Source organism: Lagenorhynchus albirostris, chromosome 2 (assembly GCF_949774975.1).
Source record: "Lagenorhynchus albirostris chromosome 2, mLagAlb1.1, whole genome shotgun sequence".
Lineage (NCBI taxonomy): Eukaryota > Metazoa > Chordata > Mammalia > Artiodactyla > Delphinidae > Lagenorhynchus > Lagenorhynchus albirostris.
In genome coordinates, this window is record NC_083096.1 from 102,730,986 (window position 1) to 102,875,164 (window position 144,179).

At 40.8% G+C, this 144,179-nt stretch overlaps 1 protein-coding gene and 1 non-coding gene across 3 annotated transcripts; one reads left to right on the forward strand and one right to left on the reverse strand.

Annotated features, from left to right (window-relative positions):
• Positions 1-10,946: 10,946 nt before the first annotated feature.
• On the forward strand, positions 10,947-115,373 carry ALG14 (ALG14 UDP-N-acetylglucosaminyltransferase subunit). Of its 2 annotated transcripts, XM_060139536.1 has the most exons (5): positions 10,947-11,172; positions 14,878-15,029; positions 53,118-53,249; positions 114,601-114,747; positions 114,941-115,373. In XM_060139536.1, exons 1-5 carry the CDS (start codon positions 11,037-11,039, stop codon positions 115,169-115,171), a joined length of 798 nt encoding a protein of 265 aa, XP_059995519.1. In that variant the 5' UTR covers positions 10,947-11,036; the 3' UTR covers positions 115,172-115,373. The 2 variants fall into 2 exon arrangements, with proteins under 2 accessions (XP_059995519.1, XP_059995520.1); XM_060139537.1 differs by lacking the exon at positions 114,601-114,747 and having other exon boundaries at positions 10,957-11,172.
• TRNAW-CCA (transfer RNA tryptophan (anticodon CCA)) lies at positions 73,162-73,234 on the reverse strand. Its single transcript has one exon. It is a non-coding gene; the product is annotated as a tRNA-Trp (tRNA).
• Positions 115,374-144,179: the final 28,806 nt, after the last annotated feature.

A 144,179-nucleotide genomic window follows, 5' to 3' on the forward strand; every position in this document is an offset into this window, starting at 1 on the left:
ACAAAATAAGTGAGGGTAACATCCTTAATCTGATCTTTGCTGGAAGGCTATATTTCTTTCTTTGTCTGAGGAATCTTAATGGGAGGGCTTTAAGAAAGTCTCTGAAAAACAGTCTTTTACCTCCTGTTTGGGCTACAGAAATAGTTGGATTTTCCAAGCCTGTGAGGCCCCAATTTTCTATGCACGTTATTTCCTTCCATTTCTGCTTGCAAACCCCTCATTTCTTATGTGAGCTCATTTCTTTCTCAAAAAATCTTGCTAAATTCAGCGAGGAGCAACCATCACACTTTTATATTCTGGTTCTCCCCAAACGCTTCCCCTAAAATTCAGCCATAGACGGAACATGGTCAGGCTTCCAAGTTGAGTAGGAGAAATTTCTACAATATTTTGCAATGGTATTACAAGGATCATCAGTTTTCCAGCCTGCAAGATCTGTTTCCTCACTGCCAATTGTCTGACTGTTAAGGTAATGCTATATGTTTTAAGATTCTATTAGAAGTTCCCTATTTCCAGGTATTAATTTTTGTATGAGTAAATGCTATATTGCTGTAATAAAGAGACCCCAGAAATCAGTGACATAAAGAAAATGGAAGTTTCTTTCCTGCTCATATCATAGTTGGGCCTAGACTGACAGGGCACTCTGTTCTATGAGGTCATTCAGGACCCAGATTCCTTCTATCTGTTGTTACATCCTCTCCTACCACGTATTCCTCATCTTCATGGCTGCAGCTGGTCACAGACATGTCTATGAAGGAGACAGAAAGCAGTCCAAGACAAGCCATCTTCTTTTAAAAGGGTAAGGCAAAAGTTGCACCCATCACTTCTAGTTACATTCCACTGGCAAGAACCTAACCACAAAATCATACCTAGCTGCAAAAGAGGATAAGAAATGTAATCTCCAGTTGAGTGAACATGTGACCAGAAAGAAGAGAATGGATTTTATTATGACAACGATTGACCTGGGAGAAAAGATAGCCAAGGTTAAGAAACCTCAGAAATATAAAGCCAAAGTGGGGGGGAGGGGCAGTGGATAAATAAGCATTTTGTTTCTTAGAAAGAAAATGATAGTCTGAAAAAGGAAGGAAGGAAAGGAAGGAAGGAAGGAAGGAAGGAAGGAAGGCAAAATCTAGTTGGTGGGTACCCAAGTTTCCATTTTATTATTTCCAGTTCTTTTCTGAATATATTTTTTAAATAAAAAGGTTTTTAAAATTTATTTTAAGGGAATTAGACAGAGAAAAAGGGACCCCGGAAGAATATGAAGGTAGAACAATAGTGATATGAGGAGAACAGGAAGAAAATGGAGTAATGAAAGTCAACAGGAGAAAAATTTCAATTGCCTGAGAGAAGACAAGGAAAAACTAGAAAAGGAAATGTTCTTTGGATTTGAAAATCTAGCAGTTACTAGTGAATAATTATGGCAGAAGCTAAATTTCAGTGAATTAAGGAGTGAAAATGGACAAAGCAAAACATGACAGCAAGCATGGACGAGTCTTTAAGAACACTGACTTTTTAGGAAAGAAGAGATAAGATGGCAACTAGTTATAACTAGTTCCACTGGCACGTGGACTAGGATGAGAACCAGCCTCCGGGAGCAGAGCTGGGGCATTGGGTCTTAGGGACTAGGGTGGTCCACAGTTCTAGCTGCCCAGCATATACCTAACATGCATCGTGAACAAGTACTAATTCAATCAAGCTCTCAGACACTCAGAAACTCTTTGGGTCAAGTATATTATAGAGGTAACCAGTATGCATAGGACAGTGTTATTCTAGGGCAAGGCCTGTGTCAATCCATACCTGACTTCTGTAGCGCTGGGAGGGCCATGCTTCTTCCATATGCTGAGAGGAGCCTACATATGCTTGGAGTTCACCAAAAACAGGCTGCCTGGCTACACGTTCAGGATGACTGCCCCTCAACATCAGAAAAATAACTTTGCTCTGTGCACATCAGAAGGCTTCAGTTCCACGAAATAGCCCAGTTGCTTAAAAATAGACTGGGAGTGGAAAAACACTCTGGCAAAGGGATAAATGGTGTGGTTAAAGGCTGGAGTGCCATTTTAATGTGGTTGGGCTGTGTCTGAATGGTAGTTTAAAGGAGTTATGCTGAGCCAGGCTGATTGAGGGAGGGTTTTATTGATTGTGCTTTTATTTTTTAATGGGAGAGACTTGAACTTTATAGGCTAAGGGCAAGGATACAATGAGAGTCGATAGTTAAAGATTCAGGAGAGAAGGCATTATTGATGGAGGAAACTGACCATAAAGTTTTTGTTTAGTTCATAGCATCTTTTCAGAAAGGGAAATTTAGAGATTCTTTTAAATTTCTAAGTTAAGACACAGTTATTCCACAGTTCCCTAGGTAAACATTAATAAAGTATTACAAAGTGTTAAGACTTTCTCAGGTTCATTTAAGTTATCTTTTAACTTATTCCAAAACAAATATAACCAGCAAAGACCCCACTGGAGCACTGGTGTGGAGAAGGGAATCTTAAGTTTGGGAAATAGCTAAGTAATTTGAAATTTCTATCCAAAAAAGGTTTTTCAGTAAATTGTCAAGCCTGTTTGTAACAAATTCAGAAGGAATTCACAATGAATAGGGCACCTAATATAGATGAAAGATGAACAGTATATTAAATAAATCATGGAGACACAGAGAAGAAACCAGGTTAAAGGGCACAGCAAGAGCTACATATCCGCTGTTGTAAAGTATATTCATATAATATTTATACAAAATTTCCAAGAGAAAATAACACTAAGCTTTAGGTGGCACATCTGTAAATTTCATTCTTCTTATCCCCTTCTTCTTAACGTAACATATTTTCTGCATTAATTACCTTCCCTAAGTAACATCACTATATTCCCTGAAGCCACTAGCTGGCCACAGTACATCCACAGGAAGTCAAATCAGAGCACCAGCAGTGTAGACTTAGCATGGTTAAGGCCTTAATTTCCTCACCTACAAAATGGGGATAATAATAGTACTTAAGTTCATAGGACGGTTCTGAGAGGTAGTTGAGAAACTATATAAATGCCTACTAAACGGTAGACTGCACGTTTGATTGTGTATATAAATTTATTTTTTTTTCATATACAGTTAAGGAATAATGTATAGTCAGATAAGAGTGAAGACATAATTTGTGTGTTTCTATCAAGGACAAAAAGCTCTACAGAAGCAGAAAAGAACTTGAGAAAAACAGAGAAAAAAGGGCAGATGTACAATGAAGAAGAAAAGATGGACTTGATGGAGGTGTTGGGCAGAGGCTTTGGTGGGGAGAGAGGGTTGGGATGAAGAGAACATTAATTCAACAGATTTCAAAGACAAGCGGTGTTACGTGCAGAAATAGAATTGTTTCTTTATAAGTCTAAAACTGAAAATATGGTAACTTTGAAAATTAAAGAAGCTACTTTTATTGTGTTTGTCATTAGTAAATGGTATAAGTTGGTATGGTATTTACTGTGATAGTTTGGGAATGTAGATTTAAGTAAGATTTTAATGTCTTGTTAAATTTGGAACTGATGAGGCATTTTGGGTGTACAAGGCTAGGGCAAGGGATTTATAAACATATCTGGAAAGGTTTATCTGAGATAAATGGACATAAAGTGAAAGAACAAAATTAGCATGTCTAGTAATTTCACTGTAAATTCATCTTAAACAAGGCTTGAATCAAGATATATATATATGTATATGTATATATTTATATAAACTATATGGAGGGAGAGAGAGAGAGGCATACATATGTCTATCTATCTATCTATCTGTCTAATCTAGTATCCTTTTTTAATGTACTTGGAGAAAAAGCTAGAAAACAGAAGAGCAATTCTTGACTGGCTTGTGAAAAAGCCACTTTTCAAAATCCTCTCCCTCCTATTTAGTTTTAATTTTATAAATGAAAAGTTGGGCATAGTAAATGATACTATATTTCTATCTTTCTCTCTTTAATATATAGCACAAAAGCTGGTGTAAATATACAATAAATACATTTAATGATACTGTAGGGAGCTTTTCTGAATCCTGACTACCGAGTCCTAGCTTTGTGACTTGGAGCAAATGATGGGATCTCTCTGTTATTGGCAAAATGGGGATCGTCATAATGCCTACCACATGGGGGTGTTGTGAGCATTAGATAAGTTAAATCATGTTCTCAGTGCTTAGCATATAGTAAGCACACAGTAAAATGCTGGTTAAGGATTATATAATGGCCTTCAAGGGTTAGTATTCAAGGAGTCCTAGGAAGTGGCTTCATCCAGGAAAAGGTCTTGACTTAAATACATATAAAGTACACTTGACAAGGAGAAAAAAAGTCTTGGCTATAATTCAGATATTTGGGTTCTACTGGCACAATTTCTGTCACCCATCCTACCCAACCTTCCAGAAGATCTTTAATGTTACAGCATACAACCATCAGTCCTGGTGGCCACAGCTCTGTCTCTGGCCCAGACCAAGAACTCCCTTCCAACTTTATCCTACCTTATCATGGGCAAACATGATGCTGATCAAAGTGGGTCTCCCTGGCTCTTGCAGAAAAGCTTCATTTTTCTTTCCACGCTCATTAGGACTGAAGATTGTTGAACTCTGGTGGGAACAGCCTAGCTGCCAGGCTTCCTAGCAGCCCACCCTCCCAGGCAGCCCATGAGAGCGTGAGAAGGTGACTTTGCTTTAGGAGGCTCTGGTAAGAGGTACACAGTTCATATAGCCAGGATCACTGTTAAATCACTGCTTGGGTGTTAACGGTCAACTGCCTTACCACTGTCCCTGCCCCGACCCTGGGTGCAGCACATAACAGGTACTAGTAGAACTGAACTGAGAGCCTGCCCTCACCCCTGTTTACTTCAATCCCCAGAAGGCTCCCAGATGAGCCAGTATCATCCTGATTCTTATCTCTGTAGTTACTTGTAAATGCCCAAATCTGCCCCAACTCGCATTCCTCACCACCTTTCAAACACTTTCACTGCACCTCTGGACCTCCTGATCTGTATCTGCAAACTTCCTCTATATCTTCAACTTCTTTCTGAATGTCTTCTCCACTTTGCTGCATAAGCTGAACCCTTGCTCTCCCACATTTCCTCAATATGTTTCTCAAATAGTGGCCATTTGATTCTCACACCCCCACGGGAGGTGGGGAAAGTACCTCTCTTGACCCCTATCACTGCTTCCAAACCACTTGTAGCTTTCTCCTTCTTCTTTCCAAAACTCCAGCTCCTTTGAAGTTCTGGTCATGCAGTTGTACCACCCTGTATCAGCATCCCTAACAGGATACAGATGGCACACGTGCATTAGGTTAATTTGAGGATGATTTACTAAAGGGACTGCAGCTGACCCCTTGAACAACTCAGGGGTTGGAGGTGCCAACCTTCTGTGCAGTGGAGAATCCTAGCATCATTTATAGTCGGCCCTCCATATCCATGGTTCCTCCGTATCTGTGGTTCCATCCACGGTTCCTGCATCCACAAATTCAACCAACCACAGATCATGTAGTCCTGAAGTATTTACTATTGAAAAAACTTCATGTATAAGTGGATGCCCAGAGTTCAACCTCGTGCGATTCAAGGGTCAACTGTATTTACAAAGGTGTGAATGAGGTAGGGAAGGCACAAGGGATCATACAGTGACTCAAGGTTGGTAACAACGAAACTGTTACCACCCCTAGCCTGAGGGAACAAGGAAAGGGAGCTCTGGGACCCAGAAGGAGAGAGATGTGTAGAGAAGGCCACACTGAAGAGCAGAAATCTTCAGTTCAGGGGCACAGCCTTTCTCCATCCAATTTGCTAAGGATCCCCCTTGGCCAAACCCAGCCAGAACCAGAGAGCAAGGAAACCCGTTGATTTAATCCAGGTTTGGGCTCCCATGGCACTGAGTGGGGTGGAGAAGCGTGGATCTGGAAGGACAAATGGAACATATCTAGCTTATAATCAATGCTCTTTTTGGTTGCTGTCATCTTTCAACCTCTCTTTGAAGACCTGAGTTCCTAGCTCATTTTCTTCCTCTCTACCCCTTAGTGACTCCTAATGATCTTTTTCATCCATTCCTATTGTCATACCCTAAATACTACCACCACCAATAACACAATATTTACGTCAAGCATCCCACTCTCTGATCACCACCTCTTATATCTATAGTTCACTGACTCTAGTTTTTCATTGCAAGTTTTCAACTTTCTTTAGGCCTCCAGTCCACTGGCCTTATACTCTTCCACGATTCATCCACTGTCCCACCTCCACTTCCCTGTCTTCACTTTCCACTATGTCAAGAGGAAATTCCATGGACCTCACTCCCTTGAAAAGAACCTTCTCTCTTATGTAGTCACCTGTCAAAAATCTAACTGTGGTTAAAGCCAACTGTCTGCCTTTTCCAGTGGGGGGAAAAGACATAAAATCACGCCGACTGGTTTCTCTCTCTATTTGTTATCACAAGCTACAAATGGGCATCCCAATCTGCCCCGAAATCCTAGGCTGATCCTGGTGCGTATGCCAATTACTCTTCAAGGTGATTATTTCATACCTTCTTTCTTCTTGAGCTTCTCATACTCTTCTGTACCCCCAGTCTCCACACCCTTATCTATTCACCGCCAATTCTACAAACCTCCCAGGACCTGCATCCATGTCCCTGCCCTCCATTCTGTTACCGTGGAATAAGGGTCCCTCCTATCAAAGCCCAACTGCTCCCCTTGTGCTCAAGATTCCAACCCTTTTCATGTTTAAGATAAATGTTTTTTTCTCACCTAAATCAATTTCCCTTTATTGGATCATTTTTAACATCAAATAAATATGTCAGTTAACTCCTATCCTAAAAAAAAAATCGTTTCCTTGATTACAAATTCTCCCATATTTTCCATCCAATTTTTCCATTCCCCTCCAAAGAAAAACTTGAAATGACTGTCTACAGACACTGCTTCTCTTCATCTCCCATTCTCTCCTCTGCCCATTTCTATCTGCCTTCCACAACCACCCTTCCATGGTAATGCTGCTCCTGTTTAGATCCCCAGTGACTAATTTGTTCCCAAGTCACCTAATGCCACGTATCAGCAGCATATGACATAGCTAACTGCACTCCCATTCTTGAATCATTTTCCTCCTGTGGTTTTTGTGGACACCATTATCTCCTGATTCTCCTATCTTCCTGGCTTTTTCTTCTCCATCTTCTTCGCTGGCCCAGTCTTCTTGACTAGACCTCTAAATATTAATGACCCCAGACTCTTCTCTATCCTAAGCTATCCAATACATTAGCCATTGGCTAATGCCAGTGTATTTAAATTTAAAATAATTTAAATGAAATAAAATTAAAATTCAGTTCCTCCATAGCACTAGCCACATTTCAAGTGCTCAGCAGGGCATGTGTCTAGTGGACAACATGGACACAAAACATTTCCATCATTGCAGAAACTTCTGTTGGACAGGACTGACCTAAATTCCCTCCCCAGGTGATCTCACCCAGTCCCATGGCTTTAAATACCATCTATATGCTGAATTCTAAATTTATACCTCTAGCTCTAACCCACACTTCAGATTTATACATAAACTGCCTATTTGACACAACTACTTGGATGTTTAACAGGTTATTCAAACTAATATCCAAAACAGAACACTTCATTTTCATCATCTCCTCCCCTTTCTCTGCTCACAAAACCTTGCTTCTCTTCCTGTCTGTCTAGTCTGAGCAAATGACACCATCCAGCCAGTTTTGAAGCCAAAAATCTAAGAGCCACTTTGATTCCCAATATCTAATCCGTCAACGAGTCTTACTGACTCTATCCATAAAATATATCTCAAATCTACCCTCTTCTACCTTCCACTGTCATCTTCCTCGTCTAAGGTTTTAGTCTGGACTACTACTGTCATACAAGATCCCCTGCACCTAAATCTAGCACATAGCAGGTGCTCATTAAATATGTTGACTAAATTAACAAGTACAACTCCATTCAATAGTGCAAAATAATCTTAATTTAAAAAATATTCATGAATAATACTTGTCACAGAAACTTTAGAAAATTGATTTAAGAAGATAATAAAAATCACTTCTCAGGCAGACTTTACTTATGATTGGTATGGCTCAATACTATTATTCAGTTTATCCATTATTAATACATTTTCATGCTTTTCACACAGTATAATTTACCTCTGTGCATTTGTTAGCTGCACTGTCTGTGCAACTTACCTCCCCAAGAGAAATTTTAGTTGCTTCGTCCTGTTCAGTCCTGCCTTTTCTGATTAATCCAGTACATATTATTCACCTCTTAATTATATTCCGTGCCTGTCACAGCCCAGGATTCAGCTCACCCAGCAATTTGTGGGTGAATAAAACACTCCTGATTTATTGTGTTCAGGAGTTCCCAACTGTGTTCCTGTCTCCACCTGCCACCCAGCTCCTCCCTGCAGTCCTCAACTTCCTTGTCAGGAACACTGAACAGTTTGACCCTAGACTTAATTCAAAATAACTCAACCAATAACTCCAAACAATGTCTGCTATTCCACCCTCTTTGACTCTGCATTTACTGGCAGCCACTAAAATGCTTGATCACTCCCCATTCATTCCATCTACAACGAAGTGTGGTCAAACTGATATTTCGTACAGACAACAGGTAATGACAGTAGTGAGGGGATGGGTACTAGGGAATGCAGGGGTATCTTTTGGGGCCTAGAGACTAACATTATTAATATGCCAAACATCTGCATTGCCTGTGTCAGTTTCCAACACCAGCTCAGATCATTACCTTTGCAGCAATCCAAACACTATTATTTGCCTACCCAGCAATGATCTTTCCTCCACCCTCCCCCAACATCCTCCTCTCCAGGAGAATGCCTGTTTTGTTCAGTACCCACCCTCCACCAAACAGCCAGGTACCACAGGTGAGTTGTATGTCATCCTCCACCCTATCTCAGCCAGATTTGCGGTCTCATTCCTTTTATGAAGGGGCAAGTGATACAAATTTGGCCAAAAGGAGTGAAAGTCAGCTGTGGGAGGTTCTGGAAAAGGTTTCCTCACTCTTAAAAAAAAGACCCAAGGACAAGATAACCTCTTGAAATCTGGAGACTGCCCTGCCTGGATGTAAATTTCTGAGACAACTAATGTCTTCTTCTAAAAGTATGATGGGAGAGAGTCTTAGGCTGAAGCCATTGCTGGGAATGGCAGAGTGGGCAGATGAAATAAAACTACATCTTTTGTAATATTCTTAAACTGTTTTTCATACTGCGCCAGAGGCCCTACCTCTGGACTTGCAACTACGTATTTGTAAGCCCAGGGGATTCTGATTCCATCAAAATTTGAGAAGCATTGACTTCTAAGCCCACAATTATAAAATTTCTCCACCACTTACTAACACCATGCAGGATCTTAGTTCCCTGACCAGGGATGGAACCTGTGCCCCCTGCAGTGGAAGCGCCCAGTCCTAACCATTAGACTGCCAGGGAATTCCCCACTAGCTAACCTTAGGCAAATCATTTAACTTTTATAGAATCCTTTTCTTTACCTGTAAAGAGGGGAATACTATTCACCTTATAACGTTATTGTGAGGATATAGGGTTAAGAGGATTTGATAGAATACAGGAAGTATGTGAGGTCCATTAGCCAGAAAATGATGCTACAAAGTACCTAAATGTCTCCCAAACTTGCCTGCTGATAGAAATAGACACATTGGTTAGAGGAGCTGATCTCAGTCCTCTCTCTCCCCTGGAGATTCTGATTCAGGAGCTCCCTATTGTACCCTGAGAGGCTGCATTCTTTTTTTATATATAAATTTAGTTATTTTATTTTTGGCTGCGTTGGGTCTTCGTTGCTGTGTGCGGGCTTTCTTTAGTTGTGGCTAGCAGGGGCTACTCTTCATTGCAGTGCGCGGGCTTCTCATTGTGGTGGCTTCTCTTGTTGCGGAGCATGGGCTCTAGGCGCCTGGGCTTCAGTAGTTGTGGCTCGCGGGCTTAGTTGCTCCGCGGCATGCGGGATTTTCCCGAACCAGGGCTCAAACCCATGTCCCCTGCATGGGCAGGTGGCTTCTTAACAACTGCACCACCAGGGAAGCCCAAGGCTGCATTTTTAAAAGCACATTCTAGGATCTAAGCAAGTTTGAAAATCAAGGAAGTTTGAATTTGGCAAAGGAATACATGGCGTAAATTGCTATGCAGCAGCAGTTAGGGTTTCCAGTTTCTAAATCTACATCTGCCACTATTTCACTTGAGCAAGCTGTTTCACCTTTCTGGACTTGTTTACTCATCTGTATACTTGTCCTATCTAACCTACAGGTCCATTGGGGACTGAAGGCAAATTACACTTGGGGTGAAGGGGCTTCTCTAATCTCAGCCTTTTTATATTGCTACAATGTGGATTAAGTAAACATAAAAATAAGCAAAATTGGGATTGGGGGAGGTGTTGCCTTTGCCGTAAAATTAACTGAATAGGACGATTATTTCTCTATCTCACTACCTTGAGCCACTGAACTTCCACTGCTCTCAGGAACATGGTGTAACTTGAGGTGATCACCCTCAGCTGGCTACTCTGGTCACACTGAGATCTGTGAAAAAGACTAGAAAACTTAAAAATATGAGTGCCTGGGAAAGAGGAGAATTGGATGAGAACCCGAAATTCAATTTTTTGTACTAACGTACATTTCACTGGCAAGCACTTTCAGTAGCTGTGCAACAGAAACATTTCCCTTGGCAACAACAACAAAAAAAAGGCGACGTATGCCACTGGCCTCAGGTGGAATTCACAAAGTTGGTTAATTTGGAACACCTGCTAACTTGGTAGGTCCTTTTTAGGGCGCCCAGCTGGCCTCACCTCCTCACGAATCGAAACCAAAACTCCTCCAGCGCTTTAATCCGCGAATTTCAGTTTACGCATGGGCTGTACGTGCGCAGACTCCCGCGGGGCACCCAGCGGGGTGGTCAGAGTCCAGGCTTCCGCCTCTGGCCCTGAACTCCTCCCACCGCCAACAAGCCCCGCCCACCAAGAGGCTCACACTTCGAGTTTGGGTCTCCGCAGCGCCCGTAGTTTTGAACTTTCACCGCTCCTGCGGCCGGCGTCGGGGGATAGCACGCATGCGTCTTGTCTTCGAATGGGTGGCACCCTTATCCTCGCGGCGGCGGCAGGAGCCGTGGCCGTGCTGCTGGCAGTGCGGCTATGGGTAGTGCTGCGTCCCCGCGCCGCTGTGCCCCGGCGGTCTCTCAGCCTCTTGGTGGTGGCTGGGTCCGGTGAGTATCCGGGCGGTGACTGGCGGGCTCGGGTCGGGTACTACAAACCCCAGAGTCCACCGCGGCGCTGTTCGCAGGACCCCTAGCGCTTTGTGCAGCGTTGCATGCTGAGATTTGTAGTTTCTCTGCGGGACTGGAGCGGGTCAGCCCAGGCTGGGCAAAATGCTGGTCTGTTGTTGATGTGGCCCAGGCCGCGTCTTTAATAACAAATGAGTTACTTACACTTGTCTGTAATTAAGCGTCTCTGTAGCGTATATCTTTCTAACAAATTATTAGTGAACAGAGAGGACACAGAAGCCCGTGATGCTAACATGCAATTTGCCTGAATAAAAACTGCTGTTTTGCATTATTAATCTAGGCATTTGGGATAATTTAGGAATCACGAATACTACATGATAAGCGAGACAAAGCGAATTGTCACATTTATAAATATACATATACAAAACCCACAAGTATAGAAACAATTACCTTCTAACGGGAGAACAATACACACTTCAGGATATTGTGCCGGGGGGTGAACAACAACCTGTACAATCAGGTAATACAATCCAAACGGAGTGGGCCAGCTCTGTAGGCGTACCGCTTTAAATGGACAGCTCTGACAGAGCGATACATATACATGCTGTGTACATTCAGAAATGCCAGGAGATTGCATCCGGATAGCATAATATTTATAAGTATTAGCAAATGGTCTAAACTTATGTTCGCGTGTAATTCATTACTTTATTCACTTAATGTATTTTGAGCCATAGGGGAAGTCAGGCACTAAGCTAAGCCCTGCAAATAACAAAACTGACGAATACGACTTGCCGTGGCGTACTGACTATGTCCCAAGCAGTGTGAAAGCTGTGAGGACACAGCAGTGAATGAAATGGAGAATAGAAAACGAAAAGCAGAATGGGTACTTGCCACAATAAATGCTATAACCTGGGAAGTTAACACTGCTATGGAAGTTCACGCTGGGCGCCACTTTTTCTGAACTTGAGACAGGAAGCTTCCTGGAAGTCGTGATGTCTAAACTGAGACTTGAAAGATGACTAAGAAGTAGCCAGACAAGGGGGAGCTGGGGCTTTGAGGGCTGGAGGGTGTGAAAAGAAGGCCATAGCACTTGGGATGACCAGAGGTGCGAGGGCACTATTGTACTGAGTTGGATGTGGGGAGGCAAGCCCCATGCAGATCGCGGAAGGGTATTTTAAACCCTGCTCTACAGAGCTGTTGGCACTACTCCACTGCTTCCTACCATGCAGAGGTTAGGACCATGCGCCTCTAAATGAACATAACACCAGAGTTGAATCACATCTCTGCCACTTACTAATTTGATGATCTTGTGCAAATTAGTTAACCTCACTGAGTCTTCTGTTTCCAGTTTGAAAAATGTGGGTTAGGAAGAGGCGAGGAGAAAGAAAGTTGCATTTTCATCAGAATTGTCAGGTAAAGCCTCCCTGGGGAGATGACAGATACCCAACAGCAAGGAGGCCAGAGTGGCTGGAGTAGACTGAGTAAGGGGAGAAGAAGCAGATGAGGTCTAAGAGGTAACAATAAGGGTCATCTTACAAAAAGGCTTTTATTCCATATGAGAAGGGGAGCCCTTGGAGGGTTTTGAGCAGAGGTAAATAATTTGATCAACTCTTTTTAAGAAGATCAGTCTAGAGGCTGTGTTGAGAGTAGACTCAAGTGGACACTTGAATGGACAAGTGCAGAGAGGGGAACAGGCCAGGAAGCTTTGGTCATAATCCACATGAGAGTGATGTGGTTTGGAGCAGGGTGCTAGCAAAAGAGGTGGTGAGAAGTGATTGGATTCTGGATATACTTTAAGATAGAACTGAGAAGATTTCATTCCCAAAGGATAAGTCTTAATAAAAACGTAAAATCCAAGATGAAGCTCTTATTATTTATTTATTCAGTAACACAGTTAATTTTTCAAAGAATGTATTCAGTTTCCTTTTAAGGGAAAAGGGTTTCCTTTTAAGGAAAAAAGAAAAGACTGTTAAAGCAGGTAAAATGAAGTTTTAATAGCAGTGGAAGATGTATTTGTTCGGATTTATCCGTAATTGTTCCAGCTCTGAAAACAAGTACCTACTTTGCAAACCACCACACTTTTTCAAAGTTAAAAACAAAAATGATAAAATGAGTATAAGATGTGTAAATTGCTTGCCCTACATAAGAAGATGGCTGACAAGTTACAAAGTTAAAGCATGATTCTAATTCCTGTTATACTTACTCTCTGATGACTTTATTTCTATATCTAATTCCTTCTGGGATCTAGAGAGTAATCATTCCCTTTCTACTATAAGAAAATATATGCGTTTGGAGAAAACACATAATTTGTTTGATTATCCTATATGTTCACTGTATCACTATTGAAAGCTTTCTTGCAACAGTAAGGGAGGTGAGTCGGGGGAGCTTTGTAGTGTGACCAGAGACAAGGAAGAGGTAACAAATGAGATGAACACAGAGAATGTTAAAGACATCAACCTGGCTGAGGCCAGGGGATCATGCAGTTAAATTAAATAGGTATAATAGGGCCCATTCTTAAGGAGTTTGATTGCTTTGCTTAATTGGTATATAGTTAATGTAATAGGTAAATGTTCTTTCGGGTTTTTTCCCCCGAAGGAAAACTCAGTGAACACAGTTGGTTTTAAAATTCATGGTTTTAAAATTAAAGTATGAAAATTTTGGAGATTGTACAATTTCAGAAATTGAACACACAGTTGTTGGGTGAAGCTGGTAAATATTTGAGACCTCTGTTAGGTCTGAGACCTCTGTTAGGAGCAGTTGAACAAAAGTCTTCCTTAGGAAGATCTGAGCCCTGGGAGTCAGTGCTCATGCCTCCCTGATGTTACTTCGCAACACCTTCAGCAAGTGTCTTCCCATTTTCCAGCCTACTTTCCTGACCTTACTTCACTCTCCTCTTTCTTCCCAGTGTTCCCACCATGCCTTGATCACCCATCCCTTGATCACCCATCCCAGATCTTACCTTCTCCTGTCCTAATAATCCCACCCCCACCCAGTGGCCTCCCTACTCATATCTGTCCATTAGCTGCACCTTTCAAGTCATTTCAGCCTTTACCAGGGATCTCCCTTATGCTTAGGACATTGTTTTTTCATAACCTTTTGCTTGTTCCCTACCCCAAACCCCATTTTAATTTTGCTTGCTGTCTTGCGTCGCTCTTTGTATATCTGTGTGTCTTGTCCCTTCCCCACCAGACTTCCTTTTTTTTTTTTTTTGCTGTACGTGGGCCTCTCATTGTTGTGGCCTCTCCCGCTGCGGAGCACAGGCTCCGCACACGCAGGCTCAGCGGCCATGGCTCACGGGCCCAGCTGCTCCGCGGCACGTGGGATCCTCCCGGACCGGGGCACAAACTCGTGTCTCCTGCACCGGCAGGCAGACTCCCAACCACTGCGCCACCAGGGAAGCCCCCCACCAGACTTCTTGATAACAGGATCTGTGTCTTATACTTCTTTGTACCTTCCTCAGGTAGTACAGTAGCACAACCTACTGCTGGTGCTGATTTTGTTTTTATACATTTATTATCCTCTTCCCCCATATAAAGGTAGTATTTATACAAGGGCATAGATTATCATTTCCAAATATTCCTTCTGTGTTTTGAGAAATACACAAAGCATAGTATTCGTATAATGTAGTCAGATGGATGTGTCCATTACTGGTTTCTGAATCTCAAGCCTTCCAATATTTTTTTCCAGGTGGGCATACCACTGAGATCCTGAGGCTGCTTGAGAACTTGTCCGATGCTTACTCTCCTAGACATTATATCATTGCTGACACTGATGAAATGAGTGCCCATAAAATAAATTCTTTTGAAGGAAATCGAGCTGATAGAAACCCCAGTGCTATGGTAAGTGGTAATTTCTATGTCTAAGAAAAGTTACAAGTTATGTATTGAATTTAATTTTCTCTAGAAACAATCTCATGACCCTTCAGTGCCCTGCTCACACAATGCAGTCAACTGTTTATTGCTGATGAAATATAGTTCTTTTACTACCCAAATATAAAAACTGCTTTAAAATAAATCTTCAAATCAAAATGGTTGTTTGATTTCTTATATTCTCTTCTATTATTTAAATAGAGAAAATTGTTTCTCAGTAATTCCAACTGTGAAAATTGTTTTATTTATACTTACAGAAAACATCCAGTTCACGTGCTTATTGGTTCTTCGTTAAAGTTCTTTATCAGTGTATTACGTGTATTGATAATTTGATTTATCTGTTACTACTTCTTATTCTTCCAATCGTATCTGTACCTGCCTTTAAAATTACTTCTCTGCTCCTGGTTGCTCACTTCGTTTTAGCATTATAGCAGAATTTGGGGTAAATTGAAAAAAGTGGAACTACTTAATCAGGAAGGAAACTAGAGCTGTTCCTTGTTAGATCGTCTCCATCCATCCCTCTCTCTGGTACCTGCCCGGCCACAGGGCTCCAACAGGTAGTTCAGGAGTGGACAGGCGACCCAGCTCAGGCCACTCAAAGTGTTCCTCCAGGCTTTTTGGACTTGGGGACCCAGAAAATGAAAGTAGTCTTTCTTCAGGGGTTCAACTCTGTAAAAGAAAACTTGGAAGCTGCCAGCAGTCATGTTTTCACCTGCTGGCTAAAGACAGACTGCAGCTAGAGAAAAGAATGAAGTTCATCCACAGGAAGAACAAGATGGGAAACCAGATGGTGACTCCTGCCTTCATTGACTCCAGAGCTGCTTCCTTATGGGCCCTGTCTTGGTGGTTCTTACGTTTCTTGGAAGTCAGGATCCACTAATATAACTCATCCTCCACTGACCTTTTTAGTTAGTTAAAGCCTGCTTTAGTTACGTTTTGTTCACTTGTAAACATGATCCCTCAATAACGCACCACTAAATTGTGTTCTTGGAAAATCCACATCAAACAATCTTGGAATGTGCTGATGACCATTCAGCCGTAGCGAAATAAGTGGTATGTTTTTTCTTTGTGGGAGGTGAGCCAAAATCCTTCATTTCTGTTTCAGGACTCAATACTGTATTAGTTTCCTAGGGCTACTGTAACAAAGTACTACACACAGGGTAGCTTGAAATAAGAGAAATTTATTCTTTAATGGTTCCGGAGGCTAGAAGTCCAAAATTAAGGTGTCAGCAGGGCCGTGTTCTCCTTGGAGGCTCTGGGGTGAATCCTTCCTCACCTCTCCCTAGCTTCTGATGGTGGCCAGCAGTCCTTGGCATTTTCTGGCTTGTGTCAGCATTACTCTCGTCTCTCCCTGCATTGTCACAGGGCCATTCCTGTGTCTGTCTTCACAGGCCCTTCTTATAAGGACACCAGTCATTGGATTGAGGGCCCACCCTATTCCAGTACGACCTCATCTTAACTTGATTACATCTACAAGACCCTATTTCCAAATAGTCACTTTCATAGGTTCCAGGTGGACATGGATTTTTTTTTTTTTTTTTTTTTTGCGGTACGCGGGCCTCTCACTGTTGTGGCCTCTCCCATTGCAGAGCACAGGCTCCGGACATGCAGGCTCCACGGCCATGTCTCACGGGCCCAGCCGCTCCACGACATGTGCGATCTTCCCAGACCGGGGCACGAACCCGTGTTCCCTGCATCGGCAGGCGGACTCTCAACCACTGCGCCACCAGGGAAGCCCGGACATGACTTTTTGGAGGACAGTATTCATCCCTATACAAATATGTACACTGGACTATTTCAGGAAAAGCCTCCTGTTTGACATAAAGCAAAACAAACTTTTTCCTTTAAGCAAGTGTGAAAGGAGAAAATAGTAGACTATTGAGTATGCCAATAATTGATCCTTTCAGTAATGGGTGAAACATAATAGTAGCTTCATTTTACAAATGAGATAAATGAGGCTCAGAGACAAAAAAAACTCAGCCAAGGCCCTGCCAGATATGTGGGACTTACCTACATGTGTCTTCTCTGAAGCCTGCGCTTTTGCTGCACAGCCCACTCTGCCCCTTTTGTGTATTCTTTTACAATTCAAAACACTCAATGTGAACAGAATGCCCTGAGAATTCTTATCCAAGGCATCAGAGACTTAAAATGTCATTTAATCTCTTATCTTAGAGTATATATTAGAATTGGAGAGTTTATAGAAAATGATGGTAATTTTCTCACAAGAATAATGTTAAAAGTCTTATAATTTAGCAGTGGCATACACTACTAGAAAAAAATATAAAGATCAAAGGATTACAAATTTCTTACTGTTTTTCAACATACAGAGTGGGTATCTTTGTTTTTACCTAATTATTAGTGTGTGTGTTCTTTTCTTCTTTCTGAAATTGTACCCAATTTGGAGGCTCCAGGTTTAATTTAACATACATATTGAATATTTCCCTCCAGGTCCATCACTGTATGTACCGTTCATTTGCTGAATTATGTCAGGATTTAGTGAAACACTTAGAAGATTGTTATGTACTGTGTATCATGATGCTTTAGAACCCAGTAAGTTGGATTTGATGCACTTTATAAGAAAGCCAAAGATTTCAATTTTATAAGTGCCATTATTTTTTTCTCGTTATCAAAGTAACACCACAGTATTGGACTAAGCATCTCTGTTCGACCTCCTTCCTTTATCGGTTACTTTCCTGCTGGGGCAGTGCAACCCCTGTTAGAGAAAAAACTCTATCTCGTTCCTGAAATGGTCTGCTCATGTGTGAATCTAAAGCTGGGGAGAGTTTCTGCAGAGAAGCAGAAGAGAGCCATTGAGGGCAGTAGAAGGAACATGACTGTTGTCCTTTGTGTCGACCAGCCCTATGAGCCACACTAGGCGGACAGGAGGCAGGGTGGAGAGACACCTTCTGACCAAGCCTTATAAAGGGAGGAATACACTTCTTGTCTCTCTCTACACTTCAGCTAAGGGGACTTGTACCCGCAGCGTCCCTGACAGCTATCTTTTGTACCTACCGTGGAGCTCACCAGATTGGGGAGAGGAAGGGTCTAACTGAAGAAATCAATAGCGATCAATACATTTGCTGCAGAGCCCACGTCAGCCAAGAATACTGAACGCTCTAGACCTGCAGTGTCTAGTAGAGGAGCCACCAGTACTGACCCAGTACCATTTATTGAATAGTCCTTTGCCCACCGATCCGTGGTGCTTCCACCGTTAGATCAAGTTTCCATGTATGTATAGGTCTGTATCTGAGCTTTCTACTTTAACTGGTACACTTGTCTATCCTTGAGCTAATGTCAAGCTCTTTTATTCTTCAGAAGTATCTTTTTTTTTCCCCACATAGGTTTTTTTTTTTTTTTTGCGGTACGCAGGCCTCTCACTGTTGTGGCCTCTCCCGTTGCGGAGCACAGGCTCCTGACGCGCAGGCTCAGCGGCCATGGCTCACAGGCCCAGCCGCTCTGCGGCATGTGGGATCTTCCCAGACCAGGGCATGAACCCGTGTCCCCTGCATCAGCAGGCGGACTCTCAACCACTGCGCCACCAGGGAAGCCCCCCACATAGGTTTTTAAATTAGCTTTGAAAAATTCACAAAGAACTCTGTTGGGATTTTGGGTTGAATTGAATTGAATCTGTCCATCAGTTTGAGGAGAACTTACATCTCTTTGATGATATCTTCCTATCTGGAAACATCACCTTTCTCTCCATTACAGTATTTAGATCTCCTTTAATGCTTTTCAGTAACATTTCTAATTTTCTTCATAAGAGTCTGGCATATCTTTTGTTGTGTTTATTTCTAGGTACCTTGTATTCTTTTATTATTGTTGTAAGTGGTATAACTTTTAATAATATTTCCTGTGTTGCAATATATAGAAATACAATTGATCTTTATAAAGTGATCTTATAAGAACCACCTGGCTACACTCTAATCCTAATTTGTACACTTTTGTGTTATTAATGAAGATAATGTTATCATCTACAAGTAGTAATAATTGTGATTCTTTCTTTGTAATCCTTACATCTTTTAGTTCTTTTTTCTCATTTTGTTATTAGAACTTCTGGAACGGTAATGAATAGGAGCCGTGTAGTGGTCATCTTTGCATTCTTTCTGCTTTAAAAAATGTGTTGAGTTTTACTTTAAATAATAGTTGTTGATTTTTATCAAATGTCTCCTCTGCATCTGAGATGATCTTATACTTTTTCCAACTTTTTCTGTTTATATGGACAATTACATGGTTATGAACTAGTCTTGAATTCCTGGAATAAACCCAGTTTGTTCATGGTGCATTGTATTTTAATGCATTGCTGGATTTGATTTGCAAACATATCATTTAGGATTTTTTTGTTTATGTACGTGACGGAGATTGCCCTGTATTTTTCCTTTCTCATGCTGTTCTTTAGTTTTGGTATCAAGGTTACACTAGTCTCATTATGTGAGTTGTAGGGTATACACAACTTTTTGCTCTTTGGGGGAATTTGTGTAAGAATTTGTTTTAAGTTTCTTTTTCTTACAATATTATTAACTGCAGTCACCGTGCTGTATTGCATCCCTATGACTTCTTTATTTTATAGCTGCAAGCTTGCAGCTTTTGACCCCTTCACCTATTTCCCTCACCCCCAATGCCCCAGCTCTGGTAACCACCAAATCTGTTCTCTATATCTGTGAGCTTGGGTTTTTTGTTTTCTGGTTTTTTTAGATTCCACATATAAGTAAGATCATATTGTATTTGTCTTTCTCTGTCTGACTTATTTCACTTAGCATAATGCCCTCAAGGTCCATCAAGGTAGTCACAAAGGACAAGATTTCCTTCTTTTTTAAGGCTGAATAATATTCTGGTGTGTGTGTGTGTGTGTATGTGTGTGTGTGTGTTTATGTGTGTGTGTGTGTGTATGTATCAATCACATTATATTCAGTATTTATCCATTCATCCATTGGTAGACACTTAGGTTGTTTTCATGGTTTGCCTATTGTAAATAATGCTTCAGTGAACTTGGGGTAGTGTATATCTTTTTGAGTTAGTGTTTTCATTTTCTTTGGATAAGCATCCAGAAGTGGAATTGCTGGATTATATAGTAGTTCTATTTTTAATTTTTTGAGGAACTTCCATACTGTTTTCCATAGTGACCACACCAACAGTGTACAAGTGTTCCCTTTTCTCCACATCCTTGCCAACACTTACTATCTCTTGTTCATTGTGTGCGTGTGTGTGTGTGTGTGTGTGTGTGTGTGTGTGTGTACCACATCTTCTTTATCCATTCATCTGTTGATGGACACTTAGGTTGCCTCCGTATCTTGGCAATTGTAAATAATGCTGCTATGAACATTGGGGTGCATGTATCTTTTTGACTTAGTGTTTTTGTTTTTTTCAGATATATACCCAGGAGTGGAATTGCTGGGTTTATAGTAGTTCTATTTTTAGTTTTTTGGGAAACCTCATACTGTTTTCCACAGTAGCTGCACCAAGTACTTCCCACCAACAGTGTAGGAGGGTTCTTTTTTCTCCACATCCTCACCAACAAATGTTATTTGTGTTCTTTTTGATGATAGCCAGTCTGACAGGTGTGAGGGGATATCTCATTGTAGTTTTGATTTGCATTTCCCTCACGATTAATGATGTTGAGCATCTTTTGATGTGCCTGTTGGCCATCTGATGTCTTCTTTGGAAAAATGTCTATTCAGACCTTCTGCCCATTTTTTAATCAGGTTGTTGGACTTTTTTTTTTTTTGATGTTGTTATATGAGCTGTTTATATATTTTAGATATTAACCCCTTATTAATCATATCATTTGCAAATATTTTCTCCCATTCAGTAGGTTGTCTTTTCATTTTGTTGATGATTTCTTTTGATGTGCAAAAGCTTTTAAGTTTAATTAGGTTCCATTAGTTTATTTTTGCTTTTGTTTCCATTGCTTTAGGAGACAGATCCAAAAAAATAGTGCTAAAATTTATGTTGGAGTCTTCTGCCTATGTTTTCTTCCAGGAGTTTTATGGTTTCTGGTCTTACATTTAGGTCTTTAATCCGTTTTGAGTTTATTTTTTCTACATGGTGTTAGAGAATGTTCTGATTTCATTCTTTTACATGTATCTGTCCAGTTTTCCTAGTGCCACTTATTTAAGATACTGTCTTTTCTTCATTGTGTGTTCTTGCCTCCTTTGTCCTAGATTAATTGACCATAAGTGCATGGGTTTATTTCTGGGATCTCTGTTCTGTTCCATGGATCTGTATGTCTGTTTTTGTGCCAGTACCATACTCTTGATTACTATAGCTTCATGGTGTTGTCTGAAGTCAGGAAGCATGATTCCCCCAGCTGTGTTCTTTTTCTCAAGATTGTTTTGGCTATTTGGAGTCTTTTGTGTTTCCATACAAATTTTTAAATTATTTGTTCTAGTTCTGTGAAAAATGCCTTTGGTATTTTGATAGATATTACATTGAACCTGTAGATTGCCTTGGGTAGCATGGTCATTTTAAGATTATTAGTTCTTCCAGTCAATGAACATGGTATATCTTTCCATCTGTTTGTGTCATCTTCAGTTTCTTTCATCAGTGTCTTACAATTTTCCAAGTACAGCTCTTTTACCTCCTTAGGTAGATTTATTCCTAGGTATTTTGTTCTTTTTGATGCTATTGTAAATGAGATTGTTTCCTTAATTGCTCTTTCTGATAGTTCATTGTTAGTGTATAGAAATGCAGCAGATTTTTGTATATTAATTTTGTATCCTGCAATTTTACCAGGTTCATTGATGAGCTCTAGTAGATTTTTGGTGGTGTCTTTAGGATTTTTTAATGTATCATGTCATCTACAAACAGTGCCAGTTTTATGTCTTCCTTTCCAATTTGGATTCCTTTTACTTCTTTTTCTTCTCTGGCTGTGGATAGGATTTCCAATACTATGTTGAATAAAAGTGGTGAGAGTGGGCATTCTTGTCTTGTTCCTAATCTTAAAAGAAATGCTTTCAGCTTTTCACCATTGAGTATGATCTTAGCTGTGAACTTGTCATATACGGCCTTTATTATATTAAAGTACGTTCTCTCTGTGCCCACTTTCTGGAGAGTTTTTATTGTAAATGGATGTTGAAGTTTATGAAAAGGTTTTTTCTGCATCTGTTGAGATGATTGTATGGTTTTTATGCTTCAGTTTGTTAATGTGGTGTATCACATTTATTTATTTGCGGATATTGAAAAATCCTTTCATCCCTGGGATAAATTCCACTTGATTGTGGGGTATGATCCTTTTAATGTACTGTTGAAGTTGGTTTGCTAGTGTTTTGTTGAGAATTTTTGCATCTATGTTCATCAGTAATGTTGACCTGTAATTTTATTTTTTGTAATATCTCTGTCTGGTTTTGGTGTCAGGGTGATGCTGACTTCATAGAATGAGTTTGGATGTGTTCCTTTCTCTGCAGTTTTTTGGAATAGTTTGAGAAGGATAGGTGTTGACTCTTCTCTAAATGTTCAGTGGATTTCACCCGTGAAGCCTTCTGGTCCTGGACTTTTGTTTGTTGGGAGGTATTTTTGTTATTGATTCAATTTAATTACTGGTAATTGGTCTGTTCATATTTGTATTTCTTCCTGATTCAGTCTTGAAAGATTATGTATTTTAAGGAATTTGTCCATTTCTTCTAGATTGTCCATTTTACTGGTATATAGTTGTTTATAGTCTCTTATGATCCTTTGTATTTCTGTGGAGTCAGCTGTAACTTCTTTTTTATTTCTGATTTTATTGATTTGGGCCCACTTTCTTTTTTTCTTAATGAGTCTGGCTAAAGGTGTATCAATTTTATTTATCTTTTCAAAGAACCCCCTCTTAGTTTCCTTGATCTTTTCTATTGTCTTTTAGTCTCTATTTCATTTACTTCTGCTCTGATGTTTATGATTTCCTTTTTCTACTATCTTTGGGTTTTGTTTTTCTTTTTCTAGCTCCCTTAGGTATAAGGTTAGATTTTTTATTTGAGATTTTTTTTGTTTGCTGAGGTAAGCTTGTATTACTGTAAATGTCCCTCTTAGAACTGTTTTTGCTGCATCCCATAGATTTTGGATCATTATGTTTTCATTTTCATTTGTCTTCAGGTATTTTTTTTATTTCCTCTTTGATTTCTTCAGTGATCCATTGGTTGTTTCATAGCATAATATTTAGCCTCCATGTGTCTGTGTGTTTTGCAATTTTTTTCTTGTAGTTGATTTTTAGTCTCATAGCATTGTGGTCAGAAAAGATGCTTGATATGGTTCCAGTTTTCTTAAATTTACCAAGGCTTGTTTTGTAGCAAACCATGTAATACATCCTGGAAAATGTTTCATGCACACTTGAAAAGAATGTGTATTCTGCTGCTCTTGGATGGAATGTTCTATATATAACTATTAAGTCCATTAGTTCTGTTGTGTCATTTAAAGCTAGTGTTTCCTTATTGATCTTCTGTCTGGATGATCTGTTCATTGATGTGAGTGAGGGGTTAAAGTCCCTTACTGTTATTTTTACTGTTGATTTCTCCCTTTGTGTCTGTTAATATTTGCTTTATGTATTTAGGTGTGCCTATGTTGGGTGCATATGTACTTACAATTATTATATCTTCTTCTTGGGTCGCTCCCTTGATCATTATGTCATGCCCTTCTTTGTCTCTTGTAACAGTCTGTATTTTAAAATCTATTTTGTCTGCTATAAGTATTGCTACCCCAGCTTTCTTTTGATTTCCATTTGCATGGAATACCTTTTTCCATCCCCTCAGTTTCAGTCTGTGTGTGTCTTTAGATCTGAAGTGAGTCTCTTGTAGGCAGCATATATATGGATCTTGTTTTTGTATTCATTTAGGCACTCTGTGTCTTTGATTGGTGCATTTAGTCCATTTACATTTAAAGTAATTATTGATATGTATGCTCTTATTGCCATTTTGTTCATTGTTTTGGGGTTCTTTTTGTAGGTCTTTCTTGTTCCTTTCTTCTTTTGTCCTCTTGTGATTTGATGATTATCTTTAGTATTGGATTCTTTTTTCTTTTGTATGTGATATATATGATTATGATTGTGATATGATTGTTTTAAGTTTCTGATCTCTTCAAATGCATCTTAATTTCAAATGCATCTTAATGCATTTGTACTCTCCTCCCCTCATGATTACTGTTTTTGATATCATATTTTACAAATAATTGTTTTGTGTATCCCTTAACTGCTTATTGTGGATATAGATGGTTTTTACTCCTTTTGTCTTTTAACCTTCCTGCTAGCTTTGTGCATAGATAATTTCCTACCTTTACTGTATGTTTGCTTTTACCGATGAGCTTTTTCCATTCATATTTTCATGTTTCTAGTTGTGACCTTTTCTTTTTTGCCTAGAGAATTTCCTTTAACATTTCTTATATAGCTGGTTTGGTGGTGCTTTTTTTTTTTTTTTTTTTTGCGGTACGCGGGCCTATCACTGTTGTGGCCTCTCCTGTTGTGGAGCACAGGCTCCGGATGCGCAAGCTCAGCGGCCATGGCTCACGGGCCTAGCCGCTCTGCGGCATGTGGGATCTTCCCGGACCGGGGCACGAACCCATGTCCCCTGCATCGGCAGGCGGACTCTCAACCACTGCGCCACCAGGGAAGCCCCCTGGTGGTGCATTTTAACAATATTAATTTTTCTAATCCATGAGCACAGAATATCTTTCCATTTATTAGTGTCTTCTATAATTTCTTTCATCAGTGTCTTACAGTTTTCAGTGTGCAAGTCTTTCACCTCCTTGGCTAAACTTATTCCTAGGTATTTTATTCTTTTTGATGCAGTTGTAAATGGTATTGTTTTCTTAATTTCTCTTTCTGATAATTTGTTAAAAGTGTGTAGAAATGCAACAGGTTTTGCCTGTTGAATACAACAGATTTTTGCCTGTTGATTTTGTATCCTCCAACTTTACTGAATGTGTCTGTTAGTTCTAACAGTTTTTTGGTGTAGTGTTTAGGGTTTTCTATGTATAGTATCATGTCATTTACAAATAGTGACAATTTACTTCTTCCTTTACAATATTAAGTTTTGTATAACTTGTCTAAAACACCACCTGGCCCTGATGTGTTCTTTTTGTTATGGTTATAGGACTTTGCAGGATTTCTGCTTCTTTTTAAATCAGTATGACTTAAGATATTTTTCTAGGAACATATTTAATTTTGGTAACCTTGCAAACGTATTGGCATTAATATTTTCAAAATATTCTCTTGCTATTTTTTGTAATCTGTGCTGTAGTGTTTGTGCGGTATGTCTTTTTCCATCTCTTTTGACTTTTGTTTGTCATTATGTTTTAACTGTGTCTTTTATAAATGACATAAAGCACAATTTTAAAATTCAAAACTGAGAATCATTGTCTTTTAACAAGCATGTTTGGTATCTGTACATTTATTTTGATTACTAATATATTAGATTTATTTCTACTATTTTATTTGATTCTTTCTATTTACCATACTTTTCTTCGATTTTTTTTTCCTTTTCTGTCTTCTTTTTGGATTAATTGAGCTTTCACTGTCCTCCCTTTTCCCCTTCTCCTAGAATGGAAATTATTCTCTTATCTTAGCCATTTTCCTTAAACTGTTAACATGGATATCCACCTTAAAGTCAAAAACTTAATATCTCCAGCCTCCTTCTGAAAAAAAAAAAGCTTTTAGAATGTTTTAACTGTGAGGACCTCCTCCCATCGTATTATTTTATTGTTTAGTGTTTTGGTTCTACCTTGTTTTTATTCCACTTAAATTACTTACTATTATTGTTTTATGCAGTTAGTAATTATTTAGATTTATGTAGTATTTTCTTTCCTTACCCTTACTGCTTCTTTCTTTTGGATCCAATGGTTTTTTTTTTTTTTTTTTTTTTTTTTTTTTTTGCGGTACGCGGGCCTCTCACTGTTGTGGCCTCTCCCGTTGCGGAGCACAGGCTCTGGACGCGCAGGCTCAGTGGCCATGGCTCATGGGCGCAGCCGCTCTGTGGCATGTGGGATCTCCCCGGACCGGGGCATGAACCCGTGTCCCCTGCATCAGCAGGCGGACTCTCAACCACTGCACCACCAGGGAAGCCCTCCAATGTCTTTTTCCCAGAAATATATATTTTATTAGTTCTTTCATGGAAGGTCTGTAAGTGATTTATTCTATCCATGTTTTTTGTTTGCCTGAAAATATGTTTTCGTTTTGCCCTCCTTTGACTGCATTCTGCGTTTAGAATTCTAGTTTGAATTTTTTCCTTCGTAATTGTGAATTTAACATTTATTCATTTCTTTAAGACAAGTATTTATTGAATTCCCACTGGTGCTAGTGATACAGTAGTGAATAGAATACAATTATCTCTGCCCTTGTGGTGACTATATTCCAGTGGGGGGATAGTAAACAAGATAATTAAGTAAAATGTATAATATGTTAATGATAAATGTTGAGGAGAGGCATAGAGTAGGGAAAGGGAATGGAGAGTATTGGGGAGTTGAAGGGAGGTTTCAGGTTTGGGTAGAGTGGCTGGGAAAGGTGACATTTGAACAAAGACTTGAAGAAGGTGAGCTGTAAAGCAAACTGAGGGAAGAGAATTCTTGAAGAGGATGCAATAACTGCAACGCAGGGCCCTGAGGTGGGGCTGTGCCTGGCATGTTTATAGAATAGCAAGGAGATCAGTGTGGCCAAAGCAAAGTAAGCGAGAGAAAGCTGAGTAGGTTATGAGGCCATGGAGGTCAAAGTGAGGATAATGGGGTCAGAGTTTTTAAGACCTTTTGGTCCATTTTTAGTCTTAGATTTTTTCCCCATGAGTGATGTGGGGAACCATTGGGAGTGTATAGGTAGGGGAGTGATAATCATCTGACTTATATTTTAATAGGATCATTTTGGCTGCTGAATAAACTCAAAGGGAGAAGGGCAGAGCAAGGAAAGGAGTTTGGGAGCTATTGCAGTAATTCAGGTGAGAGACCAACATGGCTTGGACCAGGATGGCAACAGTGGATGTGTTGGGAAGTAGTGAGATTCTGGACATATTTTGAAGGAAGAGCTAATAGGATTTCCTGGCAGATAAGGTGTGAGGTGTGGGGGGGGTTAAAATGAGGAGTGAAGAACGACATCCAGATTTTGGGCCTAAGCTACCAGGAAAATGGAGTTGCCATTCATTTACATGAGGAAGATTATCTGAGGGAGCAGGAGGGCTAATGTGGGATGTCTGTAACCATACAAACAAGGATGTGGACTGTGCAGTTGGATATATGAGCCTGAAGTTGAGGAGGGAGGCTGGTCTGGAATATGAATTTTGGAGTCATCTGTGTTTAAATGGTAGTACTTAAAACAGGAGACTGTGAGATCACCCAGGGATTGAATGTAGTTAGGAAATAGAAGACGACTGAGAACTGAGCCCAAAGCACTCTAGCTTTCAGGGGAGCTGTTACTGTCATGGAAATATTGACTGCCAATTTATTGTTCCTCTGTATGCCTCTCCTCCAGAACTGGGGGTGGGGTGGGGTGGGGGAGCACTCAAACTCCAGCTCTAGGTTTCTGGCATCATTGTCTTCCTCCCAAACCTCAGTGTTACAGGCTGTCTGCTGCCGTTTCATTTTCTCCTTGTTTCTGGCAAGTAGGGATTTCCCTTCTTTTCAGTTCAGTAAAATAGTATTTCAATATATATCTTACAGAATTTTAATCCATTTATAGAAGGAGGGTTTGGGTGTTGGTTTAAGTCAGAGTTTTATCATATCCTCTGTTTAGATGCCTATTCTGCACTATTTGTGTAAATAGCACCCCCTACCCACCCAATTTTCCTCACTTATTTATTTATTTATTTTTAATTTAAAAAATTTTTTTATTCATTTTTGGCTGTGTTGGTCTTCGTTGCTGCACGCAGACTTTCTCTAGTTGGGGTGAGCGGGCACCACTCTTGGTTGCAGTGAGCGGGCTTCTCATTGCAGTGGCTTCTCTTGTTGCGGGGCATGGGCCCTAGAGTGCATGGGCTTCAGTAGTTGCAGCACGCGGGCTCAGTAGTTGTGGCGCACGGGCTTAGTTGCTCCGTGGCATGTGGGATCTTCCTGGACCAGGGATTGAACCCGTGTCCCCTGCATTAGCAGGCAGATTCTTAACCACTGCACCACCAGGGAAGTCCCACCTCACTTTTTAAAATCTGGTGTAACTGTACCAACTGCAGTTTCCTAGCTGTAGATAATACTACTGTGGTTAAAGGCCTTGACCATCTCTTTATAGTTAGATTTTTTTCAGACCTCTTAAGTAAGCCCAGAAACTCTGTACCACTTTAAAGCATTATCAGTAATTGTACTCTGTGCCTGGGCAAGGTGTCTCATCCATATCTCTCAGAGCACTTTAGGAATAAAAGTACATCAGTTCCCACTTGGTTCTGTTAGAAAGCCAAAACCCACGTTTTCAGCACAAGCCTGCTCATCCAGGAACATAAAGAAGACCTTCCCAGAAGTCAGAAGATACAAATGACCCACTGTTACTCACTTGGAGTTGCCCAAGTAGCATAGGAATTTTCTGTTGTTTGGTTAATAAGTTATTCTGATATGGAATTAGTTAATTTCTAAATGTTTTTGCTAGTTTGTAGAAAAATATTTAAATGTTCATATTTGTCTATTTGTGCTAGATATACATATACAGCAGATTTTAAAGCTAAATATTAAATTAATGTAATCTTATTAATTGAATGGTAGAGATGACCTACTTTTGTCACAGAAACTTCATTCACATTCCTCCTAATTCCTTTGATTCGGTGTATTCTTTTAATTATATTTAAAATCTTTAGGTACATAATTCATCTTATTTGTAGTTACACAAGAGTGCAGAGAAATAGTTATTCCTGGTGCACTTTCTAACTCCTCTATAGTCTGTGTATCTCTAAGTAGTTTAAGTAGCTTTTTAAGAGAAACAGGCATCTCTGGGGAGAAACATCTCGATCCCACTCAAATAAAGCAAGTGAGATTAGAAAGGTGAGGGGCAGAAAGCTAAGCAAAACAAAAAGCAAGCGAATGTTTAGCTGTGAAATTACTTATATGAAAAAAATATCTTGAAATGCCGTCTAAAGAAATGTAATTTCCCCTGGGATTAGCTCTAAAGTAAAGAGTAGCTAAAGTAATATCTTTCAGGAAAATTGGATAGTAACCTTTCCAAATAGAACCAATTACCAGAGCTATATTAAATGACAGTAAGTGAAAAATCTCACCAGAGCTTTCTTCCTGGAAAGCAGTAGTCCGCTTGTTGGTCTGTGTTTCATCAGGGACGTCCACCCCTTCGACACACGGGGGGAAATGAGGCTCAGGGCATTGCACTGTAGATTCTGGTTCATCCTTTATTTGCTTCTCTGTCTGCACCTCATTTGTTAACCATGTCGCTTGACAACACTTACTCCTGGTGACTTCTGTTAGAGCATGAGTTGGCACCTTCAGATCATATCACTGAAGGAAAGAGTTCAGTGACATTCGAATAAAACATTTTTAAAATGCACATAAAAATCAGAGTGAGGGCTTCCCTGGTGGCGCAGTGGTTGAGAGTCCGCCTGCCGATGCAGGGGACACGGGTTTATGCCCCGGTCCAGGAAGATCCCACATGCTGCGGAGTGGCTAGGCCTGTGAGCCATGGCTGCTGAGCCTGCGCGTCTGGAGCCTGTGTTCCGCAACGGGAGAGGCCACAACAGTGAGAGGCCCGCATACCGCAAAAAAAAAAAAAAAAAAAAAAATCAGAGTAGGCTTTTTTCATGTATAAAACAATAGAAGTTGTGAAAACTGATTTGAAGGGTTAAAAATTAGAGCCAACATTCTTTACTTCTGGGTCACTTAACTAGAGTTCTCACTCCTCTATAATTAAGCTTATAATGTTTCACCAAGAAAGATTATTTTTTTGTTTATTTAGTCAAAAAATATTAAATGAGTGCCAATTCTGTACAGACACTTTGTTTATGTGGATATTTCAGCAAATCTTTATTGAATATGCCCGAGAATATCTGCCTCAGGACTGTAAGTGGTTATTTTTGTTTCGTTATGCTTTTCTTTCCAAAATTTGTTTGTTTCTTAATTGAAAAACTGTAGACAGCAAAGAAGCATATAAAGTAAAAAATGGGAGTTTCCTATAACCACTCCAACCCACTCTGTGGAGGGAAACACTGTACCAGCTTGAGTCATACCCTGCTGGTATCACTTTTTTTCTCCTGCTGTATATACACGTACTTATAACAAAATATTATGACATTACATGTACATGTATACACAAAACTACATAAACAGCATTGAGGGAGCAGAGTATGGCTAATTTATAAATCACACCCTATATATTGCTTTCACCTTTTTTGCATTTAACTTTAGACCTTCATAGTTTTCCATGTTGGTACTTGTAGGTCTACCTTGTACTTTTTAATGATTGGATAGTAGACTGTAGTATTGATGTACCTTTTCCCTATTGCTGTTTTCACTTTTTCACTGAATACTGCAGTAAACATTTTTGTACTTATGTTATATACAGTCTGCAAGTATTCTTATAACTTTCCAAATTTTCTACAAATGTGGATGTGACGTTGATTAAAAGAAAAATTAAAAACGAAAAGCCTAAATTAAGTACCTTGCTGACATGAAAGGGCATGTCACCCCATTGGCACTATAGCATTCTGGTAGTATGTTGATTGAATCCCTGTTTTGAGGTAAATGCAATAAACATGAAAAAGTATCACGTGAAGTAGAGCCTAGTGTAATAGATATCCCAAACTCTTGTTGTTATAATAAATAAATAAAAAAATAAAACCTAAATAAAACCTTCCATGTGCTCTATTCATATTTTTCAGTAATTTGCTCGGGCCAGTAATACTGAATGCATGTTATATGCAAACCCTACATGTGCTGCAGTTGCTTTGGTCTCTCGCCTTCTTGTCGGTGTCACATTCATATTCATGACTGCCCACATTTATCGTCCTAAAACACTGCATTGCACAAATAACCTGTTATACTAACATTTAAAATGATTTCCTTAATATGAAAACGTGTGTTTGGAGGCAAAAGCCAATCTCCATTTGAGGCATTCTTTCTCCCTAGAATCAGAACGTAAACCAAGAATACCTGGCATTAGTCATCGATTTTTTCATTCGACCCTCCACCTAAGATGAAATAAGAGGTGTAAGTATTGAAAAAGAAGAAATAAAGTCACATATTGTGTAAAGTATATCTCGAAACAAATTCAACTTAAAGACTATCAAATAAGAGACGTTCAGGAAGGTGTCATGTGAACGGAATATGCAAAGATTAGTAATGTTCTTATATGCCAGTAACTATAAGAAAAGATCATGAGAAAAGATCCCTTAAATATTAAACACTGGGAGGGAGGGTAGACAGCAGAAGCAAGAAGAACTACAATCCTGCAGCCTGTGGAACAAAAACCACATTCACAGAAAGAAAGACAAGATGAAAAGGCAGAGGGCTATGTACCAGATGAAGGAACAAGATAAAACCCCAGAGAATTAAGTGAAATGGAGATAGGCAACATTCCAGAAAAAGAATTCAGAATAATGATCGTGAAGAGGATCCAGGACCTCAGAAAAAGAATGGAGGCAAAGATCAAGAAGATGCAAGAAATATTTAAGAAAGATCTTGAAGAATTAAAGAACAAACAAACAGAGATGAACAATACAATAACTGAAATGAAAACTACACTAGAAAGAACCAATAGCAGAATAACTGAGGCAGAAGAACGGATAAGTGACCTGGAAGACAGAATGGTGGAATTCCCTGCTGCAGAACAGAATAAAGAAAAAAGAATGAAAAGAAATGAAGACAGCCTAAGAGACCTATGGGACAACATTAAATGCAACAACATTCACATTATAGGGGTCCCAGAAGGAGAAGAGAGAGAGAAAGGACCCGAGAAAATATTTGAAGAGATTATAGTCAAAAACTTCCCTAACATGGGAAAGCAAATAGCCACCCAGGTCCAGGAAATGCAGAGAGTCCCATACAGGATAAACCCAAGGAGAACCACACTGAGACACATAGTAATCAAGTTGGCAAAAATTAAAGACAAAGAAAAATTATTGAAAGCAGCAAGGGAAAAATGACAAATAACATACAAGGGAACTCCCATAAGGTTAACAGCTGATTTCTCAGCAGAAACTCTACAAGCCAGAAGGGAGTGGCATGATATACTTAAAGTGGTGAAAGGGAAGAACCTACAACCAAGATTACTCTACCCAGCAAGGATCTCATTCAGATTTGATGGAGAAATCAAAAGCTTTACAGACAAGCAAAAGCTAAGAGAATTCACCACCACCAAACCACCTCTACAACAAATGTTAAAGGAACTTCTCTAAGTGGGAAACACAAGAGAAGAAAAGGACCTACAAAAACAAACCCAAGGGCTTCCCTGGTGGTGCAGTGGTTGAGAATCTGCCTGCTAATGCAGGGGACACGGGTTCGAGCCCTGGTCTGGGAGGATCCCACATGCCATGGAGCAACTAGGCCCGTGAGCCACAACTACTGAGCCTGCGCGTCTGGAGCCTGTGCTCCGCAGCAAGAGAGGCCGCGATAGTGAGAGGCCCACACACCACGATGAAGAGTGGCCCCCGCTTGCCACAACTAGAGAAAGCCCTCACACAGAAACGAAGACCCAACACAGCAAAAATAAATTAATTAATTAATAAACTCCTACCCCCAACACCTAAAAAAAAAAAAAAACCACTACATACCTCTCTCTCTCTCTTTAAATAAAAAACAAAATAAACCCCAAAACAATTAAGGAAATGAAAATAGGAACATACATATCAATAATTACCTTAAACATGAATGGATTAAATGCTCCAACCAAAAGACACAGGCTTGCTGAATGAATACAAAAACAAGACCCATATATATGCTGTCTACAAGAGACCCACTTCAGACCTAGGGACACATACAGACAAAGTGAAGGGCTGGAAAAGATATTCCATGCAAATGGAAATCAAAAGAAAGCTAGAGTAGCAATACTCATATCTGATAAAATAGACTTTAAAATAAAGAATGTTATAAGAGACAAGGAAGGATACTACGTAATGATCAAGGGATCAATCCAAGAAGATATAACAATTATAAATATATATGCACCCAACATAGGAGCACCTCAATACATAAGGCAACTGCTAACAGCTCTAAAAGAGGAAATCGACAGTAACACAGTAATAGTGGGGGACTTTAACATCTCACTTACACCAATGGACAGATCATCCAGAGAGAAAATTAATAAGGAAACAGAAGCTTTAAATGACACAATAGACCAGATAGATTTAATTGATATTTATAGGACATTCCATCCAAAATCAGCAGATTAGTTTAGAATTTCTTCTCAAGTGCGCACAGAACATTCTCCAGGATAGATCACATTTTGGGTCACAAATCAAGCCTCAGTAAATTTAAGAAAATTGAAATCATATCACGCATCTTTTCTGACCACAAGGCTATGAGATTGGAAATGAATTACAGGGAAAAAAACGTAAAAAAACACAAACACATGGAGGCAAAACAATACATTACTAAATAACCAAGAGATCACTGAAGAAATCAGAGGAAATCAAAAAATACCTAGAGACAAATGACAATGAAAACACGACGATCCAAGACCAATGGAATGCACCAAAAGCAGTTCTAAGAGGGAAGTTTATAGCTATACAAGCCTACCTCAAGGAACAAGAAAAACCTCAAATAAACAATCTAACGTTACACCTAAAGGAACTAGAGAAAGAAGAACAAACAAAACCCAAAGTTAGCAGAACGAAAGAAATCATAAAGATCAGAGCAGAAATAAATGAAATAGAAAGAAAACAATAGCAAAGATCAGTAACACTAAAATCTGGTTCTTTGAGAAGATAAACAAATTTCATAAACCATTAGCCAGACTCATCAAGAAAAAGCGGGAGAGGACTCAAATCAATAAAATTAGAAATGAAAAAGGAGAAGTAACAACAGACACCACAGAAATAAAAAGCATCCTAAGAGATTACTACAAGCAACTCTATGCCAATAAAATGGACAACCTGGAAGAAATGGACACATTCTTAGAAAGGTATAACCTTCCAAGACTGAACCAGGAAGAAATAGAAAATATGAACAGACCAATCACAAGTAATGAAATTGAAACCTGTGATTAAAAATCTTCCAACAAACAAAACTCCAAGACCAGATGGCTTCACAGGTGAATTCTATCAAACATTTAGAGAAGAGCTAACACCCATCCTTCTCAAACTCTTCCAAAAAATTGCAGAGAAAGGAACACTCCCAAACTCATTCTATGAGGCCAACATCATCCTGATACCAAAAGCAAACAAAGATACTACAAAAAAAGAAAAATACAGACCCAAATCACTGATGAATATAGATGCAAAAATCCTCAACAAAATACTAGCAAACAGAATCCAACAACACGTTAAAAGGATCATACACCATGATCAAGTGGGATTTATCCCAGGGATGCAAGGATTCTTCAATATATGCAAATCAATCAATGCGATACACCATATTAACAAATTAAAGAATAAACACCATATGATCATCTCAGTAGATGCAGAAGAAGCTTTTGACAGAATTCAACACCCATTTATGATAAAAACTCTCCGGAAAGTGGGCATAGAGGGAACCTACCTCAACATAATAAAGACCATATACAACAAATCCACAGCAAACATCATTCTCAATGGTGAAAAACTGAAAGCATTTCCTCTAAGATCAGGAAAAAGACAAGGATGTCCACTCTCACCACTATTATTCAACATAGTTTTGGAAGTCCTAGCCATGGCAGTCAGAGAAGAAAAAGAAATAAAAGGAATCCAAATTGGAAAAGAAGAAGTAAAACTGTCACTGTTTGCAGATGACATGATAGTATACATAGAGAATCCTACAGATGCCACCAGAAAACTACTAGAGCTAATCAATGAATTTGGTAAAGTTGCAGGATACAAAATTAATGCACAGAAATCTCTTGCATTCCTATACATTAATGATGAAAAATCTGAAAGAGAAATTAAGGAAACACTCCCATTTACCATTGCAACAAAAAGAATAAACTACCTAGGAATAAACCTACCTAGGGAGACAAAAGACCTGTATACAGAAAACTAAGACACTGCTGAAAGAAATTAAAGATTATCCCAACAGATGGAGATATATACCATGTTCTTGGATTGGAAAAATCAATATTGTGAAAATGACTATACTACCTAAAGCAATCTACAGATTCAATGCAATCCCTATCAAATTACCAATGGCATTTTTTAGAGAACTAGAACAAAAAATCTTAAAATTTGAATGGAGACACAAAAGACCCTGAATAGCCAAAGCAGTCTTGAGGGAAAAAAATGGAGCTGGAGGAATCAGGCTCCCTGACTTTAGACTATACTACAAAGCGACAGTAATCAAGACAATATGGTATGGGCACAAAAACAGAAATATACATCAATGGAACAGGATAGAAAGCCCAGAGATAAACCCACACACATATGGTCAACTAATCTATGACAAAGGAGGCGAAGATATACAGTGGAGAAAACACAGTCTCTTTAATAAGCGGTGCTGGGAAAACTGGACAGCTCCATGTAAAAGAATGAAATTAGAACACTCCCTAACACCATACACAAAAATAAACTCAAAATGGATTAGAGATCTAAATGTAAGACCAGGCACTATAAAGCTCTTAGAGGAAAACATAGGAAGAACACTCTTTGACATAAATCACAGCAAAATCTTTTTTGATCCACCTCCTAGAGTAATGGAAATAAGAACAAAAATAAACAAATGGGACCTAATGAAACTTCAGAGCTTTTGCACAGCAAAGGAAATCATAAACAAGATGAAAAGACAACCCCCAGAATGGGAGAGAATATTTGCAAATGAGTCATCGGACAAAGGATTAATCTCCAAAATATATAAACAGCTCATGCAGCTCAATATTAAAAAAACAAACAACCCAATTCAAAAATGGGCAGAAGACCTAAATAGACATTTCTCCAACAAAGACATACAGATGGCCAAGAAGCGCGTGAAATTTGCTCAACATCACTAATTATTAGAGAAATGCAAATCAAAACTACAGTGAGGTTCACCTCACGCTAGTTAGAATGGGCATCGTCAGAAAATCTACAAACAACAAATGCTGGAGAGGGTGTGGAGAAAAGGGAACCGTCTTGCACTGTTGGTGGGAATGTAAATTGATACAGCCACTATGGAGAATGGTATGGAGGTTCCTTAAAAAACTAAAAATAGAATTACCATATGATCCAGCAATCCCAGTACTGGGCATATACCCAGAGAAAACTATAATTCAGAAAGACACATGCACCCCAATGTTCATTGCAGCACTATTTACAATAGCCAGGTCATGGAAACAACCCAAATGCCCATCAACAGACGAATGGATAAAGAAGTTGTGGTATATATATATACAGTGGAATATTAGCCATAAAAAGGAACGAAATTGGGTCATTTGTAGAGACGTGGATGCATCTAGAGATGGCCATACAGAGTGAAGTAAGTCAGAAAGAGAAAAACAAATATCGTATATTAACGCGTGTATGTGGAATCTAGAAAAATGGTACAGATGAACTGGTTTGCAGGGCAGAAATTGAGACACAGATGCAGAGAACAAACGTATGGAAACCAAGGGGGGAAAGCGGCGGGGGGTGGGGGTGGGGGTGTGATGAATTGGGAGATTGGGATTGACATATATACACTGATGTGTATAAAATGGATGACTAATAAGAAAAAAAAATGAAAACAGGGAGCTGTTGGAAGGTTTTGCTCGGAGGAGCGGCCTGACTGCTGTTTTAAACGGATCACTCTGGTTGTTGTGTCGCAAATAGACTGTAGGGTTCGAGAGTGAAACCAAGGAGACCAGTTTGGAGCTGGTTGAAGCAATCCAAGCAAGAGGTAGTGTGGCTTACACCACTAGGGATAAGGAATAGGGGGAAATGGTTGGATTCTGGATTTTTTTTGAAAGTAGAGTTAACAATTTCCTGACAGATTGGATATGAGATGCGAAGAAAAGAGAGAAATCAAGCAGAACTTTGGAGTTGCCATCACTGACCCCGGGAAATCTGTCAGTGGAGTATCCTAGTCTCCAAGTGTCTTTACAAATAATATTTCATACCATCCAAGCGAATCAACAGCCTCTGCATTGGCTGGAGGAACCTGGATGCAACCTGGGATTCAAAGGGTGTGCCCAGGCCCTCCCTTTGCTAGTTTAAAACCATTTCCTAAGTCCTGTGTACTTGTACTCTGTCTCCCTTTTTTCTCTCCCCTCCCTTGCTCTCCCTCTCTTCCCGTCTTCCAACCCCAAAAGGTCCTTCAAGCTCCAGAAACATCCTAGAAAATCCTTCCAGGTGTTGAAGGACTTCTGTTATTGGACTCTGCTGCCTCCTCAGCCCATGTCGCTGTTATTCCCTCGTGCTGCCACGAGGTGGCAGTGCACTGCTAAACATTGCACTGTTGGGACCTGCATTACTTCTCAGTAGAGGGGGTAGGGCTGAACTTTATTTATTTATTTTTTTTGTTTTCGTTTTGGTTTTGCGGTACGCGGGCCTCTCACTGTTGTGGCTTCTCCCGTTGCGGAGCACAGGCTCCGGACGCGCAGGCTCAGCGGCCATGGCTCACGGGCCCAGCCGCTCTGCTGCATGTGGGATCTTCCCGGACCGGGGTACGAACCCGTGTCCCCTGCATCGGCAGGCGGACTCTCAACCACTGTGCCACCAGGGAAGCCCAAGGCTGAGCTTTAGAATGGGCTGATATATCATAGACAAATCTGGCTTGGGGAAGATGAGGAGAGATTGTCTCCAATTCTTTTTTTAGAAACATCATATATCCTTGCTAGGGTTGATTTTCCTTTCTTGAGTTTGAAAAGGCTCTATATGGCTTTCTAGCAGTCTTTCCACGTAGAGAGTGTTTTTATTTAAAGACTTTATTCATCAAACACCTTGCTGAGGTTGTAGTACTGATGTATTTGTTTTATATGCTCTTCTTTGTTCGAGACAGGTAGAACAGCTCCCTAGAAGCCTTCCCAAAAGTAAAATCCTTCTTGAAAATCAGAAGTGGATATTGATTGAGTAGTTTCTATATGCAGAATTTGGGCTATGTTTTATGAAGAAGTAAGGAAAGGAAGTGCCCTTTGTGTGAAGTTTTTTGTTGCAATTGGAGAGGCAAAAGCATGAACACTGGAAACCTTAGGAATTAATTAATAAAAGTGTTACTGGGCAGTGCTAGTGACTAAAAAATAATAAAGGCACCAGGTACCTCTGGAGCCTGGAATGCACGGTGGGGCTGAAAAGAAGCCTTTTGGTTGAAGTCTGCCTGTAGACCAGTTAGGTTCCCAGCCCCTCTGCCCTACGCTGATAGAAAACCCAAGATTTACCCACTGGAAAAGTTGAATAAAGAGGTTTTGGCTTTAGGAACAACAAGCCAAATTATGAATGGGATAAGACATTGCTCTGAAAACCTAGGGTTTAAGGAATGTAAGTAACTACGCCTGTCTCCACAACACACACCACTAAGGTCTCCTTTCCAATCAGTTCATGTATTTACCCCAGGTAGGGGATGAAAGATCAGCTTTGAAGCAAATGCTTTGCTCAGGAGAAGAGAACTATAGATTCCAACAGTTGGGATTTCCCCCAATGAAGTGGTCAAGTCCTGACTATTTTTATCCTTTACTTGACTATTTCTACCCAGCACACAGAGCTTCTGTCTTCCTTCTAGTGCCTCATTCTTTAATAGGAACCAGGGTTTCTCAGACTCGGTACTGTTGACTTTTGGGGCCACATAAATCTCATTGGAAAGCCGTCCTCTGCACTGTGGGATGTTTAGCAGCATCCCTGGCCTCTACCACTAGAGGCCAGTAGCACCCATCCCTTTCCCACCCCCTCACTCCCAAAAATGTGACGGGTGACCAAAAATGTCTCCCGTCCTTGCCAAATGTCCTTGGGGGGAGAAATCTCCCCCTCTTCCTTGAGAACTACTGGTTTGAACCGGCATCCACAGACTACCAGCCATTGGAGGAAAGTCCCATTCATAAGAGAAAGCAAAACAGGGAAAGGAACTTTGAGAAAAGGAATGTGTGGGGCTGGGGGATGGGTATTAAAGGAAAGCAGTATCCTCAGAGAAATGAGAGGACATTGTGTCTTAAAAAAAAAAAATGAGATCTATTCTTTTTAAATCCTCGCAGAATAAGAAAGACCTTTGGCTATTAAAATTGTAACTATAGGAATAAAAAAAAATTGGAAGATCATATACAAGAGCTCTGTTGTAAATCAGAACAAAAAATAAAAACAATAGAGGAAACGTAAGAAAATTAAATAATTAAACTGGATTTTGGCGGTGTACTATCTAAAAAGAACAAGGACATGGGAAAAATTTTTTTAAAACAAGTGAAGACCGAAGCAGAGTTCCCAGCACTGGAAGGACATAACCTTCAAACTAAAGGACTATCCCCAGCCTAGTTAAACTGTAGTCACAATAAGATATATCATCATACTATTTCAGAACTAGTGATAAAGAGAAGAATTCCAAAAACATCCAGAAAGGGGGTTCTAATGACATTCAGAATGACAGTGGAGAAATGTCCTCAAACGGATTCCCCATATACCCTTTCACAGAGGATGTGCTCCACCAAAACAAGGGAAACCCAAGAAGGAGGAAGACTCCAGTCCCAGAATCTGGGCGCCAGCCCAAGAAAGCAGCAAGGGGATTTCTCAGGATGGCAGTGAAGGGAGTTCCAGTGTGAAGACAGCCATGTTCAACAGGCCTCGAGAGAGAAAAGGCAGTGCTGCTTTGAATGCAGAGGAGGGAGTGGCAGGAGATTGGGAAAGCAGTTGGTTAAATTACAAGAGGAGAAATTATTTCAATTGTAGAAACCTGAGACCATCTTAGAGTGTTTTCAGTTGCAGAAAAGATTTAAGTGATCTGACTATCTTTTAAGGTTATACAGAGAGGGTATAGGGATCATTTTGAGTTATGAATAGTGGTTCATTTTTGGTTTTGTTTGAACATTTTCTGTGTTTTCTAAGTTATAATTAGAAAACAATGCAAGTTTTTTTGTTTGTTTTTTTGAAGAAACAAAGCTGAGAAGAGATAAAAGCCCCAGTGGAAGTAATTTTCTAAATAACCCACATATCATCAGCACTAATATTTTGGGACTAGTATAATTATATAATTATGTTTTGGAAGCATATTAGTTTTTCTTTTACTTTAATAAATAAAGATCTTTTGGTTTCATCTTTTAGCCCATATGTATGTATGATTCAGTGACAGTTTCGTGATTGCAGGGTTTATCTATCAGTACTTCTGAAATTAGCATGATGCGCTTCCATTTAACAACACCTGCTATTTTCCACCAGGTGGGCTGCTCACTTCACACAGTGAACTAAGACTGTGTTTAACTGCTGAGACTTCTGAATCGAATGCTAATGCATTTGGTATCTCTCTTTCGTAATTCCCAAGCAATTCTAAAAGAAATAAGTTTGTGAACTATGTAATTGCAGTTGTGGGGTTTTGTTTCAGTTTCTAAATTGTGTATAACAACTTATAGTTTAACATTTTTACCTTTTTAGTGTGTGACTAATGTATATATGCACTTTTCCTCTTTATAATGGACCTTAACTATATTCAGTTATAGGTAAAAGTAAAAAAAAAATCTCTAATTTGGAAGATGATCATTCTAGATGTGTGAAAAATAGAAAGTATTTGAAATTTATTGCACATAGAGATCCTGTGATGTGGCTGTTTCAGTGAATAAATGATTATTTTCAGATAGATGTTATATATGGTTCTAAAGTATTTTAAGTAGCTTAATCTCTTAAATTCCTTCCCAAATCTTAGTTTTCCCATCCTCCATCTCTACAACAAAGGCATGTTAGGTTAAACTTTCTTTGAATCAGATTCTGAATTGATGGTATTGAAAGAGCTGTGAATAATGTCTTGCAGTTATTTCAGCTTTAAGGTAATTTGACCATTTTCCCTGTGCCAGTGAAATTTGTATGGGATTCTTACAACATGCAGAGCTAGTAACATTTTGCAATATGGTGCTATTGTTTCTCTTTTAAAGCTAATTAAAGACATTCTAATAACCAATGTTTGAATTTAAACATTTCCATAAATAGCGTATTTTTAAAATGAAAACTTATATTATGGGCCCAAACATACAATAATTTCTTTTTTGTTGTACATACAATAATTTCTTTTTTGTTGTTGTCACAAAATCAGGATGTGGCCTGTTTCCTTTGATCCTTCCTTTTGCACAAATGGAGATTTTTTTGGTCTCTTTTAGCCTTTAAGCTCCAAGAAATAATTCTGGAGCCAGTAGTTACAATCCTTCCAGGGACAACATAATTCTGAGCGCTACAAGTAGTGAGGATGACTGGTGGTGGTTTTAGTCAGGATTGACCAATGAGCTGAGTGCTAGAAGGAAGCATAAGTGGAATAGCGGGTGCAGAGGGTGTTCACTTGTCCTTCAAGGATGTGAAAGATGCTCGAGTCATGGTATAGGGTGAAGTGCCATGAAGTGACCTGTGATGAAGATTCCAGGCTGGGTCCCGCTGATAACCAGCTCTGTCACCTTGGGCGAGTTAGCCTCTCCGGACCTAAGTCTCTCACTGTGAAACAAGGAGGCCTGGCTGAGATCAGGGATCCTCAACTAGCATCCTTGATCCCACAACTGGCTGTCAAGTCGGACTTGTCAAAGACAAGCGAGGCCGCTGCTCCAGGCCAGGCCACCCTGGGACCTGTCAGCGCCTGCCTGGAATCTAGATTTCCCAACACTGCCTTTTCTGAGATTCCCAGTTGTCTTGCTCTGTCTGCCCACCTGCCAAGTGAATTCATTGCCCAAGTTCCCAGTACAAACCCCTGTCTATCCCATTTCAACCTGACAGTTACTTGTACATATTCTCTAATACGGATATATTTTGTACTTAAAGAGTGTTTTACTGACTCACAAAATTATGCTCAAAACTGAACCACAGTGAATAACGATATGCTCTCAGTCTGTTTCCCCTTTTACCATTCACTCCCCTAAAAACCTGAGAGTCACCCCAAGCTTCCCAGCCTCCTTAAATCTCTGCTCCCCGCTGTTTGCCATCTCCAGTCCTTCAGCTTAGTGTTGTAAGTATCTTTAGGCCAGCAATCCCCAACCTTTCTGGCACCAGGGACCAGTTTCGTGGAAGACACTTTTTCCGCGGGGGGTGGGTGGGGGCAGATGGCTCAGGCGGTAAGGCGAGCGACGGGAGCGGCCCACTCACCTCCTGCTGTGCGGCCCGGTTCCTAACAGGCCACAGACTAGCACCGGTCCGTGGCCCGGCGGTTGGGGACCCCTGCTTCAGGCCTTCAACGTCATTCCCCTGGCATGTTTCAGTGATCTCTCAAATGATTTTCCTCCTCTGGTTGAGTTGCCACCCTTCTGTCCATTCTGTTCGTAACTGCCAGAGTGGTATTTCTTGAAAGCAGATCTGACTACAGTACTCTCCTTTTTTAACATCCTTCAGTAACTCCTCTTTGCCTTTAGATTTGAGTACATACTCTTTAGCATGGCTTTGAAGGCCCTACCTCTCCAGCTCCATTTTCTGCTGCTCTGTCCTCTTTACATGCCAAAATATAGTTCCCCAGATAATTCCATGCCATTTCGTGTCTCTCTGCTGTGAACACGCCAGAAGAACCTTTTTTCCTCCTCTGCTATACCTGGTAAATGTCATATTCTTCCAAGTTAGATAAAGTATCTCTTCTATAAAGCCTGACTGGGTTTATCAAAGTATAATTCATCATTTCTTATTTGGTGCTAACATTATATTTGATAATGATGTCTCTTATCGTATCAGTCTCTCTGATTGCAATTATTTGTTGTCCTGTGTTGTCCTACCAGACTGCAGTGAGTTCTTTATAAACGTCTTATTTACCCTTGTGCTCCTAGCCCAGTTTCTGTCACCTGGTAGGTGCTCTTGGGAGTATATCTGTGCTCACAATGAAGAATACAGTTCTAATAGCCAGCACTGTAAAGACTTGTTGCATCTATGATTTTAATATCTTTTCCTTTTTAAGAAGAGGAAAGCAGTCTTTAAATTCATACCATTTTTAGGGACTTCCTTGGTGGTCCAGGGGTTAAGACTCCACGCTCCCAATTGCAGGGGGCCTGGGTTCAATCCCTGGTCCGGGAACTAGATCCCGCATGCCGCAACTAAGAGCCTGTGTGCCGCAACTAAAGATCCTGCGTGTGGCAATCCCGCGTGCCGCAACTAAGACCCGGTGCAGCCAGATAAGTAAATAATATTTTAAAAATAAATAAATTAATATCATTTTAAAGCTAAAAGGAAGGGTATTTCAACTGCAAGTGACGTAAAACTAAACTCAAAACTGGCTTGAACAATAAAGAGCATTTTTTGACTTAACGAAATGGGAAAAATTCAGTGTTGTTTCTGGCAAGACTTGGTCCAGGTGCCCAGGGAGGCCACCAAGGATAGTGGTGTGTCCACCTGCAGCATCCTCCCGTCAGGCTCCCTGGTGCTGCCTCCAGCAGCTCCAGGCTCTTCCCTCAGGGCAGCAAAAAGCATTAGCGTCTCCTGGCTTCATATCTTTGCACTAAAGGTCTAAGGAAGAAGAAACTCTCTTACAGCATGTAGGAAAGGGAGAGGTGACGCTTCTTTTTCCCAGAGGTCCCAGAAAATGTCTCCTGCCTGATGGTCTCCAACTGGGTTATATTCACATCTTTCAGCTAATCCTCATAGCCACAGGTGAGTGTTGTTCCATGGTGCTTAAGCCATTCCAGTCCTACTCTTGGAGCTACAGGTTAGGGGTTAAGGAGACAGGGGCTGAAATCCCACCAAAACCATCTGGCTGAGAATGTGAGCAAGGGTGAGTTACCCAAAGGAAAAATTGGATTATTTCTTACAAAAGAAAGGGGCAATAAAAGGCTGGAAAGAGGAATACTAATATTCATTATGAAGGACTTTAGAAATCTTTTGTGCCAGACTCCCCTAAGTGTTTCAAGAACAAACTTCTTTTTTATTTCCCTGAAGCCTGAGACCTCCAGGCAAGGAAGAGCTTCTCAAGGTAAAGTGAGGAGTGGCCCCAAGTCGTGAGGCAGGCCTGGAACAGCGGTCTTTAAATTTCATACCATTTTAAAGGTAAAAGGAAGCCTGTCTCTGACAAGACAGGCTTGAGAACCAGTAGTGGGGTCATGATGGCTAGTGGAGGATCTCTGATCTCAGCCAGGCCTCCTTGCTTCACAGTGAGAGACTTGAGGTCCAGAGTGGCTAACTCACCCAAGGTGACAGAGCTGGTTATTTGAGCAGGACCCAGCCTGGAACCCACGGCTCGTTCATCCCAAGACACTTCATGGTACCTCGTCATCACCTACGTTGAAGTGGGCAGCTACCAAGTTCTTGAAGGACATGCATATAAAGACTTTTTTGGGGTGGTAAATTGTGGTCATCTTGATTTCAGAATGATTGGGTGAATCATCTAGCATGCTTGTACTATATATTGTACTTTTCATTATTTTAAAAAAAGCGGTTATGAAGGAAAACTGAAACCATTTTTGGTTGAATGAAATTTTACCATTTTCATTTTGTCTTGTTTCCAAGATTCTGCAACAGCGTGGCATTCACTAAATAATAAATGTATTGTATGTTTCAGTGTGTGGTAACAGCAGAGAATGACTTCATAGACCACTTGACCTGCTCTGTTGTGGTTTATGATGCCATTTGGATTCCTTGGTGGAATTATTTCCATCTGAATCACTATAAACTTCTATTTAGTTTGTCACAAATCTAAGGCCAGATATGTCTGTGGTTTTCAGCAGTGATGTAATTCTGAAAGATACTGTGAAAGTTACAAGTTGTCATATACTATTAGCATTTAACTCAGTGTTTCACATAATTCCAGACAAACTAGAAGCTTGGAAAAAATCCATTTCTCCACATTATTTTTTTTTACTCTTAGACAGTCTACCTTTGCTGTCTGTCTTGCCACTGTGGGTTTGGTTATGCATCCATCAAGTACATGTGGGGAACGCTGGGAGGCTCTGTGGGCATGCACAGTAATGTAGGACACGGTCCCTGCCACTTCTTAATTAGGAAGCTTGTATAGATAGACAGAAAGGATGTTTCATTAACTACATGGTGGAGAGAGAATGAGAGAGAAAGAGTCTTTCTTCTCTTTTATGTGACTGCCAATTGTGTGAAACAGACTGGATCACGTTGCAAGATGTGCACATACTGCAGGGTATACACATTGACCTGCACAGAAAGCAAGGACTCAACTAAAGCATACTTTCCCAGTCGGCTGCCAGGTAGGAGCAACAGCAAAACAACAGAACTTACCAGAAGGGACTTGGGGGCCTAAGGTTCAACAGAAAAGTCTGAAGATTTCTAAGCCCCCCCCCCCTTTTTTTTCTGTTTTTTTCCCACAGAGAGGCTTGCGGGCAGAGGAGGGAGTCATTGGTGACAGTGGTAGGCGGGGGAGCGGTGCCAAACCTATAGCGCAGAGCAGGGCACAAAGCACAGAGAGGTGAGAGGAGGCCAGCGGCCCAATTCCCATAGAGCAGGTAGAGACACAGCACACTCGGGGTCGAAGGCTGTGAGCTATAGGGCTGGTGAGTTACAAAGCAGAGAAGGGAAAGGAAATGGGTCAGGATGGGTGGTTGGCTATCACAGAAACCACAGGCAGCCAGGAGCAGAGCTCCAGAGGAAGCTGGCTCAACTCACTGTGTGTTGGAGGGGGCAGGCTTCTCAGCAGGGAGGCACAGGCATCAGGAACGGCCTTCATGAAGGTGAGTCAGCAGCCTATTTCAGGACACGTGGAAAGCCTGGGTTCAGGTCCTAGCTCTACCACTTGCTGGCTCTGTCCCTGCGGGAAGGTTCAGATGCCTCACCTGTGAAGGTGAGAAGGTTCGATTAATTGGTCTCTTACATTCCTGAGATGTTATGAGATAAGGAGTTCGCATCTTCCCCAGCATAGACGACAGACTGAACTTCTAGAAACTGTAATGACAGTCATTGATCTATTCAGCAAGTAGGGATGAGCACCCATGACGTGTGAAACACCATTCTGCGCATCAGGATCACAGCAGGCAGCGAGATGAAGTCCTTTCCTCTCACGGAGCTTACGTTCTGGGGAGAGAGGCAGACAGCAATCAGAGAAACTATAAATGAGCAAGTTAATTTGAGTTACCAATAAATTGCTGTGAAGATGGTAAAATAAGACAGTGCGGTGGAGGGCAACCATGTTTTGGGGGTAGGGGATGGTGGGGGAGAACTGCATCCTCTCTGAGGAGATAATGTTCAAGCGAGACCTGACTTGTAGGAAGGAGCTTCCTATGAGACAGTCTGGGAGCAGGGCAGACAGCTCAGAATGAGCAGAAAAGGCCCTCAGGAAGGAATGAGTCTGACACATTCAAACAGCAGAAAGAAGACCCGTGTGGTTGGAGGGAGTGAGCAGGGAGCGGCTAGAGACATAAGCCAGCGCCAGACTACGTGGGACCTTGGAGGCAGTTGTAAGAAACCTGGATCTTATCCCAAGCGCAGTGGTGAGCCTTTGGAGGGTTTTAAGCGGGAGAAAGAAAGATCTGCTGTACATTAGAAAAAGATCGCTCTGGAGATTCTGTAAAGAATAAAATGAAGGGGAGCAAGAGAAGAAGCAGAGACGACTGGAGAGGCAATTGCAATAGTCACAGTGAGAGGTGGTGATGGCTGGGACCATGAGAGTAGCAGGGATGTTGGGAATAGATGGGTAGGTAGGAGTGTGTGTAGAGGTTTTGGAAGAAGGAAACATGGGGACAGTTTTTATAGGCATACTGTTTTTATTAGTCTGTACCTCTGCCTTGAGGAAACTGCCCCTGACCCTCTTTTATGTCCTATTTATGGGATGCAGGACACAAAGGATGTTTCGTCCATCATTTTACCCCCTGACCCCCATCACCAGACCCAAAATTTGGTTTCAGAGTGTCCCCCACCAGCCCTCGTCCCTGCCAGTCCCAACATAGATCTTCATGATCTTCACATCTATTCAGGAAACCTGTTTATGACAGGTTCTACTGTTCGTCAGTTTCTGGCTTGGGAACACAGGAATAGCATGTTTTGGTGGCAAATATGATAGTTCAGTTTTGAGTTGTTACAGAAAAGCCTAGTGAATAGAGGAATACCAAAACAAGTATGTATTTCTTGCCCCAGTAGAATGGATTATTGAGGGCCAGTTTAGCAGCCCACAGTATTTCTAAAAGGAAGAGCTTTCCCTGGGTCTCAATAAGAATCCAGGAAAAGACTGACCCTGCTTGGGTCATGTGGCCACTCTGAAACCAAATGTTGGGTCTGGAGATGGGACTCAGGGGGTAAAATGATGGATGAAGTATCCTTTGTGTCCTGCATCCCATCAGTAGCACATAGAAGAGGATCAGGGACAGTTTCCTCAAGGCAGAGGTACAGACTAATAAAAACAGTATGTCTATAAAGGTGCCTTCACTTGGATTTCTCTAGATGCCACAACCCCTAGGAATGACTGGTCAGAGCCGAGCCTAAATTGCAGCTCTCTGAAACTCTCTCCCATTCCTTTGTCTTCAAAGGAACTTTAGTGATGACCAAAATACAAGCATTCTATTGATAATTTTTCTTCACTGACTTCTTTATGTATTTGATTATCTTCTAAAACTATATAAAGTAATAAAAGCTCTCAAGGTTTTGTCGTGGCCTGGTTCTCAGTATTTCTTCTAGGTGATACAGGACATCAGATACCCTAGCCCCCACTTCTGTGTATCAGGCATAGCTCTTCTGAGGGCTCTGTCCCTATCAAGATGGCCCCAGGTTTCCATCTGCCTGACTGCACCCCTGCATAGCAGGTTTAATACAGAACCAGTGGGCATAGAATTTTTCAAGAAGTTTTAGGTGTACAGTGGAAGGCTCTGGTCGCGTTAACCTAGCAGACTCCCTTTCCCTTTGTGCTCAGACCTCAAAGCCTCAGGACAGTCTTCTCTCTTGGACTGATTTTCTGGGGAGAGGACCCACAAGGGCTGGGAAGTTCCTTGCGGCCCTCTAGGCTGTGTATCTAGGACACATTGATGGGGAGGGCGCGTTTGTCTTTGGTTCCTTCTCATCTCCCCTTAGGGTTTGGTGCCTCCTGACTCTGGCTGTTTATAAACTCTCAATACCCTGCTTTGCTCTGGCATTTTCCCTCTTGCCCCAGGCATTCCATCCGTTCAGTTCAACCCATTTATTGAGTGGACCTTACAAATAAGGCCCCAGGTTAAGCACTGTGAAATTACCTCCTTTGCGTCCTTTCTGCATTCCCAGTCTAAGAACATCTCAGGTAGGTGACAGGAAGATTGAGTTATTTTATATTAATATGCAAAAACATATTGAATCATTTATTCAATAAATATATATTACGCACCAACTGTAAACCAAATACTCTTATAAGCACTGAGATTGCAACGATCAAAGGTCCTGGCATTCTCAGGTAGGTTATATTCTCGTGGAGGTATCAGTAAATAAACATATAATATGCCAGTAGAGGAAATAGAGTAATTTTAAAACAAAAAGCAAGCTTGGTGATGGAGGAGAGAGGAGTGTGCGTACAGGTGGGAAGAGCAGGGTTATTTAGAAAGGTCAGTCGGGAAAGGTACCTCTGAGAACTGAACTGGTGGGGGAATGGGTGGGAAGAGGCTTGGATTTGGAGAGAAGTCTCTTTTTTGGTAGGATTTCCAGTTCCTTGAACTTATTATCAAAACGACATAATGTGGCGAAGACTTAGATGGGGTTTGGAGGTATAGGCCTCTCTAGCGTAGAGCCATAAGCCAGAGAGGGGTACCATATGGACCCTGCCCCCCGTCCCTGGTCTCCTGCCAGTCAGGGTCATGGTTCTGACCCCTTGCCTGGCTCGGTCCTCACCACCCGCATTTCCCCACACTGGTCACCAACTCTCTGTTTTCCTGTTTATCTCACTGGTAGGACTTCCAGCTTGGATTTCTTCCCAGCTACCACGTAGACTCTTGTCCTTGATGGTAATGTAGATTCTTGCATCACCTTGCCTTGGGCTATTCTGAGTAAATTTCCTTCCCTATCACTAGGAAGAACCTACTCCTTGCCCACCCTGTGGGTAACCATATACTTTATCATTTAAAGTGGGATACTTCTGAGAGCAGAAGGGAGCACTATTAATAACTATGCCAGGACTACAGACATAAACTGGGACCATCCTGTGTAAACTGAGTGGTGGGTCACTGTATGCATGAGGTCATTGGCTTAGTTAGCTCCAGCCCGCAAGTGGAACCAAGACTCCCCTCCCCAGCCTAGCATCTGATCTGAAGGCTGAGGCTGGGCTCCTTCCATGGTGCAGCCAGAAGTCAGAAGACAGGTCATCACTCTTCAGTCACTACCTTGTTTGCTCACCCTCAGGCCTGTTTTTCTAGTCTCCATCTAGGAGGACCCTCAGGTCGCACCCCAGAACATGCCTCCACTAGTTTCCATCCTTCTGGGACTGGACTGGAGACTTCTAGAACCCACTTTCTCTGCTTCCTCAGGCTGCTCCCCGGGACGAGATGTAGTCTTTTCTTCCATGTCCAAGTCTAAGAGAGCTGTCTCCAGACCCTTGCGTAGGCCCTACCAGGCTTTTGTGTTTGCCTCTCTGGAGCTCAGATGGAGTCAGGGGAGCTGGGCTTCCAGAGCCAGAGTCAGGCTGACCACCCCTTCCAGCCCCTCAGGACACTAAAAATACCCAAAAATACTGTTCATTGCTTCTTTACATAGCTATAAGCAAAGAAGATGTGGTGTGTATGTATATACAATGGAATGCTACTCAGCCGTAAAAAAGAATGAAATAATGCCCTTTGCAGCAACATAGATGGACCTAGAGATTATTATACTAAGTGAAGTAAGTCAGAAAGAGACAAATACCATATGATATCACTTATATATGGAATCTAAAATATGACACAAATGAACGTATCTACTAAAAAGACTCACAGATACAGAGAACAGACTTGTGGTTGCCAAGGGGGGGAGGGGGAGGGGAGAGGGATGGATTGGGAGTTTGGGATTAGCTGATTCAAAGTGTTGTATGTAGAATGGATAAACAACAAGTCCTACTATATAGAACAGGGAGCTACATTTAGTATCCTGTGATAAACCATAATGGAAAAGAATATGAAAGAGAATATGTATAACTGAATCACTTTGCTCTACAGCAGAAATTAACACAACATTGTAAATCAACTAAACTTCAATAAAATAAAAATTTTATTAAAGTTATATGCTCACAGCTTTAAAAGATTCAAGGGACATGGTAGACACCCATGGTTTTTTAAAGAAAATATTACAGATATTAAGATCAGGCCTCAAATTTTTGAAGTAACACTGAAAACTCCTTTATAATGAGACCCTACTGGGTTATTTTCACTATAATAATACTGACATCTTATTGGGTTCAAATGTATTTTGTAGTACAGGTCCACAATCTCTGATCTGAAATCCTAGAAAGCTCGGAAAACTGAGGGAGGAAAAAAAAGTTCCAAGTTTGTCACAAGTTTATTTGACAGTAAAACCTGGTTTGAATTGGCACGAGGAGTATAGTCTTTATCCCACTTAGTGTGACTGTTCGTGTTTTGCTATAGAAATGTTAATATGTTTGGTTACTTCTCCAAACTTCAGCGGTGGATATTATGTAATATACGGTATATGTCCTGTATTACCTGTTTGAAATACTTCTGATCCAGAAGGTTTCTGATGAGGCATTTTGGCTCTCTAGTGCTGAAACCAAGCAAGGCCTCATGTACCCACAGTGCAGAAGGCCAGCTCTGACAGCCAAGAGTTTGCAGCAAAGTAAGGGTTTATTGCAAGCGGCCAAGCAAGAGTGTGGGAGACAAGCCTCAGATCCATTCCCACTTGGTCTTTGAGTTAGGGATTTTTTTTTTTTTAAAGGGATGAACAAAGGCTGGGATTAATCATCTTGTGACATTTCTTCATCATAGTTTTGGGAGTCAGGATGTTCTGGTTTTTGAGGCTCAGACCAGGTGGTCTGTGGCTCAGGGGTCTGTTAGCTCCTCTTGCCCTGGAGAAACAACCTGGATTTGTATGTTAATGATGATATATATAATAGCAATTTTAGTGCATTAACGATGTTATGGACAACAGCAATTTTAGTCATCTGACTGTGGTGGATAAGTGTTCAGTTAGCACAGCATAGAGGTCAGAGGGGACAAGAAAGGGAATAAAGATTTGGATAGAGAGAGTAATCATAAGCTCAGTAAGGAAACTCAGTGTTAGGGGGGCTCAGTTTCAGTACTGTTTTACCCATTACATGTTTTTAAATTAATAATCTCCACAAATTAGGCAAGCACAAACTTCCAACAAGATTCCTTACAAGTTTGCCCCCTTTTGGATACTGCCCCTTGTATGGTCTATAGTTTGGGAACTATTCAGTATTATTTTCTAGTTGAACATTTAGTACCTTAATCCTTTGGAAGAAAAAAAACCATTGATATAATAAATGATTAATAAATAAATAAAAATAGTGGATAACATATTGAGTCCAGCTCTTTCTTTCCCCACTGGTGTAGTATGGAAGGAAGAGGGACTGTCCATCATATGTGAAACGGAGTGGTCACGTGTGCAGCCCATTTTCGTTTTTTCTTTTTCTGCGGTACGCGGGCCTCTCACTGTTGTGGCCTCTCCCATTGCGGAGCACAGGCTCCGGATGCACAGGCTCCGGACCCGCAGGCTCAGTGGCCATGGCTCACGGGCCTAGCCGCTCCGTGGCTTGTGGGATCTTCCTGGACCGGGGCACGAACCCGTGTCCCCTGCATCGGCAGGCGTACTCTCAACCACTGCGCCACCAGGGAAGCCCTTGTTTTCATTTTTATAGGAGCTACACAGATGCCCTCCTGGAGCATAACAGAAGCCTCCACACACAATCTCACATCTTTTTCTAAATTTGAAAAAACTTAGGACCAGTAGTTTTGTGTCTTGCACTAGTTTAGGAAAAGGTTTTTCTGTTCTTTTCTCTAGGAGCGTATTGTTCCTCAAGGCCAAAGGTGGGGGGATGGGGAAAGGAATGTATTAGGTATTTAGTCCTTTACTCTCTGAGTTAACGTTTGTGGTAGCCAGGCTGCAAGGAACTCCCAGTGATTCTCACCTTCTGGTATTCAGTTCCCTGTGTAATCCCTTCCACATCATATACAGTTTGTGGCAAACAGTTCCAGATTTCCTTCATGCAAATACTGATATGTGTACCATTGTGTATACAAACACACACAGCTGTGTGATTTGTTAATACACGCTGGATCATATTAAACATACTGTCCTGCAACGTGTATATTCACTTTAACAACTTATCTGGGCACATCTTCCATATCTGTTCATATAAATCTATGTCATTTGTTCATGTGTCTCCATATATTTTATTGTATGGACTCCTCCAATCCCTGTTGGAGGATATTTGGGCTCTTTTCAATTTCCACAAATACAAACAGTGATAAAGTAGATAGCATGTGGGTAAATCTGTGGGATGTATTTCTGGTAGCAGTAATGCTGGATCAAAAGTAGACACACTTAAAATTCTGATAGATATTCCTAAATTGCCCTCCCCAAAAGTTGTTCTAATGTATTTGCCCAGGGACTGTAAACGTCTATTTCCTTACATCCTCAAAAACGCTGAGTATCCACAGTCTCTACCAGTTAGGTAGGTGAACAATGACTCATTGCTTTCTTTTGTGTTTAATTGTTAACAATCTTTTCAAATGTGTATTGGCTGTTTGTGTTTCTTCTGTTTGGAATTGTCTGTCCATCTCCTTTGCCCATCTTGATACTAGGTTACTTATACTGATTTGTAAGGACTCTTTGTATATAAGTATGTTAAGGTCTTTGCCTGAAACATATTTTATAGAAAATTTCCCCCAGCTTATTGTCAACACTGACTTTAACATTTTGAATCATATTCAGGAACTTTTTGTCATAACCCAGGGATGTGTGTTGTATAAAGCATGAAAAAGGCTTTATAACTTAGTTTAAAAATATTTCCAATGAAAATTAAAATTGAGAGAGCATTTCCTGTTTGTACAAATGTTAACTGTTTCTATGTTTAACTTCAGCATCACTGGCCCAGTTGATTTGCATTTTCACTATTTCCTTCTAGTTTACCGAATACTATATTCACCGCATTCCCAGAAGCCGGGAGGTCCAGCAGTCCTGGCTGTCCACGGTACTCACCACCTTGTACTCTATGTGGCTCTCCTTCCCCCTGACTCACCGAGTGAAGCCAGATTTGGTACGTATGAGCATCGGAGGAGAGAGAAGGTCACTCTCCTGTGGATCCTTCATTAGTAACAGGACATACTGTTTTCTTGAACAGCTACCATTCGTCAGCGTGCCAGATACCATACCAGACCTTTTACTAACATGTGCTAAAATTTATTTCAATGCACTTTGCTCAAAGAGGTGGGGAATTTGTCTTCCATTTCTAGCTATAACTTGAACTCTAAATTTGCCCTTTTCTCCCCTCTGTCTCATGGCAATAGGGACTAACCCAGCACTATCTTTAAGCAATTTGTGCTGCTAGCCACCTGTGGTTTCTAAGCCAACGTCATGTGCTTGCCTGTCAGCCAGAGAAGAGCCAGTTTTTTTTATTCCTTTTCAGTACTCTTTTTATTTTGTCAAAACTCTGTTACCAATACTCTGTAATGGCCTGTATGGGAAAAGAATCTAAAAAAGAGTGGATATGTGTATTTGTATAACTGATACACTTTGCTCTACACCTGAAACTAACACAACAACTAACACAACATTGTAAATCAATTATACCCCAATGAATTTTTTTTTTTAAGTTAGCAATCTAGTAGGCACAAAAAAACAGAAACAAAAACAAAAAGCTCTGTTACCAGAAAATGATATGCAGTGGGCAGAATGTCATACACACTCAAGTTTTTATAGAAAAGTAATACAGAAAATAGAAATGTGAAGGCTTTAGTGCACTGTATTAAACCTTACCTTCCTTATCTATAAAAGTCTTAAGTTCTCTGTGGTCTTTAGGATGAAGTTCTATTACTAAATGCTAAATGCACTTCAGTAGGCAATGCAGATCAGCAGATATGTTATCACAGTAGTGTACACAGTACTTAAATAATGCTCATTCCTGTTTAAGGCAGAATCCATTAATCTGCATAGCCTTAAAGAAACCCTTTATTTGCTTTCCATATACATGAGTTCTGTCACAGTGGATGTTATTCTCATGAATAATTGAACAAAAATGCCTTTAGCTACCGTGATTTTGAAAGATCTCTATCAGTTTGGTCATTGCCTTTCACCAGCTGGATTGCAATTCAGGTCCCTCCCTTGGATGAGAATTAAAAAATCTGAATTGTCTACGTGAATATTTTAGATTGTTTTTAAAAGCTATAATTTACAAACAGTGAAACGCATAGATCTTAAGTATATAGTTTGACCACATCTCTATCAAGATATAGAACATTTCCATCACCCCACCTGCTCCTTCCCAAGCAGCCACTTTCTGGTGATTTCTATCACCATAGATTAATTTTGCTTATATTTATTTTTAAATTTTTGACAGAGTAAGTTTATCTCACAGTCTCCAACCACATTTTAAGAGTGTGGAACTCAGATGTTTTCCTAAAAGATCATTACTACTCTTAAAGATTTAATTATTTTTGAAACTTAAGAGACAAAATGGAAGGAAGAAAAAAAGTCTTCACATTTTTAGCTGGAAATTTGGGGTTTACATTTACTAAATCACTGGGGGCATGACCACTGTCAGTGGCAGCAGCCATGTTGAATGTGGTGACTTTAGGACTCTAAGGTGTGAAGGTGAGAAGGAAGTAGTGACATGATGGCTGATGTCTGCTGTGGACATGGAGGAGCTCTGGTGACGGCTCTGCCTAAGTATTTTGATACCCTTGTAGTAGGAAGAGTAACCGATGGGGCATTAAGACACTTGGTCCCAGGCTCACTTTGGCTTTTATTTTATTTTAGTTCCCTTCTGGGCATCATTCTCTACCTTAAAACAAAAGGATTGGACCAGATGTCCTCTCAGTTTCCTTCAAACTTAGTCTAAAATTTTATGAGTGCCATAAATTTGCCTATAAAGAGTGGAAGGGAAAAAAAAGACTATTATGTTTCTAAAGGAATAAAAAGGGAAAAGGGGGGAAATGTGAAATACTTATTTCTGTTTTAAACTGAGTTTTCAAAATTATTTCAAACCTGAACATTATCCAGTCAGTTGCTTTGATGTGGCTGGCTTCACAAAATGAACTCCCACGTAATGAAATTCCCTTATACACACACACAAAGTTAATGGTTAAGAACAACATGCAGATCTCTCCTGTATTCATCCTTGGCTTTCTTTTTTTAAAATTGTAAATGGCACTAATTTCATTTTTCTTTTTGAATATTTTTGCCTTTTTTAAATTGAAGTATAGTTGATTTATAGTGTTGTGTTAATTTCAGGTATACAGCAAAGTGATTCAGTTATACATATGTATATATTCTTTTTCAGATTCTTTTCCATTATAGGTTATTACAAGATATTGAATATAGTTCCCTGTGCTATACAGTAGGACCTTGTTGTTCATCTGTTTTATATATAGTAGTTTGTATCTGTTAACCCCAAACTAATTTATCCTTCCCCCCCTCCCTTCCCCTTTGGTAACCATAAGATTGTTTTCTATGTCTGTGAGTCTGTTTCTATTTTGTAAGTAAGTTCATTTGTATCATTTTTTTAGATTCCACAAATAAGTGATACCATATGGTATTTGTCTTTCTCTGTCTGACTTACTTCACTTAGTATGTGATAATCTCTAGGTCTATTCATGATGCTGCAAATGGCATTATTTCATTCTTTTTTATGGCTGAGCAATATTCCGTTGTATATATATGCCACATCTTCTTTATCCATTCATCTGTTGATGGACACTTAAATTGCTTCCACATCTTGGCTATCATACATAGCGCTGCTATGAACATTGGGGTGCATGTATCTTTTCAAATTAAAGTTTTCGTCTTTTCTGGATATATGCCCAGGAGTGGAATTGCTGGATCATATGGCAACTCTATTTTTAGTTTTTTAAGGAACCTCCTTACTGTTTTCCCACCAACAGTGTAGGAGGGTTCCCTTTTCTCCACACCCTATCCAGCATGTATTATTTGTAGACTTTTTGACGATGGCCATTCTGACTAGTGTGAGTTTTGATTTGCATTTCTCTGGTAATTAGCCGTGTTGAGCATCTTTTCATGTACCTGTTGGCCATCTGTATGTCTTCCTTGGAGGATTGTCTCTTTAGATCTTCTCATTCTTTTTGACTGGGTTGTTTGTTGTTTTGTATATGAGCTGTTTGTATATTTTTGAAATTAAGCCCTTGTCGGTCGCGTTGTTTGTGAATATTTTCTCCCAGTATGTAGATTGTCTTTTTGTTTTGTTTATGGTTTCCTTTGCTGTGCAAAGGCTTATAAGTTTGATTGGGTCCCATTTGTTTATTTTTGCTTTTATTTCTATTGCCTTGGGAGACTGACCTAAGAAAACATTGCTACAATTTATGTCAGAGAATGTTTTCCCTATGTTATTTTCTAGGAGCTTTATGGTATCATGTCTTATATTTAAGTCTTTAAGCCATTTTGAGTTTATTTTTGTGTATGGTATGAGGGTGTGTTCTAACTTCATTGATTTACCTGCAGCTGTCCAGCTTTCCCAATACCACTTGCTGTAGGGACTGTCTTTTCTCCATTGTATGTTCTTGCCTCCTTTGTCAAAAATTGATTGACCATAGGTGCCTGCGTTTATTTCTGGGGGCTCTATTCTGTTCCATTGATCCATGTGTCTGTTTTTGTGCATCCTTAGCTTTCTTATGATTTTCATCAAAATTTCTTCTTTACTTCTTAAAAAAAAAACAACAAACATTTTTAGAAACTATAGTACCATCAGACTTTAAATTACTTGAGTTGTCTGAACAACCAGGTGACTTTCTGCTTCTCTTTAACTGTATGCACCTGGGCCGGTAAGTCTGCTCTCCATTCAACTGTCTCTGTGCCTCATTTTGTCATCTATAAAATATAAATAAAGTCACTTTCCTTGTTGTTTCAGAGCAAATGCTGAATAATAGAACATTTCAATGTTTTTTAAATGGAAATTCCATCCAGTATGTACTAGCTAACATTTATTGAGCACACTTACATGTACCAGACCTAGTCCTAAGTACTGGCATTCATGCTGTATGAGGTGGGTAGTACTGTTATGCACATTTAATGGAGGAGGGAAGTGAGGCTTTGTGAGACAGGAAGTTACTTGCCCAGAGTGTATGCACAATCAGTAAATAACAGAGCTAGGTCTAGCATCCAGGTCTTTCTGATTCCAAAGCCCAAGGCCTTAACCGCTGGACTGTATGCCACCATTTCTGGCTCACCGTGGAAGATGTGTTCATTCATTCAGGCTAATTAAGAATCAGTTAATAGGGCTTCCCTGGTGGCGCAGTGGTTGAGAGTCCGCCTGCCGATGTAGGGGACACAGGTTCGTGCCCCGGTCCGGGAAGATCCCACATGCCGCGGAGCAGCTGGGCCCGTGAGCCATGGCCGCTGAGCCTGCGCGTCCGGAGCCTGTGCTCCACAATGGGAGAGGCCACAACAGTGAGAGGCCTGCGTACCGCAAAAAAAAAAAAAAAAAAAAAAGAATCAGTTAATAAATTACTTTTAAAATAAATTACATTAAGCATCACTCCCTCTAAATAAGAGTGTAAAATTTAAATAGATCCCAACAGATCAAATTAAGTATCTGCTTTAGTAGATTTAACAAAGCCTGATCTAATTGAATAATAATAATAGTATATATTTCAAAATTAAGTGTCATGTATATTTGTCAACATAGAATTTATTTTATTTTATTTTTTTTTTTGCGGTACGCGGGCCTCTCACTGTTGCAACCTCTCCCGTTGCGGAGCACAGGCTCCGGACGTGCAGGCTCAGCGGCCATGGCTCACGGGCCCAGCCGCTCTGCGGCATGTGGGATCTTCCTGGACCGGGGCACGAACCCGTGTCCCCTGCATCGGCAGGCGGACTCTCAACCACTGTGCCACCAGGGAAGCCCAAAATAGAATATTTTTAAAATTCAAAATGGATAATTAAAATAAGAGGAACAGTATTATTTAAAAAGTATTACTACAGAATTTTGCAAATGAGATTGACTTAGAAAATTAATCAAATTCATATTTACCAGTTTCCTGTTATAATCATATATAAAACCATTGTGAGTATATGTAATGTTTTATATCTTAATTTAACGTTTTGAATGAGATAGTAATCAAAAACATCAGGTTGTTTTGAGGAAAAAATGTGTAAATCTGCTTGTTGAGTGTATATTGAAAGTCATGCTTGTTTCATCCAAGCCAATTATTAGACAAAAAGCATCTTAGAGGAAAGTTATAAACTCTGTTTTGGAGGCCTGAATCTAATCCTTAGTAATTGGAGTGGATGGTTTCTTTTTCTACAAGGGCATTAAATACTTTTTAGGTGGTTCTGGTGTTTCACATATCATACTTTTCAAGAAATATGGCTTTGCCAGGCATCCTGTGAATAAGAGTCATAAGATTATTCTTGAGTTTAAAAAGATAATGGGACAGAACATAGATCATTGGTTTTCAGCCTTCAGGGGTGGGGGAGGGACTGACTACAAAAAGACTTGAAAGAACTTTTTTGGGTGAGAAGCCGTTCTGTATCTTGATTTTAGTGGTCATGGTGGTGATGGTGGTCGATACTTAATTGTATGCGTTTGTCGTAACTCAGACCTGTACACTAAAAAGGGTAAATTTTACTCTGTGTAACTTGTATCTTAATAAATACAAGTTTTAAAATGTGAATCATGGCCAAAAGCATCAAAACCTTTGGCTCGCAGTAGCTTCATATGTGGCATGTACCTATCTTTGAGTAAAAGTGATTTGGTGAGTCATTGCTTGCTCCTCTCGGCACCTCACCTCTCCAGTGTTTTTAAGACCTTCTCTAAGTGGCACAAATACCGGAATCGAGTTACAGCATTTGTCTAAAATTTCTAACATAAAATTCAGCACCTTTGCTGAATTAAACATCTGGGTCAGGGAGCATCAATAGCAGCCAAAAATGACAGTTTATCAAATGAACTGAGATTTCTCAGTTCATTTCATTTCAATTGCTTATTATTTTACGTTTGTAACCTTGGAAGCAGTAAATAGAGTTGGTCATGTTTGGAATGCTATATTATATGTTTGATTTTAGGTGGGTCTGTCATCCTCAAATTGTTAGTTACTGAAAGTCTATATTAAGTGCCTAACATGTACTACTTTTCCACTTGTGTATCCAGTAGGCATCTGAAAGTTTCTTGGTTCAAGATAGTAGATATTTCCTACTCTTCCCCATCTTGGTAAACTTGCTCAAGTCAAATCCTCAGGATACATCTTTGATTCCCCTCTGCCACACCTACTTCCCCTGTTCAATAGCAAGGCCTGCCAGCCATGTCTTCTCAATTTTCCGTGATTTCTGTCTGTTTCTGTCCATCTTTCTGCCCCAAGCCATGCAGTGCCACGCCACCCCCACTGCATAGCCTCTTAATTTGTCTGCCTATGGAAGGAAGTTCATGATCCCCCGCAGTTGCTTCACCACTTAGCAACCAATGTGATTTCTTTTATAACGTACATCAGATTCCGTTACCCCACACTTAAAATCATCCAGCGGTTTTCTGTGCTCTTAGAACAAAGTCCAAATTTCTCAGTGTAGCCTATACGCTCTAGCCCAACCTGCTTCTCTGACCTCTTCTCCTCCTCTCTTCCCCTAGTTTACTGTGTGCCAGCCAGACCTGCCTGTTTGTTTTTTTTGTTTTTTCCAACAAACCCAGCTGATTCCTGTCTCAGAGCCTTTGTACTTGCCATTCCCTGTGCATGGGGCTCTTCACCCCTGCTGTAAACGTGACTGGTTCCTTTTTGTTCTCTGAGCTCAAATGTTACCTCCTCACAAAGGCCTGTCCTGATACTAGCCCTTCCTCCAGCTCATGTCCTCATCCCTCTGTCAGACTGCCCTGCTTTATTTTCTTCATAGTACTAATCCCATTTTTATGTATGTGTTTGTCATTCCATAAGAAACTGCAACTGCCTTGTTCATTATACTGATGCAACAGTGCCTGGCACTTGGTAGCCTCACAGTACATATCTTTGATGAATGGTCCAGTCACTGTGCATGGGTGAGCTGTGGGCCCTTCCCTCAAAGAGCTTACACTGTAGTGGGGGAGACAAATGGGAAAGTAATTATAATGTAGCGTGCCAAGTGCCTTATGGTGGTAAGTGAAAATTGCTGTGGGACTATCACAAGAAGAACTCAGTGGTTCATTCATTCACAGATACTTGTCAAGGACCCTACTCTGTGACAGGATTTATACTGTGTGTGAGAAGTATAAAAGTAAGTAAGCACAGTGGACAGCAGTCTTGCCCACAGCTGGGTGGTTGCAGTGTGATAGGTCCTCTTTGGGGAGCTGGACAAGGCTTGAGAGTGGAGATGACATTTAAGCAAAGGTGGATAAGAGTTAATCAGTCAGAGAATAGGAAAAGGTCATTTTAAGAAGAGTGAAAGGTTAATAAGTCAGTTGAGTGAGTGTCACATAATGTATATAAGGTTGAAATCTTTAGACTGAATTTTTATTAATTAGCATTTTAAATATAATATTTTCTTGCTATTAGAAATTAATGGGATCTGGAACTTAAGACCTGAATGCAGTAGCAAGGTAGTCATTTTTATAAGGTTAAATATTATGGATACTGTTAAGATGGCGTTTTGGGCTTTTCCTCTATAAACCCCATAAACAGACTTCTTTTCATTTAAATCCAATAGAAGTTAAAGGAAATGGACACTTAAATGTTTTACTGACTTATCGTTTTCATTCATGTGACTGGAACACCTAAAAGTTGTATTTTTAAAAATTTTTAGAAAAATAACATTTATTGAACTCTCCCTATGTGTCAGGCACTATTCTAAGTACTTCGCATATATTAACTCATTTAATTCTCCTAACAGTTCTCTGACACAATACTCTTTACTGCCATTCTATAGATGAGGAGCTCAGAATCCAGAGAGGTCTAAGTAACCAAGGTCACAGAGCTAGTCAGAGTAGCATAATTCTAGTTCTCTTTAGAAATGTATCAGATTTGCCGGAATTAGATAACTCACTCAAAACTTAACTAGTAGTTTTGTTTTGTTTTTTTAATGTCTGTATTGCAGCAGGCACTGAAAGGGATGAATAAAAATATAGCTGTGTCCTCAAGAAGCTTATATTTAGTTAGCTTCAAGAAAAGTGGACTAAAGAAACAACAGGTAGGCATGAAATAGAGAGTAATTCTGTTGGTGGAAAAAAAACTATTTAAAATCAGAAATAGTTTTTCCATCTCTTCAGCCTACAGCTTATTTTGGTGCTTGAGATTCTTTTAAAAAGCATTTAGAGGGGCTTCCCTGGTGGCGCAGTGGTTGAGAGTCTGCCTGCCGATGCAGGGGACACGGGTTCGTGCCCCGGTACGGGAGGATCCCACATGCCGCGGAGCGGCTGGGCCCGTGAGCCATGGCCGCTGAGCATGCACGTCCGGAGCCTGTGTTCCGCAACGGGAGAGGCCACAACAGTGAGAGGCCCGCGTACTGCCAAAAAAAAAAAAAAAAAGCATTTAGGACTTACCTGGTGGCCCAGGGGTTAAGAATCCGCCTGCCAATGCAGGGGACACGGGTTCGAGCCCTAGTCCGGGAAGATCCCACATGCCGCGGAGCAACTAAGCCCGTGTGCCACAACTACTGAGCCTGTGCTCTAAAGCCCACGAGCCACAACTACTGAGCCTGTGTGCCACAACTACTGAAGCCCATGCGCCTAGAGCCCGTGCTCTGCAACAAGAGAAGCCACTGCAATGAGAAACCCGTGCACCACAACAAAGACCCAACACAGCCAAAAATAAATAAATAAAATAAAAATTTAAAAAAAAGCATTTGAACACAATTTTTTTTAGCATTTTTTATTTTGAAATAATTATAGATTCCAAGGAGTTGAAGAAATAGTACACAACGTTCCATGTACACTTCACCCAGCTTCCACTAGTGGTGGTCTTATATAACCATAGTGCAATATCAAAATCAGAAAATTGATATTAGTACAATTCTGTCAACTAGACTACAAACCTTATTCAGTTTTCACTGTATTTCATATGTGTTCATGTGTGGTTGTGTTTGTGTATAGTTCTATGCTGTTTTATCCATGTATCAAGATACATAACTGTTCCATCACTGCAAAGGAACTCCCCTGTGCTATCCCCAGTCCCTGTTCCATGGTAGCCACTAATCTGTTTTCCATCACTATAGTTTGTCATTCCAAGAATGTTCTATAAATAGAATCACACACTACGGAACTTTTTGAGATTGACTTTTTCTCACTGAGCATAATGCCCTTGAGATCCATTCAGTTTTTTACGTGTATCAATAATTCCTTTTTATTGCTAAATAGGATTTCATCGTATGGATGTATTACAGTTTGTTTAACCATTCATACATTGAGGGACATTTGAATTGTTTTCACTTTTTTGCTGCTATGAATAAAACTACTGTGAACATACATGTACGGGTTTTTGTATAGACATAAGTTTTTATTTATCTGGGTAAATGCCCAAGAAAAAGATTGCTGGGTCTGATAGAAAGTTCAAGTTTACTTTTATAAGAAACTGCCAAACTATGTTCCATAGTGGCTATACCAGTTTTACATCTCACCAGCAATGTCTGAGAGATCTAGTTTCTCTGCATTCTCTCTAGAGAATTGGTATTATCAGTATTTTTTACGTGTGTAGGGATATACCATTGTGTTTTTAATTTGTATTTCCCTAATGGCTAATGAGGTTGAACATCTTGTCATGTACTTATTTGTCGTTAATATTTCTTCTTCACTGAAATGTCTGTTCATGTCTTTTGCCCATTTTCTGATTGGTTTGTTTTACTTTTGAGTTTTGAGAGTTCTTTGTATATGTTAGATGTAAGACTTTTGTCTAATATGTGGTTTACAAATATTTTCTCTCAGTTCATAGCTTGTCTTTTCATCTTCCTAACAGGGTCTTTCACAAAACAAAGATTTTTACTTTTGATGAGGTCTAATTATCAAATTTTCTTTCATGAATCGTACTTTTGTCATCACATCTAACAACTTTCATCTAGTCCTAGATCCCAAAGATTTCCTCATGTTTTCTCATAATAGTTTTATAGTTTTATGTTTTACATTTAAATGTGTGAGTCATTTTGAATCAGTTTTTATATCAGGTGTGAGGTTTAGATGAAGGCTCATTTTGCCTACGGATGCCCAGCACAGTGTGCTAAAAACAAATAAACAAACCTTTCCTTCCTCCACTGAATTGCTTTTCCCCTTCATTAAAAATCAGTTGGAATTCTTTTTTTTTTTTAAAAAAAAGAAGTTATTAGTTGGGTGTATTTGTGTTTATCGTTTCCTGGAATCTCTGTTGCATTCATCTCTGAGTCTTTTCCTCTGCTAATAGCACATTGCTGTGTTTGCTATAGCTGTATATAGTAAATCTTAACTTCTGGTAGAGTGATTTCTCCCACTTTATTTTTCTTTTTCAAAATTGTCTTAGATATTCTAGTTCCTTTGCCTTTCCATAAAAAGTGTAGAATAAGCTTGTCTATGTATACAACAGAATTCTGCTGGGATTTTGATAAGACTTGCATTATATGTATAAATCAGTTTTGGGGAAATTGACATCTTCACTATATTGAGTCTTCCAATCCATGGACATGGTATGCTTCTCCATTTATTTAGATCTCCTTTTATTTTGTTTATCCAAGTTTTGTAATTTTCAGCATCAAGATCATGTACACGTTTTTAAAATTAATACCTTGGTATTTTACTTTTTTGGAATAATTGTAAGTTATAAATGGTATTGTGTTTTTAATTTTGGTTTCTACATGTTCGTTGCTAACATATCAAAATACGATTGAGTTTTGTTTGTCTCATATCCTGAAATCTTGCTTTTTTAAATAGATTTTCTAGACAATCATATGTCCTGCAAATAGAAAAAATTTTATTTCTTCTCTTCCAACTAGTATATAATTTGTTTCCTTTTCTTACCTTATTGCACTGGCTAGGACTTCTAGTGTTATGTTTAATATGAATGATGAGAGCAGACAATTTGTCTCTTTTCCAATTTTAGGGAAAAAGCTTTCATTCTTTTACCACTAAGTATGGTGTCAACTGTAGGTTTTTTATAGATGCTCTTTGTCAAATTGAAGAACTTTCCCTTCTCTGTTAGTCAGGGTTCTCCAGAAAAACTGAACCAAAATCAATGGGATAGGATTTTACTCAGCCTTTTTGTTCTATTCAAGTGTTCGGTTGATTGGATGAGGACCGTCCACATTAGGGAGGACAATGTGCTTTACTCAGTCTACTGATTCAAATGTTAATCTTACCCCAAAATACCCTCACAGACATATGTTTCACCAAATGTCTGGGCACCCATGGTCCAGTCAAGTTGACACATAAAATTAACCATTACAACCTCTATTCTTAATTTATTGAGAATGTTTTTATTAATGACAATAGAAAAATTAATGTATTAATGACAAAATGAACTTTGTTACAAGTTCTTTTTGCATTGATTGATACAATCATAATTTTTTGTTAGCTATTGATACAGTACGTTACATTGAGTGATTTTCAAATATTGAAACAGGCTTGCATTCCCTGAATAAATCCCACCTGATCATGTTGTTTAAACATTTTTATATGGATTTCATTTGCTAATAATTCGTGTGAATTTTTATGATGATATTCATGAGGGATATTTGTCTTTGGCTTTTTGTTTTGTACTATTTTTGTCTGATTTTGGTATTGAAATTAAACTGGCCTTATAAAATGACTCACCCTCTTTGTTTTCTGGAAGAGACTGTTTAGAATTTATGTTAAAGCTTTTTTAAATGTTTGGTAAAATTCTCCAGTGAAACCATCTAGTCCTGGAGATTTCTTTTTCAGAAGTGTTTAGCTACAGATTATATTTCTTTAATAGACATAGGATTATTCAGATTCTCTGTCTCATATTGGGTGAATTTTAGTAGTTTGTGGTTTTCAAGGAATTATTCCATTTCATCTAAATTGTCAAGTTTATGTGCACAGAATTGTAATGTTCCCAGTTGTCCTCTTTTACAGCTTTAGGATCTGTGGTTATAGCCTTGGTTTCATTCTTGATATTGGCAAGTTCTGTTTTCTCTCTTTTTATATTTGTCAGTCTTGCTAGAGACTTACCAATTTTATTGATGTTTTCAGAGTCAGCTTTTTGTTTCATTTATTTTCTCTTATCTTTACTATTTCCTTTCTTGTGGTTGTTTGGGTTCATTTTGCCCTTCTTTTTCTAGTTTCTTAAGGTAGGGGCTTAGATTATTGATTGAAGACCTTTCCTCTTTTCTAATGTAAGCATTTAGTGTTATAAATTTCTGTTTCATCACTGCTATAGCATCATCCTACAAATGTAGGTATGTTATATTTTCATTTGGTTCTAAGTATTTTTTATATCCTTTGATACTTCTTCTTTGACCCATGGATTATTTAGAGTGCTTTAATTTCTAAGTATTTGGAGATTTTTTTCCTATTATCTTTTTGTTATTGATTTCTAGTTTGATTCCATTATGGTCAGAGAACATACTCTTTTCTTTATATATGTTAAGGTAAAGTGTTTTTTTTTTGTTGTTTGTTTTTTGTGGTATGCGGGCCTCTCACTGTTGTGGCATCTCCCGTTGCGGAGCACAGGCTCCGGACGCGCAGGCTCAGCGGCCATGGCTCACGGGCCCAGCCGCTCCGCAGCATGTGGGATCCTCCCGTACCGGGGCACAAACCCATGTCCCCTGCATCGGCAGGTGGACTCTCAGCCACTGCGCTACCAGGGAAGCCCTGTTAAGGTAATGTTTTATGATCCAGGATACAGTCTATCTTGGTGAATATATTGTCCATGGGTGCTTAAAAAGAACGTGTATTCTGCTGTGTGGTGTGTTGTGTAATTGCCCATTAGATCCTGTTGCTGAATGATGTTACTGAGCCCTTCTATATCTTTGCTGATTTTCCATCTAATAGGTCTACAGATAACTGTGAGAGACATGGAACATTTCGTTAGCCCTTCTAAAACCATGTCTAAATGGTCTCATTGATCTTGGCCCTTCATAATTCGTTCTATCCCCTTTTGCCCCTAGTGTAATGTACGTATTGATCCCACAGTCATATGAATTTTAAGTAGTCCTTGTAGTTCACTGTTTTGTCTCTCAAAACCTCAATATTTCTTCTCTATTGTGTCTTTTTAGTTTCTCCTAAAAGTAGGAGTCTTTGAATCGTTCTTTGAATAAGTGGGCTGATCTCATACTCTCTTGAAAATATATTCCTGAGAAGAAATTTGTTTGTTTCAAGGTGAGGAAGAGAACGTTGAATTTGTTAGGTTGCTGATCATTAAACTAAAGTAAGAGGAATGCTCATGTTGAGGGGGAAAGATCTGTAAAGTTCTTGAGGGTAAAGGCCATGTATTTGTGTGTTTCCCATGGTCCCTTCCTAGAAAAGTGCCTTCCACATATTTGTGGAATGACTTAAAAATAAATGAATGAATACTGAATGATGTGAGTCATCCCCAAAACAAAGACACCCGCTCCCTAAACTGGTATTCTTCTCAGGCTTTATTAAGAGTCTGAAAAACCAGAAGCGTTTCCCAAGTCTGAAGTGTTTGATTACTGGCTTCCTTCCAGCCTGGCTGTGGTTAAATGAAATACTCAAAGAAAGAACTCTGCATGTAAAAATGAAACCTAATTTAATTTTTAATCAAGTAAAAAAATAAATTTCAGATTCTACATGTATAACAAACTGGAAAGAAATGGACCATTTCATCCTAATACTCTGCCTTTTTGCCTGAAGCTGAGGCTGATTTAATTCACTATGACAAATTTAGATGTATTTATTACATGTACACTCGTGCTTTGTATGAAAGAAAGCCATTATTTTACTTAGTCATTTTTTTCCATGTTCTGTATCCAGTTTGAGCTGTGAAATGCCTAAGTTCATAGCAGTAGCAAGTTGATGACATGGATAATGGGTTGTTGTCCATAAATGGGATACTATGATTTTTTCTTTTAATTAGGTATTTTCTGTGGTGAGCCACAACTGGATGGAACTGGGATTACCACTGTTTGCATAGTATATAAAATTTTTATTGCCCTGTTGATTGACATGTGTTTCAAACATTAAGAAGAATCAATTAACTTCTTGTTGATATGCCAGAACCCTTACAGGAACTTTGTTTTTCCCCTTAATTGCTGTTGGTTTGATTCTCTTTATGTAATGACCTTCATCTGGTATTATATTTTTTGGTGATCAAAACCTTTATAGCATGTTCAAAGGAAACTTAGCTAGACAAAGAAAAGGTCAGCCGGCCCAAGATGCCTATCTATAAATGGAGTTAAGTGAGAATAAGATTTTTCAAGCCAAGTCAAATAAGAAACAATTAGATCGCAATCATCTACTGCTTCTTGTTTTCCAAGATTAATGAAATCATACTTGGGAGCCATTTGTTTAAGCTTGTTCAGTTCCTGTCCCTCTGTTGACCAGTCCTCTGTAACACATTAAAATAATACCAAGTGTTACTTTTTCCCAGTTTGTATTTCCCCTCCTTACATGTACTGTAAATTTAGCAGCTTTCATAAAGATACAGAAGAACCAGCTCTGTATTGTACGTTCATTTAGCGAGTCTGATGAAGGTCAGAGTCCACCGTGAGGAGTGATTTTATGTGAAAATCCTCCCACATATCTGGTTTCTTATGACTGACAAACTGCATTTCCCAGCTGCATGGTGAAATTGCCAGCTGTGCCACTGATACATTGGCTGGGTGACAACCTGTAGCTACTTCCATCCACAAATGAGGTATTTAATTTAAATGTTATGGTTTCTGTTTCACATTTTGAATGACCTTAGAACAAAATCTGTGTCAAAATTAGGCTGTATATTATCAGTTAGAGATGGCTTTGAATTATTTTTCTTTTTCTCCACTTTGGGGGAGTTCTCTGAAGCTTGAAAATGATTTTTCTTTCTTTTCCGAGTTGATCCTTTTTCCACTTGGCAAACGTTACGTTTTTCCTCTCTGCAGAAGCCAGTGTGGCTTTGCCTACCGTTTTTCTCTTGTTTCGCTTTGCCTGCATCACTCTCTGAGTTGTCACTGTTTCAGCCCATTACAGGCACATATGAGATCTGGGCCTGGTGGGGCCTCTTCCTTTCAAGGTGAAAGCTAGTGTGTTTTCCTAAGAATAACAATGTGGCTACAGTGAAAACAGAAGTAAAAGTTGAAGGTAAAGAAATTCAGTTGTGAAAGGATGAGAATAAGGGAAGCAAGCATGATGGAAACAAAGCTGTTTTCCAAGAAAGGACTGATACGTAATCAGAGACAATGAACTCAGAGAGACCTGGCCTTGTACAAAAAGGTGATGGGGGCACTAGTGGCTAAGTGAGAACAGAGGGTGGGATCAAGAGAAAGGAAATCTTTGAAATGATCTTCAATTTAAATAATGATTCCTGGAAGCAGCCAGTTTCACAGCCTTACGGTGCCTATTTTAAAGTTTCATGTGAATCAGCGTAGCTCTATTTTTATAGTATCTGAAAATCACTAAAGTGCTGTTTTTGTTTAGAATTTTAAAAATCTCCCTTTGGTCCGAAGGAAAAAAGAAAAGAAAGGAGCACAATCAGAGCACAAATAATTGAGTATGGAATGTGAGAGCTTAGGAAGGGCTGCTGCAATCCAAGTCAAGTGGAGTCATTAAAGATTTGGAGATGTCTGGAACTCGAGTTGCTGTGGAAGAAGTAGCTTGGGGAGGTTTTTGTTTTTTGTTTTTTGTTTTTGTTTGTTTACTATTTTTATTTAAAATTAACATGTCAAGATTATGTTAATTTTACAAATAGATTGATAATTTTTAAACCTAGTCTCTGAAATATTTTATAAAGTCAGCTGTAAGACACATCCTAGACAAATCTAAGACACTACTAGATTTCAAATGTGAAGCTAAACTCATCAAGGCCTTCAATAATTAAATAATCATTAAATGATTAATAATTATTAAATAATTTACATAAGCAAAATAAGTAGACCAAGGCATCAGACATTTTAAAAGCAATCTAAAAAGCAGAGGAACAATATGTTTTTCAAAACTCAATGAGAGAAAGTGTAAACCAGTGATTTTATATTCAGCTAAAGTGTCCTTCAAAGACCAAGGCACTGAAAAAACAATATTCAGCACATAAAAACTTAAGGAATTCTGCATTCATCAGCCTTTCCTAAGGAAACTACTAATGAATGACATCAACCAACCAAAAGATGATTGGGAAGACTTCAGCAAAAAGACAGATGGTCAACATTTTAAATTCTATAAATGTACGCGTAAGAATAAAACAGAGGTGGAATGAAGGTGATACACTAATGCACAAAGGTTATGTATTGTGATAAATTTGAAATAAGGCAACTGAAATATGAGAGAGAAAGAAAAGGAAAGAGAGAAATGAAAAAGCTTATTGTTGTACGGGCAATAGGTGGACATTAAAAGATACTGAAAATAACTGATATATATACTGAAAATAACTGATAAACCTGACAGTAAAGAATAAAATAATAAAACAGAAGCCTAAGCCAGATTTAAAAACCAATATAAAGAAAGAAAATTGCAGAGAAATATAACTCATAAATGTCAATTCAAAATCACTAAGTAAAATATTTGCATACAGAATCTGACACCACATTAAAGAAAATAATACACCATAATCAAGTGGAGTTTATTGCAGGAATATGAGGTTGTTTTAATGTTAGTTAATCCATTAACATCATATGCCATATTAACAAGTGTAGGAGAAAAAGGTCATATAGCTATATTAACAGATACTTAGCAAGTCTGACAAAATTCAACACCCATTATGAGCGAAATATTCAAGAAAATTGGACATGAGTAACATGAGAAATACTTAGCATGATAATATATAATAATATTTTATATATGTGTATATATATAAGAAGAAATGCAGGCAGTTTCTTAATTGGAAAACACTAGAGGCATTTGCTTGGGGAGTTTTTGAAATTTGAATGCAAACTGTGAACTCCTTGAGGAAAGGTAAGATGTGTTACTCATCTTGGCAATCCTAGCACTTATTAAAGTTCTCGGGGGCATGTAGGATTTCAGTAAATATTGAAGGAGAGAAGTTGGGTAGAAGGAATATAGGAAGGAAAGAGAGAAGCTATTAAAACTTAGTGATGACTGCTTAGCACTTTTAAGGGGGTGGAAAAAATAGAACAGGGGAAAAAGCATTGCATAACTGCTCCTTGGCTAACCTTTGCACCGACTGAATTAATCCCTGGAATTCATCTAAGGATTTTCTTGATAGCACGTTTCTGAAGTGTTAAATATTGTCTTTGTCGAAGCAATCAAAAGGAAATGGCAAAAATTTCTCTTTCATCTCAAGCAGAATACAGTTGCTTTACTTTTTTTATTGAGATGAAATTCACATAACATAAAATTAACCATTTTAAAGTGTACAGTTCAGTAGCATTTAGTACATTCACGGTGTTGGACACCACCTGTATTAGATTCCAAAACATTTTCATCAACAGTTGCTTTACTTTAATGCCTGAGTATCATGAAACCACTTAGAGTTTTTTACTTTATTTTATTATTTATTTATTTATTCTTTTTGGGGGTACGCGGGCCTCTCACTGTTGTGGCCTCTCCCGTTGCGGAGCACAGGCTCCGGATGCGCAGGCTCAGCGGCCATGGCTCACAGGCCCAGCCGCTCCGCGGCATGTGGGATCTTCCCGGACCGCGGCACGAACCCGTGTCCCCTGCATCGGCAGGCGGACTCTCAACCACTGCGCCACCAGGGAAGCCCCTTTTTACTTTATTTTAAAAAGAAGACTGAAACCTAGTCAGTGTTTTCTAACAGCCTCTGGAGACTAAATGCCATCTTCTTCATAGTCTGTCTTTTAAATTTCTCATTTCCCTCCCCACGAATCATTGGGTAAAACTTACCTCTTTAGGCTGGCATTTCCTCTTTGGTAGTTTGTTTTTTGGTGATTTCTTTTTCTCCTGGCCTCCTGGTATAATTCTTACTTTTTGTAACGTGAATACAGCGAAGCCTCCTGGTCAAGGATTTCTTTTTCTAGTGCTAAACATATTGGAAATTCAATCAGCTCCAGAAAGCTTATCACTTCTCTACATGGAGCATGAGATTGAGATTCCGCTTACACCAGGACAGCATTCTATAGGAGATGTAAGTCAGGTGCTTCTCATCTTCCATGGATCCTTGCCACAGGATAAAAAGGGCAAACTCTGATTTTCTCTAAGACACGTGGACAAATAATTATAAAAATATTCAAAAGGACCTTATAATCAGGGATGAGGAAACTGTGATTACTCTAGATTTACTAAAGGAAGGAATAAACACCTTACAAATTTCAAACGTTGTAGCTTACAGAAAAAGAAATTTTAGCATTATTGTTTAGAGGAGTGAAAATGGTCCAATTAGAAACAGGTTAGAGAGCTTGAGAGCTCTCTTAAAAATAGCAAAACATTCCCTGCTGATAAGACCTTTGAATTACAGAAAGAACATGTCATGATTGATCATTCCTTTTAAGAAATGTGAACAGCAGATTTATAAGTTTCGTATGTATATGATGTCAAAATTTCCATATTCTGCCGTAAAGAATGAAATCTGCAGTGAGGTCAGCTGTAGAATTGCAAAGGGCAGCAAATTCCATTTGTTAGCAGAATACCGTCTTGCATTCTTGGTCTTCCTGAAATCATACTTAAGCCATTTATACTAATCTTTGACAAAGCAGTTTTTAAAAAATGTTTATAGCTGACAGTTTGTGAAAACAGGTTTGTACTTATGGGCTAAATAATTACTTTTCTCTAAAGACAGGTGTGTCATGCTCAAATCAGTTGTGTCCACATCTTCAAAGCTCCAGATGCTATTTTTCAAAAGATTTGCTTACACAATACAGTATTTTGTAGATAAGTCTCATTAGTGGAGGCAGTGCCCACAGCTCAGGGGACTTAGTCTGTTGCTGTTTTATTATTCCCAAGCCAACTTTCCTGTTTCAGCTTTTCAAGGAGCCATGATTCATCTCTGTGAAGTCATACAGGGAGAAAAAAAATCCCTCCTTGCTCAATACGAAGGGAGAAGAGAATTGGGGTGGGGTCGAGGCTGGGAGTGGGTGGGAGTATGGATTTCCCTCCCTCTGTGGGAACTAGGTGAGGCTTGTGTGTGGCGCAAACTTCCAGTCTTCAGGTCACGAAGAAGAGTTCCTCATTTTTGTTATATAGGTTTCATCAAGAATTCATTTTGCGTATTTGCTTTACATTTTTTTCTGAAAGTTTCCACATTATTGTTTTCTCTGGCTTGCATCCACTATACCTTGATCGTGGTAGAGGAGGAAATATGCCATACTGGGAATCAGGATGTTTTTGGTTTTGCTCTCAGCTTTGTGAATAATTAGGCATGTGACTCGAAGCTAATCACTTAGCCTGTCTGAGCTTAGCCTCTCCTCCAATCAAACGGGAATAATAGGAAGGCACAGTAGGCAGAGCACAGATGTCAGATCCACTTGCTTTTGAACAGGCCACTCCCTCTGCCGGGAAGGTGATTGATTCCCTACCATTCAAAACCACTAACTCCTGCTCACCTGGTGTCTGAATGACTGGCGCTGGTTGGAGCTCCTGCACCTCATAATATCTTAGATAGAGTGGATGCCCAAAACATATTTTTTAAATTATGATGATGACTTAGCTCTGAGAGTATTTCTGGGGTTCCTCATAGTTTATTTAAGGAACACCTGTCACCCATACACACGCATTCGAAAGCTTGGCTATCCTTCTGTCCCGCCCTATACAGCAGCGTTCTCTCTTCTGTCTCTTTTTGTACTTTGACCTTTCTTTCTCTTTCTTCCTCTTTCTCACTTACACCTCTGCCCTCCCATTGGGATTCATGTTGATGGCCCCGGGGTTTGGCCCATTATCTTCCACTTTTCTCCGGCTGCCTTGATCAACTTCTGCTGCAGAAATTCTTCTTCCCTTAGGTCTCTTAGGAGATAGAACTTTTTTTTTTTTTGGCTGTGCTGTGCAGCATGTGGGATCTTAGTTCCCTGACCAGGGATCGAACCTGTGCCCCCTGCATTGGGAGCATGGAGTCCTAACCACTGGACCACCAGGGAAGTCCCGGATAGAACTAAATTTTAAGTTTTCATAAGTCTCCCAGTTTTTTGTCCCTGAATTAGCACACTCACCTTTGTTTTAAGGGCTCTCTTACTACTGACTATAGGAAACAGATGGGTATTGACAAAAGTTGTAAGCATTATCAGAGTTAGATGTATAAGAGCTTATGCATTACTGATAGACTTTATTCAAATAAAATGGCTAAGGTCTTTCTCAATGCCTTTTCTTTGTCTACTTCAGTGAGCCCTTTTTAAAATATTTAAGACTAGGCCTCCTGCGTTCTCTTTTTTTATCAGCTAATTCTGAAGCAAATTGATGATCTTGGATCACAAGTAGATACAAACATGTTTTGTCTGATTCACATAGCTGGTCGGCATTGGTACCACATGGTTGTTTCAGGTATTTCATGTTGCACAAAAATCCATATTTCTGGCTCTTTTTGAAAAATTGGAAGGGCAGGCGACTGCAGGGCAGGTATCACCTAGAGCTGAGTCGTGACTGCTCTGTCTGGGGTACATGCTCTCTTACCTCTGGTTGTTTCGTTTATATAGGTTCCCTGAGCGGATTTTGTTTGTGTTCAGCTTTCATGCCTTTCCCAGCAACAAAAATGGGCGGTAGCAGTGCGAAAGGGTGGTTTGAAGGCCTCATCCACATGGGGGGCTAAATGCAGGCTATGCACGTGAAGGCGGTGGGCTCGCTGTGCACAGTGGCAAGACAAACCTGCCGCCCCTGAGCCCTTCCTCCTTAAAGTCCTGGAGCTGCCACTGCTCTTGTGGCAGAACTATTTATTAGATTATTTATATCCTGGTGGATTTCTGTATACAGCAATCAATGCGTGTCTCATATTCCCCCTCCTCTTTTTATTAGAACAGTCATATTAAGTCATTCCCTGGTGGGGAATCCACTTGTACTCTTAGAATCATAAACTTACACGGATAATACCTTAGCAATCATTTAATCCCACATCCTCTTTATAAAGTTTAGATAATAAGTTCTAAGACTTTAACTTTATAAAGTTTAACTTTATAAAGTTCTAAGACTTTTAACTTTATAAAGTTAAGATAATAAGTTCTAAGACTTGTCTCGAGTCTTAGAACTAATAGCAAAGCATGGATGAAAAACCCAGTTCTTCTCACTCCCAGCTCCAGGCTCAGCTCTAGACCACACTACAAATGAAACATAGATTTCTTTCCTCTCTAAGAGCAACCAAGTGTGTACTCTCTACATGAAACAAAGGAAATGGGCTTGGGCAGCATGTATAGTAAGGTTCAGAATCTAGGTCTGCCATTCTAATATTTGGGCAAGCTTAAGTGAGCTATTTGATCTCCATAAACTTCCTTTTCCTCATCTGTATAACAGAGACCATGAAACCTACTTCATAGTCTTATGTGAATATAACTAGTATGTACGCAAGGGGCCTCCATGGTAGGTTCCTAGGTCCTTCTCACCCCTATATCACCAGGTTCAATATTCTCTTCCAAAAATTGAGAGGCTAACAAGGAGTTAATAAATATTTTTAAACTTAAGCCAAGGAATGTCTGCACAGTGCCCAGTTTGGATGACGTGGTATGTCTAACTGTTTTCATGTTGATTTTCATGCCACAGTGAGCCCCTTCAGGCATGAAAACAACCAAGGATTATTTGCTTCTCTGTCCTTTCCTTCTCGGCCCTCTTGTGTTTTCGTCACATAATCCAGCCTTTCTAAAAGCAGTCTGTCAGGTTCTCTCTCCTACTGGGCCACCGTTCAACGACATCCTTCTGAATCTGCCCCCTCTCAAGGAGGAGCTTGTGGGCATGGGCCTGATTCTCAGTTACACAATTCATATCCTCAATTTCTGGAAGCTTCTTCTGAGCTGTGTCTTGGACTATCAGTCCATCCAGATCTTTCCCACCTGTGAACTCCTCAGACTAACATTTCACTGTCACTGGTCATCTCACTTCCATTCATTTTCTCCTTCCCCAACTTACATTATGAGCACTTTTAGGGCCAAAACCAGTCTTCTGGCTGTATTATTATCCACCAGGGAGCTTAGCAGTGTGTGGGTGCTTAGGGAGGTCTTTGATTAGTAACTGGATTGTAAGGAACTGGAAGACACCATGACAAATACTAGCAGCTCCTGATCCCAGCTGACCCCAGAGTGCTGCACTGTCTTCCTTCTCTGCCAGTTAAATATCTCCTCCTCGGCCACCACCCTCTTTTCCTTCTTAGGTCCCACTCAGAGGTGAATGACATTCAGGGGACCCTTGAACTGCCTCCTGGATCACCTTTATTCTTGTGCCTCTTTCCCTCCCCACTAGCCAGGTGTGCCCCTTCCTCTTAGTTATCAAAGAGCATGGGGGGCTTCCGTGGTGGCGCACTGGTTGAGAGTCCGCCTGCCGATGCAGGGAACACGGGTTCGTGCCCCGGCCCGGGAAGATCCCACGTGCTGCGGAGCGGCTGGGCCCGTGAGCCATGGCCGCTGAGCCTGCGCGTCCGGAGCCTGTGCTCGCAACGGGAGAGGCCACAGCAGTGAGAGGTCCGCGTACCGCAAAAAAAAAAAAAAAAAAAAAAAAAGCATGGGAACTTGGACCTCCCCTCTTCTAAGAGTGCCGTGGCAAGTCTAAAACTGTGCAAAGCTCTCTTCATATTGAAAAGGATTGGGAAGCATAACTAAGCCTGAGGAACTTGGGTCTTCCTCTGCTGTCATTCTGCCAAAATACCCACTTGATTCTTAAGGAAAATGTTATTCGTTGAATTACTTTTTATTTTTTAAGAGGACCTGAAACTATCAATGCAGAATTGCTTTCTGATGCCACTTCTTAGGATCATAAAACCTAGATATCAGAGCAAGATTTTTTTACTGGTTATAATCTGAATCTCTATCCTTTGAAGTCATTTATTCCTGAATTTGTTATTATTTTATAAACTTATTTACAAATAAAAAATTATCTGTAAATAAATTTACAAATAATTGTAATTTGTCTATAAATAACTGTAAATAAATAAATTATTTACAGTGGTGTTATTATTTTACATTGAATAACTGCTGTGAGCTGAGACCTGAGCTGGGCACCACGGAAGAAAGAGGTGACCATGAGAAATGGGTGGCATTCATGCTCAGAAGAGTATATAATTTAGGAAGCAGGCACTGCCCCAAGTCCAGGATTAGGAAGGAGGGATCATGTGAACTGGGATCTGCACTGACGGCCTCAAGGTTCAAGACAGAAACACCAGTGTGATTATTCGGAGGTGTTTTAAATCCCAGGCCCTCTTTTGGTGGTGAGAGCACGTTAATGAGCCATTATCCCGTCGTTCACAAACCACGCAGTGAAGAATATGGCATAAGGCTTCAGGATGTCTGACAGCATAGTTCCAGAAGGCGGGAGCAGCAAATGTACTTCAAAGAACCCAGAACAAATAGCCCTTTAGGTCAGTTTTTAAATCAATAACAGATCGGGCACTACAAGAGGAAGCCTGTTTCCCAGCCAAACAGTGAACAATGCTAAAAGCCCCGCTCCCACAGTCTCTGGGGAGTAATTAGAACTTGTTCAGTAATCAGCCAATTTGGATTTCTGAGAATGATTCTAAACACAAAATGATAAAAGTTGGTAAAGTAAACTAAACTGTTGTTTCATAATCAAGTTTCATAATTTAATTGGAGAATCATAAAGTTAGAAATGCTGGAAGGTTTTTTGTTTTGTTATTTTTAAGGAGAAGTGATTTAAAGGCCATGCTATTAAAATAAAAATAATTCTAAAAATATATGCTGAAGCCTTTTATCTTACTGAGGACCAGAAACAGTAGAATATCCAAGTTGGAGTCCAGTCCTCATTAGACCAATAAATTAGTTTTGGAACTCTGAAGTAGTTGTTTGATTTCTTTTGTCTACAGAGCCAGTGCAGCTTTGGTGGATTGCTTGTTTTAATTGTTGGCAAAACGCTGTAAACATCCAGGTTCTGGTTGCTGTATTTTTATTATAATGCACAGGAAACTTCCATCAGAAGCATTAGAGGGTTAGGATAAATTGTAAATTAACAATAGTTTTTGGTCAAGTTCAAATATGGCCTGTTACTTATCCTGCATTGGAAAAATGAGACAATTCTATGATTACAAATATATGGCAACTAATATCTTTGATGAGAGGGAAAGATTCTCCTGGATTGTTTTTTGTTTTATTTTTTCGTTTAATCAACAGCGCAGACACAGAGTTGGACAATATCTTACCAAATTATACTTTTTCCTATGATGTCACTTTTGATCTTTAAGGTTCCTTCCAGCTTCGAGTCTTTGATTCACTGATTCTAATTTGATATACTAGGAAATTCCACCAAAGCAGGGCTGCCTGGTACAGGCCCTGTTGACCCTGGAGTATAGTTGTTCTCAAGGGGAAATCCAGTGTATGATGATGTAGTGTGTGACTGACCTGCAGAGAGGATTGCCTGATTAGAGGTACCTCAGAACTTGCCCTAACGCTGTCAGCATAGCCTTGGTGACCACCGAATCTGGCATTTGTATTTTTTTAGTAACAAATGTGGAGGACTCATTATTACTTAATGAGCAGCAAAATCTTACTGGGCTCTACTATAATAACTTGGTAGCTTTCTCTAATAAGACAATACAACTGGAAAATAGTTGATATAAGTTTAATTCCAACTATACTTCTCACCAAGTTGGATGGTATAGTATTTCCCTAAACTAGAGATTTTGGATTACCATGACATTCACCAAAAGATCCAAACCATGTTTACATGGAAGTTCATATGATGAAATAATAATTAAAATTCACTTTTTTAAAAACTTTTTATTGTATAGTGGAGTATAGCCGATTAACAATGTTGTGATAGTTTCAGGTGCACAGCAAAGGGACTCAGCCATAAATATACATGTATCCATTCTCCCCCAAACTTTTTATCACTTTTACTCATTAGAAGTGAAGGCTAAAACGATCAAATTTAGTTTTTGAATTTCAATAATAAGGAATAATAAAGAATCTTAATCCTGTTTTATATGGAAGTAATTAGTATCTTTAGGTTTCTAGGCTAATTTATTTATTTATTTATTTATTTTGCGGTACGCGGGCCTCTCACCGTTGTGGCCTCTCCCGTTGCGGAGCACAGGCTCCAGACGCGCAGGCTCAGCGGCCATGGCTCACGGGCCCAGCCGCTCCGCGGCATGTGGGATCTTCCCGGACCGGGGCACGAACCCGTGTCCCCTGCATCGGCAGGCGGACTCTCAACCACTGCGCCACCAGGGAAGCCCTAGGCTAATTTAGATGCACCCCCCATTCCTCATTCTTTTCTTTTTTTTGAACTTTATTTATTTTTTTATACGCCTCATTCTTTTCTGAGTTGGCTTTCTGATCATAGTGTGGCCCTCTGGCCACACAGTATTCTAAGTTTATGATAAGAACAATTCCTCTGACTTTATTCAATTTCTTTGTTTATATAATGAAGCATGTTGCTTGTTTATGTTTCTGCTAGGCCCTGTTGGAATTTTCTCTTCCAAATTTGTAGAACTTTTCTCTAAATATGGAAGGATATGGTGATATATTTTTCCCTTCCAGTCAATAAGAACTTTCTTTTCTTTGTAGAACTTAGGAATGGCAAAAAGAACTAACTCATTCTTGTGGTATTTTCTAAATCCATAATACACAAATGAGTAGTCACATGGCTGATAGAAATATCAGTATACTGTAGCTTGTTGTTTCTTTCTCTCACTTTTTTTTTTTAAGTAGATTTTATTTTTTAGAGCAGTGTTAGGTTTACAGCAAAATTCAGCATAAGGCACAGAGATTTCCCATTTACCCTCTGCCCCCACAGATGCATAGCCTCCCCCGTCATCACCGTCCCTCACCAGAGTGGTACATTTGTTACAGTTGATAAACCTACATCGACACCTCATTTTCACCCAAAGCCCTGATATTTATATTATTCTTCACTCTTGGTGTTACACATTATATATTTTACAAATATATAATGACATGTATCTGCCATTATATTATCATGCAGCGTAGTTTCACTGCCTTAAACATACTCTGTGCTTTGCTTATTCATTCCTCACTGCCCCAGCTCCTGACAATCACTGAATTTTTTTTTTACTATCTTTATATAGTTTTGCCTTTTCCAGAATGTCATATAGTTGCAATCATACAGTATGTAGCCTTTTCAGATTGACTTCTTTCAGGTGGTAATATGCAGTTAAGTTTCTTCCATGTCTTTCCATGGCTTGATAACTCATTTCTTTTTAGTGCTGAATAATATTCCATTGTCTGGTTGTACCACAGTTTAGTTATCCATTCACCTGCTGAAGGATACCTTGGTTGCTTTCAAGTTTTGGCAATTGTGAATAAAGCTGCTATAAACATCTGTGTACAGGTTTTTGCGTATACATAAGTTTTTAATCCCTTGGGTAAATTCCAAGAAGCACAGTTACTGGGTCATATGGTAAGAGTATGTTTAATTATCTGAGAAACTGCCAAACTGCCTTCCAAAGCGCTGGACCATTTTGCATTCCCACCAACAATGAATGAGAGTCCCTGTTGCTCCACATCTTCATCAGCATTTGATGTTGTCAGCGTTCTGGATTTTGGCCATTCTTATGGGTTTGTACTGGTCTCTCATTGTTTTAATTTGCATTTCTCTAATGACATATGATGTGGAGCATCTTTTCACCTGCTTATTTGCTGTCTGTGTGTCTTCTTTGATGAAGTGTCTGTAAAGATCTTTGGCCCGTTTCTTAGTCGGTTTATTCATTTTCTCATTGTTGAGCTTTAAAAGTTCTTTGTATATTTAGGATAACAGTCCTTTATCAGATATATCTTTTGCAAATATTTTTTCCCAGTCTGAGGCTTGTCTTCATTTTCTTGATAATGTCTTTTAAAGAATAGAAGTTTTTTATTTTAATGAAGTCCAACTTTTCAGTTGTTTCTTTCATGGATTGTGCCTTTGGTATTATATCTAAAAAGTCATTGCCAAACCAAAGGTTGTATAGAGTTTCTGTGTTATGTTCTAGGAATTTCATGGTTTTGCATTTTACCTTTAGGTCTATGATCCATTTTGAGTTAGTTTTTGTGAAGGGTGTAAGATCTGTCTAGATTCTCTCCTTTTTTTTTTTTTTTTTGCATGTAGATGTCCAGTTTTTCCAGCATCATTTGTTGAAAAGACTGTCATTGTTCCATTGTGTTGCCTTCACTCTGTTGTCAAATATCAGTATTTATGTGGCTTTATTTCTGGCTCTCTATTCTGTTCTTTTGACATACTTGTCTCTTCTTTCACCAATACCACACTGTCTTGATACTGTAGCTTTATTGTAAGTACAAAGTCAGTACGTACTTATTGAAGTCAGGTAGTGTCAGTCCACTAACTTGGTTCTTCTTCAATATTATGTTGTCTGTTCTGTGTCTTTTGCCTCTCCATATAAACTTTAAAATTAGTTTGTTGATATCCACAAAATATTGATAATTTGTTGGGAATTTGACTAAGATTGTATTGAACCTATAGATCAAATTGGGAAGAACTGACATCTTGGTAATACTGAGTCTTCCTATCCATGAACATGGAATATATCTTTCATTCTTATTTGATCCTGTTTTTCAGAGTTTTATAGTTTTCCTCATATAGATCTTATACATATTTTGTTAGATTTATGTCTAAGTATTTCATTGTTTGGGGTGCTGTTGTAAATGGTTATGTGTTTTTAATTTAAAATTCCAATTGTCCAATAGAAAAGTGATTGGCTTTTGTGTATCAACCTTATATCCTATAACCTTGCTATAATCACTTATTAGTTCTAGGAATTTTTTGGTCATTTCTTTCAGATCATGCCATCTGCCAACAAAGACAGTTTTACTTCTTCCTTCCCAATTAGTACACCTTTTATTTCCTTTTCTTATCCCGTTACATTAGCTAGGACTTTATAGTATAATGTTGAAAAGGAGTGATGAAAGGGGACATCCCTGCCTTGTTTCTGATCTTAGTGGAAAAGCTCCTAGTTTCTCACCATTAAGTATAATGTTAGCTGTAGGTTTTTTGTAGATATTTTTTATCAAATTGAGGAAGTTCCCCCTCTATTCCTAGTTTACTAAGAATTTTTTTTTTAATCATGAATGGATTTGGATTTTATCAAATGCTTCTTTTCTCCATCCATTAATATGATCATGTGATTTTTCTTCTTTAGCCTGTTGTTGTGATAGATTACATGAACTGATTTTCAGATGTCGAACCAGACTTGCATACATGGAATAAATCCCACTTGATTGTGGTGTATAATTATTTTCAAACACTGTTGGATTCAATTTGCTAATATTTTGTTGAGAATTTTTGCATCTGTGTTCGTGAGAGATATTGATCTATAGTTTTCTTGTAAAGTCTTTGTCTGGTTTTGGAACTAGGGAAATTCTGGCCTTGTAGAATGAGTTAGGGAGTATTCCCTCCAGTTCTATCCTCTGAAAGAGATTGTAGAGAAATGGTATAATTTCTTTAAAATATGGAATGCTTTTTATTTTGCAATCATTTTAAACTTACACAAAAGTTGCAAAAATAGTAGAGAATTCCTGTATATCATTCATCCAGCTTTCACTGGAATTAATATCTTACATAACTATAGTACAGTTATCAAGACCAAGATATTAACACTGGTATAATAACTATTAACTAAATTACAGCCTTTATTTAGATTTCGCGAGTTTTTCCGTCATCATACTTTTTCTGTTCAAGATCCAATCCGAGATTCCAATCCTGGTTACTTACCAGATCTCCATCGTCTCTTCTAATCTCTGACATTTCTCCAGTCTTTCCTAGTCTTTCATAACCCTTACACTTTAGAAGCAAACTGATCAATTATTTTGCATACAGAGACTACAGTTGTATGATTACATAGTGGGATTCATTCTTTCTTTATTTCTCAATGAAAGTTTGAGCTTTCTAAAGAAGACTGTGTTTCGTGTTTGTGACAATCCTGGTGTTTACATTTTAGCAAGTTGCAGTTATTGTCACGTATTACCTTCTTGGGGATCTATAGTTATTTGGAAACTCCTCCTTCACTACAAGGAGATGATGTATCCTCTGTTCTATTTACTACAGCAGTCTTTCTGTCTCCAGTAATGATAAGTGAAGTATCAGGTGAGGAATAACTTTCTTATTGCAGAATATAGTTCCTAAATTAATAATTTTTTTAATTTTGTAAGTCATCTTTAAAACCCTTATGTAGGTTCCTCAGAAAGTTAAACATAGAATTACCATATGATCCACCAATTTCACTCCTAGGTTTACCCAAAATGATTGAAATCAGGGACTCAAACAGATACTTGTACACCAGTGCTCGTAGCACACTAGCCAAAAGGGGAAAACAACCCTAGTGTCCATCAACAGATGAATAGATAACACAATGTGGTATATACATACAATGGAATATTATTCAGCCATAAAAAGGAATGAAATTCTGATACATGCTACAATATCTATACTTGAAAACATTATGCTAAATGAAATAAGCCAGACCAAAAAAAAAGACAAATATTGTTTAATTCCAGTTATATGATGTACCTAGAATAGGCAAATTCATAAAGAGTAGAATAGAGATTACCACGGCCTGGGAGGAGGGGATAGTGGGGAGTTATTATTTATTGGGTACAGAGTTTCTGTTTGATATGATGAAAAGGTTCTAGAGATGGTTAGTTGCGATGGTTGCACACACTATAAATGTTCTTAATGATGCTGAATTGTACACTTAAAAATGGTTAAAAGGGTAAATTTTGTTATGTGTATTTTACCACAATTTTTAAAAAGCCTTATCCAACTATTGCTCTCCTTCCCACCCCCCACTTATTGGATCATTTTAATCCAATGTATATTTTTTCCATATTTCACAGATCAATTTTTTCTGAGAAACCTTAAATAGCATTATCATGGTAAAGCTGACATTATAAAAACTGTATTTCATCCGTCATTAGAAGTTTGAAAAAGTTTCATCTCAAATTTATTTGCATGTGAATAAGATAAATTATGACACTAGTATTTGATTAGTTATGAAGATCAATAATATTAGAAGCATAAGCTTAGAGATTCATTTTATCCTATTGTCTTGAGTTTTGTGATTGACATTCACATAAAGTTTAGCCTCTGAATGATCTAACTGCAAAATGTACCACTCACATTCATCAAACCTCCTGACGTTGTGCCTCGGATTCTCCAGAAGTAAGAAGGAGTGCAGATACCTGCTTGAATTGTAGGGAATCTAGGGGCTAGGGACGTATGTAGACTAATAAGCTCCAGACTTGTAACACCATTTGCTAGCTTGTTCAGTCTCATGATTGGCAGCACGATCAAGAAGCAGTTCTCAAAAGAAGAGAATACTGGGCAAAACAAAGATAGATATCTGCCATACCAGGTCATTTCATTAATTCATTCAACAAATATCTGTCGAGCCGCTGTTATATGCTAAACACTGTTCCGAGGGCTTGGGGTACATTAACTAACAAAACAGACAAATAACCCAGCTCTCACATAGTTTACCTTTGAGCTGGTCTTTTCAGCAGCAAAAGTGTATTGGGACTTGGGCAGCCGGCAGATGTGACATAAAGTGCTTAAACTTCTGAGGATAACCTGTCCCCTGTTTGTTGGTCAGTTAGTTGAAGTCTTTGCATTCAGGGTGGATAGCAAGCTGGCATTTATGTCGGAGTGATGTTCTTCTGCAGAGTTCTGCTGTAGCTTCCAAAGATTCAGACCAGTGGATGGTGTCACTGTGGTTCAAGAGTCCTTAGCATCTAGAATGAAGAGATGAGCTGGTACTGTTTCAGTCCGAGGGGACAGAATGTTGGTAAGAGCCAGTCAAGTTATTGCAAGGTTTCAGTCTCAGACCAAAATGGGATGAAAAATCAGGAGCCTAGATGGAATTATGCATAATGGGGCTCAAGCTGACGTTCACTAGACACACAGGAATGCAGGGGCTTTCCACACACACCAGGTCCATGCTTAATGCAGAAATACTAATTCCAGTTTACAGGCCAAGCCCCTGGAAAGGGTGGCACACTTGCCAGTCTTGGTTAGATTGACCTGGGACATTGGCAGACAAGAAATGACTATAAGATGGTGGTAAACAGATGCTATTGGCAAATAAAAATAATTGTTAGTGTTTATTAGCCAAACCCACATTTTCATTGTATCCTCAAAACAAAAACAAACTAGGAAGAAAAGGAAAGCTCTTTGAGATCAGAACTCTATTTGCGACTATTAAAAATTCAGATTTAACTTGTTTAAACAAAAAAGGAAAAATTTTCAATACTGGAAATACAATGATGATTAAGACAGATCTCCCCTGTTCCCTCCCCCATCCTGATCTCACTGTTTGGAGCAGTAACATTTTCCCCTTTTGGGGAGATATTAGGAAATACAGTTATATATTTCAGTGCTGGAAACCACATACAGTTCTAGGCACCACACTTTTAAAGGGCCACTGACAGATTGGAGCATGTTCAGAGGAAAATGACCCAGATAGTAAGGGAACATGAAACCAAGTTATATGAGAAACAGTTGGAGGAAGCAGGGAGATTTAGCCGAAAGAAGAGAAGATTAACCAGAGAGTATTACAGAGACCACAGTTTTCAAATTCTGGCAGAGATGCTGCGTAGGCTAGGGATTCATCATGCCCTGCCCACTGGAGCCTCCCAGAACGAGGGCCACTGAGGGGGAGATACAGGAAGAACATCGAAAAGAACTTGATAAAAATCAATGCCATGGCAGAAGGAATGGACATCATTGGAGGCAGATACCAAGCCCCATATCTCTGGAATTATTCTAACAGAGGATGTCAGTCAGCACCTGCTCACATCATACCTACTCCATGGGCCTTCCCAGACCCTACATGGCCAGTTATATCTCTTCCCCTGTTCTTCCTTTGTACTTTTAGCTCTCTGAGGTGCTGCCATGGTTTTCCTTGTACTTTAGTTCCGTTTATATATGTCTCTCTCACTAGTGATTCTCAACCCTTTCAAACTAATGTATTCTTTTTATGACAAATATAACACACCCTTCCCTATCCTGAAATGAAATTCATAGTTAATATAACCCACCTACGCAGCACATAATTTCAAAAATACAATATAATGCCCTAGTTGCAATTAAAGGTAGAAAGAAAAAGAAAGTAATTTGTAATCAAATTACATGTTTTACAGTATCTCCAGGTATGACCACACCAGGAGACACAGTAAAGTAGATATTTGGAATGTGGGAGTAGCACGATTAGGGCAGCTACAATGCAGACTGGTATAGGCACATTGCATGGGTAACTTTTCAAAAACTATGAGTAGGTTTGCTGCCCATGATGTAATATTCTTTTTCTTTTTCTCTTTAATTTTTTTCAATTTATAAGTTATTTTATTTTAATATATGTAACATAAAGTATATCATTTTCATCATTTTTAAGTGTACAGTTCTATGGCATTAAGTACATTCACATTGTTGTGTAACTGTCACCACCTTCCATCTCCAGAACTTTTTCATCTCCCCCAACTCCTGATGTAATTTTCTTAAGTAGTGAACACTCTTGGTAGAAGTCCAAACAAAACAAAGTACAACAGTGTTCCTTCAGTTTCCATGGTAGTTCTATTCGGAAAAATTCAGTGTATATATAAAACAGGCAAAACAATTTTTGTTTTCTTTGTCAAACAGAATTAGGTTCTAAGCTCAGATAATTGTAAACGGATTATCACCCATATGGATGACCAGTGAGATACAGGATAGTGCTTTGTTGTATGAAGCAGACTAAATATTGCAGAATATCTGTATCACTGGCACCTGTCCACTAAGCGCAAGTAGCACCCCTCAGTCACTGTAACAAGCAGAAATGATCTTGTTAGTTCCCTAATATATTACCACCATTGAGAGCCAGACTGTACAGTACATGAACTCTGAAAAGGCAAGACCCAGTTTTGTTCTCTTTTAACTTCCTTAGTACTTGGTACAAGAGGCTCTCAGTGTTTATTAAAGTAGAGAGCGTAGCAGAGAGGATGCCCAGATATCCCTCAAGTATCTGTAACTCAGCTTTTTTAAAACTAAACAAGGTATCATCTTCCTCCTCTCTAACCCGCTCCTCAATCTGTCTTACTTCCTTTATTCTCAGTCTTTACAGTAGTCTTAAAAAGCTAGAAACTATGGATTCATCTCCCTCACTGTGCACATCCAGTGGGTCACAGGCCATCACTTCTGCTGTCCAAACAACGGCATCCTCTGTTTCCCCTGCTCCAACCTTCCTTTATATCTTCATCCAGACTATTATAATATGCTTGTTTGCTGGCCTCCATGGTCGCCCCCCTTCAAATATACCGTGAACTCTGAACATTCCATCGACATGCCAAGCCCTCCATGTTTGGGTAGTGTAGTTCCCTATGCCTAGAGAAACTGTTACCTTTTTCACCTTGAAAAACTCCTCCTCATACATCAAGACCCAGCTTAAATGTCTCCTCCTTGGGTCCCAGACCTGAGACAGAATTACTCACTCTGCGTCTCTGTTCATATCTTGGTTGTGTCATATTCTTGCGTTAACCTTTATTTGTTCACGTGCCTGTGCTTTCTGCCAGACTGAGAGTTCCTTGAATAGAAGTTAGTTGCTCAGGCTTTGGAGTCAGTGGCTAGAGTTTGAATCCTACATGACTTGGCGATCCTATGGTCTTGGGCAAAGTCCTTAACCTCTGGAAGCCCCAGTTTTCTTATCTGTAAAATGGGGATAATATACTGCTTATAAAGTGTTTAGAACAAAGCTTGAAATGTTAATCATTTTCATTGGCTTTGTATCTGTCCAGCACCTCATAAGAAGCAAAATAGAGAGGGTGCTTTACCAGCTCTTTTGAATGAAGGAAGGACGGACTGCTGATATTGTCAGATTTGGAGATTTTATTGTTTAGTCGTGTTCAAACGGATGTTATATTTGGCACGTATAGCCAATTTTATCATGCATAAATTTATCCATGGAAAATATTCTTAAAAGAAAAAGGGGATCTGTTTTCTGCTCTGACTTTTTATAGGTTCATTAAAAAGCATTCATTCTGAAACAGTAATGTAAAAACGCTTGGGCCTGTAAAGTCCATGCCCAGTGTGGAAAATTATGTGCCTAGAAACTCCTGTTTTCTGGATTTTGACTTGCATTTTCCAAAACATGAAGTGTGGGGATTGTCACTTGTCTCTTATTCATCTGAACAGGTGAAGATCAGCGAGCACCTCTGGCATTGTTGAGCCAAACTCTGTGACTGTCCCACACTTGTCTCATCTTCAGTACAAAATATATATTCTTATTCAGCTTATGACTCAGTTGTTTGTTTTAAAAACTTTTAAGTGCTGTTTGCAGTGTAAAACCAAATCCTAAATTTTAAAAACTTCCATAGCTAATACTCTGCTAAATGTTTTCAATCCTGACATTTAATCTCCATGAACTGGAGCTCTCTGATTTCACTGTTTGCAGCTAGTAAATGTCACTCTAAACATTGTTGCTTTCACTCACACTTAAGCACTTTCCTCTGCAGTGGGTGCAGTGTGTCAGAGAACTCTTTGTGTGCTGCTCTAGTGAGGGGAAAAAAAGACGAAGTCCGGCCTTTAAACAGACTGAAAAAAACCGCTTGGAAGGCAGCGATGACCCTGTTCTTTATATGGTGTTTGTGAACACACAATCCTGAGTTCTACCAGATTCTCTTAAAAAGCAACTATATTAGCTCAGTCAGAACAGGGTCCCCGCTGAGGTCATACGTGGTTGCCCGCCAAGCAGCTCCTCCCTCTTTTGTGACTGGAGGGGGATCGGTGGGGAAAAGGGGTAGAAGATGCGGTCATTCCTTTAATTTCACTTTTGCCTGCAGGAGGAATCCTGTCATCCTCTGGCTCCCCAAGCTATTTTCGACCTGGGTGTTTTATTTCTTAGTTCCTGAAGGCTGCTGGCACACAGGACAGCCCTCACTTTCCATCATCTTGACATGAAATGGAAAATCAGTTTGTGGCTGTTTTCATAGCTAGTGCTTTACTCTCGTCCTTTTATCTGCCTCCACTTTATGCTCTTTGTTTGGACATACTTTTATTTCCTGTCTCTATGGCCTCTTGTTCTCCTGGGATTTTTCTGTTCATTCTTCCTTCCCCTGCCTCCTTCCCATCCTCCATTCCCTGAAATCCCTCTGGGCCTCATTCTCCCCTTGGTCCCCAGGCCCTTGCCCTGCCCCTTTTGTGCACATCCTGCTTCATGCTTGGCTGCCTGCCTTTCTCCTCCCTGGTCTGTTACATGCGCTGCTGGTGCCACCTGCACTGCTTCTGTCATCCTCCAGGTCCCTCTTCATGTACCTGAGGGCTCAGTCAGTACAGCGGACAACAGGCAGACAGGCTGAACTCGTCCCTAGTCACTGCTGTAGACAGATTATCAGCTAAGTTCTTAGGCAGACATGTGTTTTTAAGGTAGTTAATGCCTACACCAGCCTTTGTTTCCAGTTTCCTGGCAGCCATGCTGAAGCACGAATTGAAGCCTGGAAATAGAACACTCTACAAGAAGCACGGAAGTGGGAATTTTAGAAAACCGTGGGCTCTTCTATCAGACATAGATTCAAGTCTCTGTGGTTTTTTAGCTTTGTGGCCTTGGACAGATTCATTCATTCATTTAACAGATATTTATTGAGTGCCTCTTATGTGCCTGTATTTGGCTTTTCGGGAGCCAATTAATAGCCCTCTGTCTTCCTCTCTTATATTCTCAACCAATTGAGAAATAAGACAGTAGAAATCAAAATATTAGCTTTATCAACTGATGAAAGCCAGATTGGAGGATGTGGCTAATATATGCAGCCACCATGGGTTTCCGTCTCTGCTAAATTAGGCCACAGGCCCGCCTCTCTACTTAGCACACAAGCCAGGTATAGAGGATAGATGTTGAAGACAGACAAGCTGAAAAGAAGAGAGTGAAAAAAGCCCCGGGGGGCCTGGCTGAGCTGTGCATCCTCAGCTGTTCTCCTAACCTAGTCACTGATGGGTAGGCCACTCCTCCCCCCCAGGGAAGGGCTGAGTGAGAAGACAGAAACTTCACTCCTCCTTCCTGGGACCTGGAAACTCCCTTCCTTCCAGGGAAACAGGAAGGTTGAGTATTTGCCCTTAAAACTCTAAGTGGTATACTTAACCAGCGATTACCATAGGAGACAAAATAAATATTGCCGGTCTATTTCCTCACCTATAAAATATGAATAATCTTACCCATCTCTTATTGTGGCTGTGGAGACTAAGAGGAAATGAGATACTGTTCACAAAGAATATGAGTACCTGTTAGCTGTCATTCTTTGACCAGGACCAGCCTAAAGTAGAATTAGTCATTCAGTGGCTTGATATGTCTTTGTTGCCCTCTATCTTCTCTTTTTGAACCCCGGTTTGGTCATTTTTCCCCTCCTCACTACTGCTTAAAAAAAAAAAAAAAAAAAGGAAGGAATACTGGTCCTAAAGCTTTTGATTTCCAGTAAGCACACTGGCCAGATCTTTTCTAACCCTGGCATATGTGTTACACAACTCATTAATTTGGACAAAGCAAGCATTTTGGATAATTAAGTCTACTTTAGAACTACAAAACTACTTGTTCCTGAAGGGTCACCAAAGTACAATACATAGCTACAAACAGGTATATTATTACATGAGAAATGTATGTCTTGATTGCTCACATTTATTATTATTATTATATTAACTTAAACGATATTCATGAGTTTCTCTATTACCATAGAAAATACTGCAGGTGAGCCTTGAAACCACAACGATGAAGGAAAACAGTACAGATAGTGAGTTTTAGGGGAAAACTTTTTTTTTTTTTTTTTGCGGTACGCGGGCCTCTCACTGTTGTGGCCCCTCCCGTTGCGGAGCACAGGCTCCGGACGCACAGGCTCAGCGGCCATGGCTCACAGGCCCAGCCGCTCCACGGCATGTGGGATCCTCCCGGACCGGGGCACGAACCCGTGTCCCCTGCATCGGCAGGCGGACTCTCAACCACTGCGCCACCAGGGAAGCCCCGGGAAGAATTTTTAATTCAGGGTATTTGGACTTTATTTTGAGGGCAGCAGGAAGCCACTGATGATAAATGCTAACAGGGTCAGATTTGTATTTTAGGAGAAAGCCATGTAGCAGCACTACGAGAGTGAAACGGAGGAGAGGGCGGGGCATGCAAAGCAGGGAGGAGGTGAACCAGGTGAGAGGGGAGTTGGCCCACACCAAGTAGTGGAGATCAACAGCAGCGCCCAGATTTAAGAGGCTTTAGGAGTAGAATTGGCAGGGTTTGGGTGAGAAGGGGGAAAGAGAGAAATGTATCTGGTAAGAGGGCTGTTTTCTAAAGTTAAAATAATAAGAATTCAAATGGCAGTGCTGCCAGAGGCCCTTCCTCAGCAGGATTAGAGGGTTAACATGGGGAATCCAGCCTGAGAGAGTCAGAGCCAAAAGAGAGATTAACTTGGCCAGTAAGCGGGGCTGGACCAGTCCCCCAGGAGAGAGCAGAGAAGGAGCCCTCTGGCAGGTTAAAGCTGCAGGGTATGGCATAACAGATTTGCCTTCCACTAACGGGAAAGAGAGAGGAGGAAAAAGGAAGGCAGAAAAAGAAATAAGCCAAAGTGTTGGGGGCTTTGGGGGGCCACTGTCAAGAGTGCCATGATGTTGCAGATTCTCCTGCCTCGTGCATAGTTATGTCAACCATTCACACAATAAGGCACATGAAGCCTTATTCCAGTTTTTCCAAAAAACAGGTCTCACAAAAGTACTTAGGTGGATACTAAGCTAGATGTTTTTTGTATTGTGAACTATATCTTCTTTGGGTTTTTTTCATTGCATTCTTTTATTGCGTGGGATAGAGAGAATTCAATCCCTGGGACAGGCTCTCTCCTTGTAGTATGTTTTTATAGGATGTTATAGAACTTTTCAGTTTTAAAACAAGGGTCTGAAAACAGTAAACAAGAAAAGATCAGTGAATACTTTTGCAAGGTGGAAGGGGAAGGAAAGGAGAACGACTTTATGGCTTTAGAACAGTCCATGATGTTCTTCTCTCACCCTTTTATATCCATAGATTGTATTAATTGGACATAGCACTCTGTGCCCCTCATAACAGAGCAGTATTGGGCATATCCATGGTGAACATATATTTTAGTTTTGTAAGTGATTACATAAAACAATGGAAAACTATTTTCTCTAGCTGTTTAAAGAGTAAAGTTTTTCCCGCCATTTCCTAGTTTTTAAAGACTCAGTATTGGAGCGGGGAATTTTAACTAATGACATCCTATAAAAGGGTTTTGTTCAATATTTGTAGAGGCAATGTTTAAAACGATTGTTTTTTCTGAGGTATTTTGTTATGTTAAACTGACCACAACTAGAGAGACCCAGCAGTGAATCAGCAATTTCTGCCAGCTCCCCTAAGATTTTTGTTGTGCGCCGGTTTTGTGCAAAGTGCTTGACGGGCTGAATGCAGTGCCACATTTCTAGATTGTGGGCTCCCTGATTGCTTACTCAGCTTCCCAGGCCCAAGTGCTGAGAAAAATGCCAAGCATCATTATAATACCTGTTGACCGTAAACAGAATGCCAGTTACTTCTCCGGCAAAAATGAGTTTACTTGGGATCAGCAAAGAATTGCAATCTGAAGGTCTGCAACCATGGTCAACTATGCGCAGATCCCTGCTGCCAGGCCACAAGGAGAGGGGAACTCTTTTAAAGAGGGGAAAAGGAAGCTGGAAGGGCGATAGTAAACAGTCCATCGGAGGAGTTGGAAGAAGAGTGGCTTTTCATTGGCTGAGTTGTGAGCTTATTTATTTATTTACTTATTTACTTATTGCAGTGCGCGGGCTTCTCATTGCAGAGTCTTGTCTTTGTTGCGGAGCATGGGCTCTAGGTGTGCGGGCTTCAGTAGTTGTGGCTCATGGGCTCTAGAGCACAGGCTCAGTAGTTGTGGCGCCCGGGCTTAGTTGTTCCACGGCACGTGGGATCTTCCCAGACCAGGCTCGAACCTGTGTCTCCTGCACTGGCAGGCCGGATTCCCAACCGCTGCGCCACCAGGGAAGTCCCGGGACATAACTATTGAATTTATGAATAAATTTCCTAATAGGGTCATACAGATGAGACCACGCAGAATGATGGGTTAGTGGTAGTTATTAGAATTACAACATGGATTTTAAACATACTTGATTATAATTAACATCAAATTTAAAGTTAGCATCTGTAACATGTGTGAGTGTCTGGCTGCAGTTCCCCTCCAGAATTCCCATTGCCAACATTTCCCCAGACCAGAGGGAGCCTAGTCTTGTTTCCGCACCCAGCTCTCTGTTTCAAAGACTCAAACCGCAGTGGGTCAGGCGGGGGAGGCTGAATGGGGTTAGACAGCCAGTGGGGGTAGGAGTCATGAGCAACAATGAACGAGTGGCATTAAGGGCTGCACGGCGCTTACTCTCCGTGGAAACGCTCTGTCACAGTCAGGAAGTGTGATTTAATCCTGGTGAAGATAATTCCATTTTATACCCTGAATGGACTGTCCCTCTAACAGAATTTTATTTTCAGTCTTGCCCCGGGAAGCCCTACCAGTAATAATTCGGTGTACATTATTTGCCCTGTTAGCTGAACTGTACAGAATAGGGGGTTGATTCATCTGCCATCCCACCTCCTTTTCCCTTAAAAGGCTCTTAAAAGAGGACCTGAGAACCTGCTGCCCCAACAGAAGATGCTTGGACTGTGGCCCAGCAGTGCCCTCGGCAGGATTTGTGGGAGGAGAGAAGACTGCAGTTCAGTCAAAAGAGCCACTGTTGATCTTGAAAGAACATGAGCCATACAGATAACACAAGGATTCTGTTCCCCCTTCAACTCTAAGACCCCTCTTTTGGTCTTTGTCATGAAGCAGCCTTAGGCAGAGAGACTAAGAAAAATAATAGCAGTAAATACGCATAAGGGACTTGCTGAGTTCTAAGTGCTTGTCAAGCTCTGTTTCACTTAATCCTCACTATAATGCTATGTGGAAAGCACTGCTTGAATCCTCATTTTACAGATGAGGGAACTGAGGCACAGAGAGGTGAAATAACTAGCCCAAGGTCACACAGGTAGGAACCAGTGGAGCCCGGCTTCACTCCCCAGTGGTTTGGCTCCAGGGTCCATCCTCTCATCACTGCCCTTTCCCTGGACTGTCAGTGACTCAGATACCCCATCTTGTTTACCATAAGACAGAAGCTTGTTTCAAGAAACGGGGGGGGGGGGGGGGGGGGGGAGGGGGCGGTGCTCCACATTTGAATTAGAAAACCTGCAGGTTTGGTATTCTCTCCATAGTGGTTAAGAATCTCTTCTTAACAAAATTTGGCTTCTGGTCAAGCAAGATGTCTCCCAGATCACCTGCTGGATTAAAAGCTGTTGCCCTGCCCTTAAGATGACTCTGGTAGAGGACTCACTCTGGTGCTACTGACAGACTGAGCCCCACCACTGAGGCCCTGCTTGTCCAGCCCTCCCCTCCCCAAAGACCCAGACTGTGATGCAGAGAAGTGTGAGCAAACCATTCTCCACGTCTGCAGAGATGCTCCTTCAGCACCAGTGGGATGGGGCACCTTGACAGCTAGGGTGACTTTGAGTGGCAGAGGATATGCCGCCTTGCCACCTCCCTACTAATGTCCCTTTCTGCCATCCTTCAGGTGCCTTCCTTCCCTGTAACCTGTCCTTATTCTCGCAATGTTGTCAACTAATCATTTTTAAAGAATTAACAGACAGTTAAGGAGCTAACTTCTAGTCTTTAAGATAGGACTCCTCCCAGGGACGCTGGCTGTCTAAGAGGGAGTCTCTAGATCTAGACAACAGAGGGAAGGAGGGGCGTCATGGTGGAGCTCCTCAATTCCTGGCAGTTCTCACTGCTATTAGGAACCTCAGGCTCACTGAAAAGCTCTTCCAGATGAGTTCAGCTGGGCTGCTTGTCCCTGAAGTGGTTTTGAGCAGGATGAGAGAGAGAATGGCCTTTGATGGCTTACCAGTCCCCACGTTTCCTCCGCCGCTGCTTTCTCCCTCAGCACACACAGACCCCTTTGCAGGAAGGTAGACAAGGCGCCACTTATGAAGAGTGCCAGCCCCCTTCCTGTAGTGGTGGGCAGAGGTTTCCAAGTGCTAATTTGTACCAAAACACCTGGCAGTTTGTTTAAAATGCACATTCCCGGGCCCCAGACCCAGAGATTCTGATTTGGAGAGAATCTGCATTTTATTTATTTATTTATTTATTTTAAATTGAAGTATAGTTGATTCACAGTGTTGTGCCCATCTCTGCTCTACAACAAAGTGACTTAGTTTTACGCATATATACCTTCATTTTTAAAATATTCTTTTCCATTATGGTTTATCCCAGGAGATTACATATAGTTCCCTATGCTATACAGTAGGACCTTGTTGTTTATCCATTCTAAATGTAATAGTTTGCAACTACCAATCCCAGGTTCCCAGTCCATCCCCCTCCCTCCCCCAAGAATCTGCATTTTTGACAAGTATCCCTGGGTGAATGGGATGTGAAGGCCTGCAAAATACTAACATGGGAGTCACTTCTCTACCTGCTGGTTTAAAGGGGTCCTCTCTGAATAGAACTGGGACAAACCTACCACTTCTCTCAGTTCCTATCAATGCTCCTGTCTTCTAAGAGTATAATAAGAGAGAGTCGTTAGTACAGCCAAACACACCTAGCAAAACTCAGCTAAGCTTGAAGGCAATAAAAACCTCCAAGAGACACCCTGATTTTGACAAGAAGTGTCATTCTACTTCTGCAAGTTACCAATGGAGTCAGGTGCACCAATGCTAAGATCTTGATAAATGCATGGTGGACGATGAAAGGGAAACACCTTTTGAATGCCTGAATGCGCAGAGTGAAGCACATGTTCTATGGAGAACCCTGCCCGTTCGTTCTAGGTGTGGAATCCAAGCTCGGCTCCAGAGTACCATGTTCTTTAACCACAACGAGGTACAGCTCCTTAATGCATCTCACTCTGTTGGATTCTATCTTCTTGCCTCCATTTCATTGTCTGTCTTTGAGCATCTATGTCTACCTCTCTTTTCTACACACACAACCAGAAACTCACAAACAAGTGTTTTTATGTATCCTTTTGGTTTAGAATTAAGGAATTAGATACTCCTCTATAAAAAAAATTTGTAAGCCTTTTTTAATACTGCAAACATAATCTGTACATAAAGAAATTATCTAAGGAAAACTGCTGACTAGTTTTCAGTTCAGCAAGATAGCAGTTTTATTCATAGGTAGATGTAAAAAAAAAAATTAGGAAAGGATCACGAATAAAATACCACTTATCTGCCTAAGAGAGGGCCTTGACAGAAGTCAGGAGTTACATAATTGCTTTGAATCTGAGCCAGTTCTTCCTGTTTAGAAAGGATACTCCCTTTTCTTTTGAAAATGTTAACCATTTGCCCCCATTTTATCTGCTGAAAAGCTTTCATAATCCATCTTAGTCCAATGACATGTTATAGTCTGCCACTAATTTCTTTATTAAAGCTATAAAATATTAATAACAATTGCCAGAATTTTACCTTCAATTAAACTCCCTGTGTCACATCTGCCCTGGAGCCTACCTTGCCTTCAGCCCACTTCCAACTAATGCTGGTCCTGACTGACAGGTGCAGGACCAGGATGGGGGACAGGAGAGCCCCAGGCTTGTTTTCTAAAGCTGGTCTGCGTCTCAGCTGTGTGATCTTTCATATGTCACTTAATTGCTCTGGTCTTGAGTCTCCTTGTCTAAAAAATGAGGATAAAGACATCCACCTCAAAGGGCTGTTGTAAGGTTTAAGAAAAGGCTCATTACGCAGAATGCCACACTTATGCTCTGGGCCTGGCAAGTAGTATGTGCCCTGTGAATGTCAAGGTCTCCGCCTTCCTTCTCAAGCTAAAGGGCAAGGATTGAACTAAGTGACTCCTGAGACTACATCTAGCGTTAGCAATCAGGGCTTCTGCGAGAGCTGCTGAGTATACGGTGTGGGGAAAACAAAAGGAAAAAGTACTGGATTACTAGGATTCAAAGACCTCCATGAACACATTTCAGAGTGTTGAAAATACAGTGAAAACACAAAAAGACCAAGAAGTCAGGAAGTCGTCACCTTGACCATTTGGCCCAGAGAACAGGAAAACTAAAAGATTCAGTTTCCTCAACTGAAAGTAGAATCAGCCAGGAAGGTTAGGAAAACAATGTTTGGCTGGCCTGACGTTGATCTTTAACGATGATGCAAAGTAGGTACAGCTTAACCATTCAGAGAAAAAAAATTTTTTTAAGTTTTAATTTTATCTATATATCTTTTATGATGGATCGTCAGGGCAAGAAAATCAAATGTCACCCCAGTGTGGGCACCGACAACGTCTGAGCTCTTTTGCCTACTCTGCACTTACAGTTGGAGGAGCCATAAACATACATGGAGTGGCCAAACTGTGTGGAGCCCTGGGTCTTGTAGGATCTTGTTAACATGCATTCAGACTACAGGTGGGCATCCCAGAGTTGGTGGAGGGGACACTGGAGTCTGCTGTCTGTGTGTCTCCACCTACGTAACTTCCACCCCTGTAACTCAGCCCAAACGCAACAAATCAGGATGGTCGCAGAAGGTTGGGAAGTCTAGTTTCCCCATACAAGGGCAAAATAGCCGACCCTTGTTTTGAAATGAACAAGATCAGGCTTACTCACCAGGTCATCAGGCTTGTTTACCGTGTTATGGCCACGGACTTTCATGGCCATTTGGCTGAGAAGGACACTACAGTGGCTCCCCAGATCCAGAGCAGGGGAGCTCAAGAATCCTTCACTCATTCACCACGTGTGGAAAAAGAGAAAACACCGCTCCGGGTAATCAGGCTCCTTCCGTCATTTTTTTACATAAGCATCACGTGGAGCGTATCAGGCAGAGCAAAAAATATGAATTGAAGATAAAGAGGCTAAAATGGATGGTTGGGTCAGTCTTATAAGGTACCCTCTGAAGGGTAGGATAGATCATGCCGGGTCAGTGCCATGTCTGTGACAGAGTGAGGGACAAGCCTTCTGCCACATAGTACTCTTAAGAATTTGAAAAATGCCACAAGTATTCTACTTGACTTTTGGATGGATTATAATAATAGCTGGGACTTCCCTGGTGGTGCAGTGGTTAAGAATCCGCCTGCCAATGCAGGGGACACGGGTTCGATCCCTGGTCTGGGAAGATCCCACATGCTGCAGAGCAGCTAGGCCGGCAAGCCACAACTACTGAGCCCACGTACTGAAACTACTGAAGCCCACGTGCCTAGAGCCCGTGCCCTAGCAACAAGAGAAGCCACCGCAATGAGAAGCCCACGCACTGCAACGAAGACCCAACGCAGCCAAAAATAAAGAAATAAATAATTTAAAATACATATATACATAATAATAATAGCTACCATTTATTGAATTTTTACCATGGGCAAAGCACTATGTTAAATGCTTTACATGTGTTATCTTATTTGATCTCCACAGCAATACTAAAAAGTAGATATACTGTCTTCCCTGTGTTTATATTTGTTTCTGGTTGGATTACCATTCCCCACCCCTGACATTCTCTACCTTACTGTTGCTAATTCCCAAGAAGGAGAATACATTAGAACTTACTGCCCACCTCCCCTGAAGGACCATCAGGACCAGTCTCATCTTGCCCTTGTATATATGTCTCTGTTCACCTTATTCACCACAAGAAGTTCAAGCCCCTGAGAGAGAGTGTTACCTGGACCTAACAGCTCTGTTAAATTATAATCTGTCTCAAGCCCACACCCCTCCCCAACCTCCTAAACCCTTTTTGCTGGCCCAGACTTACGGTCGGTTCACAAAATCTACATCATCTTCTCTCCTCCGTCTTGCTCTAGTTGCTGTCTGATTTACCCAGAATACCATACCACTTCATCAGTTACTGGCTTCCAGCTCACCTCCTCCCAGATCTTCTTTGACCTCCATATCTCCCTGTTCCCTTATCCTACTTTATATTATATAAACGTATACCTATTATTTTTTGTCTTCCCACTGGAATGTAAACTTTGTGAGGGCAGGGACCTTTGTTCACTAGTAGATCCCTAATACCCAGAAAGTACCTGGCATATTATCTTTGCTCAGTACCTATTTCTTGAACAAATGAATCCATGAATGAGAAAACTGAGACATAGAACGGACTGCTCACGTTGCTGTTAAGCAGACAGCCCAGATCCGTGTGACTGCAAAGCCCTGGCCCATAAGCACCATGTTGCTCGGCTCCCTGATGGATTATGTGAATGCAGCAGGAGCAAGAATGTTCTGGCCGACTGGGAGTAATCAGTGTTGGGGTGTTGGTATAAGGGACTTACCAATTGGGCAAGATCCTACAGGGCCAAAGTTTGCTGTTCTTTATTTGATTACATTCTATGATTACGTGATTTAAAAGAAAAATATATATTTGGTTATTCAGATGACCAAAATATATTTTTTGTATATATTTGGTCTTCATCCACAGTTCCTGACTCACAGCTCCTAAAACCCTTGGAATTTCCTAAGTGATGAGAGCAATAAAGGTGCCTGTTAAGTTAATGAGGTGACTTTCGGAAAGGACCCAAGAATGGGGACTGGTTACCAGTGGAGCCAACTGTGTCATTAAAGGGTTGGAACTTCAGTCCCACCCCCAGCCTCTACCTCTGGGGAGGGGAGAGGGCCTGGAGGTTGAATCAGTCACCAATGGCCAGTAGTTTAATCAATCATGACTATGTAATGAAGCCACCATAAAAACCCAGGAGGACGGTGTTGGGAGAGCTTCCAGGTTGGTGAGCATGTGGAGACTTAGGGAGAACGGCACACTCTGAGAGGGCATGGAAACTCCACCCCCTTGCCCCATACCTTACCCTATGTATCTCTTTATCTGGCTGTTGGTTTGTATTTTTTAATATCCTTGGTAATAAATCAGTAAGCTAGTGAGTAAATGGGCCTTCCTGAGTTCTGTGAACCATTCTAGCGTATTAATTGATCTCAAGGAGTGGGTCATGGGAACCTCTGACTTATAGCCAGAAGTAGAGGTAGCAGCCAGGGCTTGTGGCAGGCATCTGAAGGGGGAGGGCAGTCTTTGGGACTGAGCCATTAACCTGTGGAATCTGATTCTATATCCAGGTAGGTAGTGTCAGAATTGAGTTAAATTGTAGGACAACCAGCTGGTGTCCAGAGCATTGTTTGTTGTGAGGCAGCCTACACGTGCGCACGTGTACACACATTAGAATTGGGTCCAGCTGTTATCAAATGAAATGCAAGTAACTGATATTCGAGGAGCCAGCAATAAATTCAGCGTCTTTACAACGTAAGCCATTAGCCTAGATAAAAACAATTTATAACTTTACTTACCTTTTTGATATGATTTAAAAGAAGATGAAAGCTATGCCTGGGTAAGGACAAGTAGGGAAGGGGCTAGGTGGACTGTGACATGTTCAAGCAGTGAAGCAACTGAGGCCTATATAGCAACATGGAAGGAAGAGTGGTATACTTGGAAAAGTAGACCTCAAGATGCTATACACACAGTGATGACAACTCTGAAGACTCTGTGTGTTAGCAATAGAATTGTAAGAGACCTTGAAGTTCATAAATAGTGGGTGATTCCAGTGTTTAGGGCTTTATTTGGTTATTTCATGTTGGTCTTGATATTTAGATATTCCTGTTTAACTGTTACTACTCAGATGATTAAATACACATAAAAAAGAAGAAATACAGTGTACCATAATGTGAGCCAAGCGAACACGTCATCCTATCTGCTCTGCGTCCTGTTCCTTCCTGCTGTCCACCTCCACTGAGCGCTGACATTCAGTGCTGCCTTTCCTCAGGCTGCACCCCCAGCCTTCCGGTCCTCTGACGATATCCTCTACATGTTATAGACCACCTGCCCTCCAACTGCATTTTCTTCCTCACTCTCTTGATTACTCACAGATGCTTCTCTATCCAGTTTTCTACGGCTTTTATCCCACGGCTCTTGCCCTCCTCCTCTCTTGGATGACGACTTTTGAGTATCCTTTCCTTACGCCAAAACACTCACCCTGGGTGCTTTTTGCTGCTTGGTCCTCATCCTTGTTTCACTCTGCCTCTTCCTGTGCTCACCGTGCAGCGCTCTGAGCCCTGCTTGAGGAAATCCTGTGACTGTTCTGACGTGACCTGTTCCTTCTCTAACTCTGCATCTGCTGCTCTCAAAGCCTTTGTTTTTTTCCATACCAGTCAGGTTCTTGGTAACGAACCATAAAAATCCACTCTGGCTGACTGAAACAGAAAAAGAATTTAGGGAAAGATTATTGAGAGCTCTCGGAGTTACTGGGAAAGCTAATGAAATAGGATTAGTAAACGTGGAGGGACAAGGTGGGAGCTGAACAGCTAGAACCACAACCCAAATTCCATGGCCTCAGAGCTGCTTTGGGGGAACACTGCTGCCACCACTGCTGGATAGTGAACAGTGTAGCTGGCCCCGCTGGTACTGGATGCCAGACTCTGCCAGTGGCACCTTTGCCACCAGAACAGATTCTCCTCTGGCCTTGCTTCTCTGCACCACCAGCACCTGATCAGACCTAGGCAGAACATCTGGCCAAGTCACGGTCCATCCACTAGCTGCAGAGGGAACACAGAAAGGAGTATCTCACTTGTGAGATGGGCTCTGCCTGCTGTCACAACTCATACAGTGGGAAATCACTCAGTTTCCACACAGGAACAAAAACAAAACAAAACTAAAGGCCACATGGCCCATCCCCAACTCAGGACAGTTGTTTTATTAAACTTTCTACAACTTCCTTAAGTCCTTGAAGCTGTTTCTTCTGACTTCTCACTCAGCAAGAACTCTGGAACACAGTTCAATGCAAAATTAAAACCTTAGGGGTCACAGATTTATATACAAAAATGTTCATAACAGCATGATTTAGAATAGCAATAAAAGAGTCAGCCCGAATTTCCAACAATAAAGGAATAGTTAGATGAATTATGAGATATCCATAGGATTAAATATATGCAGTCATTAAAAATCATGAATTTTAAAAATTTTCCACAACACACAAAAATATAACAACACTTCAAAAAAACACTTTACAATATTTATATATAAGCTCTCAGATTATATATGTGCATACATGAACATATTTTATAGTGAAATATAAATGTGTATATGAAGATAATACACCAAAATGTTAACAGATTGATGAAATTAGAAGGATTATTATCTTCTTTTTGCTTTTCTGCACTTTTCACATTGAGCTGGAAAGTTATAAATATTGAAAGAAAAATCTGTTGAGGGCAAACTTCCTGTGCCACCGTTTTTATCCTTTGTCATGTTCTCAGAAGGTACATTTTTTCCCAAACCAATCTCAAACTAAATACTCTGAATTCTTACTCTTTTCTCCTGGTGTTGAAAGAACTCAATTTTTCTATATCATCAGTTCCTCCCTCACCACCAGTTCGTTCCCGCAGTCTTTATGTTCACGTATAGATCATTCGTTCCATTCTGTAAGCCTTTCCCAGCCCTGCTTAGCTCACCCAGCTCCTATCTGAGCTTTCCCTCCCTCATGCTCATCTTCCCCTCCCCGTATTTTAGCTCAGTGATTCACAGAAGTAGGCATCTCTGGGGTTTCCATTACCCTTCTCTTACCCAAATCTGAAGATTTTTGTCTCTGTCGGCTAAGGCAAGTGACTTTGTGGTTTTCTTATTTTCTAAAATAAGAAGGATGCATTTTTGGGCTTCCCTGGTGGTGCAGTGGTCAAGAATCCGCTTGCCAAAGCAGGGGACATGGGTTCGAGCCCTGGTCCAGGAAGATCCCACATGCTGCAGAGCAGCTAAGCCCATGCACCACAACTACTGAGCCTGAGCTCTAGAGCCCATGAGCCACAACCACTGAGCCCGCGTGCCACAATGACTGAAGCCCACACACCTAGAGCCTGTGCTCTGCAACAAGAGAAGCTACCACAATGAGAAGCCCGCACACTGCAACGAAGCATAGCCCCTGCTCGCCACAACTAGAGAAAGCCCACATGCAGCAACGAAGACCCAACACAGCCTAAATAAATAAATAAATAAATAAAAATTTTAAAAAGAAGAGGGAGGACCTTCAAAATAGCGGAGGAGTAAGATGAGGAGATCACCTTCCTCCCCATAAATACATCAAAAATACACCTAAATGTGGAACAAATCCTACAGAACACCTAGTGAATGCTGGCAGAAGACCTCAGACTTCCCAAAAGGCAAGAAAATCCCCATGTACCTGGGTAGGGCAAAAGAAGAAAGAAAAAATAGAGATAAAAGAATAGGGACAGGACCTGCACCTCTGGGAGGGAGCTATGAAGGTGGAAAAGTTTCCACACACTAGGAAGCCCCTTCACTGGTGGAGATGGGGAGTGGGTGGGTGGGGGAAGCTTCGGAGCCACGGAGGAGAGCGCATCAACAGGGGTGTGGAGGGCAAAGTGGAGAGATTCCTGCACAGAGGATCGGTGCAGATCAGCACTCACCAGCCCGAGAGGCTTGTCTCCTCGCCCACCGGGATGGGTGAGGGCTGGGAGCTGAGGCTCGGGCTTCGGAGGTCGGATCCCAGGGAGAGGACTGGGGTTGGCTGCGTGAACACAGCCTGAAGGGGGCTAGTACGCCACAGCTAGCCAGGAGGGAGTCCGGGGAAAAGTCTGGACCTGCCTAAGAGGCAAGAGACCATTGTTTCAGGGTGCAAGAGGAGAGGGTATTCAGAGCACCGCCTAAACAAGCTCCAAAGATGGGCATGAGCCGCGGCTCTCAGCACGAACACCAGAGATGGGCATGAGATGCTAAGGCTGCTGCTGCAGCCACCAAGAATCCTGAGTGCAAGCACAGGTCACTATCCACAACCCCCTGACCCCCACCCCCGCCAGGAGCCTGTGCAGCCTGCCACTGCCAGGGTCCCGTGATTCAGGGACAACTTCCCCGGGAGGATACACGGCATGCCTCAGGCTGTTGCAACGTCATGGTGACCTCTGCCGCCGCAGGCTTGCTCCACATTCCAATTATAACTACCATACCCCTCCCTCCCCTTGGTGTGAGTGAGCCAGAGCCCCCTAATCAGCCGCTCCCTTAACCCTGTCCTGTTTGGATGGGAACAGATGTCTGAGGGCAACCTACATACAGAGGTGGAGCCAAAACCGAAGCTGAACCCCAGAAGCTGTGCGAACAAAGAAGAGAAAGAGGAATCTGTCCATGCAGCCTCAGGAGCAGTGGATTAAGTCCCCACAATCAACTTGAGGTACCCTGCATCTGTGGAATACCTGAATAGACAATGAAGCAACCCAAAATTGAGGCGGTGGACTTTGGGAGCAACTGTAGACTTGGAGTTTGTTGTCTGCGACTGACTTGTTTCTGACTTTTATGTTTATCTTAGTATAGTTTTTAGTGCTTGTTATCATTGGTCGATTTGTTTATGGGTTTGGTTTCTCTCTTCTTTTTTTTTAAATGTTTTTTACCTTTTTTATTTTAATAATTTTTTTATCTTTTTATTTTAATTATTTTATTAAAACATTTTTTTTCTTTCTTTTCTTCTCCCTTTTATTCTGAGCCGTGTGGCTGAGAGGGTCTTGGTGCTCCAGGCTGTTGTCAGGCCTGAGCCTCTGAGGTGGGAGAGCTGAGTTCAGGACATTGGACCATCAGAGACTTCCTGGCCCCATGTAATATCAATCGGCGAGAGCTCTCCTAGAGATCTCTGTCTCAATGCTCAGACCCAGCCGCACTCAACGACCAGCAAGCTCCAGTGCTGGACACCCCATGCCAAACAACTAGCAAGACAGTAACACAGCCCCACCCATTAGCAAAGAGGCTGCCTAAAATCATACTAAGTTCACAGACAGCCAAAACACATCACCGGACACAGCCCTGCCCACCAGAAAGACAAGATCTAGCCCCACCCAACAGAACACAGACACCAGTCCCCTCCACCCAGAAGCCTACACAAGCCACTGAACCAACCTTATCCACTTGGGGCAGACACCAAAAACAACGGTAACTACAGACCTGCAGCCTGCGAAAAGCAGACCCCAAACACAGTAAGTTAGGCAAAATGGGAAGACAGAGAAATATGTAGAAGATGAAGGAGGAAGGTAAAAACCCACCAGACCAAACAAATGAAGAGGAAATAGACAGTCTACCTGAAAAAGAATTCAGAGTAATGATAGAAAAGATATCCAAAATCTTGGAAACAGAATGGAGAAAATACAAGAAACTTTAACAAGGACCTAGAAGAACTAAAGAGTAAACAAACAATGATGAGCAACACAATAAATGAAATTTTAAAATTCTCTAGAAGGAATCAATAGCAGAATAACTGAAGCAGAAGAACGGATAAATGACTGGAAGAGAAAATAGTGTGAATAACTACTGCAGAGCAGAATAAAAGAAAAAGGAATGAAAAGAATTGAGGACAGTCTCAGAGACGTCTGAGACAACATTAAACACATCAACATTCGCATTATAGGGGTCCCAGAAGGAGAAGAGAGAGAGAAAGGACCCGAGAAAATATTTGAAGAGATTATAGTTGAAAACTTCCCTAACATAGGAAAGGAAATAGCCACCCAAGTCCGGGAAGCACAGAGAGTACCATACAGGATACACCCAAGGAGAAACACACCGAGACACACAGTAATCAAATTGGCAAAAATTAAAGACAAAGAAAAATTATTGAAACAGCAAGAGAAAAGTGACAAATAACATACAAGGGAACTCCCATAAGGTTAACAGCTGATTTCTCAGCGGAAACTCTACAGGCCAGAAGGGAGTGGCATGACATATTTAAAGTGATGAAAGAGAAGAACCTACAACCAAGATTACTCTACCCAGCAAGGATCTCATTCAGATTTGATGGAGAAATCAAAAGCTTTACAGACAAGCAAAAGCTAAGAGAATTCAGCACCACCAAAACAGCTCTACAACAAAGGCTAAGTGGGAAACTTAAGAGAAGAAAAGGAACTACAAAAACAAACCCAAAACAATTAAGAAAATGGTCATAGGAACATACGTATTGATAATTACCTTAAACGTGAATGGATTAAATGCTCCAACCAAAAGACACAGGCTCACTGAAAGGATACAAAAACAAGACCCATATATATGCTGTCTACAAGAGACCTACTTCAGACCTAGGGACACATACAGACTGAAAGTGAGGGGATGGAAAAGGATATTCCATGCAAATGGAAATCAAAGAAAGCTGGAGTAGCAATACTCATTTCAGATAAAATAGACTTTAAAATAAAGAATGTTACAAGAGACATGGACACTACATAATGATCAAGGGATCAATCCAAGAAGAAGATATAACAATTGTAAATATTTATGCACCCAACATAGGAGCACCTCAATACATAAGGCAAATGCTAACAGCCATAAAAGGGGAAATCGACAGTAACACAATCATAGTACGGGACTTTAACACCCCACTTTCACCAATGGACAGATCATCCAAAATGAAAATAAATAAGGAACACAAGCTTTAAATGACACATTAAACAAGATATACTTAATTGATATTTATAGGACATTCTATCCAAAAACAACCACTTTCTTTTCAAGTGCTCATGAAACATTCTCCAGGATAGATCACAATCAAGCCTTGGTAAATTTAAGAAAACTTAAATCATATCAAGTATCTTTTCTGACCACAGTGCTATGAGACTAGATATCAATTACAGGAAAAAAAACTGTAAAAAATACAAACACATGGAGGCTAAACAATACGCTACTAAATAACCAAGAGATCACTGAAGAAATCAAAGAGGAAATAAAAAAATACCTAGAAACATATGACAGTGAAAACACAATGACCCAAAACCTGTGGGATGCAGCAAAAGCAGTTTTAAGAGGCAAGTTTATAGGAGTAGAGTCCTACCTCAAGAAACAAGAAAAATCTCAAACAACCTAACCTTACACCTAAAGAAGTTAGAGAAAGAAGAACAAAATAACGCCAAAGTTAGCAGAAGGAAAGAAATCATAAAGATCAGATCAGAAATAAAAGAAAAAGAAATGTAGGAAACAATAGCAAAGATCAATAAAACTAAAAGCTGGTTCTTTGAGAAGATAAACAAAATTGATAAACCACTAGCCAGACTCGTCAAGAAAAAAGGGAGAAGACTCAAATCAACAGAATTAGAAATGAAAAAGGAGAAGTAACAACTGACACTGCAGAAATACAACGAATCATGAGGGAGTACTACAAGCCACTATATGCCAATAAAATGGACACCCTGGAAGAAACGGACAAATCCTTAGAAAAGCACAACTTTCAAAGCCTGAACCAGGGAGAAATAGAAAATATAAAGAGACCAGTCACAAGCACTGAAATTGAAACTGTGATTAAAAATCTTCCAACAAACAAAAGCCCAGGACCAGATGGCTTCACAGGTGAATTCTGTGAAACATTTAGAGAAGAGCTAACACCTATCTTTCTCAAACGCTTCAAAAATATAGCAGAAGGAGGAATACTCCCAAACTCATTCTATGAGACCACCATCTCCCTGATACCAAAACCAAAGATGTCACAAAGAAAGAAAACTACAGGCCAATATCACTGATGAACATAGATGCAAAAATACTCAACAAAATACTAGCAAACAGAATCCAACAGCACATTGAAAGGATCATATACCATGATCAAGTGGGGTTTATCCCAGGAATGCAAGGATTCTTCAATATATGCAAATCAATCAATGTGATACACCATATTAGCAAATTGAAGGATAAAAACCATATAATCATCTCAATAGATGCAGAAAAAGCTTTTGATAAAATTCAACACGCATTTATGATAAAAACTCTCCAGAAAGTAGGCATAGAGGGAACTTACCCCAACATAATAAAGGCTATATATGACAAACCCACAGCCAATATCATTCTCAATGGTGAAAAACTGAAACCATTTCATCTAAGATCAGGAAAAAGACACGGTTGCCCACTCTCACAGCTTGTTATCCAACATAGTTTTGGAAGTTTTAGCCACAGCAGTCAGAGAAGTAAAAGAAATAAAAGGAAAGCAAATTGGAAAAGAAGAAGTAAAACTGTCACTATTTGCAGATGACATGATACTATACATAGAGAACCCTAAAGATGCTACCAGAAAACTACTAGAGCTAATCAATGAATTTGGTAAAGTACCAGGATACAAAATTAATGCACAGAAATCTCTTGCATTCCTGTACACTATTGATGAAGAATCTGAAAGAGAAATTAAGGAAACACTCTCATTTACCATTGCAACAAAAAGAATAACATACCTAGGAATAAACCTACCTAAGGAGACAAAAGACCTGTATGCAGAAAATTATAAGACACTGATGAAAGATATTAAAGATGATACAAACAGATGGATAGATATACCATGTTCTTGGATTGGAAGAATTAACATTGTGAAAATGACTATACTACCCAAAGTAATCTACAGATTCAATGCAATCCCTATCAAACTACCACTGGAATTTTCACAGAACTAGAACAAAAAATTTCACAATTTGTATGGAAACACAAAAGACCTCAAATAGCCAAAGCAATCTTGAGAAAGAAAAATGGGGCTGGAGGAATCAGGCTTCCTGACTTCAGATTGTACTACAGTAATCAAGACAGTATGGTACTGGTACAAAAACAGAAATATAGATTAATGGAACAGGATAGAAAGCCCAGAGGTAAATGCACGCACATATGGTTACCTTATTTTTGATACAGGAGGCAAGAATATACACTGGAGACAAGACAGCCTCTTCAATAAGTGGTGCTGGGAAAACTGGACAACTACATGTAAAAGAATGAAATTAGAACACTCCCTAACACCATACACAAAAATAAACTCAAAGTGGATTAAAGACCTAAATGTAAGGCCAGACAGTATAAAACTCTTAGAGGAAAACATAGGAAGAACACTCTTTGTCATAAATCACAGCAAGATCCTTTTTGACTCATCTCATAGAGAAATGGAAATAAAAACAAAAATAAACAAATAGGACCTAATGAAACTTCAAAGCTTTTGCACAGCAAAGGAAAACATAAACAAGACAAAAAGACAACCTTCAGAATGGGGGAAAATATTTGCAAACAAAGCAACTGACAAAGGATTAATCTCCAAAATTTACAAGCAGCTCATGCAGCGCAATATCAAAAAAACAAACAACCCAATCCAAAAATGGGCAGAAGATGTAAATAGACATTTTTTCAAAGCAGATATACAGATTGCCAACAAACACATGAAAGGATGCTCAACATCACTAATCATTAGAGAAATGCAAATCAAAACTACAGTGAGGTATCAGCTCACACCCGTCAGAATGGCCATCATCAACAAATCTACAAACAATAAATACTGGAGAGGGTGTGGAGGAAAGGGAACACTCTTGCACTGCTGGTGAGAATGTGAATTGGTGCAGCCACTATGGAGAATAGTATGGAGGTTCCTTAAAAAACTACAAATAGAACTACCATATGACCCAGCAATCCCACTACTGGGCATATACCCTGAGAAAACCAAAATTCAAAAAGAGTCATGTACCAAAATGTTCATTGTAGCTCTATTTACAATAGCCCGGAGGTGGAAACAACCTAAGTGCCCATCATTGGATGAATGGATAAAGAAGATGTGGCACATATATACAATGGAATATTACTCAGCCATAAAAAGAAACGAAATTGAGCTATTTGTAATGAGGTGGATAGACCTAGAGTCTGTCATACAGAGTGAAGTAAGTCAGAAAGAGAGATAAATACCATATGCTAACACATATATATGGAATTTAAGAAAAAAATGTCATGAAGGACCTAGGGGTAAGACAGGAATAAAGACACAGACCTACTGGAGAACGGACTTGAGGATATGGGGAGGGGGAAGGGTGAGCTGTGACAGAGCGAGAGAGAGGCATGGACATATATACACTACCAAACGTAAGGTAGATAGCTAGTGGGAAGCAGCCGCGTAGCACAGGGAGATCAGCTCGGTGCTTTGTGACTGCCTGAAGGGGTGAGATAGGGAGGGTGGGAGGGAGGGAGAGGGAAGAGATATGGGAACATATGTATATGTATAACTGATTCACTTTGTTATAAAGCAGAAACTAACACACCATTGTAAAGCAATTATACCCCAATAAAGATGTTAAAAAAAAAAAATCAAAACTGCAATGAGGTATCACCTCACACTGGTCAGAATGGCCATCATCAAAAAATCTACAAGCAATAAATGCTGGAGAGGGTGTGGAGAAAAGGGAAGCCTCTTGCACTGCTGGTGGGAATGTGAATTGGTACAGCCACTATGGAGAACAGTATGGAGGTTCCTTAAAAAACTAAAAATAGAACTACCATATGACCCAGCAATCCTACTACTGGGCATATACTCTGAAAAAAGCATAATTCAAAAAGAGTCATGTACCACAATGTTCATTGCAGCACTATTTACAATAGCTAGGACATGGAAGCAACCTAGGTGTCCATCGACAGATGAATGGATAAAGAAGATGTGGCACATATATACAATGGAATATTACTCAGCCATAAAGGGAAAGGAAATTGAGTTATTTGTAGTGAGGTGGATGGACCTAGAGTCTGTCATACAGAGTGAAGTCAGAAAGAGAAAAACAAATACCGTATGCTAACACATGTATGGAATCTTAAAAAAAAAAAAAAAGGTTCTGATGAACGTAGGGGCAGGACAGGAATAAAGATGCAGACGTAGAGAATGGACTTGAGGACACGGTATGGGGGAAGGGTAAGCTGGGACGAAGTGAGCGAGTAGCATTGACATATATACACTATCAAATGTAAGGTAGATAGCTAGTGGGAAGCAGCTACAGAGCACAGGGAGATCAGCTCGGTGCTTTGTGACCACCTAGAGGGGTGGGCTAGGGAGGGTGGGAGGGAGATGCAAAAGGGATGGGATATGGGGATATATGTATACGTATAGCTGTTTCACTTTATTATACAACAGAAACTAACAACGTTGTAAAGCAATTGCACTCCAATAAAGATGTTAAAAAATAAATTAATAAATAAAGGGTTTCAATAAAATACAAACAAAGAAAAAAAAAGAAGGATGCATTGTTAAGCAACTTACCTATAAGGCTTCTTTATTTTTATTTATTTATTTTTTTTGCGGTACGCGGGCCTCTCACTGTCGCGGCCTCTCCTGTTGCGGAGCACAGGCTCTAGATGCGCAGGCTCAGCGGCCATGGCTCACGGGCCCAGCCGCTCCGCGTCATGTGGGATCTTTCTAGACCGGGGCACGAACCCGTGTCTCCTGCATCGGCAGGCGGACTCTCAACCACTGCGCCACCAGGGAAGCCGCTGTAAGGCTCTTCCTGTGACTCCTGAGTAGTTCTACATCTCAGTGGTTACTGTCTTCCTCATCTCCACTTTTACCTGTCTACATAATGGAACCGATATCCTATATATGGAAGTGTTGGTTTTGACAGAACCTGTGACCTCCATAGAGACTGTCTTCCCAAGCCAGCCCAGCTTTGACAGTGGGCTCTAGTTCTCCAGCTTCTTGCATGGCCCTGGAAGCTCAGTAAAACCTTGCCTGCAGCTGGGTTCCTCAGTTTGTTAGCTCTCTCCAGCCTCCTCCTCCACCAGCCAGAGGCTGGTGTCCAAAAGTCTGGTTTTCAGGCCAGTGTCTCAGAGTTGGGCTCCGCTTTTCTGTCCAGTCTCTTTAGATTACAGACTAGTTGGACTCTCCATCTGGCTTTCAATCTCACCTTCATATGCTTGGATCACCCTCAACTTTATGGTCTCTGACTTTCAAACCAACCCAGGACCCCAAAGGTCTTGGCCCGTATTCTGTGTATGGGGTTCCTACTAGGCTACGAATTAAGTTCAGACTACCCTAGTTAAATTTGTCTTTTCGTGCATGCCAATGTCATGTCTCAGCCAACAGGACTTGACCTGTGGTGACCCAAATCTACAGAACAACAGTCCTCTTGTAACTCTTCTTGATCCTCGGTCGGGCTCATCTAGCCTCATGACTTCATGTTTATTTTAGCCCTGACCTCTTGCAGTTTTCTAGACCCATAATTTATATTATCTTTAGTACATCTCTTGGATTTCCTGCTCTCGGAGAAGTTTATTGATTTGCTAATTCATCCAACAGGCACGTATGAACACCTACCGGTTGGCACTGCAGACAGTCGGGGCTTAGTCAGGGAGTTAGACAAAATAAAGGGCTGTGTCAGGATGCTTTTTATTGCTAATGACAGAAGTCCTGATTCAAACTGGCTTAAGCAAAAATGGAATATATTCCCTCACATACCTGGCAAGTCTAGGGGTAGATCTGGTTTCCTTCAGGCACAGCTGGATTCATGGATCTTAAATGCTATCTTTGGGACCTGGCTTGTCTTCATCTCTCAGCTCTGCTCTCTTCTGCTTTGTGATGGCTTCATTCTCAAGCCCTCCACATGGTGGCAAGATAGATGTTACCATTGCCAGGTCCACATTCTCCTAGGTACCAGTACAACAGAAAAGGTACTGCTCTCTCAGTAGCCCCAACCAATGTCCCACTACGTCTTGCGGTTTCTCACTGGGTTATATGCTCTTCCCTGAACGGATGACTTTGGCCAGGGCAATTCGATGATCTGGCTGGTCAGACTGGAGTCATATGTCCTCTCCTTATAGTTGAGCGTGGAGTCAACTCTATTCAAACATTTAAGTTGAGAGCAAGGGATACAGTGGTTCCCCTGAGGAAAAGGCGATGGATCTGAGATAGTAAAAAAGTTTTAAGTTGTCAGGCACAGCCATTATGTTCATGATAACTGTGTATGATACAGCTACAAACAGGGTCAAGTCTGACAGAGCGAACGTTTGACTTCATATATGATAGGCAAAGGATTCCCTCCTCCCTTCCTTCAATCCTTTTCCTTCCTTCCTTTCAGCAGAATTTAGTGAGTGCCTATTTTGTTCCAGGTTCAAAACATAGATTGTCCTAGAAATTGACCCTGCTTATAAGGAGCTTACAAAGTAGTGAGGTAGAGAGTTAGTAAGAGCAGTGCACCCACGTTTACTGAGAACTTATGTTTTAAGAAATAGAAATATGAAGATTATTTCTGTGTTTTTTATAAAATTAAAAAGACAACTTCAACCATTATATTGTTTAAAGTCTTTACCCAGGCTATCTCAGTAAATTCTAGTTTGTTTAGTACTTGGAATAAGTCTCTCTGGTATGCTCCATGAAATAATAGAAACTCCATAATCCCCAATTTTTAAAATTTTGCCCAGGCTACTGTAAAGCTCAGAGTTAAAAACCTGTGGTTAATTAAAAGAAGCTTTCCTTTGCCTCAGTTTTCCTTCAGATTTTTTTTTTTATATACTTGGTTTAGGGTTTTGTGATTTTGTTGTTTCTGGGACTTTTGTAGTAAGGTACCTCAAAATAGAGATACAACAGAGATAAACAAAATACCTTTAATTTCCACTTTTACCTTTTGCCTCTGATCTATGGCAGGTTATTAAAGCATCTCCCACCAGTGCCCAGTCACTTCCCCTCTTGTATCCAGACATCTCTATTAATGTATTCACAACTTGTGTATAGCAGGCCGATCAGACACTGAAGGGAACACATGTGGATATGTGTAGTTTTTTTAAAGGCAACAAACATGAAAATATTTTTGTGACATTCAAGATCCAACATGCAACCTTTATATTATCTTTTAGCTGTAGGTTTTATTTTGTTCTGTACTATGGGAAAAAAAATTGAGAAAAGCAACACAGATAATCCAAGGATTAGGGAATACATGAACACAGTGGTTCTCTCCTGGAGAGTTGGCAATGCCTGGAGACATTCTTCATCTTCTTGGCTACTGGAGTATTGTGGGTAGAGGCCAGGGATACTGCTAAACATTCTATGATGCACAGGACTGGCCCCACAAGGAAAAAGAATCCGGTCCAAAATGTCAATAGTGCCGTTATTAGAGAAACCTTGCATTAATAGGATTTTTAGAATTCTAAATCCTGAAAGGATTCAGAACAATCTTGTAACTTAGGCTTCAGACAAAACTAGAAACAAATGAGACTCAAAGAATGATCAAATCCTGGAGCTAACAGGAAAGGTCATCTAGTCTGGACTAGGTGTGTGATCAGTCAGCTGGCCCAGTCCCTCTGTGCCTCAGATTCCTATTCTGCAAAAAGGGATATGAAAGCTTGCCTCAAATGATTGCTGTGAAGATTAACTAAAAGAATACATGTCAAATGTTCAGTACAGTACCTGACCACGATGTGTTGTTGATAAATAGTGGTAGTGAGAGCTGAGGTGGTAATTACGATTACCGTCGTCCAAGGTCACAGAGCTAGTACACAGCTTGTTTAACCCCGGACTCCCTGTCCCATTTTGTTATGCTCCATTGAGGGTCTATGAAGAAAGGTTATAGGGGCAACTCAGTGGGGATTAAAGAGCACTGGCCTGGAGAGCAGCTTAGTAGCTGGTACTTCAGGAGAAAGTCTGAACAAAATTTCTTCATAAAAGACAGGCAGGGGATTTAACTCGTAGGTGGGAGCTAAGGGAGACTAAAAAGGATTGGTTCCTACCTGAAACAGGCTACTGTCTCTGATTCCAAAGCTCTGTGAATGGTGTTCCAGGTGGTCCTGCCTCCAGGAAGGGCGGGGCTTAGTTCACATGACCTTTACCAAACCGTTATATCCCTCACCTTGTCTCACAGCCCCAACAGACATCTGTTGGGGAAGGTCCCTGCAATGCTGGGATGGTTAGACAATATTTCTGGGGACCCTTTCATCTCTAAGATTCTCTGATGTCTGATAAGTTTTGTGGGCCTTGTGCTGGAGCAATCATGTGACATTGTAGGTAATACCCAGTAGGCGTGTGTAGACAACCACGGATCTCCTGTTTTATGACTTGTGGAGTAAAAAATGCTTTATTAGATTGTACTAATTCAGTCAGCACGAGCATATGATTGAGATGTTGTGCAAAATGCTTTTTCTCCTCTGAAAATAATAGTAAATTATCTTACCAACAATTCTGTGTAATAGCTTTCCCCTCATTTTCTTAAAAAACTTATAAAAATTCTTTGCAGTTACTCTATGAGTTAAATTTTTATTTCTCTCATTAGGTTCACCAACTAAATTGTTTTTAATCAGTGGCTTTCTACAAAAATTAGCAGAAGTCAAAAGCATTAAAACTCTCGGGACCACAAATGTGGATTAAATTCTCTTGAGGGAAAATCTCATTCCTTTAGTAACCTTCTCTCGAATATCCCATGTGTTGGATTGAACTCCTACAGTGATTCTACCTCCAACAAAAATATTCTACATAATTAGTCATTTAAAGACATTTTCTCCTATATCTTAACATGTCAGTCCTCCAACTATGAATTAGATTACTTTAAAAAATCAATACGAACAAGTCAATATATGAGAAAACAGTGAATCACAACTCATTTTATCTGTTTTCCATATGTTTGTGTGACATTCAAGATCCACAAAGCAGTCGGAGAAGAGCAACACGCACCCATCCCGTGGGTGCTGGCTGAGCACCGGGCACTGTGCGCCCACGTCCTGTGGCGCAGGGCAGGCCACCCAGGTGCAGAGAAGTGGACTGATTTGTCCCAACTCACACAGTTGGTAAGCAGGAGAGCCGACAACACAGCCCCACCTGGCTTCTAACTGCACGAGTTTGCTACAGGCCAGATCTTAACAAGGAATCGCTCAAGACTTAGCATAATAAAAAAATCCTCCCTAATATTGGACTGTTTTTCATTTAAAATTAGAGCAGTATTCTGTGTTTTTATTTGACCTTCAACTTTTTTTTTTCAAGGTGTTATGTAACGGACCAGGAACATGTGTTCCTATCTGTATATCTGCCCTTCTCCTTGGGATACTAGGAATAAAGAAAGTGATCATTGTCTACGTTGAAAGCATCTGCCGAGTGGAACATTTATCCCTGTCCGGAAAGATTCTGTTTCACCTCTCCGATTACTTCATTGTTCAGTGGCCGACTCTTAAGGAGAAATATCCCAAATCTGTCTACCTCGGGCGAATTGTTTGATGAATGACAACTTACTTCTTTAGAATTTTGCAGTCAACAATATTTACTATAAATGGGGAACAGAAAACTACATGTTTATGTAAAAGCCTTTGAGAATCCTGAGAATTATTGGTGGTCAAGAGTAGAGAAATGTATAAGTAACCCAGTGAGGAAACTGAGGTTGCTTTTATAAAACAAACATTAATAAACCATTAAGTGTTTATGCCTCTGTGCTCCAAATTTCTGTTCTATATAAAGGTGTTTACCACTACCTGCAAGTTATCTTCTGACTTGTTTTACTAATACTTTACTAATATTTTCTAGAACTAAATATAGAATTTGTATGATTAGCCACATTTCCTGTTCTACAGCTTTTTTTTTTGTTTTACAGTATTCTGCATTATAGAAAGAAAAAGAAAAATATTTCTTAGTTTTTGTTCAGACACAACAGGCTTTATTTCCTGTATGGAAACAGAGAGGTCCCTAGTGGATCCTTTCAGCATAAAGGAAGCAGTTATATTAAATTGGCTTCATGACAATTTGCACTCCACAGGCTTCCAGAACTGAGCGCATAAACCAGTATCTGTTTTTATTCTTTGGTTTTGCTTTGTGAGTAGCTGGCCTTACTCCAGGATATCTTTTAAAATCTTTTGTTTGTTAAAATAAATGAAAAGGTGACTACTGTCATACGAGTAAAAACATGGTTCTGTTTATCAGGGCCGAACTCTCAAAACATTTTTTTTAATGTTATGGTAAATACACGATTTTGTGGCTATAGCTATCTCTGGCATTTTAAGATGTGTAGGCTCAGGAGAGTATATATTTACTTAACATTTACTTAAGTGCTTGTTGTATGCCAGGTGTTCTTCTAAGCACTTTTCAAATATTAACTCATTTAACTCTAATAACAACTCAATGAGGTAGGGACTGTAATTTCCCCCATTTTACAGATGACTTTCCAAGCTCATAGGACTAGTAAGTGCCAAATCGAGAATTCGAGCCCAAGCTTAAGAGCAGAGCCAGGATCATGGACGTGGGGCCTCTGCGGCCACATAGGGACCCATAGTTAGCAGGGCCCGACACTTGGTTTAGTACTCTGCTGTCTCTCTCTTGAATTTCTTAGCATGTTTTGAACAAGAGGCTCACACTGTATTTTGCACTGGACCTTGCCGACTATTTAGCTGGCCCTGCTTGAGAATCTGTGCTCCTAAAGAGCTGTGTCAACTACAACAGAAGTACAACACCTAATGCAGGGCCTGGCCCAGCAGCTCTGCAATAAACAGGAATTCCATTCCCCTCCCTGCTATTTTAACAAGGCAACAGACAATGAGAAGACCTCTTGTGCTGTTTAAGTTGTTTTTTTTTCTCTTAAATCTGTCTTATAAGTATGATATAAATCTAATAAAGAAATGATAAGAAATTAACAAAGAAATTGACTTTTGGTGAAAAGGGGCTTGATCACCTAAGATGACATAAAATTAAAATGCTGAGCCTACCCTAGCCTTTCTTGTTCTTTTAGAAATTCTCTTTCTCTGAATAAAGTAAAGTAGGCTCATCTGTCAGGACATTTTCCCAGGTTTTTGGCTGGAGAAACGCATGGCAGAAGGCTCTCAGAATAGTGAAAGCACTTTGCCGGTGGCCAGTGGGGCAGCCAAGCGCTAGTTCACTGTGCTTTGACTTTAAATCTCAGATCTCAGGCACTGGCTCTGTGTCACCTGACATAAAGGTCTGAAATATCAGGTACCACATTTGTGTGGTTCCAGCAGGAGCGGAGATGAAGTAAGCCTCGACTTTTTTAGGGAGAAAGTGATTTTTTTGTTTTTTTGAGACAGCAGCATGTACATTTTATGCATCTTTGAAAAGTTTTTCTCTGTCACTGTTCCTGAGTGGCACTAGGTGAATAGCGGATGAGTGGACTGTATTCAGTGCAGTTAATGCCTGTCTGTGCTCCAGGGCAGCTGTCCCAGGGCCCCCGCAACTAAGCCTGCTGCATCGGCTCCTGTCGGGCCAGAGCTTACAATGCTTAGGCCATGGAGAATTGTAGAAAAGAAGCCATGATTTTTTCCAGAAACGTATGTCCCAGATGCTTTGCAGAGCCTTAACTTAGACAGTGGTTAGCCTGGAATGTCAGAGAAAGAATCTGTGTGTGTTATATCACTAAAAGTTCAGAAATATCTTCCTGGGTTCAGGCTGCTATGCACACATTTCAGAGCCCAGCTGAGGCACTTGTGATCATGCCTTCTTTCTCAGTTGCAGATTATTTGGTAAACAAATGCCTATTCCCCTGTGTCTTATGGCTAATTCAAGTCCTCAGGGTCACACTAGCAAAGGGAGCTGGTTTGAGATTGCAGTAGGGGCTGTATCCCTGCTGTGCATTTCTGCGGCATGAAGAAAGCTAGTGCTCTAGTCTCAACTGAAACTGAAGAAATCAGTAGCTAACTTGTCCTTTCCAATTTCTCTTGAGGCACTCTGGAATGCAACTCTTACTGGAAGAGACTATTCATGAAAAATTTGTTGCATCAGTCTTTAAATGAGAGGCAGGGAAACCACACATCCTGCCCACACCTACTTCCCTGGAAGATTTTATCTACAGTTCAGCTGTCCTAATGGGTCTCAGCAGCTTGCCAGGTCAAAGCCTAAATGTTTCAGAAGGGACATCCAAAAGTCATCACAGGAAGCTTTCGCCTGGAACGAAGAGTGCTATGAAACCATGTCAACAAGAGGAATGTTGTACACTTTTCTTTTTTTTTTCTTTTGCGGTACGCAGGCCTCTCACTGCCGTGGCCTCTCCCGTTGCGGAGCACAGGCTCCGGACACGCAGGCCCAGCGGCCATGGCTCACGGGCCCAGCCGCTCCGCGGCATGTGGGATCTTCCCAGACCGGGACACGAAGCCGTGTCCCCTGCATCGGCAGGCGGACTCTCAACCACTGCGCCACCAGGGAAGCCCTACACTTTTAAACTGAATAGCAAGAGGTGCTTGCTAGAAGAGAGATGACCCAGGCTTCCCCATATAAAAGCATCTGGAAACACACTGTTTAATTGTCTTTACCAAGATAGGTTAATGTTGGGAAATGTACCACCTCTTACTGTGCAGCTCCCTGCATTGAATCTGTGCTTGATATCTCCTAAAAAGCCACATCTCACCAAAAAGAGTTTGATAGCAATGTATGAAGCTTCTTATCCACGGTAATGCCATCGTGAATATTAAAGAAGGTCGTCCTCCATACAGCTCGGTGTTGGGGACCTTGTGTAGCTTCTTCCCCATGATTTCAGCTTTGGCAGACGATGAGCAGACATGCAGATTTCGTCATCTGCCATGAGCTTGCTTCTGTAAGCCCCAGCACCCCAGGACCCTCAAATCAAGTGGTCTGTGTTCTTGTTCCCACTCACTTTAAACGTGGATTTGACATGCCTCCTCCTCTTCCCTTCAAAGTAGTCACCTGATGCCAGGCTCTGCCATCTTGCTCAAACAACAAACTTTGGAATAATTTTTGTTTTTTTACTCTTTCTTTAATCCACATATAATTGGTTGCCTTTTTTTTTTTTAATATCCCCAGAATTTTCCCTTATCTTTTCATCCCTCTTCTCTCCTTGTCATCTGATTTCACCCGTTGATTCTGCGTTTGAACTAGTTCACATCCAGCCTTCCTTTTTAGTCCCATGGTCACAACTAAGCTAACGCTTTAACATAAATTCCTTGCTTTGTTAGCACATTTTTTGAGGAACTGAGGCATAAAGAGATTAAGTAACTTATCTAAGATTTTACAACTAGAAAGTAGCAGAGCTGGCATTTGAACCAAGGTACTGTAGCTCCAGCCAGACTTATTTGAACAGCTATGTTAGGTTTAAAATTTTTAAAGTGCTAGAAAGGAAATCAGCAGGGTGCTGTGAAGGGAATACAGTGCTGACTGCTCTAGAGAGGGATATCAGGAAAGGCCTCTCTAAGAAAGAGACATTTCAGCTGAGATTTGAGGCAGGGTGCCTGAAATATTTGTCCTCTTCCCACTTCCCCTCCCAACTTACGTCTCACCTCTCCAGTAAAATATCACTGTTCCCCCATAGCCTGGTTTCAGCAACTTCTTCTCTACACACTGTGTCCTAGCTGCCCACACCTAAGGTTAGCACAGATTATGTACCATCATATTGCAGTACCTTGTATTTACATAAACACCTGTGAAGGGAAGACACGGATGCTTTTGCTAATTAATTCTTTATGTTTGCCTTACTTCAGGGACTGTACCTCATGCAACTTTTCTGCCCTTGCTCCACTCTTGGTCACACCTACCACAGCTCAGGACAGAATGTAGCCATTAAGTATCTAAATTCTTATACTTTCAGACTTTGTCTAGGCCTACGTAGTTCCATTTCATCTGGACCAGTGGTTCTCAAGCTTTTTGGTCTCAAGACCTCATTAAAAATTATTGAAAGACCCCAATGAACTTTTGTTTATGGGGGCTATATTTGTCAATATTTACCACATTAGAAATTAAACCAGAAATTTTTTAAACATAGGAATAGATGGGGACACATTCTATTAACCATCAGAGCAATGACATCATCACACATCCTGTAGCATCTAGAAAACTATAAAATAATGAGAAGGAAAAAGACAGATAACACCTCAGTATGCCTTAATCACATGACAATAGTTTTGACCTCATGGAGCCCTGAAAAGACCTTGAGGCCCCCCAGGGGTCCCTGGGCCACATTTTGAGAAGCGCTGTTCTTTATGTATGACACACCAATGAGTTCATCTCCTCTAGCAGCCTTTAGTCGGTCTGTGCTCTGTGTACTAGTTTTCTATTGCTGTATAACAAAGTGCGGCAAACTTAGTGACTTAAAGTAACAGTCATCATCTCACAGCTCCGTAGGTTAGAAACCCATTCAGGGCTTAACTAGCTCTCTACTCAGGGTCTCACAGGCTGTAATCAAGGTGACAGCCAGGACTGAGTTCTGATCTGGAACTCTAGATCTTCCAAGCTTGTTCAGGGTGTTGTTGGCTGAATTCAGTTCCTTGCAGTTGTAGGGCTCGTGGTGACCTGTTTCTTAATGGCCAGCAGGAGAGTCTCTACTGCAGCTTGTCGCTTTTAAGGACTCACGTAACTGGGATCAGGCACACCTACGGTAATCTCTCTCCCTTTTAATTAAATCGGTGTCAACTGACTAGGAACCATAATAACATCCTCAAAATTCCTTTTGCCATATTAATATAACATATTCAGGAGAGCAATAGCCCATGATGTTCATAGGTCCCATTTCTACTTCAGGATAGGGGATCATACGGGGTGTGGGCATCATGGTTAGAATACTGGAGGCCAGCTTCGAATTTGGCCAGCTACAATGTGCCTGGCGTTTTTTGTTTTGTTTTGAAAAAAAAAATTTTTTTTAACTTTTACATAGACCACCAGACTCCTTCATTAGTATCCAAGTTCTCTAACTTATTCTTAGTACGGGAAATTCATGTCTTCCAAACCTCGTCCCTTTTCTAGCAAGTTATTCTGTGCCTCACTTTGTTTCCTTGTCAAATAGGCATAATAATGGTACCTAGTTCTAGAGTTGTGAACACCAAACTAGATGATACGCGTACTGCCTTTAGCACAGAGCCTAACACATAGTAAGCCCTCAGTTACCTTACGTCTCCAGGCAACCAAGGTGGCTTCCTTGGTATGTAGTGGCCTAAAGGAAGGCTCTCCTTAGACTAAGCCCAGCAATCACTCCCACCCTCTAGGATGGCCTTTATCAAACAAAGCAGAAAATAACATATGTTGCCAAGAATGTGGAGAAATTGAAACCCTTATAGGTTGCTGGTGGGAATGTAGAATGGTTCAGCAGCTGTGGAAAACGGTTCGGCAGTTCCTCAAAGAATTAAAGTTACCATGTGACCCGGCAATTCCACTCCTAGGTGTATACCCCAGAGAACTGAAAACATGTTCACATGTATCCTGTACCCAAACATTCATTCCAGCATTATTCATAACAGTTAAAAGGTGGGAACAACCTAGATGTCCACCAAACTAATGGATTAACAAAAGTGATATATCTGTACGATGAAATATTATTCAGTCACAAAGAGGATGTGACTAATTCATGACATGCTACAGCATAGATGAATGAACCTTGAAAACATGCTAAGGGAAATAAGCCAATCATAAAACCCCACATATTGTATGATTCCATTTACATAAACTGTCCAGCACAGGCAAATCCATTGAGAGAAAGTAGATTCATTGTTGCCAGGTGCTGCGGGAAAGGGCAATGAGGGTGACTTTAAATGGATGTGGGGTTTTCTTTTAAGTGAGATGTTCTAGAATTCGATAATGGTTGTACAACTATGAATATACTAAAACCCACTGAGTTGTACACTATAAAAATGTGTACCGTATGGCATGTGAATTATTTCTCAATGAAAAAAACTATCATCAGTAGTCAGGGAATCTGTCCTTAGATATTTGTGGCTGTGTATACAGATGAAGAAAGACAAACCAAAAACTAAGCACAGCAGCCAGGAAGCTGCTACAGGGAGTGTTTTTGTTTATTGTGATTCCATCTCTGCCCATGACCAGAGACTGAACAAAGACAGAAGGTCTGGGGACAAAGCGTGGCCACTGGGGAAGAGCTGAGTAAGAACTGGGTGAAAAGAGCCAGTGGGGGGCCTGGAGGGAGACGATGGCCTTGGCACGCAGTAACTCCCTCTCCCACCTCCTCCCTAAAGGGCCTCAACCCAGACCACGGAGGTGAATTGTATTTTCCAAAGTTGGCCAGCCACATGCTCTGCAGTATGACCTGGCTGCTTCCTCACGCAGAAGTGGAGTTTGGTTGCTCTCCCTTGGAATTTAAACCGGCCACCAGACTGCAGCGAGAGTGGGAAGTGACATTCTAACTCAGACATTCCCCCGGGGGATGCCGTCACAGAAGGCAGCCACCAGGCTGTGAGAAGCGCAAGCCCCACGGAGGGGCCAGGTGTAGGTGTTCAGGGTCATGGTCACAGCTAAGCACAGGCTTTGAGTCATCTCAATCCAGGTGCTAGACGTGTGAGGGGAGAAGCCTCCAGATGATTCCAGCCCCGCCATTTGAGTCACTCCCAGCCTTTCTAGTCCTCCCAGCTGAGGCTCAAACACCATGGAGCAGAGAAAAGCCCTCCCTTCTGTGCCCAGTGAATTTCTGACCCGCAGCGTCCATGAGCAGAATCAAATGGTTGCTGTTTTCTGCCACTGAGTTTTCGGGGAGTTCATTTCAAAGCAATAGGTAATTAGAACAATAACCTTTCAGAAGGAGCCAGTCCCTCTAAAGTTTGGTTACTTTGGCTTAATATTAGGAGAGGAGACGATTTCTCCCTCCAAGGCAAAAGGAAGAAAATGTATTTCTACACCATGGATAGGAAAAGGCTTTTTTTTTTTTTTTTTCTCCTTGCTCCTTGGCCTGCATGTAGCAGTGAAATAGAAACCAATGGATTCTTTTAAATCTTTTAACCATATGCAGATGAATAAGCAAATGCTTGGACTTGATTCTTAATCTCTTTTCCTTCCCTGTATAACTGATTTTTTTTCCACTCTAATAAACTTTAGCATTTAAACAGAAGTCATGTGTCACATGTATGATGATTAGCGGCAAGAATGTAGAAAAAGAGATAGCTGCGGAGCACGAAGCCTTAATTAATAGCCAAGCCATTCAACTGAAAATAAGAACAGTGTTTCTGGCAGGGAAATGTGAACTTGGCATCCTTTTTCTTCCCTCAGTCTTTTTAGGAAAATTATTTAAAATTCAATGATTATAAAGAGAACTTTTCAAAGTTTTCAGTTGAGTTCCAGTGATTGAAGTACAGTAATCTTTCAATGACATCGAGTAGGGCCACCCTCCCCATCCCTGGGTCCTCCTGTGAACTGCCAAACCCCAGAATTTGCAAACTGAGACTAGTGCAGAAATCAAACAGAAGAAAAGGCGACAGCAGCAGGAGGGATGGAATCTGGAATGACAGTCTTCTCCTCTTTTGAAAAAAGGGGAAAGAAGTTTCATTCTTCAAAGAAAAGAGAAAGAAAACAAGACTTTTATGGAAATACCATATACAGAGTTGGCAGAAATTCAGCTAGGAATAAAAAGTATCCAAAATGTTGCCTTGTTCAGTTCCAGCCTGACAGCCAAATGATAGAGGCTCCATTTCCAAGCTGATTTGCTCTGAACTTTCTGGACCTATGACCATGCAAGGCCTCTAGAAGGGCCTAAGCTTTGGTCCGTTGATTCCCCAGCTGAACAAACTAAAGTCTAAAGCAGCCAGATGGAGAAAGAGCTTAAAAGTCATCAAAATCTTATAGAAAACAAAGTGTTTATGGATGAAATGATAAAAGGCCTGAGATTTGAGTCAAACTTCATTGCCAGGGTGGGGAAGGAAGGCAGGTTTACAGATGAAACAGGATTAGCCATAGGTGATCTCCCTGGAATTGGGGCGGGGGAGACAGTGGGTACACTGGGCATCATTATACCCAAACTTCATCGTATTATATTATTCCCTTTACTTTTGTATGTATTTGAGCGTTTCCATAATTAAAAGTTTCAAAAATATAAATCATGTTAGCAATCTTCAACTGCTAAAAAGTCAAAGAATGTATTGATTACAGGTAAAATGAAACAAACTAGGTTTTAAAATGAGAACAAGGAAGGAAATTTACAAAGTACTTTTGTTCATATTTAACTCATGAGAAGAAATTCAGTCAGTCTGCAAATCTGATTTCTGAACCAGAATACGTTTTTCTGACTTAGAATATTCAGTCCTGGAGCTTTCACTACGCTGCTCTCGAGTACAGAACGTCACCTTCTGCTTTATCCATGTAAGGGCTGTGCTTCTCATTGTTCAGTAAATATTTGAGGTGTTCCCACCTCAACTTGATGAGACCTTCACAGGAGGTTCCCGGCACTGACTCCCACTGAAGGTGTCCCCTTTCTCCAAGGACACACTCCTTGCTCCTATCCAGAAGACGGCAAGAGCACAAGTCACCTCTGTGGACTGGGAATATTAAAGTCGGTGCTGACCCTAAACTCGTCGTGCTGCTGAGGAGACTGCATTATGGAGCAGAGGAAAGGCAGCTGCATGGTAAGAGCCCTGGGTCAGGTTGTGGCTTTGCCACTATGCATGTGTTTATTTTTATTTATTTATTTAAAATGAATATGTTGAAGTCCTAACTCTTAATTAATTAATTTATTTTTGCTGTGTTGCGTCCTCGTTTCTGTGCGAGGGCTCTCTCTAGTTGTGGCGAGCGGGGGGCCACTCTTCATCGCGGTGCGCAGGTCTCTCACTATCGCGGCCTCTCTTATTGTGGAGCACAGGCTCCAGACGCGCAGGCTCAGTAGTTGTGGCTCACGGGCCTAGTTGCTCCGCGGCATGTGGGATCCTCCCAAACCAGGGCTCGAACCTGTGTCCCCTGCATTAGCAGGCAGACTCTCAACCACTGAGCCACCAGGGAAGCCCTATGCATGTGTTTAATCACAGTTAATTGTAATATATCTGTGTTTCCTCACCACGTACGTAACATGAAGGATTTGGACGTGATCATCTTTGAGATCCCTTCCAACAGCACTGCCACCACAGCAATAGTAACAGTAGCTTGCATGATTTATCACATGCTAGCAACAATGCCAGGTACTGCACTAAGCACAGTGCGTGCAGTGACTTATTTAATCCTCAGACCCAGGCAATGGAGTTCCCACACTTTATAGAGACCCCTCCACTTGCCACTCCTTCCTTATGGGGCCAGAAGGGTGCGACCACCCGAGCCCACACTCCCTTTCTGGACCAAGCTCTGGCTGCCAAGGACCCCAGAATCCCCTGCCTCAGTGGCCCAGGCCTGCTTCTAGGACTTGCAGGGTCTTCTTCCTCAGGTGTGCCCTCCCAGGTTGGTTTACGGTGGGGAAGAGTAAGGAAGGCTTTTAGGCCCTGCAGGCTGGGGGCAGGATACAAGGCACAAAACTCCTCGGTAGAACGAGGTAGAAAGAGAAGGACAATGTGGGGGGGAGTTATTTAAGCTCTTGGCTGGGGTCCTATAAATATTAGGGGTGGGAATAATGAGATTAGTATTATTATTACCATCGATTTTTACAGAGGATGAAACTGAGACGCAAAAAGCTTGAGTGATTGCCTGAGGTCACACAGCTGGTTAGTGGTGGAGCCAGGGCTCAGAGTGTTGTCCTTGTGATTCCAGGCTCTCTTGCCTTTCATGCTGCCACCCAGCGAAATCTGCAGACCCCGCAGATCCCCGAGGGCCTCATGAGATGCAGGGAAGGTCCTGAAAAGCTATCTTCCACCAGTTAAGCTGCTTTTCTTCCCCCAACTACGTTATTGGTGCCAACTGAGAATGTGGCAGACAGTAGTGGTGGCCAAGCCTCATCCAGAAAAAATTACCATGGGAGGTTGATTCAACAGAAAAATATTTGATGTAAGAGTATGACAGTTAATCCTAGGATTTCACTTTTTGTTCTGAACTTCTGACCCACAGCTGCTAGACCAACCACGGAATATCAGGAAGGTACCTTAACTAGATTTTAACCCTGTTAAACAAGTGTTTGGCCAATCAAATAAGTAGGCCTTTGTTGATTTCCTTTAAACTCTAAAACCAGGAAATGACTTCTAATATGTTAAGACCCCCACCTTCCCTCCAAGGACATCCTGAGGCACAGAAATAAAATCTAACTAAACATGCTTTCAATGACTATTCATCATGAAACATCCAGCCAATTATAGGTAATTTGAAAAAGCAAATTTCTGAACAAAGCTCTAAAAATATTCTTGCAGTATTTTTAGAAGGCATAATTTGATGTATTTAGTACCAAGTACTCAATTTAGCTATGTGTTAGATATTAAGTACAAATATCTAAAGTTAGTGTTAATAATAGTAACTAACGGTATTGAGTGCTTGTTATGTGCCAGGCACAATCCTTCATCTTTTGCATGAATTCACTCACTCGATCCTCACACAGCCACATGTAGTAGTTAATATTATTAGTTCTTCACAGATGAGTAAACCGAGATACAGAAAGAATGGTAAGCTTAGAACCGAGATTATACACAAAGGGGTTTATCAAAGTAGTATTTATAATAGAATAAAATTGGAAACAATCTAAATTGGAAAACATTTAGTAAATTATGATATGTCCATAGTGAACAGACTTGTGGTTGCCAAGGGGACGGGGGGAGAGAGAAGGATGGACTGGGAGGTTTTTTTTGTTTTTTTTTTTAACATCTTTATTGGGGTATAATTGCTTTACAATGGTGTGTTAGTTTCTGCTTTATAACAAAGTGAATCAGTTATATATATACATATGTTCCCATATCTCTTCCCTCTTGTGTCTCCCTCCCTCCCACCCTCCCTATCCCACCCCTCCAGGCGGTCACAAAGCACCGAGCCGATATCCCTATGCCATGCGGCTGCTTCCCACTAGCGATCTACCTTACGTTTGTTAGTGTATATATGTCCATGCCTCTCTCTCGCCCTGTCACAGCTCACCCTTCCCCCTCCCCATATCCTCAAATCCGTTCTCCAGTAGGTCTGTGTCTTTATTCCTGTCTTACCCCAGGTTCTTCATGACATTTTTTTTTCTTAAATTCCATATATATGTGTTAGCATACGGTATTTTGGACTGGGAGTTTGAGGTTGGTAGATGCAAACTATTACCTTTAGCATGGATAAACAATAAGGTCCTACTGTATAGCACAGGGAACTATATTGAATATGCTGTGATAAACCATAATGGAAAAGAATATTTAAAAAGAAAGTATACATGGGTATAACTGAGTCATTTTGCTGTGCAGCAGAGATTGGCACAGCATTGTAAATCAGCTATACTTTGTTAAAAAAATAAATTTAAAAAATTTGTGATATGTCCAGATAATGGACTATTTGTGCAGTCATTAAAAATCATATTCTTGGGCTTCCCTGGTGGCGCAGTGGTTGAGAGTCCGCCTGCCGATGCAGGGGACACGGGTTCGTGCCCCGGTCCGGAAAGATCCCACATGCCGTGGAGCGGCTGGGCCCGTGAGCCATGGCCGCTGAGCCTGCGCGTCCAGAGCCTGTGCTCCGCAAGGGGAGAGGCCACAACAGAGGCCCACATACCGCCAAAAAAAAAAAAAGTCATATTCTTGAAGAATATTTAATGGTGTAAAAAATGCTTAAAATGCTATATTAAGTAAATTTTTAAAAATGATGCAAATAAGTGTATATTGCGAGCACAGTTTGAAAATCTACGTAAATATATGCAAAGTTTAAAAAGGGATAAAAACAAATAAAAGGTTTAAAATGGCTCTCTCTGAGTTAAGAAATTATGTATGAAGTTTGCTCTATAATTTTTAAAAATCTATATTGATTATGTATTACATAATGAAAGAAAATAAGATTTTAAAAAATGACAATTCCTGTGAACCATTCGTTTAGGGAGTAGAAAAAAAGGAAACATAATGTCTTCTAAGAAATATTATACAGCAGTATAACAAATAATAATAGAAATAACTACTTAATAAACATGTGTCTAGGGAATTCCCTAGTGGTCCAGTGGTTAGGACTCTGCACTTTCACTGCCAAGGGCCCGGGTCCAGTCCCTGTTAGGGGAGCTAAGGTCACACAAGACTTGCAGCTCGGCCCTCCCCACCCAGAAAAAAAACCACAGTAAACATGTGTCTAATACCGTCTTACATGCAGCTTTCACAGCATCTCACTTGATCCCTGCAAAGACACTGAGAGGAAAGTAGTCTTGGCTTCCATTTTTCAAATGATGAAAACGAAGCTCAGAGAGGTTATGACTTTTCCAAGGCTCCACAGATGGTACATGATCAAGCCAGGTCTGAAATCTTTGGACACTCAGTCACAGTGCAGCATCTGTGAACAGAGGCCCGGTTTGTGGGCAGAGCCAGAAATAGGTTGTACTGACCATGTTCTAACTTCTTCACAGTGAGGTTGAATAAGTATGGCAGCAGATGAAGAGAGCCTCACACCAGTTCATGGGAAGGCCCATGAGGTAGGAATCGGGAGATCTAAGTTCTGGTCTTGCCATTGATTAGGTCTGTGGGCAAATCCTTTGACCTCTCTGGACCCCTATTCATCTAGATCAGCGGTCCCCAACCTTTTAGGCACCAGGGACCGGTTTCCTGGAAAATAATTTTTCCACGGACCAGGGTGGGTGGGTGGGGATGGTTTGGGGATGATTCAAGCGCATTACATTTAATGTGCACTTTATTTCTATTATTATTACATTGTAGTATATAATGAAATAATTATACAGCTTACCATAATGCAGAGTGGGAGCCCTGAGCTTGTTTTCCTGCAACTAGATGGTCCCATGTGGGGGTGATGGGAGACAGTGACACCCGAAGTGTGTTGCTTCTGTCCATTCTACCCTGTAATCTTGTTTTGGTTGCTGTCACTGCAGAAAACCCTGCTTCACAAAGATAGGATGTTGGAAATGGAAGCAGGCTTTTCAGTGTTTTTGTGGCAGTCTCAGGATATCCCGCCTTGAACATATGGAGATTTGAAGTCGTCTCAAACATACTTTTAAGGCCACCGTCATTTGCGATCTCAAGCAGTGGATCCTCTTCTAGCACGGACAAAGTCGATTCACCTGGCTTATTCACAAGTGGATTGCAGGTCCATTCCTTCCCAGTTCGGGGTTCTTTTGTGGTTGGGAAGTAATGCTCAAAGTCTTTTGAAAGCTGAGATAGGTGATCATGCCCCAGCTGGGAGAAAGAAGGCCCTGGCTCAGTTTCTTTCAAAATCTCTGCTAATGTTTGAAACATGTCAAAAATCCCAGTGTTCACTCATCGCCCCCATAATTCCAGTTTGGCTTTGAATGCAGCCACTTTATCCCCCGACTTGAACACAGTTGTTGTTCTCCTTTGAAGTGACAGATTGAGTTCGTTGAGCAGGCTGAATATGTCACACAAGCAAGCAATTTTGTGACCCATTGTGTGTCACTGAAATGTGCTGCCAGTGGTGACTTTTTCTAAAAGAAATCTCTGGAGCGGCTCTCAACTCAAAAACTCTGGCCAGTGATCTACATTTAGAAAGCCATCTCACTTCTGTGTATAAGAGAAGATGTGTGTGCTCTGCGTCCATCTCCTCACAGAGCTGCATGAACAGACATGAATTAAGGGCATGTGCTTTAATGTGGTTGATAATTTTAATCAGATCCTGTAAAACGTTGTTAAGTTCAGGTGACATTTTTCGGCTAGCCAGCACTTCCCCATGGATGACACAGTGCGTAGACTCACATTCAGAAGCGACCTCTTCGACCCGAGTAGTGAAACCAGGAAGCTGTCCAGTCTTGGCAGCCGCTCTGTCCTGTGCATATACCGACACAAAATGACCAGTTCAGTTTTCCTGATATGTAATCATTCAAAGACTTGAATAGTTCTGCAGCTGTGGTGTTGGTTGGCAACAAAAATGCACATAACATATCCTCATGTGCATCTTCCTGAAAAATATATCGAACAAAAACAAACATTGTTGCCTGTTGTCAACATCAGTAGACTTCCTCTCTAACAGTTGTGCCTCAGTATCCTGTGCCATTTCATCAGTTCATCTAGTTATGGTGCTAGCCGAAAGAGGAACACATTCCATCTTTTGAACTGCAGCCTCTCCTAAAAGTTCACGACAGATGTCCTCAGCAGCAGGCAGGATCCACTCTTCACCAATAGTAAAGGGCTTCTTAGCTTTAGCAACGCGGTTAGCCACTAAGAATGATGCTCTCAGTGCAGACACGTTTGATGAAGTGGTGGCCTTCAATAATTGCTTATCTTCTTCGTGTTCACTTTTTTTTCTTTTGAAAAACTCCAAAGGCTTGTCTTTTAATGCAGGGTGCTTGGTCTCAATGTGGCAAAGCAGTTTTGAAGATTTCATGGCTTCGTTGGATAGCCAATCATCACATATTATACAAAGCGGGCTTGGAGAATGTGAATCACCTGTTGCAATGAACCCGTAATTTAAGTAGGACTCTTGTTTTTTCTTTTAAATGCAACTTTCTTTCTGTTGGCAGTCTTACAGTCTTCTGCTCTCATCATTGGGTCTTTCCCCCTTTTCAAAGAAGCTCTCCAGCAACATTTGTTTTTTACTCATTTTGGCTAGGGTTAGCCTGTTGTCTTACCAAAACTGTGACTGAGACAAGTGCACAGTGCAGGAAAGAGGCGCAGATGGAAGTGGTAAATAAAACAATGGGCGGGCCATGTGTGGACTAAAATAAGTGTCGGATTCTGACTTAAAGCCTGCCACCAGATGCAGCTGTACAACTCACTTACCACTATAAAGTCGGCCACCAGATGCACTTAATTGTCACTTGCCACTCACTGATAGGGTTTTGATATGAGTCTGCAAGCAATTGATTTATTATGGTCTCTGTGCAGTCAGTCCTCTCTGCTAATGATAATCTGTATTTGCAGCCGCTCCCCAGCGCTAGCATCACCGCCTCAGCTCCACCTCAGAACATCAGGCATTAGATCCTCATAGGGAGCACACAACCTAGATCCCTCGCGTGCCCATTCTTCCGCCAGTAGTGGTCCGTAGCCCAGGGGTTGGGGACCCCTGATCTAGATACAACACAAATGTAATAGAACTTCCTGGGCCCAGGAACTGTCTTGGAGGTCAGTGACTGCCTTGTCACCTGCCAAAATACCCTAAGTATGATTCCAAAGGCTTTGAATGACAATGTTGATTTCTGCTGAAGATGAAGGGGGAGGAGGGTTGCATCACACATCACCAGCAAAACATCCTTACTGTTTCCTTTAAATACTTCTTTTCTCTGCCAAATTCCCTCTTCCTCTACCAGCCTCTTTTTCTGTTTCCTTTTCCCTTTAAAACACACACACGCACGCACGCACACACACACGCATGCACACACACACGCGCACACACACACACACCTTTTTGCCCCTTTCTTTCTCGAGCCATCCTCTTCAAGATTTCTCCCTATTCCAAGTGCCTATGACTTGCCAGGACTATTCTTGGTGCTGGAGGGTACGGCAGCAGACTTCATTGATACATTCTATCCCTTTAGTAGATGGAGTAATCTAACCTGGTCTCAGCTTCTTAAATTTGCATCCAGCCAAAGGCAGCTGGTGGGGGACTAGGGAATATTTAATTACTAATAATTTATTTTAATGTTAACATATAAAATGAGAAGTAAGCACTTGCTCTCAAAGGACTCCAAGCTCAGTTTTTATTTAAAAGAATTCTATGATTCAATGAAATTAAATTCCTAATAGTGTCTGATAATTTTAACAAGCATGTTTTAGGTACTCACGGTGCCCCTAACACTTAGCACTTACATTGAACCCTCACAACCATGAACAATAGGTACTATTATAATTCCCCTTTCCTTGATGAAGAAACTGAGAGACATTTGTTGACTTACCTGAAGTCAATGGGCAGCAGCTTGAGGATTCAGACCCAGATGTGCCTGACTTGAGATGCTGTACTTTTAGCCTCTGTGCTTACTGCACCATCTCGCCCCTTCTCATCTTCTCTTACCCGAAGTGTGGCATCGTTGAGAATATTGATGGGCATTGGAATCTATATGCCTGTTCCATTTTTGCCATGTTTTCTGTCCTAGTCCATTCGAGCGGCTATGAAAAAATATCATGACTGGGTGGCGTATAAACAGCATACACTTATTTCTCACATTCCAGGAGGCTGGGAAGTCCAAAATCAAGGTGCCTGAAGATTTGGTGTCTGGTGTGAGCTATTTCCTGGTTCATAGGCATCCGTGTTCTGGATATAAGCTCACGTAGTGGAAGGGACAAGAGAGCTCTCTGGGTCTCTTTTATTAGGGCACTCATCCCATTCACAGGGCTCCAGCCTCATGACCTACTCACCTCTCAAAGGCCTTTTTTGGATGGAAAAAGGTTATTCAGGATACTGGTTATGGAAGTAATTTGTCTGCTTCTCAACATGCTTCCAAGTCATGGGCTTTAATAAAGCTACGCCAGGCCCCTATATGGAGTCTCTTTTGTCTTTCTCTTTGGTTTCCTCTTTATGTACCCATGTTTCAAATTATTACTACAACTTCCCATATGTTACCATTTTTTTTTGAATGCAGTCTTCTTAGAAGACTGCCTCTCTGGAGATCAATAAGAACCCCTGGAGGAATTCATAAAGAACCAAGATAGGTTTTTATTTCTGTCCTAAAAACAATGGGGTAAGTGGCAACTCGTCTTTGGTGGGCTGCCAACACATACTTCTTATCAACATAGACTAGAGTGATCTGGTTTGAGCAACAGAAGTCACTGAATTCTTACAAGCATCAGGGATTTTTGTGGAGATTCTAACTTGATGTTAATCAAGACAATTCCCATTCAGTGTCAGGGATTTTATGGATTTGTTGCTGCTTCTATTGTCTAACAATAGTTTAGAGGTGAATGTCCACACAAAGTATCAAAGTGTCACCATGTGAGTCCTGGCTTACAGAGGATACTGAATGTGTAGATTTAAGGCAACATGTGTTAAAAGGTGTATTCAAGTTTTGAGAAAGAAACAAGTTAGTACAATGGAAGAATTTCCTTACTTTTCCCTCTACTGTTCCAGAGAGGGGGTATAATGGTCTAAAAGCCATATTTGTCTAACCAAACCTGTAAACATTATTTTTTTCATAAGTTTACTGGATAATAAATGGGAATTGATCTACACCATACACAAATTATGCATTAAATATTTTGGAAAACTAAGGATTTAGCTTACCACTATTACCTATGTAATATATCTGATAATCATACATCCAATATTTTTTAATATTTATTTTATTCATTTTATTTATTTATTAGGTTGCGCCAGGTCTTAGTTGCGGCAGGTGGGCTCCTTAGTTGTGGTATGCGAACTCTTAGTTGCGGCATGCTTGTGGCATCTAGTTCCCTGACCAGGGATCAAACCTGAGACCCTTGCATTGGCAACGTGGAGTACTAACCACTGCGCCACCAGGGAAGTCCCATACATCCAATATTTTTCAATAATTTTTTCTTCAATGACTAAGCCAGGGATCTTTAAACTGGGGTCCATGGAAATGTTTGCAAATTTTGAGATTTATGCATTCTCTGGAAAGAGAGGCCATAGCTTTCTTTAGATTTTCTGTAACGCTTCTGTTACCCACCCCCAAAAAAGGCAACAAAACTTATACTTAAGATTTTGAGGCTTTTTAAGGACTTATTTATTTATTTTAAAATCTTTTCTTCAATTTGAGGCTTGAAAAAACAGACAACCTATCTCCTTTCCCTCTGTGCCTATTCAATCATCCCACTCCTCTGAAAATGAATGGGGTGTGTGTGTGTGTGTAAAGCCTTCTCTGAAGGCAGCAGGATGCAAGGAAGAAGACAGAAAAAAAGAAGAGTAATGGAAATTTTTTTAAAGAAAATAATTTTTTTCCAGAAATCTGCCTTGAGTGTTTAAATTTCTCTCCAGAGTCTTTTGGCTATTGTTATCGTTATTTAGTAGTCACTGTGAATTCTTTTGTGGATGACTGTAAATTACTAGATTCTATTTTAGCTAAAGGAGCCGACACAGCAAATTTATGTTCTGTTATAAATTAAGTGATGTGATGACATATGCTTAGTGGTTAGGCCGACATGCAAAATAAATCAGATATAATCATTTGAATATAAGTTTGAGATATAAAATAAACCATTTTGGGGTCAAAACAAAAGACCATAGGAGTAACGGTTTGCCAAAGCACAAATATGCTAATTCTGCTTGCAGTCAGCAAAAGAAAACTTATTTCAATTGGATATTTTATTTGTCTTCTGTGAGTACCATACAGAGAAGTTAATAGCTCAGATGTGGAAACATGGAATTTAGAGATGGAAGGTTTATAAGTGGACACCTTCACTTTTCTTTTTTTTTAAACAGGTGAGGACATAGGACCAAAGACACTCCAAAACACAGAGCCAGCCAGTCACAAAGTTAGTCCTGTGTCCTAACTCCTAGGCCTACTTTCCACAGCATCTCATCCAAAGAACTAAAGTGAGAACAATTGACTTGACTTAGCATACAATGCCATTAAAGAATATGCAGTAAAAACACATTTACATATCTGGAGCTCAGATAGGAACTATGGTAGTGAAACCTAAAAAGACACTCCTGCCTATCACTGAATAACTGATAACAAGAACACAACAAAGGGCTAAGCGTGAACTTTGTCATTCTGGTTCTCAGGCCAGAAACCAATTTCTAAAACTGACTTCATTAAAATCAGTTTCTTCATTTAAAGTTATACTGTGGAGGAGGTAAAATTAGGGAAGTGAAGGACAGTCACTTTTTAGAGTATAGATTTCTGTGTATTTGAATTTTCTCCCTGATCAGGTAATTATATGTTACTTGCATAATTTAAGTACCAAAAAAAAAAAAAAGAAAAAAGAATTCTCTACCCTGAGGTTTTGCTTCCCAGTGGTCTTCTACGGCTCACACTGGGATATCCCAGAGGGAAGGCATCATTCGTTTTGTCTAGTGAGTCTCACCTCCCTCACAGGGTGTAAGGGTCTGAGCCAAGCCTGGCTAGTGGTTGCTGTGTGCACGATGTATCAGGCACTCGGCTGGCACCCTGCACATCTCAGCGCATTTACTCTTCGGAGCAACCTCATAAGAGAGCTGCTACTATCCCTCTTTTCTATGCGAGGAAATTGAACTCAAAGAGGTTGGGACACTTGCCTAAAGTCCCACAGCTCATAGGCAGCAGAACTGAGATTCAAACCTACATAGGTGTGATTCCAAAACTCACTCGAAACACTCTTGGGTGGGATTACACTTTATTCACCTTTGTTTTCCCGACAGGTGCTAGCACATTGCTCGACAGATAGTAGGGACTTGATAAATGCTGTCAAAAAGAATGAATAGGGAATACCCTGGTGGTCCAGTGGTTAGGACTCCACGCTTCTATTGCAGGGGGCACGGGTTTGATCCCTGGTCGGGGAAATAAGATCCCACAAGATGCGTGGTGTAGCCAACAAAACAAAACAAACAAAAAACCCAAAAAGAATGAACAAATGATAGATTTAAGCATAAGAACTTTTAAAAATGTTATTGTCTACATTTCAGTTATGTTTTGTTCACGTTTCGGGGGGTAAAAACCACCTAAAACTTAGCAACGCAGTAATCGATCAAGTTTCTTTGTCATCTGACAGGCCCTCTAGCAGAGTGGGGTTGGCTTTTTTTTCCCCCTTTGGTCCTGCTAATCAATCAATCAATTAATTAATTTTTGGCTTGATGGGGTTTTTTTAATTGAAGTATAGTTGATTTACAATGTTGTGTTAGTTTCACGTGTACAGCAAAGCGATTCCGTTATACATACATGCGTATATATGTGTATATATTCTTTTTCAGGTTCCTTTCCATTCTAGGTTATTACAAGATATTGAATCTAGTTCCCTGTAGCAGAGAGGTTTAATGCTGAGGTCTGGGGCCAGGCTGCCTGCATTTACCTCGTGTCTCTGCCTTTTCCCCTCACCCTGGGCAAGTTACAGAGCTTCTCTGTGCCTCATTTGTAAGGTGGGGGTTATAGTTGTGATTTCTTTAGAGGGTTGTTTTGAAGATGAAGTGAGGTAATAGATGTAAAGCACATTGCAGCACAATAAACACTCAATGAAAAGTTTTACTAACTCAAATTCATTTCTTCATGGCCCTTGTAAAACCCGTGCTACCCTTTTGCAGTTAGGCATTTTCACAAAGTGCTGTGTACCGCAGACCCAGGGTTATCTCTGGGTTCTTCTCCCGGAGGTTCCTGAGTGTGGACTGTGTTGACATCCCATTATTAGTATCTCCTGCTGCCTGGGGTGCAGTCAAAGTTTTTCAAACGGCCTTGGGTACCCCCGGGGTTTGCTGCACCTCAGTGCACCTCGGAGCATGATACCGGAACTGAAATGGCAGAAACCTAAAGCAAAATTTTTAAATTCAGCCAGGAAACAGTTGGCTGTTTTTCCCTTTGCTGTGTATTTTTTAAAAAGCGGGGCGGGGGAGCTAAACGGAAAACCTATAAAACCTGTAAAGTCTTCCATGTTGTATTTCAAGGTTGTTTTGGTTTAATTTTCTAAATATCAGGACAGTTTTCGCTCCTTTCATTCAGCAGACATCTGTTGAGCGCTTACTGTGGTGTGCCCTGATTCCCCATATACATCTGGTGGCCATCCACCCTGGATTTTCTAGAACAATCCCAATTTTAGATGTCTTTGGCGTCTTTTCATGGAAATACATTAACAACGCAGCGGGGGAAAAGCCTTTGTCGGACCCGCTGGCCAGAGTTTTGTTTTGTATTTACTTTCAGCTGGGTTTTTGCTTGCCCCAAGCTTAGGAGCTGTCTAGAAACAAAGTCTCCACAAAGCCTGCAGGGCCGCTTGTGCCAGAGGACGAGGTACCAGCCTGTATCCTCTGTTTCCCCTTTGGAGGAAGAGACTTAAATATGAAAGGTTTTCATCTGTAATTCTGGTTGTTTCTTTGGGTCTGGCAATACTGGAAACTAACTTTGTATATTTCATATTCTTGTAATGTTTGCTTTTTTCCCTTTCACAGTGAGGTGTATCACTGTGATAAGTAGAAAAGAAAGTTTTTTAAACTATTGACTTGTTGCCACAAATAAAATGGACGTTCTCTTTCTAAGCAACCCAGTAGTAAAGAGCGGTGCACTCCAGGAAGCCAAAAGCTATATACTCTGTGGGGACAGGGACCCTCTGCTGTTCCCACCTTTGTATTCCCACAGAGCAACACTCGATAAATATCTGCAAAGGAATAACAAAGGCCTCTTTAGTGTACCTTGAAACATCTTTACTTTCCCAAATAGGATGACCAAACATTGTAGCTCACCTTAAACATGCCCAAAATTATGTATTTTACACGTATGTATATGAAGTCTGGATTTACACACAGACTGTTGTTTACTTGATGAAAGGATTCCCCAGGTCCTATAGAGAGCAAATCTCAGTAGGTTTAAAGTGTAATTTGATTTACTTCATTTTTCCTATGAGATAGCGGAGTAGATGAAAAGAACTTTGGTGAAACGGAAGCCCTGACATTTGAATCCTGCTTCTACCTCTGACCTGTTGTATGTCTTGGACAAGTTTTTGTTTGTTGACTTTACCTCTCCGTGCCTCAGTTATCTCTTCCGTACAAATGAGAATGCTTGGAGATGTTAAAGGTACCCGTTAAAGCAGCTGATGCCCTGCCAGGAGCATAGTTATAAACGGTAGCTGCTATTATTGTTGTTGTTTTATTAAAGCTTTTCAGAACATCCAGTGCATGCATTGAAGTATAATTACAGGGATAACCAGGAGTCCTGAAACAGATCGTGGAGGCTCATGCTTAACTGATTTGAAAAAGTAAAGCCTTTCATGCTTAATCCCAGGTGAGTAATATAAATGCTCAGACTCACAGCATTTCATGCTTGGCGTTGTAAGAGTACAGAAGCTTCCTTCACTTCCTTGTTTATGTGGGGGGGGGGCGGGAATCCCACCCTCCTCCAGGCCCTCCCGGCTGCCCTGCCCTTTTGAGGCTCAGCAGGGGTGAGGGCGGGGCTGGGCAGGGGGGCAGCACGTAAATTCGGGAGCAAGGACTGGTAAGCTGAGATGTTGGAATTGCAGCCTAGCCAGGGGAATTATTAAAGGTTCAATTCAACAAAAATACCTAAACTTCAATATAAACCTTTCAGTCTGATAAATAAACCAAGAGCTGCACCATATGGGGAGGTAGGAAGTCTCCTCCCAATGGCCCCCTCCTCTCTGAGGCATGAAAGACGCCGGACGGGCTGACAGGCCTGCACACTGAAGGCCTGGGTATCCCTGCCACGGTGCCAAAGAAGGAGGATCTGCTCCAGGTTCATGGTTCCAAGACCCCCTGAGCTTCAAGAAGTAATGACAGGAAAATAAAAGGAAGAAGAGGGGAGGGAGGCAACGGACGGTGGCTTCTTGCTCCAGCATCTGGTCTCCAGCAGTCAGGTTGTACAGGCACCAACCAAGCTGAGCCTGTGGGGTGGCCTTGCCTGTTGTCTGGGAGTGCAGTAGCTCTAGTTTAGCTAACACCCTTTGCAAGTCAGCAAGCGAACAGACTTTCTCCTCATGCCACACCTGCCATGATGTCCTTCTAGAATCGAGGAGGGGCCACTGGGAAGTGGATAAGGGGCCATGGGCTGCTGGGCCCTCCCACCCCGACCCCACAAAAGAATGGGTCTCCATGTCCCCTCTTGTCCATGTCGTGAGTGTGTAATTTCATTACAGTTCAAAGATCAGAGAGATAGAATGGCCTTCAAGGGAGGAGACCCAGAAAACAGGCCCCTTTTTCCAGAACACATGGTTAAAATAGAATAGCCTTATCCTTTACATGTATACACACACACACAAAGTTACCGTACATGGAGATTATATAGTAAGAGTTTACTGAGATGTGTGAGACTACAACTTGTACTTCTTTGAATCCTTTATAATTCCTGATACAGTGCTGTAGCCATAGTAGATGCTCAATCAATATTTGTTAAATAAATGAATACATGCCTGTTGAAATAAGGAGCTCTGGGTTGATTAGGGTGGGCTTCAGGGAGAAGATCATTATGCAGCATTGACCAGAATGTTGGGTATAGTAAACTTTTCAATGTTATTTTCAGAGCTACACAACCTGTAGTGTTGTGTAAACATTAAGAAGCAATACCAATTCCCTTCCAGCTCTTTCTTATAAGATATATGGGGGCAGTGAGACACTTAGCTTTTGAGTGATCTTTTTTTGCTGTTGAAGGCAAGGAAGTTATTTCCTGAGATACGGATGTACAGCAATGCTCTTTTCAGTCCTGTTTTTCTCCTCTGCTTACAAGCTTCGTAATAAGAACCATGTCATGAAATCCACAGTGGTGAACAACAGGGGTCAGGTGATCTCACTTGAAAGACCACTCATCACAAGAATAACACATCACTTAGTTCTGTTGAAGATGGACACGTAGGGCAGGCTCCTTGGTGATCATCTTCACTGTGCCTGATTCTAGGAAGAGAGACAAATTGTTTATTAAAACTCAGGTGACTGTATCTTTTCTGATGCAGACATGATGGCTTACGGTGTAATGATTATAGTGTATCCTCCAGTGCTTTGGCAAATAATTTATTATGCCTTTGTAGAAAGTTTGATGTTTTCAGCATATTTTGAAAATAACGTGTCTTCCTCTACCAGAGCAGGAACAGCCTCTGAGTGAAGGCAGGGATATGAGAATTATGAGAATTATGAGAATTATGCCATTTCTGCATGGGTGGCTCCCTATTCTCAGCACATCTTGGTGTAAATTAAGGCAATACTGGCTGCTTGTGATGGTTAATTCTATGTGTCAACTTCTGGGCCATGGTGTCCAGATATGGAGTCAAATATTCTGGGTGTTTCTGCGAGGGCATTTTTGGATGAGATTAACATTTAAATTGGTTGCTTCCATGTAAAGCAGATTGCCCTCTGTGATATGGACGAGCCTCATCTAATCCGTTGAAGCCCTGACTAGAACAAAGATCTGACCTTCCCCAAGCAAGAGTGAAGCCCTGAGCAGATGGTCTTTGGACTTGAACTGCAGCGTTGGCTCTTCCTAGGTCTCAGCCTGCTGGCCCACCCAGCAGATTTTGAACTTGCCATCTACCACAATCACATGAGCCAGCTCCTTAAAATAAATCTCTCTGTAAATAGATAGATACACACATCCTACTGATTCTGTTTTTCTGGAGAACTCTGATGAATACAGTGCTATAACAAACAATCCTGCACATTTCAGTGGCTGCACACAGTAGAACTGATGTCTTGCTCAGGGAGCTTCCCAATACCAGGGCTCCATGTCAGGGGCCAGTTTTCCACTATGTGGTGATTCAGAGACCCAGGCTTCTTTCATCCTATGATCCACTTTCCTCCAGGCTTGAGTCCTCTACATACAGCCAGCAGAAAGGAAAGTGAGAGTAGAGAAGGCACATCTTGTTAACCACCTTGGCCAGATGAGACATACATCATTTCCACTCATTTTCCACTGCTGGACATTAGTCACATGACTCCATCAAGAAGGATGATGGGGTTGAGAAATGTGGTCCTTGACCAGGAAGCTGCTTCCTGACAACAACTCTCTACTATAGAAAAGGAAGCAAGAATTTGGTAGCTACCACAGTCGTCTTCGTGAACACTCATCTTCTTATATGTATTTTTAAGAAGATTTACTACACCTCAACTCTAATTCCTTTTGTGTTTTCTTTGGTGAATTTGTTTCCTTCTGTGATGACACAGAGCCTCTTGTGTCAATTTCCTGAGTGATTGACCTCACATCATTAGACTTTTCACAGATTTAAAATCTCACAAGGAAAGCAAGGTTAAATAACAACAGAAAGCAGAACATATTACATGTGCAATGAGCAGGATGGAAGGTAAATACCGTGGGTGTTCAGAGGAAGGAAAGACTCTTGGGCTGTTATGTTCAGAGAGAGCATTTATGGAAGATGTGTACTTGAACTGAGACATTAAGAATGAGTGGGATTTCTTTTTTTTTTTTTTTTTTGCTGCGATGGGTCTTCGTTGCTGCGTGCGGGCTTTCTCTAGTTGCAGCGAGCGGGGACTACTCTTCGTTGCGGTGCGTGGGCTTCTCATTGCAGTGGCTTCTCTTGTTGCAGAGCACGGGCTCCAGGGGCGTGGGCTTCAGTAGTTGTGGCTTGGGGGCTCTAGCTGAGGCACACGAGCTCAGTAGTTGTGGCGCACGGGCTTAGTTGCTCCGCAGCATGTGGGAATCTTCCCAGACCAGGGATTGAACCCGTGTCCCCTGCATTGGCAGGCAGATTCTTAACCACTGCACCACCAGGGAAGTCCCAAATGGGCAGAGGGAATGGGGAGGACATTGCAAAGAGGATGAATAGGAGGCTTGAGTAAGAAAACAGAGACAGAAATGAGAAAGTAATTTTTTGAGGAGTAGTCAGAAAAACAATTTGACTAGAGAGAATACCAGGGAGAATATTGACTTTTTAAAAAAAGCAAATTAAATCTGGATTGTGTTTGAATTGAATCAAAGTAGTATATAAATAATGGAGATCCTCAGAATATTTTTGCATACAAACAATAATATTTTAGAAGAACAATGTAGTGGAAGTGTGCGGGATGGCATGGAGAGGAGTGCACAGAAGTAACAGACCAGAATCTTCATGACCCCTGATTGTATAATCTGTGGTTGTTTTTTATTAGTCAGAACATTTTTAGTTGCATGTGAAAGAAGTGCAACTTAAACTGGCTTAAGCAAAAAGAGGATTTCTCGGTTTGTGTAAAAGAGAAATCTTGGCTACATCTGTTTTAAGCATGGCTGGAATCCAGGAGCAAAAAGTGTACCATTAGAGTTCAGTCTTTCCATCCCTCATGAGCAACATGGCATTGGCAGCTCCAGCCTCATGTCCTCATGGCTTGGCAAGCCCAGCAGAAAGAGACAGTCTTACTAGACAGTGCCTGTGGGCCATCCCGGGGCAGATGCTTCTTGTCCAGGTTTCAGACATATGTGCATCCCTGAACCAGTACTATGGCCAGAGTGGGGGACGCTCTGGCCAGTGCTGGACCTTGTGCCCCCAGAGTGGGAAGATATGTGTATTTGGGGGAGGAGGTAGACAGGCCAACCAGTCCCATCTGAAACATGCAAATGGATCTACCAGGAGAAAGCTTCTATTATCAAAAGGAGAAAAGAGGGGTATACTTCACTACCACCTCTAATTTTTTGCATTAGGTTTCTCCTTTTCCTAAATATGTGTTTCTTTGTTTTTTCGGTACACAGGCCTCTCACTGTTGTGGCCTCTCCCATTGCGGAGCACAGGCTCCGGACGCGCAGGCCCAGAGGCCATGGCCCATGGGCCCAGCCGCTCCGCGGCATGTGGGATCTTCCCGGACCGGGGCATGAACCCGTGTCCCCCGCATCGGCAGGCAGACTCTCAACCACTGCGCCACCAGGGAAGCCCCCCTAAATATGTTTTAAGTTCCAACTTATACAAACATTTAAGTGCTTCTACACTGGCTGGATTCTGTTTTACTAGTATCTTCCATCTCATCTCTCTATATCACCTATGCTAGTACTGAGCCTATAGTAAATACTCAACTCTCTCTGAATTCTACTCCAGAAATTCTACACTCATCCTTCTATTCACACTCCCCATCCTTACCCCATGACCAATGCCCTCACATTTCTTCCCTGGCCTACTGCAACAAACTCCCTACTGGGCTTTCTACCTCTCATCTCTGGCCTTTCTAATTCATTATGTACAATCTACCAGAGTTATCTTCCTAAAATGCAGGTCCGATTGTGATAGATCTTGACATAGGACAAATTCCATCATCCTTAGTATGGTCATGTGGTCGCTTGTTTAATGCCCGCAAATTCCTCCCATCTCAGCGTGTACGCTCCTTTGCAATGTGACTTGGCTGCTTCTGCCGCTGAGAAGTGGAGTCCATCTTTCCGCCTCCTTGAATCTGGGTCGGCCTTGGGATTTGGGTTGACAAATAAAATGCAGCAGATATGACATGAGAGTTCTGAAAATTAGGGCTCACCTGCATGGTAGCTTCTGCTTGTTTGGAGCGTTGCCCTGAGACTGCTATGAGGGAGCCAGTCTAGCCTGATGGAGAACGAGAAGCCAGGTGGGGAAAAGCCGAGGCTCTCTAGCCAGCAACCAGCCCCCGACACCAACTGCCAGACTTGTGAGTGAGGCCACTTGCACCTCCCAGCCGGCTCATTCTCTAGCTCTCTGCAGGCAGCGTAATGAGCCCAGGAGAAACAAAAGAGGATTTCCCAGCCAAACCATGGAATTATGAGAAATAGTAAATCATTGTTGTTTTAGGCCACTAAGTTTGTGGGCATTGTGGTATGCAGCGGTGGATAACTGAAATAGGTAGAATCACTAGAATTTGTTGGAAGGTAAGGAATAAAATGACTAGAATGACTCCCATTAATTGAGGTTTAAAGAAATAGATGAAGGATGTAGATGAGGGTGTAATGAGCATTGGGAGCCTTTGGGGTATTCCAGTGTGTCCAGATGTCCAGCCGTTAGGTGAATACACGGGTCTGGGGCTACCTGGATTGAATCATCCTTTTCAGTACTTGAGATTGGATTAAGTCACCAAGGAGCATCCAGCAAGTGAGGGGAGGCAGAAGCCAAAGTTCAGAAGAGACAACCTCGGGGAACACGAACTTTTAAGTTTGGGCAGAGGAAAGAAAGCCAGGGGAGGAGATGGAATTTTTTAACACAGTTAAAAAGGGGTAGAATATGTTTATGTACTTTGCTTTTGTTCTTCCTTTTTTTCTGGCTGATCAATGAGGAAAGAAAGAAAAGCAGTAGAAGAAATCAAGACTCTACCTGGGATGGTCATGGAAGGGTATCCCAAGGACCTAATCAGTCATTCTCAGGATGCAAACTACCCCTAGAAACACAGCAGGTCAGTGGTGAGACGTTCCCCATCGCATTCCAGGGCACGAGGGAGATGCTCAGCAAAGTGGCATGGCAAACCCTGAGAAAAAATTATTAAACAACCTTGCTGCCTGTGCTCCTCTTTCACCCAAACAGAGATCTGAGGAAAACCCAAACAAATGCAGAGAAATATGGACAAACTAGCCACTTGTCAACATCAGAAGAGGCAGAGATGTGTGCAGAGGCAGCCGCAGGTGGACAGAAATCAAAATCTATAGAACATAGACAACACAGTGAGAAGAGACAAAGATACGTGAACATAGCAAAGGGGCATGTTTCTTGAACTGTGCGACCTCTTCCTCAAGTTCGTATCTCTCTCAGATACGACATCAGTGTCGCTTTATGGATAAGGTCCTGTGGGAAACTCAATTATTCCCTTGTATGTTTCAGGATATGTAAGTATACAATTACATATTTATGCCAGAGTCACAAACTCCCCATCCAAAACCCACCATAACAGTTTAAATTAACAGAGGTACTGATACTCTTTACAATATGCAGGGTATGTGTGGATGTGTGTGTTTAGTAGTCACATCACATCCCTCAAACAAACTCAGCTATCTTGGATTTAGTCCCCTCGTTTTACAGTTTTTTTGACATTTTTGATA

What these genes read in the sequence shown, in the direction of transcription:
- ALG14 (XM_060139536.1), top strand. Translation starts at nt 11,037, where the DNA reads ATGGGTGGCACCCTTATCCTCGCGGCGGCGGCAGGAGCCGTGGCCGTG. An exon ending in CTTGGTGGTGGCTGGGTCCG is followed by an intron (nt 11,173 to 14,877) that starts GTGAGTATCCGG and finishes ATTTTTTTCCAG; the next exon opens with GTGGGCATACCACTGAGATC. An exon ending in ATAGAAACCCCAGTGCTATG is followed by an intron (nt 15,030 to 53,117) that starts GTAAGTGGTAAT and finishes ATTTCCTTCTAG; the next exon opens with TTTACCGAATACTATATTCA.